Below are 117,459 nucleotides of genomic sequence, written 5' to 3'. Positions count from 1 at the left end.
CGATATCGACAAGTGCAGTAGTGGCGGTAGCAGTGGGACTACACTGCAAGAATCATAGTAATATATTATATTGATATACGAAATTGTAATTCAGCTGGTATCAAACTTATGCGATTTCAAGGGTTTCTTTTAGGATTTCTTTTAGACATCTTTGAATATATTGAGTAGTACTGAGTAGTAGGCGCTTGCATTTCACAGTGCACTACTGCTGCAACTTTCCGAATTTTTCTTTGGTGCATCTTAATCCAAGCCAATGCCACCTCGTCACTCCATGCCACCATTTCGGTTTAACATATTGTCAGTTGGCTTACGTTTTGGGTGCCATTCATCTTGTTGGTCTGGGTTCCGATTTCTTCCTCCATCTGTGCTCTTATTTGGCTGTGATGAAAATTGAGGCGTCGTCACTTTGTGCCCAGGTAGATTCCCAAACCAGCTCAGTGCCACACTCGATGGAAGTCTCAGTCGACTGTCTGATGGGTTCATTGTTTGCGTTTATGATGCACTTAAATTTAATATTTAATTTTAATGTATTTCGCCAGCAGGTTTATCCATGGATAGGTAGAGCATGTGTTTGAATGGCACACACAGCAAATGTGGCCAGCACAGTGGCAGGGAATAGGTTAACGAACTACCTTTTGAGAGCAAACATGGTCACGCAATTTAATTATTGGCTGATGAAAATTAAAACATTGAAACATGTGAAAGTACTGTATGTTTTTGAACATATTAATTTCTTTTTGAAATCCATGTAAAATTAATTACTTCATAAAGCGTAAGTATTTAATGTGGGCAGTGCAAATGTTCCCGTTTAATAGATTGAAATTTGTAAAAGTCACCCCAGAATCCAGGTTCTTTGTACTTTGCCTTTGCTGACTCGCCATTTGTTGCATTCTTTCTGGCGTTTTGATGGTCCTTCATTATGTATTGCCATCTCGTCCTGATCGGCCTTTGTGCTCGATGGCGCGTGGGCATAATTCCAGTCAACAGCTTGCATCGATAAGTACATAACACTTAGCCAACGAGCCATCGAGACCTATCTGTATGTGTAAGTATGTGTATTCAAGAAGTCTGTCTAATGAGGGTCCTGGCTCTAAGCTACCTGCTAAATTGGCGAAAGGCGGGCGATGCGCAAAAAGAAAGAGGCAAACATAACTTTGAGTGTCTCGTAAAAATTTCAATTATCCTAAATGATTAACTTTGTTTATTACAGCCGTTGAAAAACTGCGTAAACTGGGGCAGCGGTGGCATCCTCGTCCTGCCGCCGTTGGTGGCACATCATTTATCAGTTTATGACTTGATTCTATTATTTATTGGCACTCGAATGGAAGTCGTCGGTGCTCACGGCATCTTCGCAATTTCAATTATAATTATGTGCAAATCGTAAAAAAAATGAAACAAAAAAACACACTGTGTGGGCGGTTGGCCTGTCTAAGATAAAAATCACTTAGTGGAGGGCACACACACACACATACACACACGTACGCATGAAAAGTTTATGGCTTACAAAAATCGTTAATAAATTAAGCGGAAATATATTTTCCTGTCGTGGCTTGAGGGTGATTCCACCCCCACATTGTGTTTCTCTTTCCGTTTTTTTTGGCAAATAATGCTTTTTGGCTCTTGGTAATGGTTTTTTAATTTTAGTGTCGTTGAAATTATGGTCTAAACAATAATTTAATAAGTTTGGGTCTTATGCTGCTGGCAAGCGAGCTCCGTGGGCAGCGTAAACAATTTTCATTTTCCCATTTTTAGACCCCCATTTCCCACCTTTCCCCTCCCCCCTCCCGCGCACTGCTCATATTCAGTGGCAACATTGTTATTTATATGCCCTCGTTGTTCCTGTTGTTGTTTTCGTTGTTGGTGCGGCCAGCAGGTGGGAAAGTTGTTTCAGTGGGTGGTGTGGGGTGGTCATAGGGTGGTGGTGCTCTTCCTAGCCAGAGGGTTGAAATAGTCGTTTGTATGCTAGAGGTCTGTTACACCAAATTGTTTTCCCCCCACCTCCACCCCCGCCAAAAACCAGGACACGCACACATAGCCAGCGGTTATTAGCTATTGAGCATACAATTGACTTTCGCACAAAAGTTGTACCTGTTGGATTTTAATAATTGAATTTTTTCGGATATCCCATTCACTAAAACTTGAAGCGATGCAGCTCATCAGTCTGCATTCCGCATCATTGAGTATACATTTGCGTTATTCAAAATTTAACCGCATTACTCAGATACAAATTTCTTAGCTTAAAGCTACCTTTTCCACCGCAGTTAGCTAACTCATATATCATACGGGCATTCGCCCCATAATCGAGCTAATCAAATGCAATTTGTTCTAGTTACTTTTTAAGGGGAGACAACCAGCCTGTCTTCAGCCAGCCATTTCCATTTCGCTGAGAAATCCCCAAGAATATGAACCCAGCAGCATCAAAGAGTGGAGGTTACGGAGTAGCAAACAACTTTATGGCTTGATTTTTTATTATATGTAATTTTATATTTTATGTTGGGCTATGCTGGCCTGGCCAGAAGGCTAGCAAGTTATTTTTTTGCATACATTTTCCAGCATTATGCTTTATGGTTTTTTACGATTTTGTTTTTATCCGCTTTGGGGTGAGCTGGGAAAATGTTGAAATGGATAGAGAGCCAACCGAATGCCAACGAAACGATGACATGCCCCACATGCCATGTATCCTGTCTGAGTATCCTGACATTTTGGGTTGTTAGAAAACCAGAAAAAAAAAACGAAACGAAACGAAATATATATATATAAATAAATAAATCCAACTTCAAGGCAGAACACAAAACAAAACACACATGCAGAAACATAACCAATTTGTGTCATCATAATTGTAATTCGTCGTTGTCTGCCCCGCCCCCTTTCCACCACCGCCCTCCACGTGTAGCTGTCTCGCTCTCAGCAGGAGATGGCTGTCAACTCTTTTGCCTGCCAGCAATGTGGTAACATATTCAGCATATTTCGCCCAGCTCCAGAGCTCCAGAAACATATATCCGAAACATATGCATACGGCAAGATTTTAAAGAAATTATTATGGTTGAGAGCGGTGGGCTGCTGGCAGGTGGGCTGATTTCGCTCGGAGGGTAGGTGAGTCGAGGTAGACAGACATGCCAACCATTAATTTGGAAAATTAATTTGGTTAAATGAAACTTGGCCTTAATCTTTGTGAAGAATGATTGGCATTTGGCTTTGGACAGAAGTTCAACTGGAAAAAGGTTAAAAAGAAAGTGCGCCACGAAAAGGTAAAGGTATCGAGTAGACCTTTGCGGGCAATCAGCCGGAAAAGTCGTCATTATACCCTTACTTAGAATGTGGCCCTTTAAAATGCGTAAGAGTATGAATTTATAAATGTAAAATTATATCTCGCAGAATAAGAGCTTCATTTAAAATAAACTATTTTTTAAATATCCCCTTGCGGCTTAAAGATAAATCCTATATTTTAAAACCTTTACTAAGGTTGAAGTTAAAGTTGTTTTTACAATTTTAATATAGGATGAAAGTTAATTTTGGCATACGTAGGGCATTCATATTTTCTCCACTTGAGTCTATCCCCAAATCCAGTGATTATGATTGCCCGAAAAGTATTTCCCCTCTGGCATTGTGCAAATAATCACCAATGCCCCCGCAAAAGAATTTACAAAGTAATAAAAACATCAAAACAATGTTTGATAAAGAGTTTCGTTGCTTCAGCTCGCAGTCAGAATGAAAATAAATAATAAAAAGGACAACTATGTGGCATTTAAACCCCCCGAAAAAAAGGAATCAAAATCAAACACACAAAAGGAACGAAAATAGAAACAGAGATAAAAGTACAACCAATAGCCAATAATGATGGCAAAGTCAAGCTGCCTGAAACAATCAGTGAGGCGGGAGCAATGTAGCAATGTGGTAGTTGGGGCTAATGGGCAAGACCGAGTGAATGGAACTCATAGCCAAGCAATCAGCGCATAAGCACGCCCTGTAATCAAGCGTGGCGCCCGAACAGGGACCAGGACCCCCAAGGACCCTCCTCCCTTCTCTCTTCTCCATACCCTAAAAAGTTTTGCAATTAAAATTGGAAAAAGGAGCGATGCAGAAGAGCGAATAAAGAATGTTTCGACCCCACTTTCGGTGTATGGTGTGGTGTTTTAAAACTACTTGATATCATTTTTTTGCGAATTCTATCTCATAAATGTTTGATTATTTTAATAAAGTCTTCAGTATTTGTTGTTCTGCCAAAAGAAAGTAATTTTAATTAAGCCTGTTATGTTGAGGTTAAGGGCAAAATTACTTGGAAATATTCGGGCGCACGTTTCCAGAAAACCGCACCTGAAAACCATAGAATAACTAACGCAAAATTGATTTTCAGCACAATGAACGGGAATTTGAAGTGTGGCACTTAAGCATATCAATCATACGCAGTGTGGGCGGGTGATAAATTTCGATATTAGCTCACAATTAACATTAATTTGCGTGATAAATGCACAAAATCAATTACTGACCAAAACCTAATATCTCCACTGACAGATGACACATTTTAGCAGTTATGCGCAATTCATTAAATATGCATTTATTTCAATTAGCCCCACGTACCACGTACCATGTACCACGTATGTACATACATACACAGGGTTCTACGGTGAAAATTCTTTAAAGTTCTGCCCATAGGAGTTTCACAAAGTTATTTTCATGCTAATTACGAAACTGAGCCACCGACAATTGCAATCGCTGCCAAGCCAGCGAACAAGATATATAGTGACACAAGGAGAGACTTACATGCTTATATGGCCACTTATAAGACTGTTGAAGTTGCATCACTTAGGGCATTTAAATTTTCAAGTTTTAATGCAAACCCAGGCTGGCTGACACACATGCAAATGCAGGCATGCATATATGAGACGCAAATTAACTTATGGCAACATCGTCTTCGTTTTCGTCGTCATCATCGTCATCATCATCATCATCACTATCACCAGCACCATTGTTGTCGTTGGTTGCCGTTGACAACGCTGGATAATACCTAAGGTATACAAGTGCCGAAGCTATGGGCGTTGGGCTGCAGTGGGCGTGGTCGGCAGTTGGGTGGCTGAGTGGCTGAAACTGTGAGGTGAATGGCTGAAGTGACACAGTTGTTATATCCAAATGTCTTGACGAGGCTGCCAAAGCGGGAAAATTGCACAATGCTGCACATGTTGCAAGTAAGCCAATGAATGCTCTTTCGGTATGTGGTTTATCTGATCGGAATATTAATAACTTATCGTTAAATTCAGATTTAATGCACTGCTTAATGAAATCTTATAAATTTGGTCTGCTTAGGAGCAATTGAAATGTGCTTAAAAACCAACTAAAACTATAAAAGCTACAATTTTAAAAGGTAAACTTGTTACAAATACATAAAAACTGATTTTTTTTGTAAAAATATTAATTTGAAATAATAATTTCGGGATGTATGCGAGTGAAGATGCCCGGCCATCAATGTTAGTGTGCATATGCTTTTGCATGCTCACGGGCGTCTCAGTGAAATTGTGGCAATTCCAGCGAAAGTACGCGCATGCAACTTACTTTTTGCCTTGTTTTCATTCTTAATTAATAATTAAGGAATAAGCTCAAGAAGCGAAACGGAAAGCAGAAAAGGAGGCAATGCCAGCAATTTCATTCTTCTTGGCTATATTGTTGTTCTCGAGTGTGGCATAACTTAAGGCGCACAATTCGCGTGGTTTAATTAGCCAGTTTTGAGGGCTTAAAGCGCAGCCACGGCAACGACAACGGCAACGGCAAAGGCGACTGCAACCTGCGATTTAATATGGCAATGCCAATGGCTAACTAATTGCCAGGCTAAGTCTTCATGCATGCTTAGCACTGATTCATTTGCGGCTTGCCGTTTCATTTCCCGATCCGCCTTTCATTCAACTCAATAAAATGCAAAATAACCAATAAACTCCATAGAGAGTGAGAAAGAGAGAGATTGAGAGCAGAAGCGGCGGGAAAATTAAATGGAATGCGAGTGCTGGGGAAAACCTCATAAAAATGTAAAAATCCCCAGCTTGGCGCAGCACTTAAAAATCAAACCGCAGAGTGTGAGACCGGGATGCCAATACATAACCGAGCGAGATGGCAGTCGACGCACTTCCGGTTTAATTAAACGGAAACTGATTTAATTGCATATTTGATGAGCTACGAAGCAGGCGACTCGAATTGTGGAATGTGCGAGAAGCCGTAGCCGTTGCCCCCCAAACTAGTGGCTATATGCCATAATCCGCCCAATGCCACACCAACCTCCCCCACCCCTCACCCCTCATGACGTGCTTAGTTATGCAACAGAGTGGCAAGATACTGGCCCACTTTCTCCGCCCATCGCCCATCGCCCACTTCCAACCACGCCCCCCTTTCGCTGGCAAGGAATGCGAAAAAGATTCTGGCGCCTTGTCATAGGCAACTTGATGCTTTGAGAGCTTAGCATAAATTGTGATGAATACTAAAAAGGCATTTTATTTATGCCTCACTTAATTACACACACAAAGCGCCGGAGCAAGCAGATTGAGGGGCAGCGAAAGGAGGAGATGGAGCTTCGGAAAAGGAGCTGGGAAAATCCTCTCCAATGTCCTTGTCACCTAAGCGTAATAAATAAATAAAATGTTCGTGCTATTTTCACAGGCCACCAAAGGACATCTTTGTCCTGGCTAACAAGTGTTCCGAAGCCTGAAGGTTTATACGTCGCCTTTCGATTAAATTCGACTATGGAAGTCTATGTTGTTTGATAATTTTATATTTTACTCAAGCTTGTAAAAATGAATTGAGTTCCTTGGGTAGTTTTTTGGTAAATTAGTTAAAAATGTAAATTAGTAAATAAAATTCCAATGCACGCACACTAAAGTGCGACTATAATGCAAATAGCGCAATATTTTTCTTTATAGTTAAAGGTGTTTTATTTATTAATAGTTAAGCTTCCTTTATGTAGTATTTAACCACATAACGTTTAATTTTTCCGTATATTTGCCAAGTGATGGCCATTATGCGAATTAAAATTATTCGATCCCATAAACGTAGTTCGCCTGTCTTGGAAATCTGCTTTTATATCTTTTTTCTCCGCCTGCTGGTTAATTTTTATTATTTCCTCTTCACACCACAGCCACTGAAATTGGTATTGGTATTGGAGTCCGACTTCTTCTCCAACTTCGAGTACGACTTCCTTGGTCGTCCTTGGCTGCCGAGCTGCTTCCCGATTCCCGCTCTTAATTTAATGTGCGCATTTTTATGAACATGTTAATTTGATATTCAATAAAGTTGGTTTGATTTTCGGCTTTTAATGGATTCTCGCATTTAATGACATGGCGGTTGGGTGCCTCACAGTTTTCTCTTTCCTCCATCTCACTCGGTTTTAATGCTTGTCACTTTCGCAACGCTTCGTTGGCGATGGCCAAGGATTCCAGATTCCCAAACCCAGAGTCCGTACTTCGGAGTCCTGGGGTGTGAATAGCTGCACAGCTTGTTGGATTTCAGATTTGTCAGCGAATTGGTTTCTGAATAGAGGACTTGAGGTGGATATAGCGATTCATTTAATATTTTCAAATCCTTGCCCCCGAAAGTATGCAATACTAGATTGGTTTTAAAGGCTAAGTGAATTCAGCAATTAGCTGCGAATGCAAACGTGATGATCCGAATCCATTGAAAACTATTTTGCAAAAGTTTGCACACTGCACTGGGCCAAATTTCATGGCCATAATAAAGCGTGCCAAGGTAGCCATGGCTTATAGCTCCTCTTTTGGCGTTAACAGACTTTTTCGGCGGTGGGAGGGGCTTTTGCGATTTTACGACTTGAATGCACATTATCGAGTAATTATGCGGCATCAAAGGGTGAGTGCCCGAGTGTCCATGAATAGCTGAAGAGATGCCGCGACTCAAAACTCCACTCAGCATGCACTCGTCCATTTTATGAACACTCAAAAGCGCTAACACACAACGTTAACAGACTCATTAACTGCCGAACAAAGCAAATATAATTTGTAGACCAATAAACTCCTGTCCACCCCCCATTGGGTGGGTCAAAAAATGTGGGTTGGAGATGAGCCTTTTGGGGGCAGGCGGAAGGCACCGAACAACAAAGAAATGAGAAGCAAAACCACCCACTAGACGAGGAAACGAATGAATGAATGAGCGGCGAGCGAATGAATGGTTGCAAATGGAAAGAATCCTTTTATTACTTTGGCGCGGCAACAGATTTCGGAGGCACAAAAATGAATTTAGCATAAATGAAACATTTTTACGAGCTGCCATTACGGCCAAAGCAACATGACAACAATAAAAACGCTAAGGAAAAATAAAACAAACACGAAAAGAACGCGCATTGTATGGAATATAGCATACTGTGGACAACACTACACATATATAATATAATTAAAATTATATATAAAAAAGTATTAAATATTGTGTTAGTTTTTTTATTTAAAGTTAAATTATTAAATATTAAATGTGCGAAGCTATTTGATGCTGTTAATGATATTGATGTAAGTTAAATCATTCATGAAAGTTTTGAGAATCCTTTTGTGGATGACAGGGAACAAAACAAACCCTATGAGATAGAAGATTCTTAAAGACCAATGAAGAATGAAATAAGGAAAACAAATATTTGACTAGACCAACAAAAAATGGAATTTCGGGCAGGGCGAAGTCTTTGCCAATTGTAATGAACGAAATATGCCTCACAACATGAGAATACATCAGTTTATATATACGTTTGTAGCCACATATATGGATGTATATATATGCCGGCTATGTAACAGTGTCAGCAGCCGTGGAGACACACAGTTGAGTCAGATAGGTCTGGGCAATAAAAAACATCATCGAAGCCATTTGTCAAAAGACAACACAGCGAAGCGAAGCGAACTGTTGATGAACAAGTGCGTGGAGTGAGATGTACGAGGACGAAAACGAGAACGAGAACGGAGACGTTCGGCATTTCGTATTCATTGCCAAAAATCACAATAACAGTCCCTCCGTCGGCATTTTATAGCACTCCAAGTGCTCACACCTCTCGGTAGCCACCCACATCCTTCCTCCATCATCCTCTATTCACCACTCACAATGTAACAACGCCGCGAAGTAGGCAATGGACAGACTCCCTAACTTGTGTCCAAACACGCGCGTCTACAAAATGCGTTTGGCCTCGAACGGACCGCGAACTCTCGATTCCCGACTCCCGACTCCCGACTCCCGACTCCCTACTCCGCGTCACGGAATATGGAATACGGAATGCAGAGCAAGGACGACGGGCCACAGACCCGGACACGGACATGGACCCGGGACACGGGACCATTTTAAAGCGTGCTTGGGACTGGACGAGAAAAACGCATAAATAATCTTGTTGCTCACGGCTGTTGAAATGGCGTGAAATAATAAAAGAGACGTGAAAGCAATAGCAGACCCTGGCAACGTACTTGAATTTCAGTGCTGGCTGCTACTCTGGGCAAATCGAGCACAAACAGTTCCGGAAAGTGGCCAAAATCTATAGCTAAAAGATTATCTGTTTGGTTTAATTGTTTCAATTACCTATATATATACCTATATCATATACCGCGTTATTTAACTGCTACTACTACTAAGTGTTACTACTAACCGAAGAAACTTTACTATTTGCATACATACATATATATGGTTTAATTCTAGGTATTTAGCAAGAAATCCCAATAATTCCTACAGTATATTCTTCGTTTTAGTTTATAGCCAAGTCCACAGCACCGTTGGTAGCGAGTAGAAATCGCAATCGCAATGGCAATAGCAGTGGCAATAGCAACAGCAAAAGTGGAGGGCAGGACGTGGCCCAAAGCCTTTTGAGTTTTGCTGGTGCTGTAGTGGTTGTTGCTGTTGCCGTTGCCGTAACAGTTACCGTTAGTGTCGCGCCGCTGGCTATTGTCGAGAACCGGGCTCAAATCGCGATTTTAGTGGGCTACAATCGAAGCGCCAGCGATTTTACCCCACTGAATTAAGTGAGAGCGTAGATTGCGTATACGCAGCGAGTGTCCGAAATGCCATTAATAGGTGGAACATCGCATGACGTTGATGTTGGGTGGTGGGAAAAGTCGAACTGAATAAGTTGTATCTCTATCGAGATTAACAAGACATTAGCCATATTCAAATATATATGCAAAGATACATATTTTTAAATATCGCATAGTTTCTTTCAAAGAATAATTATGGCGTACCGTATTTCCGTTTTTGCTTTTCCTATAAGCTCTTTACTTAGTCCAAAGTCAATCAAATGATAGTCAGTTGATAGAACTTTGCCGCTCACAAAGCTGGCCAGATTTAATGCAAGAAAGCGGTTAGTTCATCCGCGACAATCTGGGATAAAAAAAGCAGAAAAGTAGCCTGAGCTACCTTACATTACGAACGCATAAGCTCTGTCAGCAGGAGCGATCCAGTTGATTTATGTATTCATTGTTTCGTGGCTACAAATCCCATATAGATAAACGTGGTCTGGGTGTATTCAAGCAATTTATGAATTCCCATCCCGGGGCAGAGTGCAGACCCACTCGGCTGGCAGCCACAAGCCATTCAATGTCCAATGGGATTAGAGACAAATTAAAATTGTAATATTTTATTTATGTGCGTTTGTTGCTATAACCACAGCCAAGGCAAAACCAGCGCAGCCAAGCCGAATTTCCGAATTGGAATTGCGGCACGTTGTCCTTTTGGTCCTTGGCTTGGCCTTGGGTATTACGGGTTAATTTGTGTGTTTATTGCAGTTGGCCAAGTTCGGCTCCGGGTTTCGACCATCTTTGGGGAGTGCAGAGCACCGACACTTAAACGTATTTACCCGCGATGTGCCCCAAACAACAAGTGGAAGTGGCAACCGAAACAGAGATGGCCAATGGCAAATGGCAAATGCCGAACGGCAAAACGAAATATTGTAGACTATTTAAAAAATTTATGTCCGGATGTTTTGCCGTCGGGATATTTCCGGTTTATGATGATTATGTTTTGTGTGCGCTTCCTCTGCTTCCCCTGCTCCCCTTGCTCCCCCTCCATCTTTTCGTTTATTTTTAACAAGCGGATTACTTGGCGCCACCTCCAAGCTTTTGCTTTTGCTTCTGCTTTTCTTCTTTTCTTTTTTCAACACCCCATACTTTACTTGTGGCTCTTTGTTTGCTTCCACTGCCATCCCATTCATCGTGCATAATAATAAACATAATTTGGTTTATTCTTTATTTTTTATTCACTTTTTTATGTACACATTTGCCTAGCCGGAAAATTGTTGCGTGCGCATTTTAATTATTGTTTTGCAACTGTATAACTTATTTTTATTGGTTTTTTGTGCTGAATTTCTTTGACTTGCTAAATAAAAGTATTTTATTCCCTGGCATTTTTTTTTCAGCCGCATAACCATGGGAATAGGGTGATGGTAATAAGTAATTACACTTTAAAGGATGATTTTAAGAGCTAAATATTAAAGGCTTCTGAATATATATGTTGTCTGTAGAACAATTTCCACAGCTCTTAAGAAGCCCGTTTTTAAAGTCTGACAACGACAAATAATATGTCGCGCCACCAAAAAACAAAGGAAAATAATAAAGCAAGTGGAAATTAATTTGCCTGGAAAACCACCGAAAAAGGGGAAAGAAGAAGCCGTAGAGTAGCAAAGCGAGATACCAATAACAAGGGCTGGAACACAAAACCAACAAAGAAGTGAGGGGGCTTCCCTTCCCTTCCCCTTTTTTTTTTTTGTTTTTGGGTAGAGCTGGGTATTATTTTTATTCCTTTATACAAAAGGCGACATCGTCTGGCTTTTATTACGCTCGGCCATTCGCTGCTGTTGGTGGTGCTGTATGTGGCAGTGGCGGTGGTGGTGGTGGTGGGGCTTGGTCAATGGCCAGCAGCCACAAAAAGTAATCTCTGAGCATAAACGCATATCCTGGACTGCAATTATGCCAAATGTTGAGCATAATGCCACCGCAATTTTCATTACCGCACACGACATGGCCAACGGACATGTGTGAGCGACCCGCCGCGCACACCCGTCCGCCAAAAATAAATGCTAAATTTTGATACACATTCCGTTGGCGGTGTTAAGCTCTGAAACGCTTATTAGGCCAGGCCAACGCGGTGGCAAAAACAACACAAGGGAGTTTAGCGGTGGAAAGAAAAAACCAAAACCAAAAAAAAAAAAACAATAACTGAGCCTTAACCCAACAATGCCCGAGCTGCATGTACGCCTCATAAAAGTCTAATTAATTAAAATCGTGCCCGACCAGCCAGCGGCAATCCCAAAGCCAATGTGCTCGCCTCAGCGGCAACCTCGGCGTCAACGCTGCGTATGCGTAATGCGCTCTGGGACTTTGGCCACGACGGCTGGCTGACTGGTTGGCAGGCGCTAATTAAAAGCCTGCCGCATAACTTTCCTAACCAAAAAAAAAAAATAGGGAATAAAAATAATAATACGAGTATAAGACTCATAGGAAAATGAAAATTACCGGCCTTATCGATGTGGCGCATCGGATATGCTCTCTAATTGGATTTTGTGGTGACAAATCAGCTAATCTTGAAATTTGGTTTCTAAAAATTTAGAATTTAGAGCACTACGTAGACTTGCAAAATAATACTCAGCAAATAGATTACGTATATATATTTTACAACACTTACCAACATTTATCAATAGATAAAACAAAACATGAAGTACAAAACATGTTCCTAAGACTTCGTTAATCCCTCAGCTCTAGAAAACTAGTAAGGCCTGCTAAGTCCGGCCATGTGATGTAAAGTCAATCGTCCCGGAAAATGTTAGTGCCTATATGAGTTCCTATTTCCCTTCCACCAGCATACACCCACAGAGTCTTGGACGCAGTGATGAAAATCACTTTTAATAAACTTCTTTCCCACTATTGATGATTTTTATTGCGCGAGGTTTTCTTGAGCTCAGTTAGGGATGTTAATTAGATTTTATTATGCCTGTGTGTCTGTGTGTGTGTTAGTGTGTGTGCTTGTGTGTGTCTGCGTTTGTCCTTTGTGTGGCTAATGCCAGCGGGGATTATGGCTTATTAAAAGGCTTATGAAAGTCAAAAGAAAAGTTTGCTTAATTTCAGTTAGTTAAGCGCCAATGAAAGCCGCCCACTTGATTATTGGCCAAGAGCAGCGGACAAACACCAACGCCAACAATGAGGGACAAAGTTTGCCACGACGCCTCTGCCAAATGGCCAATAAAAATGGGCTGACTTGGGTCAATTCCTCAACCTCATCCGCATCCTTATCCTCATCGCCCTAGTGACTCGCGAGGCTTTTTGGCAATTTTACAAGAATTTTCGGATTAGAGTCGCCGGCAGTTTATGGCCGGCACATAAATTCAAATGTTGCAAACATAAAATCAAATAAAAATCTGCAATAAACATCAAATTGACAACACGTTGAGTGCAATTTCGGTTTCGTCCTTGCCGTCTAACTTATTAACATGCCAACGTTTGGCACACATTTTATATTTCCTTTTAGGTTTCATTTCGGTATAAATAAATAGACATTCTTGTGGGTGCAAAACCGCTTTTTATAGATTTTTCTTTTCAATTACTTGCATCGGCATCCCAAAAAATTTGATGAGCTGGAAAATACGGTGACCATTCACTAATTACACTTTTAAAAATAATTAAATTAATTACTCTTTAATGAAAATAGTACGCAATAATTATTGGTAATCGAACTCCGCTACTATTATGAGTAAACGGTGGGTAATCGAATTAACTTTTTACTCACAACTTTCAAAAGCTCTGTTATCAAAGGCAGCTAACTAAAAATTGATATGAACAATCATCAACCTATCTAATCAGTTAACAAAACAAACAAATGCAAAACGCAGTATCGAAGCGCTTGCATTTATTTATCCATTTTACTGATGGATCACCGTAGCTGGGTCTGGTTTTATGCGCGGTGCGTTTCGTTACCTTGGTTATCGAAGGACGGCCACAGACCTTACGCCTTAATGGTTATGATAGGGAAGTTATACACTTTCGGGTTCACCTTCAACTTCTGTGGACTATTCGGCATCGACTTTATTTGGTTTAGGTTTTTGGGGGAAGCCCCATCAATTGGGGGAGCAATTGTGCGCACTTTTCCCACCAACCTGTCCTGTGCATTATAATGTCCCTTTTTCTTCCAGTACTTCCCTTTTTATTCCCTTTTTTATTTTCCATTTTTTTTATTTGTAAAAAAGAGTTGAAAACATGCTGGGCACGTGCTGATTGATGTAAAATGCGTAATGAGCGCGGTTATGTTTATGGGCAAAAAAAAAAATGAAGGGCCAAGGAAAAAAGGTTTGGATAGATAACGACTGAAGGAGGAAAAGTTTTCTAATTATAATATACATGGCAGTTGGCTCTGGAGCAAATTCTCGTTTTTCCTTGCTATTTTATACGTTATTTAATCCTAATAAATAATCACGAAAATTATTTAATAATTTGTACGTATACTTTAATCTTTTAAGTGTAAATTCAAGTTGAAGGATATTCTTTGGCGCCTACACGGTCATTTAACAGACTGATTAGATAAACCGCTATCAATGCAATGAGTTCACATATTTTTCGTTACTAGCGATTAAAATACGTTCATATCAGCATTCGCATACCATAAAATGTTTTAGATTCAGCTGTTGTAAATTTAAAAGCTGTAAGGCTGATCGGTGAATCATTGAATAAAGAGTTTGGTCGAACCTCACATTATATTGATAAGACCACAGTGTTTTAACATTAAATCTGCTTTTTATTTAAAACTAATTAGTCATATACAGTACATGTATGTAAAGCTAAAATAACACAGAACACCTTTGCCTAATACACTTTTTAAAACAAAAGGTGGCCGATTGGCAATGTCTTGGATTTTGCTGTTGCTAGGAATAACTTACTTTTATCTTACGATAGGCACATTCAATCGGTACTCAAGGTTTCTTGTTGCCAATGAGACTAGTTTCCAGCCGAGAAAGATAACAATAATAGCACTTAGTCCGATTCTGCCGAATAGAACAGAAACCACATCAACGTTATAGTATTGCATCAAGGACATTTCCTGCTCGGCGATTCTCATGTGATCGGCACCCTTGTGCCGCAGGATGTATTCAGTCCACCAAATCGCGGTTTTCATGGCCGACATGGGTTGGTCATGAAATCGTTGCGATAAATCCCTGACATTTTGTTTATAACTAGCATTGTACACGAGATCCTCAATGACCAGGACAATTTCGTCCCGGGAAAGGTTTGTATAATCCACAGTCCTGGCCACGCCCAATTTCTCCATTCGCTTGGTGTTTTGAAACTGATCGTAAAACAAAGGTATACAAAGCACGGGAACCGCATAGTGAACTGCCTCGATAAGGCTCAACAGACCAGCATGGGTAATAAATAGCTTTACATTAGGATGATTAAGTATCTCCCGTTGAGGAAACCATGTTCTAGAAATAACATTACTTGATTGGTTGACCATCGCTGGATGGTCACTCTTCCAAATCACTTGTAGTTTCAACTGCGCAAAGACCTCCGACATAGTAGCTCGCATATCTGGGGGCAACCAGTTATCCACTACTTGCAGGCCCATTGAAAAGTAGATAACTCCCTGTTCGGCTTCATCCAAAATTTTTTTAAGTTCAGCATCCAAGGTATGTGGTGCTTCGTCCAGATGCATACCCGCCACTTCTACGATATTGGGCACATTACTGCGCACGCGGCCCATGCTGAAATGCTGATTGATCAGGATCAGTGAGAATCTGCGGCGTAGGTCATGGATACTGGCGGTCAACCCGGGGAAGTGTTTCTTGTACAGATCTATTTGGCCCGGCAGGTAGATGAATCGCTCCACCAGGCGCTCCTCGGTTATGAAGATCAGGTTGTGCCACTTCTCCATCAGACTGTGGCCAGGTGAGTAGCCCAAGGCGGACATCGGTTCGTAGACACTTGGCGCCGAGTTCCCCACCAGAAAGTCTATGTTCCACGACGATCCGTAAGCGGCAATCCCCACCAGCGGTGCATTGAAGTGCTGCGAAAATCCGAAGAGGGCATCGTTGTGGGCCGCCTCCAAAATAATCAACGAATACTGCGCACTGGCGTTGTGGAGCAGCTGCTGCACGCCAGGATCCTCGAGGACGAACTTTGAACAATTGTAAAAGTATTCGGACACGAACTGAGCCTCCGTCCACTTAGTATTATGAACGTCGTAATCGTATTCCAGGAGCGCTGAAATCATAAAATAATTGGTTTGATAACGTATTTCGAAGTTTTTCTAGTTTAATGGCTCGTTTATTTATTTATTTGTGCGCTGTCTGCCCAACTCTTAAAACTTATATCAGCCATACCTGCAGTGCACCTAATATAAAAATAAAAAAATTAAGTCTATGACTAAGTTGAACTAGGCTAACAAATTTTATATTTGGCAAAGGCAAGCAAGAAGTGTAAAAAGAATGGTTTGATAATTCGAACCAATGCGATAACAAATCGCCAAATCGATGTTGCTGTTTTGATAAGCCAAAATTATTTTCAATAGTTCAGTCAGGCACTTTTTCTGTTCAGCAGTTCTTGGTAGTTATAGAGCTGTATATTTATGTAGAGAGTCATTACCTTCCATTAGCATATCCAATTTGGGCACTCGAATGTGATGGACACCCTCTATGGTGGGCATTATCGTAACGGCCGATATCAGAGTGACATGGTGACCCCGTTGGACAAGATTCCTAAGGTACGGAGTAATCAGCAAGTAGGACGAGCCAAAGGTGTATGAGAAAACAGCCAAAATATTTTCCGCATTGGCCAGCTTTGGACACAGAAGGCCCAAAAGCAGAATGGTGAGCAGTAGACCAGCAATACCCGGGCCGCCCAACATCTCACGTAATTCGACCGCACATGCCGATAGACGAAATGATACTACTTCGGTTTGGTCAAAATAAATGCTCTTCGGTGTAATCTAATCAGCGAACAAATAAAATGAGCAAATATGCACAAGAGTTCGGCTGAAAAAAACCCTTCAGTCAGTCAGTTTTCAAGCGGTCGCTCAATCGATATGTTTCCTTCGGGGCGATGGCTTGTCCCGATCTTTTGGCTCATTTCGAACTGGATCTGTTGGATACGCGGTTCGCGTATCCTCGTCATCGCCCCCTTTGATACCTACTCGCAATGTATGCTGGTGACACCCTATATACAGGCTCTACAAGATCGGGGTCACCAGCTGACGGTAATACACGCATTCAAGCACTGCATGCCACAAATCGAAAACGTGACCTTCATTCGAATATGGAATAATAATAACACTTATGCAGGTAAGGAACTAAGTCTAAATTGCCCTTTCAATCATTATCTTAGATTAGCTAATTCGTACTTTTACCGTACTCATACGCAAGATAATGAATTCCATTCTGTCGCAATTTGAAAATATCGAATTGCAGTCTTAACTATGTACAAAGATAATAACTTCGAAGCTGACATTTGCTATAAATGATTTTGTTTTCTATATTTACCGCAGAGTTCGAGGAATCCATGGTAATCGCTTCAGCTAGCAATAAGTGGGAAGAAATAAGTACCATTTCAAAGGTCATGGCTAATGTCACACTCAATGTACTCACTAACGTGGAAGTTCGAGCATTGATGCAATCGGGAATCACATTTGACGTGGTCGTCCTGGAAGCAGGATATAGTGACGTGCTTTACGGCATGGCCGCCCATTTTAATGCCACCCTGATCGGAATTTGCACCTGCGTGGCAGATTGGAATATAAACAATCTGGTGGGTTACACAACATCCACTTTAACAGAGCCAATAGTGCCATTTGGTGTGAAATCTATGAAAAACGTTTGGGATCGCATTTACAATTGGTTTTACACTTCCGAAGAGTGGCTGCTGATGAACTTGGTATTTCTACCGACACAGCGACTTGTCCACGATCACTTCTTCGGTCATCTGGAGAAGAGCTTCCTGGAGATCCGGCAAGACTTCGCATTAATGCTGCTAAATCAACACTTTAGCCTATTTCGGTCCAGGCCAAATGTGCCGGGAATGGTTGAAGTGGCTGGTCTACACATCCCCAAAGAGGATCCACAGCTGCCCAGCGATCTGCAAGTGTTCATCGATGAGGCAGAACATGGAGTAATCTTGTTTTCGCTGGGTCTGGAACAGCATATTAACGATTTGCCAATGAAAACTCAGGTAATTCTGGTGGAAACCTTTAAATCGATTCCACAGCGTGTGATTTGGAAGTTCGATGGTGAATCCACGGTGCCTCTTGATAGTAGCATCTACCACTCTAGTCTTTTGCCACAGCAAGCGATTTTGGCCCATCCAAACGTAAAGCTTTTTATAACTCATTGCGGAATCATGAGCGTTATTGAAGCTGCCTACTATGCGACGCCAGTTTTGGGCCTGCCATCGTTCTACGATCAATTCATCAATTTGGAAGTCATGAAAGAGGAGGAAGCAGCGCTGGAGTTGAACATCAATAGCTTGACAGTACAGGAGTTGAAGGATACTGTGGAGAGCCTTATAAACCAGCCGAAATACAGAGAGAATGCCTTAGCTATTTCCCAAAGGTTTAGGGATCAGCTCATGCATCCCATGGATACGGCCATTTATTGGACGGAGTACATTATACGCTACAAGGGTGCGAATCACATGAAAGTATCTCGCTCGCAGTTGAAGTTGTTCGAATACTATTTCTTGGACAATTTCATAATGGTCGGAATGCGGCTATTCTTGGTAGTGGCTATAGTTTTTGTAGTCCTTTCTAAAAGCAGAAGATGGCTTAATCATTTGTCTACAAAGAGCTTTTTACCTTATGCTGGTATTCAGAATAATAAGAAGGCAATATCTTAGGAATTTAATTAGGAGTTCTATTTAGATAAATACGACTTTTAAATAGAAATGTAGTTATTAAAATCACGAGAGATTATTTATGTACCTAAAAATGTTACTGTAAATATAATAAAATTTAAAAGATAATTATATAATATTTATATAATTATATAAAAACGAATAAATAAAAAATGTGCTTAGCTGCGCAGTGGAAATAAATATTTTGAACGGATTGTAATTATTTTATGTCTGTTGTTCAGGTTGATTACAGCAGGGACAGTGAATGATAAGCGAAATGGTAGCTTTATCTAATCTTAATAGCCCCTTTTTATTCGAGTGGTTCTAAGTTTTTTTTAGACTTATTTTATGGAACGTTTTAGTGCACGTCTGTGCCGTCCTGTATAATTACACAGAAATTTATATGATTGATTCCGATTTTTCAATACTAAATTATTAAATATACATAAGCTTTGGTTTTTCTATGAAATAATATAAATATAAAAATATATATTAGATAAAGAAGAAGTAAATACAATATTTGAGCTAAAGCCAAAAACTAAATTTACAAAGATATTCTATTAATTAGGGAATGTGTATATCTCTACACGAAATAAATGCTTTTCAGGCTCTCAGAGAAAACAAAAAATAGTTTAATAACGAATTCGAGAACTCATATACAACTGGAGAGTTCGAGAGCCAAAAGTTGATAAAGCGAGAACTAAAGAGAACCAGATTGAATGAAAGAGTGTCATTTGTTTCTCCTATCACCTACGTAACATCTGAATATTGTGAGTAAACAATCAACAAAGTTGTTTGAGTCAAGCCGGTGACGCTAAAAATATATACATACAAACATAAGTGTGCACTATTTGGAAACAACAAAAAGAGCGAACTGCGAATTTGTTTTGGTATGAATTAATAGGCCACTGCCTCGCTTCGTTGAACTTGCTTTGTGTAGAATGAGCAAATTTTGGGCGATTCTTCTTATCGTCATTCCCCGATAATTATATATAGAAAACTTTTTATTTTAGATTAGTTGTCGGTCGTCATCGAGTCGCTGTGGTTGCCTTGCAAATGGGTAGAATATGTTCTGGAACTGCTCTTGGCCTTCTGCTAATTGGCCTGTTATTGCTGTTCAGCGCGAATGCCGATGAGGGGGTTCAAAGTTCGCGTATATTGGCCGTGTTTCCCTTTCCCGGCCGATCGCAGTACATTTTCGCCGAGCAGTTTCTGAAGGAACTGGCCCATCGGGGTCACAATGTCACCGTAATCAATACCTTTGGCAGCGATGAAGCCGAGCCCAACTTTCGGGTGATTGGTGCCAAAAAAATTCACGAAATTATGGCGGGTAAGAAAAGTAGGTATTATTTCAATAAATTTATTAAAATTCGCATATATTACAGCATTTGGAAATGCCGATTACAATCAGGCGGCGACTCAATGGAAAGTGTTGACTATGACAACGGAGTTTCTCAATCTTCTGACCACAAGCGTCCTGGATGAGCCGGCTGTTAAGAATTTGCTGCACAGCGGCGAAAAATTCGATCTGGTTATTATGGAAACGGTGCAAACCGAAGCACTCTTTGGTTTGAGCCAGCATTTCGGAGCAGAGACCATAGGTATCTCATCATACGGCACAGACACGCACATCGATGAGTTAATGGGCAATCTATCGCCATTATCGTACAATCCCATGCTACTCTCATCGCGAACGGAGCGAATGGATATTAAGGATCGTCTGCGGAATGTGTTAGAAGCCTGTGTAATGTGGCTGCACAAGAGAGTTGTCCACCTGCCGACTCAGCGGGACCTGTATGTGAAATACTTTCCCACGGCCAGGAAGTCATTAGATGAAGTTTTGGACAGCTTTTCGCTAATGCTGCTGGGTCAGCACTTTTCCCTGAGCTATCCACGCCCCTATTTGCCCAATATGATTGAGGTGGGCGGACTGCATTTGCAACAGCAGCGAAAGGTGCAGCCCTTGGCAAAGGAATTGTCGGAATTTGTAGAGCAATCAGAAAAGGGAGTAATCTACTTCTCCATGGGATCCAACATCAAAAGCAAAGACTTGCCGCCAGCCACACGAAAAGTGCTAATGGAAACCTTCGCTAGTTTGCCGCAAAGAGTGCTGTGGAAATTCGAGGATGATCAATTGCCCGAAAAACCGAGTAATGTGTTCATCAGCAAATGGTTCCCCCAACCCGATATTCTGGCTCATCCGAATGTCAAGCTATTCATCACCCACGGCGGTCTATTAAGCACCATCGAGAGCATTTACTTTGGCAAACCCGTACTGGGACTGCCCATTTTCTACGATCAGCACTTGAATGTTCAGAGGGCCAAACAGGCGGGCTATGGTCTCAGTGCGGATATATGGAGTGCCAATGCCACCGAACTCACTTCTCTGATTCAAGAACTGCTGAGTAATGCCAGTTATGCAGCAGCAGCTCAGACTAAATCCAAATTATTCCGCGATCAGAAGGAAACCGCTTTGGAGCGCGCCATTTGGTGGACCGAGTACGTGTTGCGACACAAGGGCGCCAAACACTTGAGATGCGCCTCGCGGGATCTGGATTTCATTCAGTTCCACGGACTGGACACCTGGGGACTGCTCATTGCAGTCACTTTTGCATCCATACTGATCGTCGTAGTTGCGCTGAAATGCTTACAAAGGGGTCTCACTTATATAATCGCAAATCGTCGTAAATTGAAGACCCAGTAACCAATTAAAGTTGATTAACTATTTCAGTTTATGCCGCCACCGAGTTTTTAAACGTTCCATGTTAAACCGTAGTTACAAGCACCTGTGAACATAATAATACTATAGTTGTATTTCTAAATTAAAAGTCTAAAAATAAGTAAACATTTTAAATTCTTTGTGTTAACAATTAGTAGCAACTTATTAACATTCATTCAAAAACAACTACTGTCAAAACGTGAAATGCTATCATTATAATCATGTTGAGCACGCATGAACTTTGGCCTCTACTTAATCGTAGTTCAAAGCTCTATTAAAAACTGCACACTCAAAAAGGTATGTAATGCACAGTACAAAAAAAAATTGTATTTTATATGCTTAATGTTAATATGAGATTTCAAAGTAAAAGTAATCACTTTCTTTGTTTTAATGCAGTTTTCTGAGTTTTTAAACTCAAAACATAAAATGGCACCCTTTTTTCTTTGACTGTACACAATTGCTCATTCAGTAGAGCGATGTGTTTGTTTACGGGATTAAAGGGGATAGGATAGGGAAATAAATGGTGATAGGGTGCGACGGTGAGATGCGGATCGCCTACGAAATTCTCGTAATCTCATCTGTCCAGAATTGCTATTGCATGTCAGTGGCTCAGAGTGTTATCTAATAGCCTAGAACTATGTTGTGATGCGTTTGCCCGTTCAGTTTACAAAGTAAGATTGCGCAGTGCACACGATCTTCGAGATGCTCGCTCTGCGGATAAGTTTTCTGTTACTAACTCTGCCAGCCTATCTGCAGGCTGCCAGGATACTGGCCATATTTCCGTTTCCGGGGCCATCGCAGTATATAAATGTGGTACCCTATCTAAAGGAACTGGCTGGTCGGGGTCACCAGGTGACCTCGGTTAATGCGTTTCCGCAAAAAAAACCAGTGGCTAACTTTAGAGATGTTTTTATCTCGAAGGTTTTTGACAATTATAATGGTAAGACGATAAAAGCATATATATTAAACATTTTAAACTGAGTAAATGTTTAAAAAACTTCTAGAATTGGTAAACGACCTGAACAAACCCATGAATTTGTGGCAGGAGAACAACTTTATTAATAAATTCTTTCTGGACGTTACGCGCTGTGTTCTTACCAACAAGGAGGTTGCGGAAACCCTTTTGCCACCTGGAAAGGATCACTTCGATCTCATCATTGTGGAGGCTATACGCTCGGACGCCTACTACGGATTTGCGGCCCACTTTAATGCCCCTATAATTGGCATCTCCACCTTTGGCACTGATTGGAATATTGATGAGCTAGTGGGCAATGTATCGCCTCTATCGTATACTCCGCTGGTAACGGCGGGTCTCACGGATCGAATGAATTTCGCGGAGCGTGTGTCCAACTTTGTGGATACTACGATTGCCTGGCTTAACTACAAATTGATTCATATGCCAGAGCAGGAAAAGATGTATGCGAAATATTTTCCTGAGGCCTCGAAAAGGGTTCAACTCACCGATTTGAATAGAAACTTCTCCCTCGTATTGCTGAATCAGCACTTTTCGTTGAGTTTTCCGCGTCCGTACGTTCCGAACATGATTGAGGTTGGAGGCCTGCACATATCACACAAGCCAGCTCCTCTGCCCAAGGAATTGGAGGAGTTTATTCAGGGTTCCGGAGAGCAGGGTGTGATCTACTTTTCGCTGGGCTCTAATGTTCTGAGTAAGGATCTACCGGAAGAAAGAAGAGATCTTATCCTGAAAACCTTCGCCAGTTTGCCACAGCGTGTGCTCTGGAAATTCGAGGACGACAAGTTGCCTGGCAAGCCGGCCAATGTATTCATCAGCAAATGGTTTCCTCAGCCAGATATTCTGGCCCATCCGAAGGTCAAGCTCTTTATCACCCACGGCGGATTGCTGAGCACCATCGAGAGCATTCATCATGGCAAGCCCGTCTTGGGTCTGCCCTTCTTCTACGACCAATTCCTGAACGTAAGGCGGGCCACGCAGGCAGGCTTTGGATTGGGACTCGATCACAAGACAATGACACAGCAGGAACTTAAGGGAACCATCGAGCGATTGATCAAGGAGCCGAGATTTGGCCAGATTGCCAGGCAGATGTCGGAGCGATATCGGGATCAGCCAATGAGTCCACTGGACACCGCCATTTGGTGGACGGAATACGTTCTGCGGCACAAAGGAGCCCATCACATGAGAGTGGCTGGCCAGGACTTGGGTTTCTTCGCCTACCACAGCTTGGATGTCATTGGAGTCCTTTTGGGCGGAGCTCTGCTGATTGTTGCGACCATTGTGGGCGTTCTTTGGAAAGCAGCCAAGTTTTCAGGTTTGGGAAATTCCAAGAAAAAGCAAAAAACCAAGTAAAACAGGGATTTTTCGAAGCAAAGAATTCGTGATATTTGTAAATGGAACTTTAAAATTACAGCAATTTAATCTAAATAAAGGAAATAAAAGAACCTAAGTAAGATAATTAAAAGTCTCTGCCATTTTAAATGGAGCAGATTAGCAAGATAAAATTGTTTGATATTCTCGCAAATTTGTATACCCGTTACTCGTAGAGAAAAAGGGTATACTAGATTCGTTAAAAAGTATGTAACAGGCAGTAGGAAGCGTTTCCGACCATATAAAGTATATATATTCTTGATCAGGATCTATAGCTGAGTCGATCTGGCCATGTCCGTCCGTCCGTCTGTCCGTCTGAACGTCGAGATCTCAGGAACTATAAAAGCTAGAAAGTTGAGATTAGGCATACAGACTCCAGAGACATAGACGCCGCGCAAGTTTGTCGATGTATATTGCCACGCCCACTCTCACGCCCACAAACCGCCAAAAACTGTCAGTGTTGAAGACTCTCCTTCGCACTTTCACTGAGTAACGGGTATCAGATAGTCAGGGAACTCGACTAAAGCGTTCTCTCTTGTTTCTGTTGCAAAGACTAAGTGAATCCAGAGGGAGTTTCAAAACTAAGTAAAGCACGTGTTTATTTTAAACTAACTTTTAAACGAACTTTACATTTATAAGGTCTAGCCTTGGGTATAAATTATATTTGACTTATTTGTAGAGGCCAGAAAGTTATGGAGCAGATAAGCGAGTATGTTGCTTTATATAAAAGTTAGTATCTCTTGGTAATAATTTGTAAAATCTCTGTCTGGAGCTGATAAAACATATCAGCCAGACGGAGTATGTTGTGCTAACCTTACAATTCAGTCTTCTGGCTGAACTACAGGCAAAAGATACCTATAAGTATGTTGCTTCTGAGATCGATAGTTTTGGTGGTGGTCCTTCTGCCTGTATTACTGGATGGAGCCCGTATCCTCGGTTTGTTTCCCATACCCAGCCACTCGCACTACTATCACGCCTTACCTTATCTTAAGAAATTGGCATCTTTGGGCCATGAAGTAACTTCTGTAAGCCCATTCCCATTGAAAGAACCTGTGAGTAATATACACGATATCCCCGTTCCGGAGTTGTTTGACAACATAGAGGGTAAGTAATACTTAAATGTTACTTAAATATCCATATTCAAAAATATATCTTAAATATCTTTTAAGAAATTGTTGGCAATTTAACCAACCGAAAGGGCACATGGAATGAATACGAATATATCAACAAGTATACCCTGACTCTTGTAAAGAAAGTGCTAGAAAATGACGGAGTGCGTCGCGAGATTTTGCAGCCAGGAAATGTCCAGTTTGATCTGATTATTGTGGATCTTTGGCGGCTGGATGCTCTCTATGGTTTTGCGGCCCATTTCGATGCCCCAATAATTGGCATTGCTTCCTTTGGAACTGATTGGAAGATTGACGAACTAGTGGGCAACGTTTCACCATTGTCATACCTGCAGTCTCCCTCTTTTAACTGGTTTGATCTTGATTCTTATGGAGGACGTGTGGCACACTTTGTTGATCAGTCCCTAGCTTGGATTAACTGGCACTGGCGGCACGAGGAAAAGCACGAGGCACTCTACAGGGAGTACTTTCCAAAAATTGCCGATAAACGTCCTTTGTCCGAGATCACACGAAATTTCGCCGTGATTTTGGTTAACCAACACTTTACGTTGGCTCCACCACGTCCATATGCTCCGAATGTTATTGAAGTCGGGGGAATGCATATTAATAAAGAGCCTAAAGCTTTGCCGCAGGAGTTGGAGGACTTTATCCAAGGAGCTGGTGAGCATGGAGTAATTTACTTTTCGCTTGGCACCAATGTTAGAAGTAAAAATCTGGCCGAGGATCGCAGACGAATATTGATTGACACATTTGCCAGCCTGCCACAGCGCATCTTGTGGAAATTCGAAGCTGATGAGCTGTCGGATATACCCTCAAATGTTCTAATTAGCTCATGGTTTCCGCAGCAGGATATTCTGGCTCATCCGAAGGTAAAGCTGTTTATCACTCACGGAGGCTTACAGAGCACAGTCGAATGTATTCACCATGGTAAACCGATGCTGGGATTGCCTTTCTTTTACGATCAGTTCAGAAATATGGAACACATCAAAGCACTGGGCATTGGTTTAGTTCTTAATTATAAGGATATGACAAGCGATGAGTTTAAGGACAGCATTCTTCGGTTACTGACAGAGAAAAGTTTTGATGTCACGGCAAGAACAACATCAGGCAGATATCTGGATCAACCCATGAATCCTTTGGATACGGCGATCTGGTGGACTCACTACGTCCTACGTCACAAGGGAGCACCTTATATGCGGGTAGCGGGCAGGGATTTGGACTTTATTACTTATCACAGTCTGGATGTTTTGGGTACTTTTCTCCTTGGCTTTTTGGTAACCTTTGGCATTGTTGTCTTCTGTGTAATTAAACTGTTAAATACTATCCTTAATAGTAAAAAAACAAATCGGTCATCTAAGCAGAAAGTAAATTAAATTAGAAATATATAAAACATTTTCGACCCATTGGGGAATAAATATCTGTGTACACTCAAAGAATGATGGATTTATAACATATAGATTGGGGAGATGTAAGCATGTTGACATAATGCCGTATTAAATAATACTTCCGCATACTCTTATCGGTTTAATCTTATCAATTTATACGTTAACATGGCTCGTGGCTTAAATTACATTTAGTCTTCGGTGAGATCTTGAGGAAAGCACCGCTCCGGTTTGAAAATGCTGGCGTCGGGTTTGTGTTCCCTGCTAATTTTACAACTGCCTGGTTTCTTGTACGGAGCTCGCATTTTGGCTTTGTTTCCGGTACCCTCCCACTCGCATTACCATCATGCCCTTCCATATCTCAAAAACTTGGCTTCATTGGGGCACGAAATAACTTCAGTAAGTCCGTATCCATCTGAAGAGCCAGTGAACAATATATACGATATTCATATTCCAGAGGTTTTAAATAGTTATGACGGTAAGTAAGGAAATCGGAATGATGGATAAAAGTTTTTCGTTTCATTAAAAGAAATCATAAAAACAATCCCATTATTTTTGGATTTCGTTTATATTTTTTTCAGAACTATTGAAAGCAATGACAACCCCCAAAAGCATGTGGAAGTCCATCGACGTAACCAATGAATTTGTGTACAATATTACCAAAGCTGTATTTAACAACGACGGAGTGCGGCGAGAGATACTCAGGCCGGGAAAGGCTCAGTTTGACCTTATTATTGTGGACATATGGAAGTACGATGCTTTTTATGGCCTTGCCGCCTATTTTGAGGCCCCAATTATTGGATTAGCTCCCTGTGGAACCGACTGGAAAATCGAAGAAAAGGTGGCTAATCCATCGCCGATTTCCTACCTTCAGTCCCCCTCATCTTACTTTTACGAACTGGACACTTTTACTGGTCGACTGGCACACTTTGTGGAACGATCTATTTCTTGGTTAAACTGGCATTTGCGTTATGAGAAAAAGCATGAGACTCTATACAAGAAGTATTTTCCGAATATAGCTGAAAGAAAGCCACTATCTGAAGTTAGCCCAAACATTGCTTTAGTTCTTGTAAGTCAACATTTTACCTTAGGGCCACCGCGTCCATATGTTCCGAATGTAATCGAAGTCGGTGGAATGCATATTGATCAAGAACCAAAGGACTTGCCCCAGGAATTGGAGGACTTCATCCAAGGTGCTGGTGAACATGGAGTAATTTACTTTTCTCTGGGGACCAATGTTAGGATTAAAAATATGGTAAAGGACAGGAACAGAATATTGTTAGAAGTATTTGCCAGCCTGCCACTGCGCATTTTGTGGAAGTTCGAGGATGAAGAACTGTTAGATATACCCTCGAATGTCCTAATTCGCAAATGGTTACCGCAACAGGACATCCTGGCCCACTCGAAAGTGAAACTTTTTATAACCCACGGAGGTATGCAGAGCACCATTGAAAGCATTCACTATGGCAAACCCATGCTGGGATTGCCCTTCTTTTACGACCAGTTTGGAAACGTGGAACACATTAAGAAACAGGGATTAGGCCTGACTTTGAGCTACCAGGATATGACAGGTGAGGAGCTGAAGGACACCATTCTCCAGTTGCTAACAGAGAAGAGTTTCGAGACCACGGCAAGGATAGCAGCTGCTCGGTATCGAGATCAACCTATGAAGCCTCTGGAGACGGCAGTCTGGTGGACGCACTACGTCCTACGTCACAAGGGAGCACCTCATATGCGGGTGGCCGGAAGCAAATTGAACTTCTTCACCTACCACAGTCTAGATGTCCTCGGCACTGTCCTTCTTGCAATTATAGTTATTCCACTTATTCTGGTTATATTTGTTCTTAGTGTTTGCAAGACTTTAAGAAATATCTTACCACGTGCAGTTGTTAAGATAAAACGAAAGCAGAAAGTTCGTTAGCTACTTAGTAAGACCTAAAATATATGTTTGCACAATAAATATCGTTAGTGCATTGTTTTTATTGTTAAGGGGGCATTTTTCGAATTCGTACGAATCGTTATCAGTTTATAGCTACTACCCCCGCTATAATGGCACACGTATAACCAACCACCTATGGCCAAATGAAACCCAGTGAGACGCCGCGATTCCCAGTTTGCTTTCACCGCAGATAGAGCACCAAAATGATGATGGGGTATTATGTATGATGCGCGTATTTATATTATAACGATGCTTTTCTGGTCGCACGCAAAGCTGCTCGATTGGCGTCCAGTGAATTATGGAATACGCATTCAAATATTTGCATGTGTGTGGGCTGGGCGTGAGTGCCGGTTTGAGCGCATTTATTAACCGCTGCCAATCAGTTGCATACGCTGCGTATGCGTAATATTAAATTGCACGGAGTCACTTCCGTTGGATTGGTTTGGTTCATTTGGGTTTGGGCTGGTGCTTTTGACTGTATTTGGCCGCATTGCCAAATGCGTAATCAAAAATTCATGAGCTATATAAATGTGGTGTGGCTGGAATTGCCATTAGCTCTGTGTGTTTTGTGTTGGCATGCAAATGTGGATAATTTCATGCGATTTAGGGCTGCATTTGCCGACCCCCATTGCTCCGGCTCTTAACCCTGCCGACCCTTCAAATGTCCCCCGTGGTCGGTCAGCGGAGACGGGGCTATTTAATGATGTCCTGTTTTGTGGTTCGACGCGTTTTTAATGAGATGTTGATTATCGTCAACGGAAACTGCTGAATTGATTATTTGACAAAAACCTAGCCGAAAATCGGACGCTTAATTGCAGCCAAAAAAAAAAGGCTCACAATTTGGTTTTTCAGTTCTTGAACCGAGCTATTATTTACGCAATGTCAGCAATTCCAATTTGCAGTCTCGGAAATGTTTCCAAATATCAGCTCACTTCTTGACTGCATCTAATCGGTAACTTGTCCAAGCAAATCGGTCGGTTCACTGGGTTTTCTTTTCACAGTTCGCTTTTTGTCTCGTGTTTTTACAACAATTTGTGCTGGCGACAAGTCGAGAAAATCCGAACTGCTGCTGCAAATTGCTGAAAATATACTCAATGCTCGTTCACCTGGCGATAGTTATGCGTTCAACTATTTTGTCATTTTTGTTTGTTAATTTGTGTGAATTGTGTCCCGAAGAGATGAGTATGTCACCTGCATTTCGTTTTGATTTAGCTTCCAAGGTTGAAAATTGAAGTGTCAGCTTTAATCAGAAGAGGTTTACATATTTTTTGATGGAATATTTAGTTTGTAAATTAGATGCTTAGTGAAAGCTTGAAAGTGGAAATAGTTCCTCCCAGATTTGAAACCGATTCAAAAAGAAACCGCCAGTTTTTGCCGTGAGGTTATTGCCAATTTCTAGATAACCTTTATCTTGCGAATTGTACAGCGGCCAGTTCAAATCTTTAAGATATTCATCGTTTTTGTTGTGAGGATCACTAAGGAAAGCAGATTATTAGAATAAGCTAAAACTGAAAAGTATTAAACTTACCCCTTCTGAGCAAACTCAGTCCACATACGCGTCAATCGCTCAATCATAAAATTTTCGGGATCCTCTCGCTTCAACAAAGGACTCAAAAGGCCCACATGGAATAAATATATAAGCTCGTCATGGTGAACGGGACCTATTAAAATAATAATAAATATAAATACACAATATTTACCCAAATTATAGCTGCTTACCTATGGTTTCCTGGTTATCGGGATTTTTCAAGAAGGTATATCTGCCCTTGTAACGAAACAGATATGTGTAAATGGGTGTGTGGGGGGACATCAGCTGAAGAAACCGATGGAAGGACACGCCAATCAAGGCATCGCTTAAGAGTTCACCCATACCCTTCAGGGACTTCGGATACTCCAGCTTGTCCAAACTTTCCGGCATGTATTTCTCCCTCAAAACTCGACTGGCTGCCCGTGATTGGGTTGAGTTTGGTTCCAAGAGCAAAGCAATTGGAGCATATTGTTCCCAATCCGTATTGTAGCGGCTAACAATGCTTTCATTTCGCAGATCAACTGTAAGGAATAAATAGAATGGTTTGTTTCATTTTCCTTGAGCCGCTTTTAAAGTCATACTTACAGAAAGCTCCCGAAAGGAACTCAAACTCCGTTATGCCGGTGATGAGGGGTACCTTGTAGAAGTCGCCACGTCGTGCTGTCTTGAAGGGACTCTCGATGAGGTAGCGTTCCTGCCCGAAATCCTCCTCCACAACGATTCTCCAGTTGAGCACGGGATTCCAGCCGAACTCGAACATGCCATTGTAGGTGCTCACATAATCCAAGTAGGGCTTTCGCCTCATACACTCCACCATTTCCGCGATGGATTCCTGTGGGCACTTCAATAGTCCAGCCTGACGTTTGGCCAATCGAAGATCATTGTCCTTGAAAGGTATCGGTCCATATGGAGCAGCACTCATGCAGATGCCTCGATGGAAGAGACCCCGCGACATGGGCGATAGCATGTGCAGAGCTACGCTAATGCTACCGGCACTATAACCCAAAAGGGTTACACTACCGGGATCGCCGCCAAATCGATGGATGTGCCGCTGGATCCAGCGCAAGGCCAGGACCTGGTCCTTGAGACCGGCATTGCCAGGTGCTTCCTTACTTCCGGTGGCCAGGAATCCCAAGCTGCCCAGCCGGTAATTTAGCGACACCAAGACGCAGTCGCGATCCATGAAGTGCTCGGGTCCGGCCAAATATTTACTCTGTCCGGAGAAGACATAGAAGCCTCCGGGATGCAGGAACACGATCACAGGTCGCCGGCCCTTCAAATCTTTTGTATACACATTAAGTCTCAGACAGTCCTCAGATACATCGGTCATATTATCCCACGGTTGCGGGCACATCGGTCCATCCTCACTGGCATCGAAGGTTGTCGGGGACCAGGGCTTCACTGCCTGTGGATTCACGAATCGCAAATCCCCCAGCGGTGGCTCTGCATACCGAATGCCTCGGAAGGCGTGAAAGGTTACACCCAATCTGGAGGTCAGATTGGCTCCTCGCACCCGTCCCAGTTCGGTGTCCACTTCGATGGAGAGAACCGATGAACTGGCCAGCAGAACCAGCAGTTCCACTACGAATAACTTCAGCATTTTGCTGTTTACCCTCAACTGAGTTGTAAAAGTTTCCGTTGTCGTTTTTATACTAAATCTTGTGGCTGAAATTGCTTTTGGGGCTTTACCCAGATGTGATTGCAAGCCGATGTGATGTGCGTTCAGATTCATACCTATACGACACGATGGTGTGCAGCTGAATAGGGGCTCCAGGTAAGAACAAAGGAATGCGGGAAACAGCTGCATAACAGTTTGCTTGTTTCGCATTTTAAGAAGTTTAAGCTTTAAAGCTCTGTAAATATAAATACGTTTATTATAAATGCAGTTTACTACCGATTAATAAATATTTGTGATATAACTCATTATATGTTATAAAAAAGATAAATTAGCTTCCAATTATTATTTTATTATTATATTATAGAATATTTTCTAATGGCTTACAAATACGTGCCCCAGAGTGCACTGCACTAAATTCGTTGTTAATCTCAGAAAAATTCCCCGATAAGTCTATAAAACCATGTATATCAATCAGTCTATAATATATCAGCAGCCTACTTTGCTAATAATATTCAAATGCATTCTGAGCGAATTATGTTCACTCTAATATATATGGCTTCGGATTACTTTACTTGGAGCTCAAATTGTTCTTAGGACGCTTTGCGGGTTTTGCTGTGGCCCAAAATGTTGGTAGAGAAACAATAGCTCCTTGGATGCACTACTAACTCGGATCGGCATTAAAGCCGCCAACATTTCCGCGGAAAACGGTGATTTTCCAGCAGCATGGCCATGGCCCAAAACAGTTTCAATAAGTTGGGCTACAACTTTTACACGCCTTTTGCTTGGAAAAAGGATGAGAAGAGGAAGATGCACGGCAAAGAAAATAAAAGCATTTAGCCGGGGGCGTTGGGTGGGAGTGGCAGGGGCTGGGCAATGGGAGTGGGCGTGGCACTCAGCCCGTTGCTGTTAAAAATTTGAACGCGCTGATGGGCATTTTTACAACTGAAGCGTTAACTATGTGCAACTTGCAGCAGGAGGGAAAAACTGGGGTCCATGAAAATGGGAACCAACAAAGAAAAGTTTTCGCCACTGAACCGAAAACATAAATACCCTTGGTTAAAACAATAATGAGTTGATAAAGATAAGTTCAGTGCCTCATAATTAATTTCTCTATATATATTAGTTACTAAAGATTGAGAATATTTTTAAGCATTTACATTTATAAAAGAGAAAGGTTCAGAAAAGTTTGCGGATTAAAATGTATTTTCAATACGCATAAAATTTCAAGACTTTTAGATAAATTAAAAATTTTATTATGGTTGCAAGCCGTGAGAGTATACAACTATAAATGAAATGTAAGCAGCTGAAAATAAAATAGGATACCGAGCAAAATAGGAAAGCAGCGTGGCATTTTTTCGATAGAAACTCACAATATTTCCCATTTTAGTTTACAAGCTTCGAGCCGCAGGCTGAAAGCAACCGCACAACCCACCCCCCTCTGGAAAATCAAATGAAAATTTCACGAGCTTTTCCAACAACACTGAATCGTAGCAAATTCGAAGACAGTTTATGTAAAAATCCGTACATACCAAATATATTTTTGCTGATTTTATTACAAACAATTACAATAAGAATATGAAAAGAAAATTGCACTGTTTTCATTTTGGAGTTGGCTTGAAAATATGAAGGAGTTTTCATAAAACTCTATACCTATTTCATTCATTTACTACACTAAACAATTATTTCTTTATTATTGCCAGTTAAAAGCTAATTTGTCTGTAAGCACCCTAATTTAAACTAGTCATGGATACTAATATTACTTATCACTTGTGCTTAATTTCGCTTGGCTTTCGGCTTTGGCTTGGGACTCTCCTTCTTCACGAACAATTCCTGCAGGAATCGCCACACCAAACGGATGAGCAGCAAAATACAATACAACACGAATATAATGCCACCATATAGTATCAGCATGGCGTCCAGATTGTGGTATTGAATGAAGTTCAGATCCTGACCGGCACTCCTCAAGTACTTGGCACCCTTGTGCCGGGACACATGCTCCACCCAGTACACGGCTCGCTCCAGTGGAGTCTGCGGCTGGTCGCGGTATCTGTCGGACATGTCGCGCACCTTCTTGGTGGCTTCAGGATCGTTGATGATTTTCTGAACCGCTGCCAACAGTTTGGCAGCACTCAATTCCTCGTAATGAACAGTTACTCCGTAGCCATTCTGCTCGGCACGAGCCATGTTCAGGAACTGATCGCCAAATATGGGAATGCCCACGAAAGGTTTGCGGTGGTAAATGGACTCCGTGGTGCTCAGCAGACCGCCGTGCGTAATAAAGGCCAGCACATTGTCATGGGCAAGGATGTCGTCCTGCGGGAACCAGTCCGAGATGAACACATTAGCTGGCTTTCCGGGCAGATCAGTGTCCTCGAACTTCCACAGCACTCGCTGCTTCAGCTGGGCAAAGGTGTCGATCAGCGCCTGGCGTTTGTCCAGTGGCAGTGTTTTGCTCTTCAGATTGGAGCCCATCGAGAAGTAGATAACTCCATGCTCGGCACCCTCGATGAACTCCAGAATGTCCTTGGGCAGCGGCTGGCGCTTTCGGTTGATGTGCATGCCGCCCACCTCGATCATGTTTGGTGAGTAGGGTCGTGGAAAGCTGAGCGATACATGTTGATTGAGCAGAACCAGGGCCGTGTTCCTGCGCATTTCGTAAAAGTCCTGTTTGTTGTTGGGGAAGTACTTGCGGTACAGGGCTTCCTGGCGCGGCAGATAGAAATAGTTGAGGAAAATGTACTCGTAGGTGAGGAAGGCCTGATTGCCCACTCGCTCTGCGAGGGACATACGGTCACTGAACTTGAGCAGTGCACTGGGCACATATGAGGGCGGTGAAGGTGATCCCACCTGAAATACAAGGTAATAAACATAAATTATGAGGGTTCCCATATCAATTAAAAAGAAACCCACAAGATCTGTGTTCCAGCTAATAGCTCCAAAGGTGCCCAGTCCTATAAGCGGAGCCTTGAAGTGCTCGGCGAATCCGAAGTGGGCTTCGTTGAGGAACACCTCGGATATCACGGCGTCAAAGGTCTGGTTGGATTTCATTAGGTCTATCACAGATTGTTCCTTCAGCAGTAGTTCGGTTATCTCAATACCCATCTCGTGAAAGTTGACGATCTGCTTGATTATGGGCTGCTTTGAGGATTCCAAAAGGTTGGCTATTCTACCTAAAATAATAAATAGCTTGTTAAAACGAGTTTCTCTTAAACAAAATAACCACGTCTTGTCATAAAAAGAAATAACCAATAAGTTATTTTAAAATCCTAAAGTGCTTAGAAACCATGGACGTTATCAGCGGCAATCGTTGGCTAGGCTTATCGATTTAGATTCCTTAAAAATTGAGTGCAACTCACTTTTTATTGTGCAACTTCTTAAGGAAAATGTGAAATGACTTTGAAAGTGGTTAAGCTAATAAGCTGAATTTATTTTGTTATGTAATTCTTATAAAAACTAGAAATCAATGTTTATCAACAAAAGGCTTGGGTGTTATTCTGAAATAAATATTTGAACGAACTTAAATGTAACCCAACCGGTTTACACCATAGGCCATAATTTACAATATGCTTCACATGAACAAAATGTAGATATTTATAAAGAAATTTTCTGAATGATTTCACTATTACAAAACAACACAAATAAATTATGGGACATTAATAATATTAATAATATGATTCGGCTGTGCTCTTGAATTTATAATGGAGTTCATTGTTCAAACTTTAGATTCCATTCACAAATGATTCATTTTTAGAATTACAGGCGCAATGTCTGTAGTCTCACTAAATATTACCTTAGATTGTGTAATGATGTTCTTAAACTCGTTAGCTTAACTCACCCTGCATGGAAGTCAGAATGCTCTTGGCCTGTACATCTTTGATGTTCTTGATGGGTTTCTTCGGCTCAAAGGGGGAGATAACGGTCACCTGATGACCCGCAGCGGCTAATCCCTTGGCCAGGGCAGATCCCACATGGTAATGGGATCGGGCGGCGGTATGGAGCACCACCAGGTAGTTGTAGGCAGAAACGCAGCTCAGCAGGCCGAACAGCAGCAGGGTTAGAAAACCCGTTTGGCCAGCTGTTGGTTTCATCGTTAGTTACAGAAACTACGAATTCAAAACAATTAATTCGGCTTAATTGTGGCCAGTTGTGAAATGCGTTCTTAACGGCCAACGGATCGTGAAACTGATAATGATATATGTAGGGGTACGAACGCCTCGGCGCCTCGCAGTAAACTGAGTTAACATGCGGCTGCGATGAGGTAATTATAAGTGGTTGGGTTAGGTCCCAATCAAATTTGGAGAGTCTGCTCTAAGTCTCCATGTCTGTGATGACCAGCACTTTTACTCTCACGCCCTCTCCTTCTCATCGTTACGCTGCCGAAAACTCAATATTTTGTAGGCTATCCACGATCGAATGTCCATATCTCTACAAAGCGGAGCGGCTCTCTCGTTCTAAAAACGATTTATTATCAGTTTTGGATAGGTTTCATTCTCAATTCTCCTTCGCTTTGTTTTCGTACCCGCTTTTTTGGTATTGTGTATAATTTTGTTTTGTTTTTTTTTTTTATTCGGTTCTCTTTCAACATATGTTGTTGGTAATGAAAACTAAGCGGGAGTCTCAGAAAACATTTCCAACCAAATTTGAATCAAAATTCTCGTAAGCCATCAAAAATTTAACAACTTTTTATATTTTATGAGAGGAAATAAATTTATGTAATTTGTTGTCACCTAAATGATACATTATACTTTAAAACGATAACATTCTGTACATAACATTCTATACATTACAATAAAAACTAGTTAACTTTCAGCCTTGAAGTCTTGGATTTTAGGAACCTGCCCCTTATAGAACTAACCAAAAACCGAACCAACAGAAAGATGAAAATAACAGTCAATCCAATAACCGAAACGAACGCCGCCAGGACATCCAGATTGTGGTATTGAATAAAGTTCAGATCCTGACTGGCACTCCTCAGGTACTTGGCTCCTTTATGCCGCGTCACATGCTCCACCCAGTAAACAGCTCTCTCCAGTGGCGTCTCCAATTGGTCCCGATATTGATTGGATATCACCTTGACCCTTTCCGTGTAGCCAGGATCACCAGTAATCCTGTCGATGGCAGATCGGAACAGCGAAGCCGTTAGTTGGGCATACTTCACCGTGATGCCATAGCCCATTTGCTCGGCTCTAGCCATATTCATGAACTGATCACCGAAGAAGGGAATACCCACTACGGGTTTTCCATGGTAAATCGATTCCATTGTGCTTAAAAGTCCGCCGTGGGTTATAAAGGCAATCACTTTTTCATGTGCCAGGATATCGTCCTGTGGCAACCAGTGTGATATGAAAACATTCTCGGGCTTGTCAACAAAAGTTTCCTCCTCATACTTCCAAATAACTCGGTACTTGAGACCCCTTAATGTCTCCACAATGGCCTTTCGCTTTTTCTTCGGTAAATCTTTGCTGTTCAGATTGGAGCCCAGTGAAAAGTAGATAACCCCATGCTCGGCTTCCTCGATGAATTTGCGAATATTCTTGGGCAGTGGCTTTGGAGCCTTTCGATTCACATGCATGCCGCCCACTTCGATCATGTTCGGAGAATAGGGCCGTGGATTGCTGATGGACACGTGATTGTTCAGGAGCACCAATGACGTATCCTTGCGCATTCTATAAAAGTCCTTCTTGTTGTTGGGGAAATACTTTCTGTAGAGCGCTTCGTGTCGTGGCAGATTGATCAAATTCTCATAGATGAATTCGTATATCTGGAATCCCAAATTCTGAGCCCGTTCCCAGAAATTCATGCGATCACCAAACCGAAGTAGGTTGTGCGGCACATACGATGGTGGTGAGGGTGTGCCCACCAGATCAGAGGTCCAACCAGTGGCGCCCAAGCTGCTCAGGGCGATCAATGGTGCTCCAAAATGTTCTGCAAATCCGTAGTGAGCGTCGTTCATGAAGGTCTCGCAGATAACTCCATCGAAGGTTCGGTTTTGTTTTAATAACTCCTGTACACTCGGCTCCTTTAAAAGGGTTTCTGTTAAGTCCAAGCCCATTAAACTGATTCTTGGATATCGCAATATAACCGGCTTTTTGGCATTCTCCAGAATTCGCGCTTTGTAAACTATGGGAGAAAAGAATGATAGCATTTAGCAAGCAAATAACCAAGCAAAACCAAATAGCTAATGAAATTATCTTGTCTTTTAAAGTCTATTAAAAAGTTCTATAAAAGGAACTTATATACCCAAAATTAGTCACAACAACAAATTTGTTGTTGACCCACTGGGATTTAGACAACATTCACGTGTACCTTATCGAATCAGATAACGCATATTTCAGACGATAAGCAATACGTGCCAAAACGTTGTGGTTTTTGATTAGCAATGATATGATAGTACTCACCGCCCATTACGGTGATAATACTCGGCGTGTCCACATCGATGATGTTCTTAATGGGTTTCTTTAAGGGAAATGACGATATCAAAGTGACTTCATGACCGGCGGCAGCTAATCCTTTGGCCAATGCAAATACGACGGTGTAGTGCGACTTCGATGCAGTGGGGCTGATCATCAGGTAGGAATAGCCCCATGATTGGCCCAAAAGGGCTGAGAGTATCAAAAGCCAAGAATTGGGGAGCCAACGCATTGCGACAGCGTCTTTGAATGTTGAAAGCAGACTGAAGCGGGTTTGCTTTTATTTCTGGTAGTTATAGTATTTGATAAGATTTTTTGTAGATTAGTAAATGTTTTGAAGTGGCTGCACAGACAGAATATTTTCTAATAACTTTGTATGCACACATATTCATTGACGAAATGGTAGGAGGCAAAGTTCATATATTCTTAAAAGAGCTAAAATATTATATTACCTTCTGGTTCTTAAAATCATTGGACTAAATTTAATAAAAGCGTGATATTTTTATATTAATATTTTTTTAGTTGAGCTAAAGTTTTTCTCTTTAAACATTCGGTTTCTCTCTTTAATTAAATTCTCTCTTTGACTGTAAGCATTTTTTTGAGTAAAACACTTTGAGTGAGTTCTCTTGAGAACTTAAGAAATCATGAGAACTTAATGCTGACTGATCAGCGAATTTTAAACCCTTGGCACTGCACTAAAAAAAGGCATATAGATTTAATAAAAATATGTATACTTAATTACAGCCAAGTGAAGTTGGGCAAGCACTTTAACTACAAAAATTAAATGATATTATTAGAAATAAAGCAAAGCAAGCACTTAAACTATATTTTTCATCAATTGTTTATAGTTGTAGGTCATTCAACAGTCGACTTGACAAAATCGCAATCGAAATAGTGTGTTTACCATTCGGCTCTTGCCATTGTCATGCTGGGCCTCACGCAAAGGTTCATTTCACAATGATTGTTTGTATATATATACTCACTCAGATATCTATATAAATCCATGTTGAGCGCGATATTTATTATCAGTGTGTTGCAGCAACGTGCTCAGTTCGGTTCAATTTGGTGTTTGGCTTTTGGTTCGCCGGCTGATTTTCATCATCATGCGTATATTCACCTTGATCTTGGGGCTACTTTGTAGCTTGGGATACTCGAGTGGATACAACTATCTGATGGTTCTGAATTCCGCCGGTCGTTCCCACTTTAATGTGGGTCACGCCTTGGCCAAGGGATTGGTCAAAGCTGGCCATGACATCACCGTGGTATCCGTGTATCCTCTGAAGAAACCCATTCCGGGCTATACTGATGTGAATGTGCCAAATATATTCAATGTCATGGGGGGTAAGTAAAATTATAACAATATACTTATTTTAGTTTTACTATTTAAAAACCCTGTTTTTATTAGGAGACATTGCGGCCTTGTGGTCATCGATCCAAAAACCAGTGACTCAGAAACTCATCGACCACTATCAAATGGGATTCCGCATCACAAGAGGTCTTTTCGAGGACCCCAATTTCCAGGATTTTCTGAAGAGCAACCAAAGCTTCGATGCGATCATATGTGAGACCTTTTACAATGATGCTCATTACGGTTTGGCGGAGCATTTTAATGCCCCACTTATTGGATTGAGCACTGGTGGCGGTGTGACATTTATCACTGATATGGTAAGTAAAGAAGCTATCCTTTTAGTTCTAAAAAAACAAAAAATACCCTGCTAAGTTGTATAAAGATTTTCCAATTTCATAAGCTTGACGAAATACATTCTGTTCGCCATTCATATTTCGCAATTTGTGAAATAATGTTCCTCTATTGCCGTACACTTAGTGTATAAGACTATTTACGGATTATGTGAAATACTAAATATATATTTTTCCTCTTCAGGTTGGTTCTCCCGCTCCGGCTTCGTTTGTGCCCCACATAATGCTACCCTTCAACGATCACATGTCACTGTACGAACGCCTTTTGAACGTGGCCTTCCTTGGCTATGAAAGGCTACTGCTAGACTATTATTACTTACCCAATCAGGAGAAGTTATACAAGGAGTTTTTTCCGGGAAACAAAAGGTGTTTCTATGAGATGCGCCGCAATGCCTCCTTGGTGCTCATCAATCAACATGTTTCACTAAGCTTTCCGAGACCGTACACACCCAACATGATTGAAGTGGGCGGCATGCATATCGACGGCAAGTTGAGTCCACTGCCCGAGAAGATTGAGAGATTCATCAATGAGTCAGAACATGGAGCCATCTACTTTTCCATGGGATCGAATCTCAAGAGTAAGGACTTACCCCCAGCAAAGGTGCAAGAGATCCTGAGAGCATTAGGTGGACTCAAACAGCGAGTTCTGTGGAAATTTGAGCTGGACAACCTGCCCAATAAGCCGGAGAATGTCTACATCTCCGACTGGTTTCCACAGACGGACATATTGGCCCATCCCAAGGTCCTGGCATTTGTGACCCACGGTGGTATGCTCAGCACCACGGAGTCTATTTATCATGGCAAGCCCGTTGTGGGATTGCCAATCTTCAGTGATCAGTTTTTTAACATGGCTCATGCCGTGCAAACTGGATATGGCATCATGCTGGACTTCAAGACGCTGAATGCCGCTGATTTCCAGAAGGCCATCGAGAGGATTACCAGTGAGCTCTCGTACACGAAAGTGGTGCAGGGCATGTCCTTGCGATATCGGGATCAACAGCAGACGCCACTGGAAAATGCGGTATACTGGGTGGAACATGTGACCCGCCATCAAGGAGCTGCCTATTTGCAGAGTGCGGCCCAAAGACTGAACTGGTGGCAGTATCACAATGTGGATGTGCTTCTGATCATTTTCGGGGTAGCTTTCCTATTGGTAATTGCACTACCCTTTACCATCTTTAAGCTACTCAAAAACAAATTATCTATAGGAGAGAGAACTAAAAGCACTAAGGTTAAACGCAACTAGAAATGTACCTATGCACTTTTGTAAAATAAAAAGTTGAAGCATGACAGTTCATTTAAAAAAATCTATGATTTAGTATGTTTGTAAAATAAGGGAAGCAAAACCTGCCATTTTATTATTTTGAGACCCAATAAAAACGATAGGGCCTTGTTTGCCCATTCAGATCATTGTGAAAACCATAATGGGAATTTATCTCGAACAAACCGTTGTAATTGGCAAACATTTGAATTTCTGGCCACCCGTTTCCATTTCCATTGTGCCACATCCATTTCCTGATGCCACAAGCAAATTACTGCCTAACAGCATGCTGCACAAAATTGTTTTCATCTTTTCCACCCAGCGCACAAACAATCGCTAACTCGCATCGAAAAGTTGAGATGTATTTTCATGGGCTGCCAAAAATACATTTCGCTTTTCTATTATTGGCCACGTTATCAATGTACACACGTGCCGGCCGCTGATTGATTTCGCTAGAAAGCGAATCGAAACGAAACGAAATGAAACGAGAGGAAAATATAAACCAAACGCAAATGACAAAACAAAATTGGAAATGCAGACGATGAGGGGCAAAAATTTAAATAGGCACTCGAGCATTAAATTAAGCAGCATCAACTTGCGTAGGTCGCGGAAAATCAGTCAGAACGAGTGAGCCAGGATAGCACAACACAAGGAGTGCCACTGTGCCAGCCGCCCACGAAGGAAAATATAAAATAAAGTAAAGGAAACCGCTCCGAGGTGCAAAACGGCTGAAATGAAGGAAATGAAATGCCAAAAAGACAGAGTTTCCCCTCTCGCAACACACACGACAGCTTTTCCGAGTGTGTTTGTGCACTGAGCGAAAATATGGAACGTTGATCTCATATAAGTGCAAATATGAAATGGTTATCTTTGTATGCTACTATTTTATTCTTATTTAAGATATTATTTTCTATAGTATTTGGTATAAACTAAATGAATGAATATAAAACATTAAGTATTTTCCTTTATTTTAAAAATATTTTTTAAACAACAAAGATGTAAACTTCTGTTAACAATACTTCCCTTTATTATTTTCAAACAATGAAGAAATATTTGTTCTGTGTAAGAGCGTGTGCAATGACATTGAAAAGACACGTTGAGCGAGAGGCAAAAGGAAGTGAAGCAGGCAAAAATATGGAAAATATACGTAATGTGAGCCAAAAAGTTAGCTATGCACAAAAACTTTTTGATGGCGCGCTGAAAGTGAAAAGTAAATTTACGCTAAAGTCGCCGAAATGCACAGTAAAGGGAAAATAAAAATTGAGAGTTGAGTGGGTTTTTTCTTCTGGTTTTTTTTTCGCCAAGTTGAGGGGGCGGGTGGCGGGATAAGTTGCAAAAGAATATGAAATGGCAAGAAAAAGCGAAATGAAACGGAAGTTCAAGTTGATTTGTTTGCAGGCAAAGTGGAATTTTCCCGGCACATCCCCGCACCACCACTCACACATTGACAGCCATTTTGCGGAAACGGAAGCTGCGTTTCAATCGTACTTCTGATGAAGTTAACAACAACACCGAGAGCAGCAACAACAGATGGCTGTGGGGGCAAATAAATTTAGCATAACAATGGTAAATTTACGAGTGTGTGCGCCGGTACAACGCTGCGTATGCGTATTATGATTTTGATTCGCGTATTATGCTTATAATTTCGAAAATTGTAATGCCTATTTTGGTGCCTTGCTACGTTTTCTTTTGGCAGCAGTATATGTAACTCAAAGAATGCTAGGTATCAGCTAGCATTAAGCTTTGTATACTTCTTGGCAGTGTTATTTTTTCATGAACATTGAACTAAAAGACACTTTTTTATGTTAAGGGCAACGCATGCGGATTGAAAACGTTGTCCTTTCGTTTTTTAAACACCTTCGGGCTATGATTCATGCATGTAATGTCTGCGGTCCTTAATGTCGCAGTATCGTAATTAAAAAGTGCACTGCGGCGCCATAGGCGTTATTTTTCTTTTTTTTTGGGTTTTCCTGATATATCACACATTTTCCGAGCGACCCCCTTGCCATCCCCTTCAGCATATGCAGAGATTGCGCTTGAAATGACAGTTGCACTTGCACCATGACAATGCGCCCGAAATGGAAAATGGTGCTGGGAAATGGGGTGGGAAAATCGTAGTGGGGGAAGGGGAGTTGGGGGCTATGCAGCGGGGCAAATTGATTGCGATTGTTGAGTTGATTGGCAGGCGACACACACACTCGCACACACACGTAGACGTACACATATTCACATATATACATATATAGATTGACTGCATGCGACACTGGCAAACAAAAGCGCCGCTTTGTGGTTTTCATTGTTGATGCCTTTTTGCTCGCTTTCTGCTTTCTTGCTCCTTGTTAAAGGACCCTTTTTTTGCACCGATTCATTTCTGCTTGCCGTTGAAATTAAGTTCGTTTTGTCTTTTGGATTTTGGCTTTGGCATTTTTAACACGCGCAATTTAGAAGATGACAGATAGTTTACTGCACCATTTAGACAAAAGAAAATTTCAGTGCTCGACGTCGTTGGAGTATTTTTTAGTTGTATTTAAATTGGGTTTGATTAGAAGGGGATTTAAGGCAAACTAAAGCTACCAGTTACTTAAATTCTTAACTATATATATACCTAAATTATTTGGATTAAAATCTATGGATAATTTATTAGGCATAGCAAATTGTCTTTCCAAACAAATTCTTTTCTTTAGAAACTAAAACTAGAGAATTTCCACTTCTTGTTCGAACGCTTTAAGTTGATTGTTATTAATAAATTAACCCATTTTAATTTCGTTAAACAATCAAATGTTAGTTTAAGACTGCGGGACTTGCCCAAAGCAAAATGTTTTTAGTTGATGAAACTCAGAACTTCAAGCGCATTTAGCGAAATGCTCTGTTTTTTTTAGAGCATAAAATAAATTGATTAAATTTGCGCTGCCTTTGGCTGTGGTTTAAAAGTTAATTGTTGTCGCTGGCGGCTAACGAGCGGTGTATGAAGTGGTAAGTAAATGTCCAAATTATATAGTCAAAAACTTAGTTTGAGTGCAATCATTTCCAATCGGCTGACAACAAAGCTATCAAATTAGTGTGATTGGCTATGAGCCAACAATATTAAAGTTACTTTATTTCATTTTCCGCAAAAATTAAATGTGGCGCATTGTTTTTAAAGTGTTTTTGTTTGCTCTGGCTCGCCGGAGCTCTTTGAAATATTAAAATTAATAATAAATGTTGACGGTATTCATTTGTTGCTGCTGCTACACAAATATGAAGACTTCATTATGGCCAACTCATTTTGTTGTCTATTTTCTTAAACTCGCCATCGTCTACCACTTCTTCCTCATACAGTTGAGGTTAAAATGTTTAATTTAGAGTTCTAAAATATATTTTATTTTGAATTTATATTTTGAAGTCAACAATTTTCTTTTGGTTTAGGATTTTAATAAATTGTATTTTCATGTACATATTTGTTAAGAATATAAATATTTTATTATAACTATAAGTAATTAAGCTTTAAAATAAATTAATTTATGAATAACGAGAAAAATATATTATTAGAATAAATATTAGAATAAATAGTTCCCGTTTTTGAAAATACATATGTATATCAAAAATGCGATATAACAACAAAATAATTCATATTTAATTCAAATCTGAAGTTCTAGTACTTTACTTTAAACTTAAGGAACTTGAACTATTAATGTGGCCACAACTGTGAGATGCTCTCTTTTCATCTGGCTGTGATTTTATTTCTTTTGGCAATTTGTGCAGTTGCTGTTTCTTTTTCGTTTTCCCCATTTTAACTCCCATTTGCTTCGTTTTTCTGCTAAATTAAATTTTATTTAACTGTTATGCATGAAATTGGTTACAATTTTTATTTTCATGATGTTTTGTCTGTACACACACACACACACGTAGAGGCTCACACACCAAATGGACGCTAATTCCTTTTTAAATTATTTAACAATTTTCGACTGCTATTCGCCAGTTGTTTTTGAGCAGGCAGAACAATCTAATTAGTCGCCCAAAAGGGGCGGAATGATAATAACGATGATGACGCCGATTTGTATTATGCCAATTTACTTGGCAACATTTGTCGTTAATGCGGCTGCCAAGAAATTTGGCACTGTCTCAAAAGTCCGGAAATCCCGTCTGCTGTCCTAAAAACAGGCATAATTGGGCGAAAATACATAAATCTGTGTGAATGATGGGCCAAAGGAGAAAATGAAATTTTGTTATTTCCACTTATAAGTTACGTCGGTAATGGATTTAATTTGTTTAAAAAGCAAATAAATAATTTTAAGCTGATCCGCATGCTGATCATCACATATTTAAAACTTCGCAGGTCTGCATTGGCGTTTTACAACACTTATCCATAGACTTGGCAATTATAAAATGCAACTCTGTGCTTACACGTGAAATTCGAAACGAAAATTGTAAATCGCGGTTAGTAAACTGAAAAGAACGTTGAGGTCGTGTGTGCAGAAGTGTAAAAATTGATCGAATAAGTACATGAGCAATGCGGTGGGCCGTTTTTAATCAAATTACTGCAGTCGAGCTGCTTAAAGTGCCAGTTTTCTGATTGGATCGGGTGCAAGGACCCGGCAACGCCTCAATTGCCAATTAAAGCGCATCAACGTTAATGTCCGGCCGTCCTGACGATAATAATAATAATAATGATGATGATAACGAGACGACGGGCACGTATTTCCCTTTGGCAAAAAGTGACAGAGAGCTGGAAAAAAAAAGATGGAAAACTGGACACACAGGATTTTCTCGCAGGGCGCTGACATGTGGTCATTGTTGTTGCACTTGCCCCCCGTCGTGACGTCAGATGGCAAATTAAAAAGCGTGTGGAAGATGAAAATTCTGCTTCTTTCCACTGGCAGCACCATCAGCAGCAGGAGCAGGAGCAACAACAACAACAACAAGAATGCAATTTATGCACGACTTGCATATTAAACGTGTGTTAATTTTAGAGCAGTGCAGCAAGCGCCAGGGCTTAAGCTATCTGTCCCCCTCTAGCCGAAGACGAAATGACAGGCTGCGGTCAACGCCATTTGTTTTTGTTGCCACGCGGGAGCGAGAAAGAGATAAGCGTTGTGCACTACGTATATCACTCCGTCTCTGTCCCGCTGGCACAGTCATGCAATTTTCCAGTTGAAAGGCTTAAAACTAAATTAAACTTTATGACTTGGCAAAGAGCAACAGGATTTGCGTCAACTACAAAAAGGATTACACGATGCCGCCCTCTCGGAAAACTCAGCTTTCCCGCTTTCCCTGGCCAACGCATATGAAGAATAATGTCTCGGCTTTCCTTAAGGGGATCAATATACTCTAAGAGGAGTACTCCGCAACAAAAAGTTACGCGGATAACTTTGCATTTAAATATGGCGGGTGGTAAGTGAGAACAAACATAATTAATTTACATATTGTTTGATGACATTCCTTTTGCTTATGTTATTAGGAAGCTTAAAGAATAATTTTAAACCACTATAAACTTTAAAATATTGATTTTATGTCATCATACTATTTTTGAAAACAAAAATGCCATTGAATTATATATTTTAAAATGTTTATTAAACACTACACGAAACGATATAGTTTGTAGTACAATTAACTCTGGATATATGTATCTACTTTAAATATTTTAAAGAGCATTACTGAATCCACTTGGACTCGCACTAGGATGCTAGCAGAGAAGTTGTTAAGCGCAAACAAAGCAACAATCGTACAAATAAATGTAATGAGTCTAAGTGGCAGAGACAAAAATTGTCTGACATTTTATTGAGCAAATATTAAAAATATTACGAATCGTTGACCATTAGGAGCAGCCGGTTGCTCCCCATCTGGAGGTCCAAGCAAAAGTAGAAGCAGATAGCACAAGCAGAAAGCAGAAAGCACAAGCACAAATACCACTTATGTGGATATCGGGGAGTTTGTGTGCTTGTGCAGCAGCGAATCTCCACAGATAGCCAACTTAATGTAATGACCGAAAAGAAATCCAAGCTCACAAACATTTGCACAGATCCATGGCTCTTGTCCTCGTCCTCTAGCTGGACATGTGTTTCCAATGGTTTTCCTAGCTTTTTCTCTTCGTTTTTGTTTGGGCTAGCACAGCTTGGGCCATTTAAAAACGCACAAAACTTGGCGCAAGGCGAAAAACAAACTTTTTCCCGACCAGAGAAAACTCAGCTGGGGGCAAGATTTCCCTTTAGTGGCTGCCGTTGCAGTTGCAGCGTTTATTTGATTTTTACACACCGATTTTGAGCTATTCTTTTATTAGATTTTTCGTGTTGCCTTTTTTCCACCACTCTACTGTCGGCTTCTGCTGGTTTTTCGCACTTATTTTTCTCGGATTTTTTGCCTTTTTTGTTTGTCAGTTGTGAATTTGTAAGATTTGATTTTGAAAGTGGCCAGATAAAAAAGCACCCGAACGGGGTAAAACGAATTGAAAATAGCCAAATGGCTAAAAAGATTAGAAGCTGCAAGGGGCGAATGAGTTGGGGAAATACTATAGAAGCAATTCCATTTTGCCGATGGAGTGTGACAGATAAGTTGGTAACATTGATGCTAAAGGGTTAGGGGCATGGCATTCTGTAGTTTTTAATAAGTTTTCTGATAAATTTAGTTGAATTTGCTTATGTAACATTTTGAAATCCGAATGAACTGATGACATGGTAGTATCGTGTAAAGTTAATGTGTTTTATAATCTCTAATTACATAAATGGATTAAAACATGTTAGATTAATGTACGTTTCAGAGGAGCAAGTGACAGGTTTTCTATAAATATGAAAACTTTAACTGGCTATTAGTTTCAATTGTTAAATAGACCTCCTGCTCCGATGTTGAAGTACATAGTGATCGTTTTACTTACAGTGATACCCAAGTCATTGGTAATTACACTAGAAATATAAACTTTTGTAGTCAGAGAATTTACTATTTTAGTACTTTAGTTACAGGTAACAATGTCATATGAGGCGATCTTTGTCTCAGTGACCAGTTCAGAGAACGCACAACCAATTGACATTTCAAATCTTCGACTGATTGGTCGACAGCGTATTTTAAATGGGACTTTTGAAATTCTCGAGGATGTTGACGATACAAATTATCAATTATCTGTGGATATTTACAGCAATGCTGCTCGCGATGGCAACTATAAGCTAATACCTTTGCGCGTTTCACGTCAAGGAATTTGTACAATCTTCAAAAAGTATGGTTTCTATTTAAAGGACTGCATCAAAAATGGCATTAACACTGATTTACATATAAACACAACTTCTTGCCTATTTCCCAAAGGAAGGTACTATTTAAAAAACGTTACTTTAAACGTTCAAAATTGGCCAAAAATAATGCAGCGCGGCCTTTGTCGACACGTTGGCACTTTTTATAAATATGATGTACCTGTTGGCACATTAAATGTTACCTCCTCCATTGAAGACCGTGCTCCAAATGTATTTGGAATGTAAACCCTTGGTACCATTTTTCCTAACGTATATGATAGTCCATGCTGGCTAAGAGCATAATTTTTCAATTCACATTTTTCAAACATAAATAAGAAGTTAATAAGTATAAGTATGCGTAATAATGCTTCCTATACAAGAAATTGTTCTAAAACTAACTAAATATAAGCTGTTAATGCGTATTTTAATAATATATTTGTAAATAGGAGACATAAATAATTTGTATAAGCTCCTAACCTATATATGCTTCCTTAAAACCGCGTAAAATTTGCGTTAGGTCCACACTTAATCATTTTGTACTCATGGCACGGTATAAAAATTCCATCTATTCGTAATATTTAAATAGCCATACCCGATTTTCGAAGCACAAGCATAAATCTTGGAGAGAAAAGCATCCTCGATTTGAGCATCTGCGCTTGCAAATTTAAAGCCATTACACTAATAAATAATCTGCCACACATTTAGCACATTGCCATCGATTTAATACAGCTTCAGCTTCATCTGCAGGAGCAATGGAGCCATGGAGCTATGGAGCCACATAGCTTTCCGCCAAAGACACGCCCACAGACAAATCCGAATCCAAATCGCATAACCCCCTCCTCACACATGCTCCATATACACGAATGCGAAGGGATGAGCGGGGTTGCCAGGACTAAAGGAGGTTTATTCCGATTCCAAGTGCTAAAGGGAGCCAGGAAAAAATTCATATGTCTGCTGCTGTGGCTGCTTTCAATTGCTTTCGAATTTTTTTTTGGATTTTTTTCTTTTTGGCCATGGAAAGGGTGGGCTAAGCGAGCGGGGCAGCGTTTGGCCATCATCATCGATGGCTGCTTTCAATATCTAATAATATTGCGCATACGCCACGTTGCCAGATTCCTGCTCGCAGATTTCACAGTCGAAGCTGCTGAAGCTGTTGCTGCTTCACTTTCGTCGAGTGCGTGTTGGCGCAATAATCAACAGTTATATTATGAATGCACAAGCACTGGGAAAACATTGGTAGTTGTAGTCTTACAAATAAACTGAATTTTTACTTTCCGATTTAGGCACCAAAAAAAATCTTATGTGCTAACAAGCAAAAAACAATATATTTTCAATTATTTCCAAAAAAAATTCCAAACTTAGACCACAGTGTAACATTCATAGTGCGCATTTAACCCCTTTGAAAAGGGGATAAACACAAAGATATGATACTCCATCTAAGTGATACGATAAATTCCGGGTTTTCTTAGCATTATGTGCAGATTTTGCTGATTTTCTCTCGCCACACCCACCGTGTGTGTGTGTGTTTCCCTTCTACAATATCCACTCCCTCCCAGATGAAAACTTTTTTAATAATAAATAAAAGTGCTTAACTTAATTCGTGCTCTTTTCTTTTGCCACCGGTTTATATGCACTGTGGATTTTCCCTTGTTTTTCCTCATTTTATTTGTTTCTTTGATTTGACACGCCCCCGCACCCGATTCCGCCCCCGCCTTCACCACTCAGCCAGCACACAATGTGTGGAAATAATTTTTCGATTATTGTCAAGTTTTGCTTTATTTTCCCGCCCGCTCTATCGCTTTGGTTTTTCTTCTATTTTCATGTGGCATTTGTGGCTGTTTACCTCGCCAGCGGCCAAAATGCAATTTATGTGTTGAGAGCGAGTTTCATTTTATTTTCGTTCGATTTTTGCTTGTTTGTGTTCCTGCTTTCAAATTTATCTTATTTTTTTGCGGTTTTCTTTTGTTTTTGGATACTTGTGCGAGGTTATTGGCAGTTGTCATTTGTGTGTGATTTACGTTTATCGGTTCGAGTCAAGCGTGTAATTTTCTTATTGCAGCTTGGCAAACGGCGTCCTAATCTGCGAAAGGAGGTGTTTATATATATTGAGGGTTATTTGGAACACTTTTTAGGAGCTTCAATGAAATATAGTTAAGCTAAGCAAAACCTTTAAATGGCCCCCTGACAATACAAATTTGCTGAAAAAGCATACATATGAGTGCAATTTTAAAAATTAAATCAACTTAATCAAGGAAGGTATTTCATATACATTTTTGCATTAAACTAACTATCGGAAACAATAAAGCAAAATACAAAATTCCAAATAACAGTTTTCACAACTATGGGATAAATTGCAATTGATGCGTAGAACAATCAATCAAAGAAAATATTTTTATGAATATAAATGTGCCGGCTTCCGCCAAAGCTCTAGAAATTTGCTAAGCCTTCAACATTTTTCTTGTAGTATACATATATACTTTTTCCCATTATTCTTACGTTTTAACCGACAGGCAAAACTGACAAACTTGCTAAAAATGCCGGTTCAATTGAAAATCCGTTCTTACTCAACCAAGTAAAAAGGAAAATGGTAAAATACATGCTTGTGTTGTATTATAAAAATATCTAGAACGTTTCCGTTTTCGTCGCTGTATATCAATGAACTCGTTGTTGCTGCGTCTACGCATTGACAAAACATTTTTCAAAAAGCAATTAAAATTTTAATAAAATAAACTAAGCAAGGAACCGGAATAACAAGAATGGGAGGAAAATATGGTATGGCATGGGACCTTGATACAATAGATGACATTAAAAATCCATACAAAAGATAAACACATTTTTCAGCTAGCTCCGGGCAGCAAAAATATCGAAGAGAAAGATTAAATTCACTTAAGTGCAAAGTATGCAAATGACAAACAGATCGGGGGAGTGAGCGACAGAGATAGGGCGACTGCGGCAGAGAGAGACGGCAGAAGGCAGACGGCATCAGAGCAAGACATATATGAAGTGCCTGGCTGGCGAGCTGAACATACGCAACCACATGCCTGCATTTGAAGCTAGAAATATTGTAAATTCAAATTGAAATGCATGTGTGACATTTGCCATGCACTTGGCCACAGAAAGAGACGGGTAGCGATTGGAGCGAAAGAGATGGAGAGGCGGAAGGAGATCCAGCCGATACAGAGATACAAATACAAATGCTTGTGGCAGCCAGGATACAAAGGAGTCCTGCTCGAGCTCTGGCCAAATTGAATGCAATTTGACAAAAATCATAGTCTATATATAGACTTCTTACCAACTGGACTCCCTGAGCCACACACATCCTACATTACGGGTTAATAATTGAACATTTTCGGTTTTAGGCCGGGCTAAATTGCTATCATTTTTTTTGTTGGCTTTTTTGATTGGGGTTGTGGCTGCTTTGGGGCGAACAGTGCAGTTCTAAAAAATAATTTCCATTGGAAAAATAATAAGTCAGCTAACTGGTATATTAAACAACAGCCACTGATAAGTAATTAATAATTGTTTATTAATATTTATCGTTTGGTGCATGCAATTTTTCATCAGAAACAGTAGTACAAATTATTTGGATACTTACTCATTGTTACATTATCAGTCCGTAATCAAAGTTGTTAATGAACTATTTACTACTATAACAGTTTTTATTAAAACACGCAATCAGTTCAAATAGGTGATACATTAGTGAATGATAATTAATTAGTCAATTAATGGAACTGTTTTACTACATTCTATACTATAATTTAAGTAATAACGTATTATTTTCTTATTAATTCAAAAGCGGTTTGTTCTTTTAACTTCGCTTCAATGAACCAACCTTTTATACTGCAAAATAGATGGTCGCATGATAAACTTGTCTTGGTGATAATTTTCTGATGCCATATTGCGACGAAACGCACTGTATTGCCACATGCACCACATTCACGACCCGCTCATTCAGTCGGAGGCTGTGCAAATATTGCCGCAAAAAGCAGTGGCAGTTCGCAGAGCGAGAGGCATACAGATATATATAGACATTTTTGTACTTGCTTGGTGAACTTGTGCTCTGTGGCTCCTATATCCTCTGCCTGTCTCTTTCGCCTTCCCCATATCTGTCCCTTTCGCTCTGCAGGCTCTTTATAGCTCTTTCACTGGGTGCCTGGTATGTCTCCCTTCCTCCATGGATTTTGTGAATGACTTTTTGGCACTAATTAAAAGTAGCAAATAATTTTCTATGCTAACTCACATACGTCCACACACACACACACACACACTTACGCACAAGCAGGACGTGTGTTTGAGCGAGAAGGAAAATGCAAATATGGCACGGCCTCTGCTCGGAAAACCCCCATTTGAGCCCCTTGAGCCCCTTGAACCACCCGCCCCTGTGACAATGACAATGCATGTGACAGTTTCGGTTGGCACCGTTGATAAGCGTCGCTTATTGTCCCTCTGCTCCACTCTGCCCCACTCTGCCTTACTGTGCACCACTTTGCCCCACTCTGCATTCACCCACTGATCCACCCAGGCAACCATCCAGTTGACAAAAAAGTTGGGCAGCTTAAGTCGGAAAATTTATTATTATTTTTCTGCATTGCAGGCTGGGTGCAATTTTAAATGGATTTTAATTAGTTTTGAATTATTTTGGCTTTCGGTTTAGTTTTTCAGCATTTCATGTGCCATTTTGGCATTAAACTTTGGACCATTATAGTGTCCTGTGGTTTATGTAAAGTTGATTTATTTTCGGAATAATTGTACAAGGGTATATTTATCTTCCGATTGCCAACTTAAACTATTAAGTACTGGTTATGCTCTTAAGATAAATAAAAACGTAGTAATTTAGTAAAATGAATATTGATGAAAACTATTTCTTATCGCCACCCTTGGCGGACAGCTCCTTCATTAGATTCAAGGCGCTTCCGGCCTGGAACCACTTGATCTGCAGCTCATTAAGGGTGTGGTTCAGCTGGATTTTGTCAGAGCTACCATTGTTCTTGATCTCAGCATCCACGGGCTTGCCAGGTGCCAAGTCCTTGAGATTGAGGAGCGAAATCTTGCTCGATGGCTGGACTTTGTCGTAGTCACCTGGATTGGCGAATGTCAGGGCGAGCATGCCCTGTTTCTTAAGATTCGTCTCGTGGATGCGGGCAAACGACTTGACGATAATGGCCACTCCGCCCAAGTGGCGAGGTTCCAGGGCAGCGTGCTCCCTGGATGACCCCTCGCCGTAGTTCTCCTCACCCACAGCACACCATCTGATCTTGTTGGCCTTGTAGTCCCGAGCCACCGCTGGTACGGCGTCGAAACTACCGGACTTCTGGTTTTTGACCTTGTTCATTTCATTGTTTTCGGCATTTGTGGCCCCAATGAACATGTTATTGGATATATTATCCAAATGGCCGCGATACTTAAGCCAGGGTCCAGCGGCACTAATGTGATCAGTGGTGCATTTGCCTTTGATTTTAATTAGCACCATCAAGTCAATGTAGTCCTTGCCATCCCATTTCTCAAAAGGCTGCAGAAGTTGCAGGCGATCCGACTTGGGATCGACATTGACCTTGACATCATCTCCTTTTGCGGGTGGGGCCTGATAGGTATCCTCTCCGGGATCAAAGCCCTTGGCTGGCAGCTCTTCGCCGTGCGGTTCCTTTAGTTTGAACATTTTGCCATCCTTACCCGTTAGCTCATCCGTCAACGGATTGAAATCCAAACGTCCGGCGATGGCCAGTGCAGTGGCCATTTCCGGACTGGTAACAAAACAATGTGTTGCCGGATTGGCATCATTTCGACCGGTGAAGTTGCGATTATACGACGTGACAATGGTGTTCTTTTCACCCATCTTCACATCCTTGCGATCCCACTGGCCAATGCAGGGCCCACAGGCATTCGCCAGCACAGTACCACCGAACTTCTCAAGGATATCTATAATGCCGTCCCGCGCAATTGTAGCTCGAACTTGCTCCGATCCCGGGGTAACATTAAACGGAACGCAGGATTTTAGGCCATGACTCAGTGCGTCATTGGCAATGCTGGCACATCGTCCCATGTCCTCGTAGGAGGAGTTCGTGCAGGAGCCAATCAGACTCACTTTGATGTCCATCGGATAGCCATTCTTCTCGGAGTTCTCACCCAGTTTACTAATGGGATGGGCTAAATCGGGAGTGAATGGGCCATTCACCAGCGGTTCCAAGGTGTCCAAATTGATCTCGATAACCTTATCGTACTTGCAACCCTCATCCGGAACCAAAAGATCTTTATTCTTCGCCGCCTCCTCAGCGATGGCACCTCTGCCGGTGGCACACAAATAGGTGGCCATGCGTTCGTTGAATGGAAATATCGAAGTTGTGGCACCGATTTCAGCTCCCATGTTGGTAATGGTAGCCATGCCCGTGCAGGAAATAGACTCAACACCAGGTCCATGGTACTCCACAATAGCACCTGTGCCTCCCTTAACGGTCAGAATCTCCGCCACTTTAAGGATGACATCCTTGGGCGAAGTCCACCCACTGATCTTGCCGGTGAGATGGCATCCAATCACAGTTGGGCACTTGAGTTCCCACGGTATATTTGCCATCACATCGACGGCATCTGCACCGCCAACTCCAACGCACAGGCAACCCAATCCACCGCCATTCGGAGTATGGGAATCAGTTCCGATCATCAGGAGGCCGGGAAATGCGTAGTTCTCCAAAATGATCTGATGAATAATGCCGCTGCCAGGCTTCCAAAAACCCAAGTTATATTTGGCGCACGCCGAGGAAAGGAAATCGTACACCTCCTTGTTCAGATCCTTAGCTCTGGCCAAGTCCTTGTCGCCACTGATTTGGGCCTCGATCAAGTGATCGCAGTGCACGGTGGATGGAACTGCTACCTTCTTCAGGCCCGACGAGATGAACTGCAATAGTGTCATCTGGGCAGTCGCATCCTGCAGGGCAACGCGATCTGGTCGCAATCGCAGATAGGACTTGCCTCGTTCGATTTCCTGTGTATCCGGTTCATCCAAATGTGAATATAACACCTTCTCCGACAAAGTTAGTGGTCCACCCAGTCGGCCCTTGACGCAATCCAGGTTTTGCCTTAACTTCTTGTAGGGCAGAGGAATTCCGGTATCGAAATTTGACATTGGTACTTTATCACATCGCGGAAATCGCGCTGTGTGAAAGTTTCGCACCATGGAACCCGCCAAACATATGTATCTATGTGTTCGTTGAGCCATTTGTATGTATAATTGTTTGGCACAAATTTTGTCGGTTTATTGGATAACAGTATGTGTCGTCGAAGTTAGAGTGAATTACTAGAGAGTATAAAAATTGGATTGCTTTGATTTGAAATCTTAACTGATGCAAACATTTTATTTAATAATCATTCAGAGATTGAGGAGCTTAAGATTTAATTACATCTTCCGATAAAGTGCCACTGAACTAACTGCTTGACCGTACCTATTAATTAAACAGACTGCACACCTTCGGCCAACCTATGTATACTCAAATTTATTGGGTTAGCTCATTGTTCCGTGCGTATTTGATGTGCACCAACAGTTGCAGATCCAAAGTGGCATCCAAAAGGGTGAGCTGAGTGGGCATTTCAACGGATTTGATGTTGCAAGTGAATCAATGGGCGTGCGACTGCGGAGGATGATGCAAGGAGGTAACATCGATGGCATAGGCCAAGTGACAGTCAACTACAGACGAGACGAAGAGTGCCAGCAAACTGGACGGATGACAAACAGAAGGACAGGGGATGCAAGGATGCCAGGATGCTAGGATGCTAGGATGCGAGCCAGCTACCCAAGTGTCAACTGCAAGTGAGTGTGACGGTGGGCACTGCATCCTCCTGTGATTGTGTTTGGTTTGCTGGCATCGTGTCATAATGGGCGATGTGGGATGACGATGTGGAACAGCGGACAGCGGACAGGAGACGGGCGCCAGGAGACAGGAGACATTGGTAGTTGGCCGCACCACATTCAATTGAAATCGACGTGCCTGTTGGCCACAATGCCATTGACGAGCCTGCTGCTGCTGCTGCTCCGGGTGGTTTCTCGCTTCCAAAGGCTCCTGGTCATACTGCATGGCAATGGTATTGTCGTCCTGCCACTCCCTCCGCCCACTTCACCCACATAAGTAGGCAGCGTAACGATGCCAAAAATTGATTGGCAACTACTTGGCACACACTCTTGGCCGCAAAACTTTTTTACTTTTGTTTCGCTTGCCCTTTACACTTAAAAATATAAAACTCCTTACCAATATTTTTAATAGCAATAGTTTGTTTAATTTTTAAGAATACAATTTTAAGATTGAGATAATCCTTTAAGTTTTTGACATAATATCATGATATAAACCTGTACATTCAAGATTTAAGTTAGCTAAATACGTACGCTATATTTATGTTCTGACAAAAGTATGAAAATCGTGAAACACTATTTAAATTTTTCCCAGAATCGCCAGCACTTCCAATAGATTTTTGAGCAGAACAAACGTTGATTATTAATCTGTTTAATTGATCGATTGGTGCTTGTTCCGCTTTCAGCAACATCGAATTGCAAATTTGAAACCAGCCATCCGACCAGCTCATCGTTCTCATTCAGTTCCATTCAGTAGAGCGCGGTGGGTCAATTTGATGGGGGGGCTGAAAATGTCAAGGTTGTGCAAATTTCATCCCAAAACACATGGTCGCTTAGTTTGGTGCGCTGTCATTTGCCATCGCATATTAGATTCGCAATCTCGTGCCTCCGTTGCCCGCTGGTCATCATATGCTCCTGTTCCAGAAAGGAAAATGCAATTAGCTTAAATATATTTGCGTTTGTCCATTGGCCTTGGCCGAAAAAGTGTTCGACTCAAAGTGTTTGGACAATTCTCATTCGCTTTGGTATAAGTTATTGCATTAAAAGTATTAAACTTTTGCTATAAATAAGAGGAACTTGCAGGTGTAGGAGCATCCTAGCCCTTGATTGGGTTTATCTACTCTTTTATATAGTTTTTCCTATTTTCTTAAATAGCTTAAAGGTATATATTATTAAATTATTTAACTTCAATCATATAGACTTAACATATTAATATATAAATATCTCTTTTGACTAAATAGTTGGCCAAATTCTATCATAGAGATCGCCTTTACCTTTGAAATACACAACTAAAATTCTGATTTTTTAAAATTTTATTTTAATCGTATAATAATAGTTTAGGACTCTTCAAAATATATCACATAACCGGAACGATTCAAAGTTTTAGCTGCTTCTGCTCTTTTTTATACTTTAGTGGCATGATGTCTGATTGGGCGAATGCCCGAAAATTGCCCGCAAAATTTATGTACTAGTGCCCGGGGAAAGAAAGAAAATGTGGGCGAACGAACTATGGCCATATGTACGACTGATCTGGGGAATCGTGGGCGTGGGCGGAGGAGGACCTGTATGTAGGTGTGGCCGCTGTGGTGTCGGTGGCCAAAGTTGCAACAAAACTGAAACTTTGGACTGGCAAAAATTTTTAATCCTCGCTTTCTTCTTCTCCTTTTATTATTCCCCACTTTTTCCAGATTTTTTATTCGAATCTTTTTGCCTGGCGTGGGTGTGAGTGTGGGTGTGGATGTGGGTGTGGATGTGGGTGTGTGTGGGTGGGTTTATACCATCCACGGGTGAACAATACGTTGGTTGTTTTTGCACTGAGCTCCGCTCTGCTCCGCTCCGGCACAGCTTGCGGTAAAACTTTTCAATAATATTCCCCAAAGTCCAGTCCAGACGCCGATGAGCAGGAAGGCGAGAGACACCGGGAGTGCCAGTGGCAGTGGCAGTGGCGGCGGAAGTGCCGCCGTAGTTTGCCATCTAGCCCGGTATAGCACAGTTTTCGGCGCACTAGCAGCAATATTGCAATAATACCCGGAAAAAACGCCGCGCATTTGGCGGCCTGTTCCCAGAATTGGCTGCCCATGCCAAACTCTTTTGCTACAAATGTTTCATATTAACTATAACTATTTCATATTATTTAATACTAAAACAATTCAAAGAAATATCTATCAATAGTTGGCTTCAAACGAGCATTGCTGTGACTTAAAATCGAAATACATCTAGCTTCATTTTAAATCTTGAATATCTTTCAATAGTTCATAAAGTGTTATCTACACAAACTATTTATAAGGAATTTGAAAAACGTTTATCCCTTGTCATTTGTTAGGTATAAACTCCTGGCTTGCCGAATGAATATCTCTGTCTATCCAATCGAATGCGTTTCCGGGAATTGCCGGTCATTCGAGTGGGGCTTTGTTTTAGCGCGCCAAGCAGACAAATTCAGCATTTCCTGCACACGTGGCTTTGGCGATTTCCTTTTGTGCAAACATATTTTACCGCAATTGCGGCACCGAGTTTCAGGGCTCCATTGAAGCATAAGTAACCGGGTCCCAGACCCCAGACCCCAAACCCCAGACCCTATTCCCCATTTCCCAAACCCGATACGGTCTGGTTCGCTTGTCGCCAGCACCTAGTGCCCAGGACCCACTTTACAGGAGTACCCAGTGCCCTGACCACTTCAATGTCCCTGTCCACGTTCCATTCATATATATAAATATGGATTTTTGCCATGCGTCTAAGCCATAAGTTGACCGCTTTTCCGCTCGCCTCGTTCCCTTTGGTAAACCCTCTTGGCAATCCATTCATGAGCTCAATTCAGGCGCAAGCCGAGCTCAGGCAATTTTTCTCCTTTTTGCACTGCGGAATAGGGAGATTTAAAAATAGTTTAACATTATTAGTTACCATATATTTTCATTCAAATGTTTACCACTATTTACAGAATTTCTATACCCATTCGGTTTTATACGTGAAATATAAACATTTTTAGTTCGTTTGAAAGTAAGTTGGTCACATCTTGTTGTTAATTAAGTTGAGGTTTTAATCTTATTTGAAGAGCAGTCTTCAAAAAGGTTTGAGTAATATTACGGCTACATCATCTTAAAAGAATTTCAACTTTACATATCAAGAGATTTTACAGCGCTTCTGTTTGCAGTGTAGCTTAGCTCTTTTGTTTATTTACCTTTCCGCCCGCGCCACCACCGCCTTCATCACTCAACAAAGCCAATTCTATTGGGAAGCAGCTCGGTGCACCTGTTTCACCTGGTTTACCTCCAGGTGCAGCAGCTCCCGTTCTTGTTCCCGACTCCCGCTACCCGTTTTATGATCCCGGCTCAGTTGCTGCGTCGCTTTTGTCTGCATTGTTTCAGTCAATAGACGCATTTGTGCGGGTCAGTTTGGCAAAAAGAAAGCCCTGTCCGAACCCGAACCCAACCAAAAACCCCTTACACTCAGTCGCTGTATACTCATTTTTTTTTATTCGTTGCTCCCGTTTCCTGCTGCTGGCCGCACATAATTAGATTTAATTTGCAGCACGGTACGTTGCAAGTTTAGAGTCAACTTCTCCGTTGCATGCAATTTTAATGCATAAATTATGCTCGACAACGACGCAATTTAGTGGCATAAACCTGGTAGCTTAATCCGCTGCTGAGTGTGCGTGTGTGCATAAAGTTGGACCTTTAAAGCCGGTTAATGAGTTAAAGTTCATAATGGATTACAGCCAGCCTTGGATTTGGCTAATGGATTAAAGGGCTTAAGGATTTATTTCATAGCAACCGAGAATGTTTGACGTTGTGAACTTTCTATACAAGTCATAAGTTTTATTTCTTTTGAAGCTTCGAAGGTTCACAGTTTTTCATTCACACTTTTCCGCTTTAATATTCAACTCTTTCGACTTTAAAGCATTTATCATATCATTCATGATGGCGCGTAAATCAGTAAAAACCAACCCGATTACTTAAACCCCACTTGACCATAACAAAATCCATAAAGAGGCCCCATTCGTACACCTCTTTGGGGCTCACTTAAACAACCTTTTTGCGCAATTTTAAAACCAAGGGCGAAAATTTATAGACCATCCATTTTCCATTTACTTTCGAGGGGCATCATAACGCTGGCCGTCGAGGCTAAACGATAAACCCTCTTGGCTTTTCCCGCTTTCTATATTAATATGTACACAATAATTATTCCCCGGATGGATTACATTGTGAACTTGGCCAGCACCAGCAGCAGCAGTTGAAAACGCAAAGCAAACGGAACGCGAAGAAAAAATTGTTCAACTGTGTGGCGTAATGTTGTTGAACTCCCTGAGAGGTTGGAAATAGGAGGTTGGAGCTCGGTAGTCTGAGTTTGGAGGTTGGAGGTCGTCGGGCAGCGAAGTCAAGCGCAGCGAAATGGACACGAAACAATGCCTGGCCACTGACCATCTGACCCACTGGTCGGCGGCAAAACCACCGCCAATACCACCGCAGTGGTTTTCCGGACTACTTAGACCACGGCTCTTTACCTTGAGACCGGTGAATTCATGCATTCGTTGTTTACTTGTGGGAGCGGGAGACTGGTGCCCTGGTTCCCTGGCCACCCGGACACACGCACTTAATTAAGGGAAAGCTATTTCTTTTTCCTTATTTCCTGAACTTTTCGTTCACGCCCCGCACTTTTTCAATTTCCTGTCAGTGGCTTCAAAAATAGTGCAGCATACTTGTAGATGTCCTTGCCAGAGACAGATACAACATTTTTTCGGGTGTGCAGATGAAAGTGAAAAGATTTGTTCAGAAATATGTCATCAATAAAAGGGGGAAAGCAAATTGCACATACTTTTGGAAAGATTTACAATATCCCAAACTTGCAGTTACCTATAACTATCTTAATAAACTTGCTCTAAATTATCTCAGAAATATTGTATCTTTTTAAATTGTATCTTAAATTATCAAAAATTAATCAACTAATTTTATACGTTTATTTTTTGTATCTCGTTTTATAAAAATCTTGTTACAAGTGTAATTTACATAGAGCAAGCAAACTTCAAATCCCGACTCCATAACATCTCCATTTGCTTTTCTGCTGCAGATATTTTCTTAGTGCTAACCGGAAATTGTGCTTATGCAATTGCACAAGTTCCCTTCGAAATCCGGCAGAGGTCAGTACGTCGAAAAGGACGACAAAAAAGGAAATGTCAGAAAAGCTGTCGAATGGGGAAATCCCCAAAGAAAACGGTGACTTCAACTTCACTCTGGAGTTGAGCTCTAGACAATGCAGTGTAATTTGCTGAAATGTTAAACAAAACGTAATAACTGGGAGTTGACAAAGTCGTTGGTACACTGAGAAAAATAATGTATATATTTCTAATATATAAACCTAATTTATTTTGTGTGTGTTGCAGTGGGTGTACTGCTTTCATTACTGTTTTTGGTTTTAAATTCAAGTTTTTGAAAATCACGAAGAAGAAAACGAATTTGGTATTTTGTACAATAAAGTTGCATATTTTCTTTTTTCTTTTAATTTTTTTTTTCAGTGCATCTATGCGTTTCTTTGTCGCTTCGTTTCGGTTTTTGCCGATCTCTTGTTTTTCTTATTTTTTTCCTTTCTACTAGCCCTTTTCAACAGCAATAAAAGTCGATTGTCAACGTTGACTGGCATTCTAGGAGCGAGTGAATGTGTAGCGAATATTCAGACTAGTATCCTGGAAGGATTCAACTTGCTCCTGGTCGAGTGATTTTCAGGTATTCAGGAGCAAGCTCCGAGCTCCGTTTGCCAAACTGCAGTTCTGCCCATCACTTAACATTCTCTAATGTCGGCAGTCTAAAGCAGAGAAGATATGAGATAGTAGGGAATGGTGTGAGCAAGTCGGAAGGTATGCAGAAATCAAAATGCTTCATAAAACGGAAATGAAAACAAATGAAAAATGATTTTTACTTATGGGCAAATTGTGCCTCGGCACTTCCAATCTCAATTCCTGGCCAGCCATTGTTGCATAGTTCGTGCAGCAAGTGCTTGTTGCAAATAAATTGCATTTGCACTTAAAACATCGTCAATGTGGCAGCTGTTGCCACTCGTTGTTCGGCCCTCCGGATAATTCCTTTCATCCATGGTAGTCGGACATGTGTGGGTTGTTTGTAGGTTGGGAAAAATACACGACAAGGTAAGCCTGATTAATGTTGTTCAGGCTTTTCCACTGACGAGACGAGTCGAATAAAGGCCAAGAGCATTTAGTGCATAAAAGAGATAAAGCCAAGTTTTTCCTTTCCAGCCAGTATCGCAGCAGTTAAGATTTCAGTCTGTTAGTGTGGCAGCTTAAGTACTTATTTATCGCTTTGTCAGATAGGCAAACTGCATTTTGTGGAGAACAAATTTACGATTTTTAAATCTCTCAACTAACTAAACTAACATAATTGATTATATTTAAAAAAATCCTTTTTATTGGAACATTAAGGGCAAATAAAAAGAGTTGATGATTTGAATAGCACAACAAAAGTAAAAACATCTTGCAAATATACTGTTAGGAATGCTTTTAAGCTCATCCTTATTCAATATGCCCTGTTACACTTCACAATTAAGAAGGACCTCTTCTCCGGGATATCCGTTGAAAAGTGAACAGCCTGCTGTTGACCTTTTCTTAACCCCGGATCAGTTGTTGACTCGCCACGAACTTGAGCCTCGACCCCTTCCACACCAAGATGATGATGAACCAATACAATAGGGCACCAGAAACCACAAGATGGCCCACTTGTAGAGCTCTCGCCTTACACATGCCCTTTATTAAAAAATTAAAATTGCTAACCGAAGAATGGACAAAAAAAGAGGTGGATATTTCGCCAGCTCTGTGCCCTTTTTATTTGGTATCATTTTTTTGTAGCTAAAATAATCAGGCAACTTAATTGAATCAAGTTGCAAGGCGATCCGGGGCCGACCAAAGGAAAAGCCTCATAATAAACGGCAAAAGAAATGGCCACAGAGAAGAGGGGCTAAAGAGCTGAGAGGGTTGGACACCCACAAAAAAAGGTGAAGGAAAAGTGGGGGAGAAGATGGTATTGGGTTGGATGAAAGGAGTAAACAAGGACTAAGGAGTGAAAATGTGCGCAGAAAGCAAATAAATTGAAGTGAAAACAAATAGCCGGGGATGTGGCGGTGGTGGTGGTTGTCCTGGTCCTGAACCTGGTCCTGTTCCTGGTTGGTTACAAAGGAGTTCCACTGTGGGGTTTCGGAAGGTCGGAAGGGTCCAACTGGCGGACATTCCGTCAGAAGCCCACAATAACAACTCCACCTTATTTATAAATTAACAGTAACAATTTTTCCCGCCGGACATACACTTAAAAATTTCCGTGCATAAAAGTTTAATATATCTGGCCCACTCACTTTACATTTTCTCTTCATTTTTGTTCCTTCCTGCTGTTTTCACTCTACTTATTATACCCGTTACTCGTAGAGTAAAAGGGTATACTAGATTCGTTGAAAAGTATGTAACAGGCAGAAGGAAGCGTTTCCGACCATATAAAGTATATATATTCTTGATCAGGATCAATAGCCAAGTCGATTTGGCCATGTCCGTCTGTCCGTCCGTCTGTCCGTCTGTCCGTCTGTCCGTCTGTCCGTCTGTCCGTCTGTCCGTCTGTCCGTCCGTCTGTCTGTCCGTATGAACGTCGAGATCTCAGGAACTACAAAAGCTAGAAAGTTGAGATTAGGCATACAGACTCCAGGGACATAGACGCAGCGCAAGTTTGTCGAATCATGCTGCCACGCCCACTCTAACGCCCACAAACCGCCCAAAACTGCGACGCCCACACTTTTGAAAAATGTTTTAATATTTTTTCATTTTTGTATTGGTCTTGTAAATTTCTATCGATATGCAAAAAAACTTTTTGCCACGCCCACTCTAACGCCCACAAACCGCCCAAAACTGCCACGCCCACACTTTTGAAAAATGTTTTAATATTTTTTCATTTTTGTATTGGTCTTGAAAATTTCTATCGATTTGCAAAAAAACTCTTTGCCACGCCCACTCTAACGCCCACAAACCGCCCAAAGCTGCCACGCCCACATTTTTGAAAAATGTTTTGATATTTTTTCATTTTTGTATTAGTCTTGTAAATTTCTATATATTCGCCAAAAAACTTTTGGCCACGCCCACTCTAACGCCCACAAACCGCCAAAAACTGTCCTTCGCACTTACACTAGCTGAGTAACGGGTATCAGATAGTCGGGGAACTCGACTATAGCGTTCTCTCTTGTTTTCCTTCTTGTTGTTCTTTGTCTGGCTGTGTGTGTGTATAGGTGTGCGGGTGTGTGTGAGTGGGTGGTTGTGCTTTGTTCCGGGAAAAAGGAAGCTCCGGACAAGGTCCTTTTGCCGTCGCTTAAGCAAATAATTTCTTTTCTTAGGCAGCGCTTTGGCCTTTATGCTCCGCCGAGTTTCGCCTCCTCCACCGGCGAAAATTCCCAACTGGCCGGCCAGCTGCATTGGTACTCGTTTTGAGCCCTTTTCTCGTCTTTCGGCGCTGCTCCCTGTTGTGCGTTTTGTTTTTAGTTGCCTGCTCCGCTTGTTTGGCCTGCACTTCTCACGCACATTCTTCGGCACTCAGTCCAGCGGATTCGGATTCCGCTCCACGGGAAGATCTTTAAAAGCCCGCCGGGAGTTTGCCAACTTTAAGTAGTTTGCACAAATTGAGAAATTAATATCGAAAAATGGAAACAAAATGGTTTTAATGGCGTATATATAATACATACATACTTATGTGTAATGTATGTGTATAGACTAGAATAAATACCCAAAAATATATAATCATTTTTTGATAGTTTATGTAAACTAAAACGTAACCTCGTATCTTTTGGTGATAATGTTTGTTTCACCTTTTTTTGCACCACACATTTTGATAGTGGCACTGAATAGCACCGAAATGGTAATCAAATATATGCTCGTTCCATCACGTGCCAGGAACGCGTTTCCGAAATCTCGTTTGAACTTCTTTGGCAATCTACAAACAAAATGTGAAATAGTTAGCTAGACGCGCCATGAAGTGCTATTTTATAAGTCAACCTGGAGAATCAATAAAGATAATGATGGTGCGGGCGATTGCCGGACGAATGAAATGTCGAGCATGGACTACCCTAACCGAGGGTTCCCCCTTGAAAGTCGACTGTTTCTCTTTATTAAGTGACAACGATGAAAATGCAAATGCTAAATGCCCTTTATCATCATGAATGGGCGTTATTTGCCGCTCGGAAAGCTCTCTCTTATTCGCTATCAACGAAAGCTTAGCATATAAATATAGTAGAGCTTGACCGATCTATTCAATTAGTCGCTGCAAGAGACTCGTTCGGTAAACATGAGATTATTGGCTGTGATCGCGATCGTGTTCTGCGTTTTGAGCGCCAAGCCGCTCGAAACGCAAAGTGCGAAGATTTTGGCTACGCTGCCGTTTCCGGGTCGATCTCAGTACATTTTTGTGGAGACCTACTTGAAAGCCCTGGCAGCCAAGGGTCACCAGGTGACCGTTATCAATGCCTTTAAGAACAAGGAGACCCCAAACATGCGCTTCATTGAGGCCCTCGGAGCGCACAAATACGCAGAAGGTATGCATTAATATTAACTAGTAATAATGTTCTTTATGTAATTCATATAAATCTTTACCCACAGAGATGATGAGTTTGCTGAATGTGCCTCTATTGTGGCAGCAGCTCAATGCCATGGATTACATATTGGACAAATTCATCGAGACTACACTGGATGACGAGGGTGTCAAGAAGCTACTAAACTCTGGAGAAACTTTTGATCTGGTCTTGGCAGAGATGCTTCACATGGAACCGATGTACGCTTTGGCTCAGCATTTTAATGCCACTTTAGTAGGATTCTCCAGCTTTGGAACTGATAGCACAATTGATGAGGCTGCTGGCAATATATCACCCATATCATACAACCCCTTAGTGACCTCGCCGCGAACAGATCGAATGACCTTTCTGGAGCGCTTGGAAAACCACTATGATGTTATTGTGGAGGAGGTTCATCGGCACTTAGTTCACCTGCCACACATGAGGGAGGTTTACAAAAAGTATTTCCCGAATGCAAAGAAAACCATGGAGGAAGTCATGGACAGCTTTTCGTTAATTCTTCTGGGTCAGCACTTTTCCCTGAGCTATCCGCGACCCTATTTGCCCAACATGATTGAGGTTGGAGGTATGCAAATCTCGCACAAGCCCAAACCGCTGCCAGAAGACATTAAACAGTTTATTGAGGATTCACCACATGGCGTTATATACTTCTCCATGGGCTCCAATGTGAAGAGCAAGGATCTGCCACAGGAAACTCGAGATACGCTGCTGAGGACCTTTGCCAAACTGAAGCAGCGAGTGCTGTGGAAATTCGAAGATGACAATATGCCTGGAAAGCCTGCGAATGTGTTGATCAAGAAATGGTATCCCCAGCCGGATATACTGGCTCATCCCAATGTAAAGTTGTTCATCAGCCACGGTGGTCTGTTGAGCAGCACCGAAAGCGTTTACTTTGGCAAGCCGATTCTGGGATTGCCGTGCTTCTACGATCAGCACATGAACGTGCAGCGTGCCCAGCGAATGGGTTTCGGATTGGGTTTGGATCTGAACAACCTGAAGCAAGAGGATCTGGAAAAGGCCATCCAAACGCTGCTCACGGATCCCAGTTATGCCAAAGCAGCCTCAGCCATTTCCGAGCGATATCGTGATCAACCGCAACCAGCCGTCGATCGAGCTGTCTGGTGGACGGAATATGTGATCAGGCACAATGGTGCTCCCCACCTGCGAGCAACTTCCCGCGACCTTAACTTCATTCAACTCCACAGCTTGGACACTTTGGCTGTGATTGTGGCAGTACCTCTACTAGTCGCCCTGATAATCCTAAAGTTATCTTGTAAATTACTTGGGGGCAAGAAACAGAAGTGCCCACATGCTGATAAGCTTAAGAAACATTAGAGGCTATGTGTATGTATTTGTTTGTTGTTTACAGTTTTAAGAGCCTAGTTTTCTTATCAGACTTATCTAGTAATACTATCACTGAAATTATATTTCTTATTGCCTAATGTTGTTTGTTATTTCAAGGGTCTGAGGTTTTTTAAACGAGTTACTAGGGAATACCATTGCCGGTCGACATTATTATTTTTCTCCATTCCAATCAATTGCTATCTTTTGACCGGCCAGCTGTGCGAGTGTTTTTGTTTGAGTTTGCCACTGATAACGCTCGATTAAAAACACAGATTTCTATTTACAAACTGAATATAATGAACTTATCAATTTGAAAATAAATCAAATTGACGGCCGAGTAGTGGTAATTAGACTACTTCTTATCATTATTATGTATGTCCCAGCAAAAAAACCATCAATCTTATTTAACTGCGCTTTTCATTCAAAACACAAACGAATTATTTGTTAATATTCTAGGCATGTAAGCTGATAGAACAATTATTGTTTTGCATATAAATTACATCACCTTAATTGCCATGAGAATGTACCAGAGCGTGGGCTTGAGCAATCCCATATTAATAAGGTCAGCTTGCACATCGTCCCACACGACGTATGAGTGACATTTATAAAATTGGCGCTAAACATGGTTTTTTTTTCCATTACCCTCGCGTCTCTTTCAGTTTATTAACACTTTTCTGTGGCTGATTAAATGAAAGGCATTTAAGGGTATTTGTTTTTTGCAACGTCGTTACCGCCCCAGGTGCCCCTTCTTTCAACCACGCCCACTCCTAAAAACTTTGGCCAAAGTACACAAAAATTACGGAGTTAAAAGTATCGCTAAAAATAAAAAAAACCTTATCTTAATTGCGGGTTACTTTTTTTCAACTGGTCTGCCGGCAACCTGGTCGGAATAAAAGAGTCGTGGAGAAGGGACGACGGCGGAAAAAGTGAACCCAAATTTGTGTCCGTTGCTAGCACCAGGACACGCCCTAAATCACTGGCTTTTTATCAACTTCAACTTGAAACGAAATTCAAATGTTTCGCTCGTTTTTCTCGGCCTGCAAATGCGATTCGGCTCCGGCTGTTGTCCCTAACAACTGGGAAAATGAGGGGCAGGGTGGCGAACTGGAGTGAAAAAATGCGATTCACATACGCACTGAGGAAAATAAAATATTATCGCAAAGCCCATGAAATAGTTTCAAATGTTTAAACCAATTTTATTAACTATTAATATTCCTGTGAAAATGGGTGTGGTTTATTGTTAAGGATATAGAAAATTGATTATCGCTTTCATCTAGCGTGAGATACGTCTTCGATAAAAATTTAAATTAATTCTTTATTTAAGGTCATACATTTTGTATTTTTTTATTACTTTTTCTGAAGTATTTTTTTTAAGTGTATCTACACATACGCAAAAAGGAAACCTGTCCCTAGCCACTTTGCACTAAGTACTCACACAAAATTCCGTTTGAAGTTTTTGGGTGCCGCTGCTGGTGCTGGTGCCTGGGTTTTTGGTTCTCGGTTCTCGGCCATGGAAGAAGCACCTGTACACCTGTACAGTGGGCACCCAGTCCTCGGCAACCGCCCCTTCGTCTACTGCTACACTGCTACACGTGCACAGTCAGCGGGCCATCGCTGCTCGGCTTGTAAATTGTATCCGTTTCAGGCACATAAATTGTTGTCAACTTCCGTTGGCTGCGACAACGTCGCCGCCACTGACCACTTCTGTGTCCAGCGATTCACCTGCTCCACTCCGGCGGGGCCGCCCTGACCCCACGAACCCCTTTCCTCGAACTGGTCACACCAGCGTATGGCCAGCTTTGACTTGAGAGCATACGCCAGAGCCATGGCGTTTGTCTTTCTCCCATTTTTAGAGTCCTCGATTGGGGCATTGCGATTCTATCTCGGCATCTGTTAAGCTATATACATTCGTTTGACTGGCTTTCAAATTAAATAAAAATTTTTTATTTGGCATAAACGTAAAATTTAGTCAAAAGAGATTTATATAAACAAATCGCATCAATAATCTTTATTATTTACTGCAATAAATAAATTAAATGTTTTGTTTCCATATCTGTTGAACTGCGCTAAAACCATAAATTCCATTTAAGTTATTACTTGTTTTAAAACCATTATATCATTGTTGTTGTTGTGTTGTAGTGATATAGTGATAATGAAGTCTGCAATAATTAGATATACATTTACATTGTCTAGTGTGCTTAAAGGTTCGGCATTCGAGGAATACTATTTCCACCATGATTGGTTTTTTTTTCGCCCGTTAGCTCAGCTTGGGCCAACTTTTGCTGTCCATGTTTTTTTAGCTTGCTTTTGGCCTTGTTGGGCGTTTTTTGCGCTCTTTGCTGCTACTCGATGCAGCTTCCAACTCCAACGTAATTGAATTTTTAATCTCGTTTATAGTCAAGTGATCTCTGGCATACACTCCCGGTGTACAACTGCGCATATTTTACGTGCCCGGTGCTTTGGTAGCTTCTTTCTGCTAACTGCCGCCTTGTCCTGTTCCTGCTTCTGTTTCCTCGTTTGGCTGCTCCGCATAACAGGGGTCAAATACACTGGGCAAATAAAGTTGGGCGTTGGGCGTTGCGCGTTGTTTTGGGAGACGGGACATTGCCTCATAATGAGTGCCCGTCGTTATGCTAAATAGTTGGACCAAAAAATGGCAACTTTTTCACCCAAACCGACCCCTTCCGCCCACAACTTGCAGGTTAATATGCACACCGAATTGCATATTCAACTTTTCGGATATATATACATACGTATATGTAATAAAGTATATCTCAAACAATGCCCTGTCTGCGGGCGAGGCGACACAAAAGGACCTCAAACAAGTGCTTGCCATTGAGTTTATACAATGCCCTCGAAAAGTCCGCAATGCAAATGTTTTAATGGAGTTGGACGAAAATCCCACTACCTAGCACTACATACTACTACACCGAAATGGCAAACTAAATTCGGTCTTGAGTGGGCTAAAAAATCCGGTAAGTGCGGCAAGCTGTTTGCGGCGGAATCATGACGTGTCAAAGGCGAGTAACGTGTGCATCATTAACTGGTTTACGTGCCGACTGCTGCGTTCAATTAAGCCTTAATTATAACCACTCCCCGCCGAGGACCTGGTTGCCTACCTTCGGGTGCGACACAGTTTTCTCCTCCTAATTATCGAGTCGCAGATTCACGATTCGATTACGCATGATGGCAGATTAGGAGCAAGGATTACAGAAATCCAGCAGGTATGCCTTGGTATAACTTGGATTACTCTTACTTATGTTAAGATGAGGTTTTTTCCTGTTATTTTTAGAGTATGTCTTTATTTTTTACGTGTAACTCTTTAACTAGTTTTAACAAGCACATACATTTGGCTAACAACAGCGTTCATTAGATGCCATGGTGTAGGTGGCCAGGAGCTAGAATGGCGACCAGACCGAAACTCTGGCAAATAATTATGCAAGTCGTCATGGCAATATATGCTGCAGTGCCTAGCCATTAGTAAACACGGTCTAAGCATTAATTAAATATTAACCAAAGCAGACATGGAGGCTTCGGTTGGCAATGTTGTTGGGTGAATCGGTCCTTGTTGTGTCACTGTTATTGTTGCATTTGGCCAATGTTTGATTTTCATTAAAACCACTCAACCGAGTTGCTTATCTTAATTATGAGATTTTGCCATAATATTTGCATTAGATGGGAGCCAATGCAACTGCTAAACAGCAACTGCAACTGCATAATGCGGCAATGCATCTCAGCTGCTGCAGTAAAACCACTCATTCCTCATCTGAACACTGCGAGAAAGTCCTCTGAAATATGCCGTAAAAGTTCTATCAGTTCTAATATATTTAACACAGAATCAACTGCATAAGCTGGGAATGTGTAATTTTTCATAACCAAATATAGAAGTATATTATTTGCTTATTAAATGACCCTAAGTTATATTAAATCTGCAGTGTACAAACTCCTCTGATTGTCCATCTTGGCCAGAGCAATGCAAATGTTTGTGGCTTTTGCTCGAACTTTGCTGGGCAAACGTTGCGTATACGTAATTTAGCATATTCAAGTGTAACAATGACCTGGCCGAAAGTGGAGTTTCTGCTACGGTCAAGGATTGCCAATACCCAGTTCTCCTGACGCCCGTCGCCCATCGCCTATCGTCCAACGCCTGGCGTTGTGCTAAATTTTTTAACTGCAATAATTATACGGCAATTAGCCAAATGTTCAATAATGCAGCACCAGCACCAGCACCAGCTTCAGCTTCAGCATCGGTTCCATTTTCCATTTCCCAGTTTTCAGCTGCGCAGCCGTTACAAAATTTTTGACTGCACTCGGGTAAACTTCTAATTGCCATTAGCGCACTTTACTTTTTCCTGCATTTGCTGCTTCGATGGGCGGGGCTGCTGTGGGCTACAATATGTGTGTGGGCGGGAGTGGGTGGAAGTGGGTTGAAAGTGGGTGGCCTACCAGCGTAGGGCAGTGAAAGTGGGCGCAAAAAAGCGGGGAGCTGCAGGTGAGCGCGTAATTAGACCGCGCCGTTAGCTGCCGCTTGGTTGGCTGGCTGTCTGTAATTTAGTACTAATGGCGCACTTAAAGTGCAGGCAATTATTGTAGACCTATGCGGACAAGGTGTGCACTTGCTCACAGCGCGCAATTCCCATTCTCATTCTCATTCCCATGCCCGTGCCCAATCCCCTTACTATTCCGCCCAGCGATCCGCTCCTTCAATATATATCCCTGTATCCCACTACAGATCCTGCCGCTTTTAGCACTCACGGTTCGCGCTCGAGTGGTTTCAATAACAGCGCCTAGTCGAGGAATTTCTATGTATTCGCTTGGCTCGCCTCTCAGTGTCTAGTCCTTTCTGTATTGCGTGTCCTGTGCTTTTCTCTGTGCGCCTGTGTGTGCGTGTGTGTGGTTTACAGAAGAGTTGGAGGCTGAATGGACGGTTTTGCTGCGTTTTGGAGTGGCTCGTGATGCAGTTAATATGCCACCGGGCAAAATAACATCTCAACGGCGTGAGCCAGCAATGAAAATGGCGCGTTCTTACTCGAATATCTGCGTATCTCTTCAGTATCTGTAGTGGATTATATCTCTACAGATTATTACGATACGCTTGTTCTAGCTTGTTTGCTGAAACTCTACAGATTTGCTTTTGACAAGGAAATGTTAACTTTCAGTCTAGTTAATTCGAGTATACATCAGTATTTTCTTGATCTGCACTTGGGAAGTCAATTGAAAAACTAACTTGTTTCTCTTAATTGGTATTTATATACTTTAAATCATTTCTAGAACCGTTTCTACTGGTTAAATCACAGTGGCTTGTATTAAATTTCTAGCCAAACTAGCCAAACGCAAAGAGAAATGTTAGTCATAAATTCAGCATTTCAGACGGCTCTTTTTGCAGCGGACCAACTAGGATTTCAAACGTCGCCCAGTTAAGCTGTGAACGAAAACAAAAAAAAACACACACAGCGCATGTGAAGGCGAAAAAAAGGCAAAGAATCGAAAATCAAAACTTGTTTTTTGCCGCACTATGCTGGGCTTCGTTTCGTTGGCCACCCCGGACTGTCAGTCATATAAATCTTATTGAACAAAAGTTTGAAATACTAACACTTGCTGCCTGCAATAGACAGGATCGCGCCGTCGGGGGAAGATGGCTGGCAATTTACACGTACGTCGGATAGCGGACCCGACAATCAGTCCATAGCTGTGCTTTTATGTGCCAGTTCACTGGAGACTAATGCCATCGCTATCAGGAATATGCAAAAATCAACTCGGGCAAGTGTTGCTCCAATGCCGCCGGAATCTCCAGCCTCAAACCGAGCGTCCTGGTCCCATCACGATTTCTGCTCGTGGATCCAGCTTTTTTGGGCTGCCAAACAACGGAAAACAATATGCAAGGGCCAACGTTTTGTTTTTTGGGTTTGCTCTCGCTACTCTTGAATCGGATCGCCTTCTACTTTTGAACAAATGAACTTCGAATTTCATAATATCGATATTTAGTGCATTTTAGTGTATAGGATATGAATGTATGTTTCTATATTAATTCGTCGAATACTTTGGGTTATCTCCCATATAAAAGCTAGAAGAGCACCTTCGTTCGAGAAAGAGTTGTATGAAATTCTGTAGTAGATAAGGGCATTCAATGGTTTGCTCTGTCCACCGGATTTCCCAGTTCATTTTTTACAGCAGATTCTTAACAAAAACGGGAAACCAAGTTTTGACAAGCTCCTGCATTCGTCGTTGGGTGGTGTGAGCAACAAAAAAAGCAAAAAAACAGAAATGTGTCTGGATGGAGAGGAGGAAAAGGGGCGGCTGGTAAAACAAAGTGATGTGTGCGGCATGTCTTGATTTGCATAAGCTTCGGCATTGCATACTCATTCCCTCTTTATGCATATATCTGCGCTTTTGGCCCCTCACTTTTTATGACAGCGACAATCGATAGTTAGAGGGCGCAGCCCTGCTGTTTGGGGAGTCATCAATCAAATTTTCATATGGCCAATGGTCCCCGCGTCCTGCGTCCTGCGCTCAAATGGCGGAGGATCTGAAAGCAAACCCGGAGTCTGGTGGGCAAAGCAATTGCGGGCAGCTCATAATTAAAATTCATGTGCCTCGTATTTATAAATAACATTTTGCTGCTGCCAGTGGGGATTAATAAAAATCGATGGGCACTAGAGTTCCAAAGAATATTCGAATACGATGTAAAAAAGTGTGACCTGGCAGCGTAATAACCTGAAAAATCGCTATTATGGCCAAGATAGGAAAACGTAAAATAACTGAGCCACTTTCACAGAATTTATTTTACATGCATTGCGTTCCAGTCGGTCCATTTACCTGGTAATTAAACATTAAAAGTAGGAGTGTATTAAAACGGCCAAGTACCCGTACAGATAAATATTCAAATGTTACTTGTTTGTTTAAAGTGGAACCATAATGCAACTATAGTGAAATCACACAAGACCGTATAATTTATATTTACATTTTTATAGTATCTCTCTATCGTAGTACTAAGGGCTACGCTTTAAAGTTGCTTTTATAAACTATAATTACTTGATAAACTTAAACATTGAACTGCATTTTAAAGCGCCTTAAACTCATTCATTAAACGAAAGTTGTATAGTTTTTTGTATTTTATTAACTTGCCCGTTTGAACTTATTCGAAAGTTTTGCCTTCAATATATTCAGCTGTCGATTCTTTGCCGTTTTGGTTGGTTCTTTACATTTTTTGTATGTGTGTGCCGTTGACGATGGTGGCACCCAAAGCGCTCATAAATCAAAAAAAGCTGTTGTTTGCCCACAGGCAGCAAACCAGCCGGCATCCCCTTTGTTGTGTGTTTGTGTCTGTATGTTTGTGTGATGTGTGTATAAATCACAAAGCATGTCCTTTGCCAATACAAACACAATTGAGCATGCATATGCAACAGCAGCAGCAGCAGGAGAAAGAGAAGGACGGAGACTGAGCAAAAAGTAGTCAAAGAAATTGCGTTAAAAAATTTGATTAAAAAGTTTGTCGCCGATGGGCGTTGGTCTTGGTGTGTATATGTCTGTGAGTGTGTGTCTGTGTGTGTAACTGTCACAGACACACAAACACGGCCGGCCATTGTGCTTATCGATACGCGGCCATTGCCATTCGAGCCCCCACTTCTTGCTGCCCCTCTTGGCCACGTTATAAATCTCTCAAAAGCCAAACAAACCGGGCAAGAATTCAATTTTACAAACTGACAACTAAGACAAGGCACAGACCACAATGGAAAGTTGCCAAACAAGGTGCCGAATGCATTGAGGATTTAAGAGAGGATTTATAGAGATGTATTATTAAGTTACACTTAATAATAAATAATAGATTGTGTGTTTAATCTTACCTACGACTGCATTTTAGTTGTTTTAAAAACATTTTTTATTATTGATGCCTCCAATATGAGTATATGTGTGCTCTTAAATTACATTTAAGTGCCAAAAATGTATTTATCAACCACATGAGCTAGAACAAATTTAAGAAAGAGCATTCAGTTTTAGAATACAATGTTCATAATTAGTAAGGGACGTTTGTCAAAAAGCTTGTCAGTTACAAATGTTTTTATGTGTTTTCGGTGGCCCACTAATTGGGATGGAAACGTTGGAAAAACTTTCACCAAAACTCACCCAGGCAAACCTGTGTACACCCGCACACCCTCTCACCCTCTCACAACTTGAGCTGCGCTGGCTGTGTCACACCTGTCGTATGCGCAATTAAAAGTTTGCTTTCACTTCGATGTTCCTTGGTTTCCTTTTTATTTTTCCCTGCTGTCGAAATTGTAATTGTCATTTTATAGGAAACGTTGAACGTTGCCCACGATCTGTCCTTGCGCTCATTTACGTGCCAGTGTGCATATATGGACGTGTATGTGTGTGCTTTTCAGTTGCTCTAATGAAATTAGCATTGTTAGAAGGGGCATAAAAGGAAGGTGAAGGAAAACTAACAGTTTTTCTCGTATCCATTGCAACAAGTTCAAGGTTCTGCACACCAACACACACATACACACACAAACATATGGAATTGGAAATAGGTTTTCCGTTGCATTTGTTACAAAAAAGAGCACACAACGGGCCAGAAAAAGTGGCAAGAGAAAGGAAAAGCCAACTGAAGGCGTGCAAAAAATTGCTTTGTGTGGCAGAAGTTCCAAAAAACAAAGTTTAGGCTGCCCCATGTGGAAAGAAAATCACGTCGCAGCCTTGCAACAGCAACCAAGTGTGGCACACAAAAAAAATGCGTAACAATGCCACCGACTTTAAATGTCAGCCCGAAAGTATGCAGGCCTAAATGCCTAAAGCCACCTTATTGGGCAAAACGAAATCATGCGGCTAAAACAGACAGGTGCTTAGTTTTGCGGCTGGCTCTTACTCTCAGCTTTCGGCTTAGCTCAGTCAAGGTGCACGGCAAACTTTTAAGCCTGACTATGTGTGAATCCATGGCCAATGAGGCCAAAAAAGCCCGAGAAAGTTATGAATGGAAAAACACATGAAATGTTTCGGAAAGTGAAAGGACGCTCAAAACTTTACTGTGTAGAATAATAACAGACAAAATTTAAGTACTTAAAGTTAAAATTATTAGTGCAGCGGGTTAATGAAATCATTTTCAAATGTGTGAAAAGAGTTTTTTTTTTTAATGTAGTTATTTGCAACACTACCCAGAATTTCATAGCCCATAAAGATGGCTTAAACTTTGCAAGTGATTTGAAAACTCCAGCGCCTTGTGGAACACCCGGCCAACGGTAAAAGTAGTCTTTTTTTAGTCCTTGACTTGGATTGAATGATATGTAAATATATATATGCGAATCCGTCAACGAGTCTCATTTTTCTGCATACAATCATATCCACTGGCGCATAGGTGAAAGCATTTCCTTTGCATGTGCGTGTATGAAGTCGAGAGTGTTGTAATTGAAATCGCATCGAGACGTGAAATGAAACGTAAAGTCATCGAATCAATTGAAATGAAAATTAAATTAAATGCATGCGCTCATACATTTATTCATATGCCTCAGACGCAGACGCACGCACACAGCGCCAAAAGCACTCACACACTGACACGAACTCGAATCTTAATTAAACACGGATACGCATATTGAGTTCCTTGAAAGGCAAAAGCAATCGCCTGACTTCTCTGTCTGTGTGAGTGCGAAAAATGGTTGTGAGCAGAAGGGACTCAGAGAAAGAGCCGAGGACTGAGTATGCTTTGCTTTTGCGATTTTGCTTTTCAGCTGAAAACCTTTTCCATTCATATATGAAGAAAGTATTGCCAACTTATTCGCAACATGTGAAAATATGTCAGGCGACAAGGTTTTTTAGTTCGATATTGCTCATATTAAATATATTAATATTAAAAGTTAAGAAACATACGATTTACTTCTTATATTTTTCGACATCTCTGAGTTTATTTCGAAATTTATTTAGGTTTCTCTCTGCACTCGGAATTATTAAGAAAACTTTTAGTCGCCTGTGCCTTATCGTTACATTGATAAAACGTATATGCGCTTAATGACTCCTTGGCATGCTTTTTCCACACTCTTGTTCATACAAACTTTTCCATACACTTGATGCGGCATGGAAATTTTTCCGAGCCCTGGCCAAGGCCAACATGGCCCGGCTTCTTTTAAGCCTTAATTCTTTTTAAAATTCTACTGATTCGATTAATTTTAATTTTATTAACCTGCACATTGACCGCGTGTTTTTGTTAGCTTTGTCGGTATATTCGTTCTCGTTTGTGTATGCGTTTGATTTATGAAATGTTTTCACAGCAAATGATTGATTGATTGATTGATCGATCGCCCAAAGAGTGACTGAGTGCATGTCTTTGATGTGTGGCAAGGAATAAATATCGGATTGAGACCAAAAGCAACGATAACAGATGCTAATTGAGCGTGAAGTTTTCCGAGCTTTCCCGGCCCACAAAACTCATGCAAGCAAAAGCGGAAACGAACATGAAATCTGTCAAGGCAGCAAAGGAAAACCGCAGCCACGCAAAACTCAAATGAATTTTATTAAATTAAAATGATTTTCAGAGTGTGTATGTGTATAGATGTTGCTGGGTTTCTTTGTTGTGTGCGGCGTATTTATTTAGGCAAATGATTGCAAAGAGCTGCAAATGAAATTTCAGCGGTTGACGGAACGCTTTCAAAGCCGAAAGCCCTAACTTCAATTGGCTGTGAGTGAAGCTGGGCAAAAGGAAAATAACGAGTGTTAGATAATCATCAGTGGGGAAGGTAAATCCAAAGAAATCAAATAAAGCCGCCTGGCCATCGTCAAATCGAATTTAAGCTCATCCAATCGTCGCATAAATTTATGGCATATGCACAGGATGTTGAGGTGGTCCTCAAGTCCTTCGGCACGTAATACAATTACAGGTCCAATCGAATTTTCATCAGTCCACCCAATAATAAGGGAATTGAAAAAAATAAATATATACATATCTGCACATATCGCCACTCTTGTAATCAAAGCGTATTATTTGTATCAAACAAAACGGTAGAGAGAGAAGTTATATACACAATATTAACTAATGAAATGATTTAAAATATTTCCCACAAGAATTGGGGACACACTTCAGATATTTTACAACTGTTTTAAAAACAAACTAGCTTTTCCTAATAAGTATTTGTTAAACACTTCTGAAATTTATTTGACTAAACATACATTTATTAAAATGTACACTTGGTGAGTAAGTGATTGTTATAGGCGAACAGGGTAACTTATGTCGTCCTTTTCGTCCTTCTTAGTCGCTCCTTGGCTCGAAGTCTGAATGGTTGCACTCCGCACATAAGGCAATTGCTCACCCGAAGACCATGGATCCCGGCTCGTCTTCTGGCTAATCCAGCAGCGAAGGATCAAAAGGTGAGTGGACCCACGACAATTGGACCTAGTGGCGATATCCTGGTCCCACCTGTGACTTTGAAAGTGATACCCTTTCGTATGCCTCCCGACTTGCCCTATGACGATCGAAATATGCTGCTTGGAAGGGAGCTATCGCCACATTTGTCCATCTACAAGATTCAATTGACCTCCACCTTGTCCGCATTTCTACGAATCAGTGGGTTTGTTCTGTCCGTTTTCGTTTGGATCGTGGGAATCGGTGGGCTTTGCTTGCAAGGCGATATGGAAGGATTTATAAAAAAAGTCGAACAATGTGACTGCCACGGCATGGTGACAATGGCCAAGGTGATGGTAGTTTTGCCATTTGCCTACCATACAGTCGCCGGCACTCGCCATTTGATCTGGTACTTGAACAAGTTCCTCACAATACCGGAGATCTATGCCACCGGCTATGTGTCTGTGGCTCTATCCATCGCTCTGGCCGCCTTTTTGCTGGCCGTAAATGTGGGCGAGAAGGTTAAGGAGGAGGTTGTGGATCTGACAAAACCCAAAAAGGGCCAGAAGGCTAGGAAAGAAGACCCGAAGGATGCGAAGAAAGATCCGAAGAAGGATGCTCCTAAGGATACCAAAAAAGAGCCCAAGAAGGAGGCAAAGGACAAGAAAAAAGATGACGAAGGCAAGCCTGCTAAGTAATCATAAACGATTGTTTTGCGTTTTATTAATTGACTATATTTCGAAAGACTTATTGGATTCATAACCACCATGCAAAATGCTTTTCAAATTTAAATGTCTTAAATCTATAAAGTATGTTTTAATTATATAATATAATTATATTTTTATACTTATTTTTTATTTTTTATTTAACCATTAAAACCTTTTTCTAAAAATGTCCTCATAACTCTACAAATGTTTACTTGGATGCTATTTCTTTATGATTTTTGGGCTCAACAGCTCCACAAAATCATACTGCACTTAAATTGCAATCTTAAGTAGGCAACAGCAATCGAGGGCTGTATTAAGAAATTAACCCAGGCAGAATGTTGCTTCGGCCACGCCAACTTCAAGTCAAAGATGGTAATTAGAGTCCATGGAAAACTTGGCCAGGCTTCTGAGAAAATATGAATATGTGCTGAGGTGTATGTGTATATGCATATGCATATGCAATCAAACAAAATGTTACACTGTAATGTACATAGATTGTAAAATGTTTCTATTAAGTTTCAAAAGTAAGAGTTTCCTTTAATTCAAGAATTATAATTACGTATTCGCCCGATCTGTTCAGTTCTATAAATTACTACAATCATGTACAAAAATTAAGTTTGGTTATTAAAATACATATTTCTGGTTTTATAAGTTTCCAAAACATTTCTTACAAATTTTCCTAGTGCATTTGGCCTTCCCCACTGGAAGGATGGACACGCCCATCGGCATTTTTCCACTCCACTTGACTGTGGTCTGTGGACTGTGTGCGTGCAACAATTGTGCGGCCAGAGCAACTTGGCCAACTTTCGGGCCAAACTGCACGCAATGCAGCCACAGCCAGTTGAATGAGTTCAAGGCTTTTTTGAGGTTTTCCCCTTTAATTATGAACCACTCAACGCCAGTCAAGTGTGGTTGTTGCCATTATTTTTACTCTAGATCCACGTTTCCTCCGGCTCCCTTCCCACTCCCAATTTTAGCTCCCAAGTTCAAATGGGTGAAAGTTTTAGTTGTGTTTCGGTATTTGCTATTTTTTTCTCCTTTCTTTGCTGCCCCTCTTCAACTCGCTCTGCTTCACGTTTTTTGTTTCATTTGGGGCGAGGGACAGAGGGATTTCCAAATGCGCCACACGATAGTAACGGTTGCTTTGGTCCGACTGGGAAATCTATGCTAGACAGGCCTCATTATGCTGCTAATGGTTTGGCTCAAACTTTTACAGGTAATTATCGACACTTTGCAGGGCATTTGCTGGTTGATCGTTGTTCTTGTTGCCACCGAGGCTTCCATTTGTTGCTGCAGTTGAAAAGTTAAGCACCGCATTTTTGGGGGCAAGGGTACTTACCATTTTAGATGGGTAGATGGGGGCACAACAGCTTCAGCTTTTTCCAACTTGGGCCTTCGGGTAATTAAGTGTGTGGCTAAAATATGCTTTAAGCGTTGATAACATGGCGCATGCTTGATGTTGTGTCCACGGGGAGGTGGCCACTTGAACGTGCTCAACTGTAAAATGAGTTATGAAAAGTTTAGTTCGGCTTATAGTTTTTCCCTAAGGTCATGATTGTTGTGGCTTTTTCTATGTGTCGCTGTGAGCACTGTTTTTAAAACAAGTATTCAGGTATATATACTCGTATAAATGACATGAATTAATAATCAAAGACGCTATCTATCTACATTCAAAATATAATAATTATTCCAATTTAAATTAGCGTTATCCCTTATTTCCTGGCCACACAGTTAATTAGTTTCAGACTCTTGAACGTTTTTCCCAATTTTCTTTGTTAAGTGCTTGAATGAACCACCATTTCTATTTTTCGATGCGTTAATGAAATCCCGCGAAACCACCTTTCTTATCGGTATATCGAAATTGCCTCGACTATGAGTTCACTAAATTTTTATGCGTGTTGCCAAAGTGCTGAGCAAATACCCAGGCAGCGATTTTAATTGAAAAATATTTACCCACACTAAGCTCTTCAGCGTGCTTGACATTTTGACGCGGAATTTAATGACCCCTCCACCGTCTATTAGGTATTTCAATGACAATTCACTGAGAAAATTAGGAACAGTATTTGAATGAACTAAAAACAAAAAATATTGAAAATAAGTTTATATTTTCATTAATCTAAAGCTGCTCATAAGTATTAGTTTATGTAGGGAATAATTATCATTTGTCATTATTATTTTAAACTCGCTTTACCCAACCTTGGTTAGGTTGAATTTCCTGCTGTGTACAGTTCAATTAATAAGCGAATGAAATCCGCTTAAACAAAAGGCAAAGGCAAAAGCGAAATCGGGAGGAAAACGATGACAATCAAGGACCTCTCCCATTCCATTTCGTAAACCCGAGTGATTTGCGACATTTTGTCATTTTCGCTGATGCAAAACCAACACTCGAATTGGGCGGCTGGGGAGCGAAGAACGTTCAAGTACACTAATTAAGATCAAACGTTTCGGGGGGTCCAAATGAGATTCCATCGAAGGGCCAAGAAACTACCCTCCATTTGGGGCCATTGTTGTATGTATATTCATATTAAAATCACATAATGAAGTGTCAGCGAAAACGACGCCGTCGCCCCCTTCAATCAAAGATTAACGTCAAAAGTTGGGATGCGAGTGTTCAATCAAAACGCTGGAGTGCCGGTCTCTAACTTCCAGCCTCCCACTCCCACTCATCCTTCTCGTGCCATTGTAGTAGCTGTTTGTAATTTATTTGGCCGCTGGCGGCCATCAAAAGGTAAGAAGTGTCCTTAAGTGGTTGCCTTGGCTCGACTCATTTGGGCTCATCTCATGGCTTAGACGGAATGGACTTCCATCCCAAACTCCGTGGCAGGTCGCACCGGTAATTAATGAAAAGTAGGCTCCGGGACAGTTGGGGGCAACTAATTAAAGATGCTTAATAAAGTTAATGGATTCCACAAAGACGTCGGCCACGGGTCCAATGAGCTGTGAGCTCTTTTCTCTATTTATAGACGCACTTATTTTTCTACTTCCCCGCTAATGTATCTGTCCTTTTGTTTTCCTTTTATTATATATTTTCTTCATCATTTTGCATTTGTATGAAATGATGTGTAGCCCTAATAACCACAGGGATTATCAAAAATTATTCTGCCAAATAAAAAGTATATTCTGCTTTTTTTTTATTCATGTTTTTATTTCATATTAATATACTTAATTTATTTAGATTTAGAGGAATGCCATTTTTTGTGCTCTTAAATCCCTTGTTTTCTGTGAAGGGTTTTTCATTTTTGTTGCTTAGATAACTTTTGGCGCAATATAAAATATTAACAGGCAAAATGTTGTTTACCTTCTGAAAAATGCATGTGACACAAAGGCAGCGGTAGAAACAAGAACCGAAATGTTGACTATTTGCAACGCAACGAGTTTCAGCATCATTTTCGTTTATGGTAAAGAATTCCCAATGCTTTACATACTGTGTCTACGATATATGAAAAATAATATTAGGTTTGACTTTGCTGTGGCATTTTCAGGCAGGAGCGAACGGAAAAATATTTAAACTGACAAGTACAGTTGTAGATCGAAAGGGGAAACACTATATTCTCAAAAATGTTATGTAAAATAATTGTTAAATTGATTATATACATAATTTTAATATTTCGTAAGCTTTAATTTTACACACATATTTGTTTGGCTAATATATTTTAGTTGTTTTTATCCATGGTGAAAAATGTTTGTTCCTAAAAGCTTCCTATGTGTGCGATTTCTGGGGCAAACGGGGATTGAGCTGGAAATTTTAACGTACATAAATATATGAAAAGTTAATTTGAAAAAATCTCTTTTGACAGCGAACAGCTAGAGCCAAGGATGCGAGGTGTTGTTACAGCTCCTCGGTTGTATTTGCTGCTCCTGCTGCTTTGGCTGCTCCCGAGTCGCAAGTCAGTCACTTGCAGGATGCTATCGTCCTGCAGCTACACACCAATACAAGCTCATGCTCGCACTCACACTAGCGCGGCGTAAACGATGAAAAATGGGGAAAACGGAGAAATATACGCGATATTCGCTGGGCTCTTGGGGGAAATGGAAAAAGGAAAAGGGCGCTGGTTGGTCCTGTTGGTCCTGCTGGTCCTGCTGTTCCTGTTACTGTTCCTGCTGTTTATATAGCCTGGTCTACGTGTATAAATAACGGTAACATTTTAAATCAGTCGAGTGACTGCAGGAAAATGCCAAAACGAAAAGCTCAAACTGGTGCCAACATCTGACAAGCGGCCCTAGAAGCCAGCCAGCCACAACCCAATCTTGGCATCCCCAGGAACCAGGAACCATTTCCTATTCAGCTCTTTCGCTGACATTGATGTGCATGTTTTGGCGAGTGTGTGCGTGTGTCCATGTGTGTATTTGTGTGTGCGTAACCGCAAAAAATTTCATCGCTCATACATATCCGAGTATCTGAGCTGGACTTGTCCTTTCCCCCTCCCATTCCCACTCCCCTTTCACGTTCACGACCATGTCCATTTCGTGTCTCCTTGTCGTTGTCCTGTCTCTCTCTCTATCTCTCTCTCTCTATCTCTCTCTCTCTCCCTGTCTCTCTTACTCTCACTTGGATCCTTCAGCTCTGACACTCTACTCACTTTTTTTTACGCTGCTTCATATTTTCTGCAAAATTTATGTAATTTTAACCCATTTTTTCACACCCCGGCATGATGCTGCTACTGCTGCTGTTATTAAATCTTGTCGCAGTTGTAATTGGTTTTTTAAATTTTAATTAAAAGCCAGAATAAACGATAATTTTGGAGTGGCTGAGCGGGGTTTTGTTCTTATACACATGTGTGATTTATGACGGTCAGGGCTTAAGTGATGTCTGAATTTTGAAATAAATAGTCGGGCAGCCAAGAGATTTTCGTTGCTAGCGTTAAATCACCTTAAGGTGCCATGTTATATTTTATTTATACCATATATTATTAATGTACATGTTATTACATATATTTTATATTCTTTAAAAACCATATAACTACATCATTATTTAGTAGAACTGAAAGCGGAGAAATATTTAATTAAATCCCCGGATGGCAATGAATTTTAGAGAGAGGCATTTTGCTGAATGTGTTCTCGGGCAATTTCATTGATTTTGGCTGCAATGATTGCCAACTTTGTCATTGCCAATTGAACTACTGCAGACATAAATCAGACAGGCCACAGGCTTCTGCAGTAGTTGCAGCTGCCGCCGGTGAAACCACAAAATGTCAGCCTTAAAAATGATCCGCTGCAGCTGCGACTTCCGTTGGCCATTAAGGTGAACGTCGTGCACGGACCGTATAATTGTATTAAAGGTAGAAAAATTGCAGGTAGTTAAGCCAGGACACGATTGCCTTCTGCTTCTGCTGCTGCTCCTCCTCGCCATCCTCATTCCGCTTCTGTCTAATTGAATTTTTCTGCGCAACACTCATTTATTAATCCGATTTCTATCGGCACTGAAATCCCCAAAACACCCAGTCCTGTGGGACACTGCAGTTGCCCCACCGAATTAATGGCATTCATTAGCCGCATTTAGATAGCCATCAAAACGAAATGGAAACGAAACTGAAATGAACTGAAAACGAAAGCTTAGCTAAGAAATATGAAAGGGGACTGCAGTTGAATGGTATTCTTGCAGCTTGTCTTGGATTGCATTTTATGAGGTATTTTATTCCGCGTATAATGGAATTCCATTATTAATTGTGAATTTATTTTATAATAACTGATGGGAATGTCTATTATCCTTCACCTCTTATCCGCATGATTGAATAGCAGCGAAGTCGTTACATATGTATGTATGTATATCCAATTAAATTGGGTCAAAGTATTGTACCACATATTCCCGACTATCATTCTAGAGCTCCGCTTCTCTTTCTTTGCCTATTTGGACGCCTTTTAATTAGCATGTTTATTTGACTTTGCTGGCAAGCGGAAAGTTTTCTAGGGGACTAAAGGCTGAGCCTTCGTTCCGGGCACACGTGGCGTGTGTGATACGAGTCTGTGTGTGTGGGTATGTGTGTGTGGGTGGAGGAGCAGCTGCTTGTGCGTCGAGTGTTGATTAAACAAATTGCAAATGAGTTTCGGATTTTTTTTTGGGCGTAGATGTTGTAGTTTCTGTTTTGTTCCGGGCAAATGTAAATAAACAAAGAATTGGGTAAGACATGCACTTGAATAAACTCTTATAAAACTAAGCAAACAGAACGGCAAGAGAAGCAAACTGTAGTTAAATGCACAAATAAACGCCACATGTACTTCTCTGTGTTTGTTTGTGTGTGTGCGAGCTGTGCAAATGACAGTGAGTTATTTAAGAAATGCAATTTCAATTAAATATGCAAAATACTCAAAAGTCTAATTTAGACAATTCCCAATGCCGTCCGGGAAAGAGAAGAACGGCAGGCAACAATGCGCAGATACTTAAATATTTATATAACCAAAGGGACCAAGGGGCGTGGCAAAGAGATGGCGCGGTGGAGTGGGGGCGAGGCGGGGCTGCTGCAGCAACAAAAGTTTGTAATCAACAATTTGCATATTTGCTTTGGCAATGGCAAAAACTCGCTCTCTTCCAAGCCTCTCTCCTGCACCTTGCGCGCATTTCCCATTGTTCCTCCTGCTGGCGACTCCCACTCGTAATACCCAGTAATAGCCGTATATCTCAGGGGCATATTTGTAATTAATAACATATTTAAAATATACCAAAGAATTATTATAAATATATCAAAGAAATATACACTTCAACACCCATTAATTAAAATAGGTTCAGCTACTTTAATGCCCAAAAAGGTATGCTACGTTTTAGTGCGGTGCGATGCCGGGTATCCTGCAGTCTGCATGCTGTGCAACAATGGTTGCTCCGTTTTTTTTGTTTTTATTTCTGCGTTGTTAACAGTAGTTAGTTGTAGTTGTAGTTGTTGCTACTGTACTTTACACAGTTGTTTGGCTGCTTTTTGCACGCTCTTAAGCATCGCGCGGGCATGAAACTTACTTCATTTGCGTTTATGTGATTTTCTGCTCTAATAACTTTAAGTAGAGTGAAAGGCTTACCCAACAATAAAAAACTACATTACAATCATAATAATAATAATAATAATGAAGAAAAAAAAAAAAAGGGTTAAACTCTCCGTCGACAATCCGCCTAAAGCCGCCAACCCAAAAACCACTTCATTCCACTGCCGTGTGAACATTTTCCGTTTGCCCTGTTTGCAGCTTTAATTTTAATGTTAATTAATAGTGTCTAAGTAGCAGAAATGGCTTCTTGGTGTGGTTGTGTTTGTGCAAGGTCCAATGTCAAGTGCCCATTTAACTTGGATTCATAAAATGCTAGGTTTTAGTCCTTTCATTCGCATTATCGCTATATGTATGTAATGTAAAAATAATAACTGATTAAGAAAGCTATAAATTAACTGAAATATATTTTAGTTTGAAAATTGTTATTATGAAAAGAAAATGGTTAACATACTTTAATATATCATAAATGAAAACAAGTGCTTAGGTTCTTGAAAACTATTGACCCAACCGTACGCTGGGGATTTAAATTCGGCGTAGCAAAGTCCTGCCACTAAGTAGTTGCTGCCACTGGGTGCCACTAACTTACTCACTCCACAAAGAGGGTCAAGGGGTCAAAGCCAGCCGCTCGTTCCTCCATTCTTTCGCTTGGCCATTCAGCGTTTGTTGGCTGGATAATTATGTTGTGCGTGCTAGATTTATGCGCAGACCCCCCTGAGGGCCTGCAAAAACTGCGCGTTCGGGGCCAAAAACGTAAACCCGACCAGGATTAGAAGGTGCAAAGACGCCATTTTCGGTTGGAAGCCGCCGTTGCCGCTGACGCTGCCATTGCCATGGTCATTGCCGCTACTACATACCAACATACTGCTACTGCTGCTGCTGCTGCTGCTGGTGGTGCTGCTGCATGTGTTGCAAATAAATTGACTGTCTGTGGCGATGAGCAAACAAAGCGGGCCATGCCCAAAACCAACGACCCACTACCAGGTCCTGTCCATCGGCCATGGCCACTAAATAAGCAGGATCGTGTAGGTGCAAATGGATGTGCGAGGGTATTTGGTATGCGTGCCAGGGGCGTAGCTTCAAGGGGGCAGCTCTCTGGCAGGCTCTACATTGATTTCGCATTCATTGGCTGATGAAGAGCTTATCGCTGTTTGGCTTTTGTCGTTTGTCGAGTGTGGTTAGCTGAGTTTTGCTCTGGGCTATTTACCTTTAAAGTGGTTTCATTTCGGAATGATTAGCGTTTATCATGATATGCTTTCAATTCATTAAAGCTCTGTAACACTGTGTTTAATTTCACTGCAAACGTTTGACTCATAAATCGTACAAAAATAATATGTCTTTTCAATATTTTATTTAGCATTCTAATGAATTATATCGACCAAGTGAAGACTTCATTAAAAAGCAGCCCCCTTTTGCCATCCAACTGCGACCCTGTCCCTTGAGTGAGTATCCGTGAAAGTCGCTCCAATATTCAATATTGCAGGCTCGTCCTGTGCGTGCGTGCCTTGAAATTAAATGTCGTTATAAGTAGGCATTTATATACAGTGTAAGACGGTCGCTATATGGAGCGAAACACTCTCACGTATGTAAAGCCATATCTTTGTGCCATGTCTCTGTGTTTGTGTGTGTGTGTGTCTGTGCATGTATATATGTGTGTGTGGGAGGAGTTTGTCTTTCAACACACAAAACAAATATTGAATGAGAAATAAACGCAAGCTAAATAATACAGAATGCCCCCTTCTTAGACAACGCATTTGGCAGTCGGGATAAGTTGATTGTAAAGAAAGCTGACGCCGTCATTAACTTCGATAGACTTTTATCTTCTCCTCGGCATTTGGCCCAACAATTTTGTTGTTTAGTACTGATATATAAGGACCCAATGCTATATAAAAATTCCTTAATATAATCAAGGAAAAGAAAGCATTGTAAAACCTGCGAAATGCGAATTCTTCAACGCGAAATTTTGTTTTTGCAATTTTAATAAGTAAGGTAAGAGAAAGTGAGTATTTAATCGAATTTGCGGTGTGTACTGCAGCAATTGACTGGAGTTTGAACTGTTATAACCAGAACTCCCGAAACCCATGACACTCATCTAATTATTCTCTCAATTATAAACCGAAACTCGAGCAGCAGCAACCGTTTTGCCTTTGTGTGGCTGGCCGTCGCATTGAAAATTAGTGACATGGGGCATGCATTAGTAGTAGCTCGATGGCAGTCGATGGCAATGCAAATCATTGTCATTGCAGGGCGCAACCACATGCAATCCCCACTACACTACCCCTTTCCGCCCCTTTTCCCCTGGAGAGCCTGCGGAACCCGATTGGAAGCCCCAGACCGAGAAAGCCCCAACCCCGAAAACACAGAAACCGACGCTTTCCATGCAATTTCCGCACAAGTTTGTGGCTGCCGCGGACCCCAAGTCGTGTGCTGCAAGTGTAATGAGCTTTAATCATAATTGATTTAGTGTGTGAACCCGGCTCACTGCCTTCCTGCCTGCCTGCCAGCCTGGCTGTCATCAATGCCAACCGATTTATGCGCTGCAATAAACTTGGCCGACAAATTATGACGACAGTCAGCAAGTCCGCCCAGATGCGCTGACTGCTGAGTTCATTTTTCAACCGGCCAAAAGTTGCGACGCTTTGCAGCTCAACACTCCTCGCTTATTGACTTATAGCCAAGCTGAAATGGGGGGCAAAAAAAAAAAAAGTAGTTTTAGCCTGCCACAAAAGCCAAAAGTTTTCGGCATCTACGCTTTGCCTTCTCCGTTCCTTTTCTGCGAGAGTGTACGCAAATATTTCAGGGCAGCGAAAACTTTTACAATGGAAATGCGGGGCTTTTCACTTCGCCTTTCAGCGTTGTGTGTGCTTTTAACAACTGTTTAAATCAATTGCAATATTGATATGGCCTCGTCGGATTTCGTGATAGATTTATTTTACCCGAGGAAATGGAATGTTGCCTATAACAAAAAGGCGACTTAGCTAATGCTGTTTAGATTATACGAATATTGTATTGTATTGTATTGCCATAGCTTGTGCTTTTATGTATTTAGTGATAGAAATGCTTTGTTAGTATATATAATATATAGTTAAGAGAAAAGGCCAGCTGCAGCTTTTTCGTAGAAATGCAGTTTATTCCCGAAGAAATTGTAGAGCAATTAAATGAGCAATAGCTTGGGGGGCAATCCTAACAACGAACTAATTCCTGCTGAATGCCGGAGTTAAATTTCCCGAAACAGGACCGAAAATGGCCAAAAAGTGCAAATCAAGGGAGACGGTGGGGACCAGCCAAGACAATCATTTGTCAGCTGCAGCCCCACTGATTGGCCATTTAGTTATGCGCCGTCATAAAGATAAGCAAGCTGGTCCAAGTCACATTCGGATAAGTCTGGGGAAAATGACACCAGCTTAGGAGGACCGCAAAAGAAGCACACTTCAAAAATAATTACATGCATTCAAAATAATTTTTTTTATTTTAAATACTTCACTGTTCAGTCTGCACAGTTGCGTCGAAATGCAATCTTTGATTCGAAAGTGCATATAGTACGCATCGCCCTTTTAGGACGCCGTAGAATTAATCAGATGCGCTGATTCAAGATTTTATTTGTTTTTGACTTCAAATGAATTATTTTTCTGAGTGCACTCCAAGCAGCTGAGTCTTGGCATTCATTAGCAGTGGTCGAGCTGCCAGCTGTCGCCCATGGTCCACGCTCCATGCTCCTGTCCTTAGGTTAGTTAGTGCGAAATGCAAATTTCCATGGCTGCACTTCACTAGCTTGAAGGCTCGAGATCCACTGGCCCGCTCGCTTCCATCTACATCTCCGTCCGAAAGTTCTTGACTTTGGCTTCTTGTTTGTTTAATAAATTTGCCTCGGCAAAGACAATTTTAAATTCTTCTAGCAATTGGGAAACAGCAGCCACAGCTACAGCTCTACAGCAACACAGCCACAGTCACCACCACAGCCCAAGGGCAGCCGGAGATGCCGGAGATGATGGGGGTAGCTGGAGTGTTGGAGGACAGGATTTGGGTCCAAAGCGGATGCAACCCCATTACCGAGGGCCGAGGACAAAGGAAACCAATTAACAGACGCCATTGTTTCACTTGGTAATTCAACTAAATTGCATGGCATTGCAGCTGTAAGCAAATCTACCGGTGCTCCAGCTTCCTCCCACAGCTCCGCCACCTCGCCCCCCACTCTAGTTCCATTGCCATTCAGGACTTCTCATTCAGGATTCGGGCTGGCTTATTGGTACAACATTGCCAGCTATGTGTGCCACTGCCGGACGTGTAGGTGGTGCCAGTAGTCGGTAGATGTTGAGTACTGAAAGATAACTGGCAGCGGTAGCGAGTGGAAACAAATGAGTTGGAAGGGAATTAGAATGGGGCATTGTGAAGAAAGGGTAGTGTTACTTTTGTGGTCTCGGCTTCCATTTGATTTTCGGTCGAAGCCAGCAGCCGCAGGATATTGCGAAGAATGCCACAAAGGCTCTGCCTCAGCTGATTAAAACCTTTTTGGGGAATTGTTTTGCTTTCTTAGGCAGTTGGATGGAACAAACCCTATGGAAATTACGATTTTCGACCTATTTTGAACATTTTTGTGAGCACTTTTCGATATCTCCATTTCAAAAGCCGGCTCAAATATCATGACTTTTTCCAAAGGCATACAAAAGGCGCAAAGAGGTTTTATCACATATGCATGTTTCATCCAGTGGCAAACGAGAATCATAAGTGTTTATGATTCGATTTGATTTAAGTGGTGACATAGAAATAAGCCCATTAGTTTCATATTCACATTCTTAGTTTAATTTAAATGCTAGCTTTATTATATAACGCTAATTCTGAGAATTTTTGTTATATTTTATTAAACCTATAATATATGTTCCTGTACACTTTAGTTGCTTTTATTGACGTAGCTTCTTAAACAATAGGTCAATGCATTATATTCATTTGTTTGTTGGGCTATCATGGCGCTCTGCCATAAATAAGTAGTGAGTTAAAATTTCAAAGCGGAAGCTTAACGTTTTTCCTCAGTTAGTAAGCGAAAATAAAGCCGAAAAACTAATGCCGAATCTCTAACCGCATCCACAGACAGCAACTGGTAACGAGCAACTTTTCATTAGCATTTGGAATAACAAATTCTGGTAATTTTTCCCCTCGCACCGAAAGTGGCACGTCCACACGCACATGCCGCCGCCCTAAGCGGGAGTCCTGGCGTCCTGAAAGCCAAGTGCATTGTGAGCGGGGCAAACATTTTCATTGGTTTTCCTTTTGGAGGGGGAGGGGCGGGTAGAAGTGGGAGTGGACTGGTTGGCGGCGCATTTGAAGCGCGTCGAAAATGCATTTGCCCAGCGAGCGATCGAAAGCGGTTGCCTGCCTGGATGATTATCCTGTGCAAGTGTTTCTGCCTCTGTGTGGGTGCGTCTATTTGTGTGTATGCCTGTGAGTGAGTGAGTGTGTGTGTGTGTGCGTCTCTGTGCCTGTTTGCCAGGATAAACGACGTAATCCACACGAAATGGAACTTTTCACATTTAACTGCTGCCGCTTCTCTTATTTTCCATGCCGCACGTTGGCTTTGAAAGGTGGGGGAAAATGGAAAATCCGCAAGGGCAAAGGAAAAGTTTGGGAGGTAGTTGGTCCGGCAGCTGGAAAACTTGGCCGGCGAAGAGTGAGAAGGGCCCGGTTTGATAATGAAAACTTGAATCATTGTAGGCAAACTGCAGTGCCTGGACCGTCAGCGAAATCCCGACAACTAGGCGAATGCGCAATGTTCTTGCAGTGGATTTATGAATAGCTATGAATTGTAGTTCGAGACTTTTCCAATTGAATAAAATGCTGGTTACTGCCATTTTGTTTAGCATTTTGATTTAAAAAAAAAAATTGAATAACTTTTGAAAGTGAGAAACTTATGTGTCCCTTGTCAAACCGTCCGGTAATGCAGCCAAGCCATCTGGCCAACAGGACGAAACGATCGGTTACTGAATTCCATCCTTAGACTCTATACCTGTCTCTTTCTGGACTGTGGCTCTCTCGCTCCCGCTGCCTGAGTGTAAAGTGTTTTCGTTTCGTTTTCGTGGTCCGTTGCGTGCCAAATCTATGAGAGCGTGCAATGGCCGCAAAAAGTTGCCGGACAGAATGAGGATGCCTGGCTGAAGATGAACATGCACTGCGGAAAAAGACCCAACAAATTATATGTTACTTTCGAAATTGTATTTTGCCAGTTTATTTGAATATCAATAATATCAGGGATTTTGTAATGATCATCGTAAAAAAAGGTTACCCAAATCTAGACCCGAATACGTCGATGATTTGCCGGAAAAATTGTGCCAGAACATCAAACGCCTGTCCCTCTTGAAAAGTTATCTTGAGCCAAGAGCAGAATCCCATAAGAGCTATTAAACAATAAATTAGGTAAATTTTCCTGAGTTTTTCTCAGTGTGCAGCTGGGAAAGGAATAGCTACTGACGATGGTGGGATGGCGATGATGCTGATGCGATGAAGGCTGAGGCATGGAGGCGTTGGGGACACTCACTGGCCATTGCCTGCGTCAACCTTTAGTAGCCTTTTGATGACTTTTTGCCGGCGTTGGCTGCCGTCGTCGTTGTTGTTGTTGGTGTTGGTGTTGTTGCTCCTGATGATGCTACTGCTCCTGGAGATGCTGTTGTTGTTGGAACCGCAATTTTCTTGTTGTAGTAACACGCCCCATTGTTCTTGTTGCTGCTGTTGCCGCTGTCGTTGATGGCGTTCAAATGAAAACTTTTCCAATTATTGCGGTGAGCCAAGAGCCGAGGAGCCTGAGACAACAGGCGGGCGTAAAAAGAGCAAAAAAAAAGAAGGGAATCCCGGCTGAAAGAAAAATCATGGGGCAGACAAACAAGTAAATGAGCATCAAATCGAACTCGTGCGGCGCATAATGAGTGTTCAGTTCACTTCGAATTGGTTTGGCAACATTGCAGTGCCGCCCCGGTCATTAATCTAATTTGATGATTCAAGCCGCCTACGGGCTGTTAAAATTTAAAATGATTCCTCAATCGACCTTTTGGGTTCCAAGGTGTATATCGATCAAAGCGTTCGTTTCGTTTGAAGCCCATCCGTTAATGATGATGACGCCCAGACAATGGTGGAACAACAACAATGACACCCACTAAGCTGCGGCACGCCTCATGACAATGCAATGTGGCCCCTAATTCCGCCCAGTACGCGACCGGAAATGGCGCCATATTGTTTTCAGTGCCTTCACCGCTCGTCATACTCTTTAGTTTACGGATCTCATCAAGAGATTTCAGATACAAAAAAAATATATAGTAAGAAAAAATACCTCATTATTATATTCATAATAATATCTACACGTTATAGTTTATTTAACTTAAATTTGAGTTTCAGTTGTTTTATTACGTACATTTTAAGGGTATAAAGGGCATCCATACGGAAAATTCAAAAAATTAGTAATATTTTTGCTTTTGTCATTTACCGCCTGGTGTTCCCCAACGATGACAATGTGATTTCTCCCTCTCGCTTTTCCTGTGGGTGGAGTTCGAGGTTTTGTGGTGTGGGAGCGACGGGCTTAACAAAAGGAAAAGCGGAAATAATTTTGTTTGCACGCGGAAGCTTTTTGTTGTTCAGCCGCCACTGCTCTTGGTTAAATCCTTTTTGCTTAACTAAATCACCAAATTGATTAATAATTGTCGTCATCGTCATTGGCGTCCGTGACTCTTTGTTTATATCAAAGTTTAATTAAAGTTTAAGCGTTTGTTGCATTAGCATTACCATGCCAGCTTTCCTAGCCTTTCTTTTACTTATTTTGACGGTATCGTGGGAGTTTTCTTCTTTTTTCTGCGGCTGGTGTATGTGTCGATTAATTACGCGTCTCGTCTGTGCCAATGTTGCAAAGTTTAATTAGTTTCGTTTTTAATTGACAGCTGAAAAAGTTCAGGCAGCCTGCCGCTTGTCAAATCGATGGAAGCGGGACGCTGATAGTTCTGGGAAATCGGGGGCAGCACGGTATTAGTTTCCGCTGGCGAAATTCACTTCAAATTGGCAAGGGAAGAGTGCGAAAATTACTGGGTCTTTCTTGACTGGAGTTCAATGAAAATAGATTCAGTTTCAGTAATGTTAAACGGAGCTCTTGTATAAAGCTAGTTTATCTCTTTTAGAATATACTTAAAAATACTTAATAATATATTTTTAATTCACTATTTACATTTTAATATTGACCACTTAATTAATCTCACACATAGCCAAGTTAACGCATTTGCATTTAAAAAGTCGATGAAACTAGCACTTACACTTTGTCTTAATTGTTTCGGCCGACAGGCTTTCCATCTTGCAAGAACCACGACCACTCCTGTCGTTAGCCAGGTTAGCTTAAATGGTAAGGACTTCCGTTCCAGCTCCTAGCGTACTCGTACTCGTATTCCCACTTTGTGGCTCCTACTGTTTCAGCTTTGGCAGTTGGTCGTAACTGTTTCTTGTTGCGTAAGTCAACAGTCGCAATGTTGTGTTAATGTTGGCTATACGTTTGCCCCCCTTCGCTCATGTGTGTATTTGTGTGTGAGTGAATGTCCTGTCATTTGTTGACCAAATAACTACATGGCAAGCAATTTGTATTTGTTTTACTTTTGCGGAGTGCTGAGTCCTGTCCGGTTTCTGCCAGCTCTCCAGCATTTGCTGCACGCACCGAAGACAAAAAGCAAAGGACTCAACTAATTTCATATTAAAACATCGTTTTGCATGCAGGAACACAAGCAGCAGCATCAGCAGTCCAAGTGCCATGCCACTCCACAAGCGTTTCTAATGAATTTGATGTCCTGGCCGAAAAATTCCATGCCATTTTTTGGTCAGCATGTGATTGTGTGACGGCCAAGAAGGGGGTCACATAATTGTCGTCCTCATTCCAGCCAGCTGTCAGGAGACAATAGGGCCAGCAATGCAATTAACATTTATGGGATTTTTTAGACATCTCCACCTCAAACCATCTGAACCATCCCGGGGCCTTCCAAAATCAAAGTCGATTCGATAATCCAATGAGTTGGCATTTCATTTCGTTTCTCCTCCTGCTCACCCCACAAACGATCCATAATAAATTGCAAATAAATAGACAGTGAAAGTGAATTACAAATGAGCCGTGTCCAGCGATGCGCATCGAAAAAAAGGGACAGCAAAGCGGTCGACAAACCCCGAATTATCGAAAATTTTTACTCATTATTGAGCCCAGAAGGGCGTACCATAAATTTATGTTCTGTCCCTTTTCGCTGTGACCAGGAAATTGCCCAGGCCAACAAGCTGAAGTCAAGGATGCACTGTGATGTGATATTTCGAGCAATCGAAAAGGTAAATCATTGGAAAAGTATGCAGTTTTGCTTCACTTGTCTTTACTTAGTAGTTACAATCAAGTTTTGCTGGCTTAAAATATAATAATAATAATTTTTTTTATAATCTTTAATAGCTGATTACCAATTATTACACTAAACCATAAATGTTACAAATAATGAAACAAAAAAGTAGATATATAGTTTAAGTAGGTGGAATATTTGTTTAAGTGCAATGACTTCGTCCACTGAGCCATTGAAGCGCTCCTAATCAATAGGAGAAATTCCATAACAGATACTCAAGCACATATATATGTAGAGGAGAGAAGGCCAAGTCTGATTCTGGCCTAGGTCATGTGCCAGTATTTGCGTTTGGCTATTTTCAAATGTTGCTCGTCCTCGATGGGCAATGTAATAAGGCTTTGGCCGCATCATCTGTCTACGGCATTCCGCCCACAGGAACTTATAGTCCTTTGCTATTCGAATCGGATGCGAAAGCAGACCATAGAGATGATTGAAGCAGTGAATAAATCACGAGCTCAGTGGCATTAGATTTGCTAAAGAACGTGGAGTGTTGAAGGCGTTTGGCCGATGAAAATTTCATATGACATTGGCTTTAAGTAATTAATGAGCAGGCATGTGAAATTATACAAGAAATGATTAAAATAATGCTTGGCTGTAACCAAGAAGCCCATTTAAAGTATTTTTACAGATTTCATTTAATATTTGGCTGAATCAATGAATAATTTTCCATAGCCTTATTAGTGATTAAGCGTGATCATTCAATTATTCCATGCCTGCCTGCGTTTTCCTGAAGAACATGCATTTTCAATCGGATTTCCGTTGGCTTTGTCGCTCGCCTTGATTTCTCATTTATCGACTTTCCACTTTATTTGAGCGGTTCCGAAGACGTTGGATTGACCAGACAGTTGGCATCGTGTTTCATAAGTGCCACGCCCCCGGCCCGGAGCCGCCCACTTTGCGGTCGAGTGTGGGGCATCATTATTATGCCATGCACAGTTATGTGCCTGACCCGAACGGAAAAATATGTAAAAAGGCCGCGCAAAATCCTTTTCCATTTTTTCATACTTGCCTTGTATGCTAGCCCAAAATTTGACATATAAAATTCAACTTTTGGGTGGAATTTTTGAGTCCATCTGGGTTGCAGAAAAGGGGCGGCGGTGGGTGGTGAAGGTCGCAGTAAGGGAGTGTGTGTTTGTGTGTGAGTGCCTAATGTCAACTTTTGGGCACCGTCCTGGCAGCAGCTCAATTTCGCTTTATGTTAATTTAAACATGTGCCGCTATGCGCATAAAATATGAACTCAACCTCTCGTTTAGCTTACTCTTGGATTTGCCCCGTTTTTGTTGTTATTTTTTATTCAAACCCCTCCCCCTCCACCCAAACCCTGCAAAAAGGATATCCAGAGTGTCCGAGTTGCTTTTCAGTCCTGGCCTTGCTATTTGTTCATTGTAGTTTCGGGTCAAGTTAGTTTTATTTTCTGTGCGAGAGCGTGTGTGTTCCCAAAGATTTTCCTCTTCTCTGCTTCACTCACCATGGGCGACACACAGTGGTGGGGGCGTGGCACGTCTGGCATGTGTGGCCAAGTGATTTGTATCTGTGTGCTGGTCATATGTTTGCCTGTGTATATATGTGTGTACATCTCTCTGATTTCTTCTTGTTGATTTTTATGTTAGCATACTTTTTTTTTTTCGCCTGGTCAGTGTGCGTCTGAAAAAAAAGCTCCCATATTTTTGTTGTTGGTCCTGCTGAGGTGCTGTAATGGGTCTTATTTCATAAATTTTATATACACGATGTGTGCGAGCTGAAACAATTCAATTTGTTCGGGCTTATTGGCAAGACAGAAGGTGAGGTATTGACTACAATTTTGAATTTAATAACATTCTACTAACCTTTAAAATTATTTCAGTTTTTGCATTTAATTATTTCGATTATTTCGGAACAACATTGTCGAAGGTTTGCTATTGCAGGACATCTAAGAGTCGTCCATGTCCTTCAATTATGACCAACTTCTAGACAATTTCTTTTGCATTTGTGGGATAAACATGAGATTAAAGTTTGCTCTTCTGCACACCCTCCCCGCGATCCCTTGACCTTGAAGCAAAATTATGTTTGCCTTCACGATTTTCGGTTGCTTTTTATTTACCTTTTCTAATTTTTGCCATTACACATGAGCTACAAATTTTCATTTCATTTCGGTTTGCTTGTTTGGGGTCTCTTTTGTATGTGCAGATGTGTGTGTCATTTAGATAAATTGAAATGCGAAGTGCAGCCATTTTTCTGTTTGTGTACGGTTTTGGGTTTCGCTCAAAGGTCCTCCTCGTTTTCTATTTCATCTTGTAATTATGAGTGTTTTAATTAAATGCTTAGGTTAAAAGCATTTTTGCATGGCCCGCAAAAGGTTGTGTTTTTAATTAAAATTTTTTCCAAGAAATCAAAGGCTGCGCAGTTGTGGGCTAATCTATCTGGGAAAATGTTTAAAAGGGCATTGGAAAATTGTCGTGTCCTCGGCACATTTGTCAATTTATATTGCCCTGACTGCCGCCCCGTTCTGCTAACAATTTTTCGCTGCTCGTGGGCATTTATCAAAGCAATTGCCATAAATTTGCAAGTGCCCCAGCAGATTAACAGTCGAAATAGGCTATCTCCACTGCTCCACGGCTCCACAACCGTTCGCTGGCCCACTGTCGAAACAACAATTTGTGGCAAACAAAATGCAAAATTAACTGCATTTCGCAGAGCCCATCCACCAAGCGACTGCGTGTGTGTCGAGGATATTTGACCCTATCTGCCAAATGCGAGCAACGTGCACCACTTAAAACTTTCCCACCACTTAACTCAAACCCCCCTCAAATCACCCACCCCCTTGTGACCGACACAAACATACTCACACTCACAGCCACACACACTAAGCACGCACACAATGACCGGCTTTGAACAGGGCTAATTGTATTGGTAATGCGCATGAAAGCTTTTGATTATGGCCGCCATCGTGAGTCGCCAATCTCTTCCGCCGCCTCTCGAAACTCCCATTCCATCTCTGATTAGCTTTTACAAATTGCAACAGTGTCATTTGTTACAAACACACACAGATACACACACACACACACACATACCAGTACATGGTGCACACTGCATTTAATTTATTTGCAGTTCAACGGGACAGAACACAGGCTGAAGTACAATCGCAACACCACGGCAACAACAATGACTCATTGTCGTGTGCGTATTATTGGCTTAGTGCCAAAAAAGTGTCAATGCATAAAATATTTATAGCCTGACCAGGACAAACATAAACGAACGATTGCAATAACCGCCCGGCGCTGCGACCACCCACAATTTTCCACCCACCATTTCCCAACGATTTTCACTTAGAGCTGACTGCCAATGACAATTGACATTGAAAGCGGGCAGATGAAATGAAATTAGGCGTGCTGTATTGAAATTTAATAGAAATATCAAACAATGCTTAAAGAAATTTTGCACCTAGCATGTAACTACATTTTTAAATATGTTAGCAATACTTTTAAACTATTTAAAGCTGTCCGAAGCAGCTTAATAATCGAAGTAAGGCAAACTGTGATCTTGCAGAGAATTGCCTTGTCACAGCTCAATGGCAATTAAACAACTTCTGCACTATGCATTGGAACTTCCAATTTTGCTAAATAAACAAACTTTGCACAAGACAAACAAAGTGACAGAGGGACGATGGCAAATGGCAAACTGTTTGCTGCTCCTGCTGCTTCTGCTTCTGCTGCACTTCTTCTGCAGTTTCTCCGGTGGAAGAACAACATTTAAAATGCTCGGCTCCTTCTCTTCCTTTCGCTTCTCTTCTCTTCTGAGAAAGGACTGCTAATCAACGACCAGGGACGCAAACGGCTGCCATTTATCTCAGCCTTTTTTCGGGGCGATGCAATGCCAAAGTTTTGTTCTCGTTTCTGTCGAAACCTTCTTCACTCCACTCCTCTACTCTTCATTTCTTATTTTTTTTTTGTATCTCAAATTAATCGATTTAATTGAAGACTGCAATGGGATGTAAGGAAAAGTTGTGCTCCAGTCTGCCATGTTATTTCAGTTTATTTACAATTGAAATTTTCCCAAAGGAAGCGGAAATGTGCACAGGAGAAAATCGAAACTATCGCTTTTGAATTTTTCAGTCAATTTTTTTTGTTATTAACCACATATTGTCTTATTATCAACTGCATTACTGAATGTTTAATATTTCAGTTATGAAGAGAAGCTATAAATTTTTTTCGATTCAGTAATAAATAGTAAATGATGTGAGATGTTTATATAATACTGGTTTTTTCGCCTTTATCATATTTATTATATACACTGATATATTAACAAATGAAGTTAGTAGCTTAAACTTAAATTATCTGACGGGTCTAAGAATTTCTCTCCATGCTTTAACAAACCCGGCAAGAAACAATCAGCTGCCGGTTATTTTGGAAGCGATTGATGCCGTCCGTTGGGAAAAGCAGAAGCATTCGGCGGCTGATGAAGCATCCTCTCATCCTGGCAGCGTTGAAAGGTGCACGAAATGGCGCACTTTCCCAGATAAAACCGAAGGTGTAGAAGGTGTGGGTGGGGTGGGGTCCTGGGGTTCTGGGATTCGGGGGCTCTGGTGCTGCTCCTCCGCCAAATGTAAATAACTAAGCCGCCGGCAAGGTTGTGTCCGACCCACTGAAGTCGTGTAGCAGTCGTAAATAGTTTTTGCCTGCGAGTGAAGAGTAAACACATTTAGTTTGAGTGCAAATCGAGTTTGAATTTGCTTAAAGGTGCACAGCGCCACTACCCAGTACCCAGTACCAAGTATACCTAGACTTATAGCCTTAGCCCCCTGGACCCGTGATTCCTGCTTGGTTGAGCTGCCGAGTTCCGCTGTGGAAATGGAGCAAGAATTGCTCTCGCCGGCAGCAACTAACTAGATTTGCCAAATGCATTAAGCGTGAGTAAAAACAGGAAAAATATATTTAACTCTGGCCAAAAGCGCACAAGGTGGTTCCTTTGAAGGAGCATATGGGAAAGTTAAAACAGCGGAATTTCAAATGTAATTGCATTCTAAAAAGAACAAGATAAAAGCATTTCGCTTGCATTATTTCCCTAATTAATCGAGTTGCTGCAAATGGAATATGAGTATTTTATATTCAGTCTAAATAAATTCCAAATTAATCAACCCACCTTTTTGACAACTTTTTTCTGGTCACTGCCTTTTGTAGTGAACTCTTATTAAATGGCATACTGTCATCTGTCTGCCGTGTACTTCTACATTTAGGTTTTTTTTTTTGCCATTTCCAAAGCTGAACAATTCAATTAAATGCTCTGCGAAATTATATTTCCATTGCACGCCGCGAGAAGTTTCGTTGAATATTGCCAGTGACAGTGGCAGTTGCCAACTAAAATAGAACTAATTCCATATGCCTTGTAGCCAATTGCCAAAGAGACAGAGTGGAGCAAAAGAGGATTGCGGGTGCAGTGCAGCCGGAGCTGCGGAGTTGTGGAGGTCCTGGCGGCAAACAGCTGCCCAACTTGTGACATGAAAATAATGTGGGCGAAACAATGAATTATGCACTTGGAAATAAGTTTGGAGCTCGGCAGCATCTAAATTGGGACGCGCGACGATGCGGTGTGCCCAACAAAACCAGTTGGCAAATCACTCATAAATGGCCCAAAAAGCGGGGGCTCATGGTTGGTCATGGTTGCAGCTTGCAGCCTGCTGCTTGCCACTTGCGACTTGCAACCATGGGCTGCAACGAAAATTTGGGTAAACTTTTCGGGCTGCCTGCCTGGTTGGCTGGCAAATGTGTGGCAGACAAGGGCAGCAACAAAATTCGGTTCCATAAAATGTTGCCAAATGCAAAATGCGTGCATGGGGCTCATAATAATTCATAAGCAACATTTTGCGATGGCATAGTAGCTTTTCCGCTCACCCCTCATTCTCTACACTTGCCACTACGCGAATTTGCTAGCGTGTGTACATGTGTGTCTGTGTATGTGTGACGCGTTATATTGCACAATAAACGCGTTAAGTTGAAAGTAATGCATCAACGTTTTGTGCGCGCCCCAAAAATGCAGCCGGAAATAACACTAGCCTACATTAAGCTTTCCACATAGCAAACAACATTTTTGTAGATTTTTGTATTTTTATAAAAATCGAAGTAGTGCTACCTATTCAAGTGCCATTAAAACTAGTGGGCTAAATTCAAAAAAAAAAAAAAAGTCACTTTCCAATATCTGCAGACTAGTGTAGTGGCAAGAGCAGCAGCCACACGCGCAGCGGCAACAATGCGGAGTATGTGCCTCCATATGTTGCCATCAGACAGACTGACAAGGATGGAGTGAACATAGGCAACTGGATGAGGGCACCAAAGCTTTTGAAAGATGAAGGAGCAAATGAGGTTGCAACAGCGGACGTGTAAACTGAAGCCAAATGCAGCCAGGGAAAATGAAGTGAAGTGCGTGGCGAGGCGAGGCAAGGCGAGGCAGACATGAATATGTTTGCCAGGCAGGGAGTTTAAGGAGTTGCCACCGATCTGCGGATTAAGTAGCGAAAGGTGCTTCAGAAATGAGAAAGTCGAGCTGCAGGCGATTGGATAGACATGTGAAATGTTTATTGGGATTTTAAGTAGGGCAAGTGCGTAAATGAATGTTAAAGAGATTGTGTTGTACATTTTATTAAAGTTCAATATTTTACATTTGCTACTTGCTTAAGTAGTTTCAATCTGACATGATATTGACATCTTGCATTTTGGTTGATAACCAATAAAGGATTGTTGCCCAATTAAAACATTTCATTCATTTATTATTTCCCTTTGCGATTGCGAGTATTTATATTTACATAATTTATTTTCATATTCTGTTCATCATGGTTTATTGTTCGTTAAAGGATTCTGTAACATAAATGGTACTGAAAGGTTACATTAAAGTTTTTTTTATAAAATTAAAGATATTATCATTTAAAGCGGAGTTGTCCCTTGTTTTATGAGTAGAATTGTACTAGCTTCTTTGAACCCCCAAAATAGCGCATTCTAACTCAGTGGCTGTTTAGGCAATTTTCAAATGTCAAGGCAAGAAACACAGAACTTCATCTCGTTGTTGTTTGAAACACTAGCAATAATAACTTAGGCGGCAACATGAAAGTAAAATTATAATTAATAAATCCATCATTGAGCTCCCGCTGACGCTGCAGTGCCTTTCCCGCTGGTTTGTCCCCTGTTCTTTATTTTCCTTACTGGCAGTCCACTGATGTCGCGAACAGGCAGTGCCACGCCCCCTGCAGTGTTAATAAAATGCGTGAAATTTCCATAGCCAGCTTGGGGGCGTTTATGCATCAGATGTGTTATGAATTTCAATGCAGCGTCGGGAAAAAAATATAGACCGAGTTCGAACTGAAAAATTGCACTACAAAAAAATCAAAAAAAGTAGCAAGTGACTGAGGCTTACTGGCACTGAGTGCGTTTCTGTTTTTTCGTTTTTTTTTTCTTTTGTTACGGAGTGAAAGTCTTTCTCTCTTTTTCGGGGGCAAGCAAAGTCCTTTACGCTGTCGCTGACATTTCACATTACGTAAACGTATTTATGCAAATGTGCTGAGAGTCCTGTTTGCTACGTGTTCGAGTCCTGCCACTCCTTTCTCCTTACTCCTTACTCCTATAACGCCTGCCTTCGCTGAGCTTGGGGTTGAGATGGCTTGCTCGGTTTTTGTCGATGCGCCATATTTGCATGCATTTTAAATGACTCGGATATCAATTTTGACATATCACTTGACAGCTTAAAAAGGTTTATGTATTTATACAAACGAACTCGCCAACCTGACAGACCTATATGCCGCTCCTGCTCTTACACATGAGTGCGGCAATTTTACCATAATAAAAAAGGCGGATTTTAAATTTATTGCTTCATTAAAACTTAATACCCAACGGCATGAGTGTGCGTATTCGTTATATTCATGTATCAGGTGAAATATTCAGGAACTGACTCACACTTTTTCCTCGCTTTTCGTTATTTTCTCGACGGTTAAACAGTGTTTTGTGTTCTGTGTTTTAGGGCACCTTTAAAACATTTGAAAGTCATCCAGCATAAGTGGCGATATTTTATTGTTAACGCCAGCGTTTCGGTCATTTGTTTAGGTGTTGCAAAATTAATACATGTGTTATATACTTTTTTTTTGTTCAGTAAATATTGAATAAAATTGCCCAAAAATGTGCATGTAAAATGCATGTTAGGTATTCACGTTATTAAAATGTAAACAATATTAACCCAAAAAATTTGCATGCCAGCCAGAATTCGTTGATTTTGACTGCATTATTAATGCTTTAATGGAGCAACTTTAAAGTGGCATAGAATTCATGTTGCTGACTAAGGGCAAAGTTAATCATAATGCTAGACTAACGGCGGGGATGGTGTGGTCAATCCATTAGTTTCGCCCACAAACTCAAGTCGAGAAGTCAGGGTAAATAATTAAATTTGCTGCGTAAATAAAACTTGGAGGAGCCGCCAAAATGGCCAAAAATGTACGAGCCAGAAGCTCGAGGAAGGAGCCACTTAAACAGCTTGTCTACAATGTCAAAGGCAGGCCATCGGCCTTCTCTCTTCCGACTTTCTCCACTCCCTCTCTCTCTGCCTGCTTTCACTCCCTTTGGCTGTCAGTTACTCCGATTGTGGAGCTGCTTTCATTTGGCATTCAGTGAAATTGCTTTTATTAGCGTATAAATCAACAGTGCAAAAATTGTAGCTTACTATCCGGCATGCCGGCGTTTAAATTAAATTTATGCGCCATTTCGACTTGTTTACAAGTTGTTTGGCCAGAGCACTAAGGACGAAGACAAAGCTGGCTAGAAAATGGAGTAAGAAGCGGCAATCGTCGTGTGCCGATTCACACTTGAAAAGTGCATGAAAGGAGGAACTTCTCCAACGACTAAGGGGCCCAATACTCGCGCCGTTTGCCCATTATTATGCCCTGAACATAATAATAAAACTATAAATTAAATTAACTCATAAAAATTCCGTGTGCATAAGAAGGCAAAGACCCGCCACCATCGTCCAGCGTCCGAAAGCCAAATAATAACTTCGTTTTTGTTGCAGTCCGCCCAAGAAACCAAAGTGGGTGGCCAATGGGGCGGCCATCTATCTATCTGTCTATCCGGGGCGATGTCAGTCTCAGGCTGCTGCGTTGTCCAAAAACTGCCCGCCAGAGACTGTTCACCACTCTGTTTCCTCATCCTGCCCTCTGAACTCTTGGGTTCTAAGGCACTGAAAGAAACAATGCACATCATGTTTCCCAATCCTTGTCTATCTCTTACTTTCTGAGAAAAGTTTCTCTGTATCCGCTCGAAACGAATCAATGACCTATAACCAATTTCGGCTTAATTCCAATATGTTAAATAAAAGTTAAATATAAATATGTGTTTATTTGTTATTCTAAAATTGGAATAATTAGGCCAGAAGTTATTATCTTAGTCTGATAATAAACTTCTGGTACAATCATTCTATTTTTAGAAATGTGCAGAATACATTATTTGCGAACTTTATTTTGGTCAGTGATGTCTAACATTTTTCCACTTGCCCATTCTGCACTCGGTCTTGCTCGCATTTTATGGGGCATACATATAGGCGCTTTGGCTTGTAAGTAGCATGTAAGTCGGATGATTTAAATTCTTGTGAGCACACCAAAAGCGAACGATGCTGGTAGATGCCTTTTCGGTGCGATATATAAAGCGTCAGCGCGCATATTTGATTTGATTTCATTGCCAGAACTGAGACTCGAACTGCCCAGTAGGCCATTCCATTGAAGAGGACGCGACGTGCCTGTAAATATTTATTAATGCTGTGCAAGTTATCATTCGGCTCCGATTCCCAGCATTCAATGCGATGATGATTCTTCAGTGGCTTTGATTTTTATTGAGCTCAGTTTGAAAATGATTTTGTGGTTGTCGACCAACGGGAGTATTTCAAATTTTAATCATCTCAATGCGGTAGCAAACAATGGAAATTTATTTTACTTATATATCTTGTTAGTGCTCGCTTTTTTCGAAATCCATTGGGCAGTAATTTGAAGATTATCTATCTATCAATTCTTATCCGGTAATATCTTCATAATAACTTTCGACTTGAAGTCATTAAAATTACGTTAATTTTCATCACATCACTGAGGTTGAAGTTACTTTACGGTTTTCTGAATCCTTTTCTTGTTGTGCATATCTGCCAATCTTTGCTCGAGATATTCGATAATTAAAAGCTTGATGCGATTTCTCAAATGAAGTTGTATCAATTCATTTTGCCTTTGCTTGAAGACCTTCTTCGATTTGGCAATGCGTTTCTTGATCTTAATGATTTTCACATGCTTCTTTGGCCTTTGCTTGCTGACAAAGCCGATTTCGCGCCATGGATTGTTCATTGCCTAATAGGCTTAAAACTTGAATTTTGTAACAATGCCAGCCAGCAGTAAATTCAATATTGATTGCTAAATCAAAACCGAATGTAATAAACTTCAGTTAGGGACCAAACAAAGCGACGGGTCCAACAATAACAACAATGAATGCATTCAGCTGCGGAGCAAGAGGCTGTGATGATGACGTTTAAAGCAATTACAAGGGAAACCAAGCCAAAGTCCACGCCCAATGCCGCGCCCGACGAACAACAATGTGCATACAAATGCAAATTGCGCCATGGCATACGTTGCGTATACGTAACGCCAAATGCCAGCGGCAAGAGAGCGCCAACAACAATGCATTTTCGCATTGCGTGAACAAAATAGTTTTGTGTTGCGGTTGTTTTTAGTGGCTCCGCGGGTGCAGACGGGCTTTCTGTGGGCGGTTAACGGGCATGGCAAGCCGGCGGGTGGGCGTGACAGGCGTTGGACAAGGACTACAAGGACTACGAGGACTACATCTACAACAAGTGCAATGGCAATTACTGGGCGTGTAGCACCAGCAGTTGCAAGGCAGGAGCTCAAAGCCAGAGACCGAGGGGAAAATGCCAGCTAGAGTTGCAATTTCTTTTCGCGAGCTTAACAAATGCATAACCAACTAAGAACTACAAGCAGGTAGCTGGGGAACACTTAGGTAGCAACGAATATGACTGTTCCCTATCTGGGAGGTGATATATACTTAAAAGTTAACTAAAATGAATATGTGAAATATATGAATTAAGTCCACCATCTTACTTATTTGACTGCATGATCAGCTATAATTATTAACCGGCATTTTTAATTTGTAGAATATCTTTTTAGTTGGTTTCTTATGAAACCTTACCTGAAACTTTCCTATCCTTACCTTCGAAGGACCACATAAAGGACGTATAATAGCGCAGGGAACTCATAACCCATGCATTAATACCCTATACTAAGCTAAGCCCGCGGCATTGTTGAGTTTTGTTTGGTTGATTGCTGGCTGCCCGGATGGTGGGTGGTGGGGTGTGGGTGGTGTTTGGTGTTCTGTGTGCACAGAGTGCAGAGTGCAGTGCCGTTTCGCGTGCTGAGCATTTAGTGACACATTTTAGTGGTTGCCGCTGGCAAATTGCAGGTGCAAATCGAAAGATGTTGTCGCCAGGCCAACGGGTCGCGCATAAATGGCTAGTGGCCCACAGCCAAAATCTCAACCACCAACTGGGTTTGCGTTCACCCACTCACAGCCACGCATCAAATCATGGCAAGCAAACCAAAATTGACTTGAGCAAAATGGGGGATAAAAAAGAGCACTGCCAGAAATGTTGCAACATTATAACATAAAATATGTGGTGGGAAAAGGATTTTTTATGCACATGCAAATAAAAACAAATTCCTCAAAATATAAGGGATTACCTTTCCAACATCTTATTAAAGCTTATATCGAAATAAGCGGCCGACTTTTCCCCCAGTGAACTTTTTGGGGCCCATCCCCATCCTCAGTCGTGTATAAATAAAGCTCACAAAATAATAGAAACTGGCTTGGGTGAACCGTAAAGAAGGGCGAGGGCTGTGGTCGAGGTCAAGTTCGGAATCCATTTGTGTGCATTTCAGTTTCGGTTTAAATCAAGAGCGGGACTCCGGCCTCCGGACAATCATTCAGGCTGACAGGATGTGCGCTTCACTGCGCTGATTGTGAGTCGAAAAAGGCTAACGAAATGCGAATGTCCATGCACGAAAGCTAATATATTGTGCAGGATCAGGAGATTCTGGCATCTTAAAGCCATTTTATCCCTGCCTCCGCCACCAAGCATTTTGCCACTCGAGGCCACTTTGCTAATTGAATTTATGCCGACGCCACTTGACAACTTCCTGGAGGAAGCGAAAGAGGACACCTTGCCACACGTCTGGCAACAGTTGGCAACGTGTTAATTTAACAAAAATTACAATTGCAAGGCAGCCAGGTAGGCAGGCATCCTCCGCTGGTTTTCAGCCTGCCCGCCTACATTTTTATCCTTCATCTTGCCATTTTGCTCATTAAGCATATGGCAACAAGGTGTAAATATGTTTGCCACCGCTCCGTCAGGCTGTTATAATTTTTTTCCCCCATTTCGCACAAAAAGCACAGCCAAGCGAGCAGACACAACCACCAGCCCACCTTCCCACCCACTTTTAGACCAGCGACAAGCCTTTCTGCGTGTCCTTGTAGTCGGCTGTCGTCTAGGCTGCTTGCCATGACAATTTAAATGCCTGTTGTCTGCGCACATCCTGTGCGAAAAAAAGGGTGGCATGGCAGGTGGGGGTGGTAAGTAATAGGCGCTTCTAGCTGCGGTTCCTTTAGAATCATTTTCACTCTCATCAAGGGTAGCAAATTGGTTGTATACGACCATCTAGATGTCAGGAAAATATCATAAAGGACATAGGTGCCTTCAAATAAGTAAAATAAGATCCACAGAAGTCAAAAAACTATTTTCAATAAAACAATTTTTTCGGTACCAAGATTTCTACTCTAGTAAAGTGGTAATACATTCTGTGAAAACATCGTTTAAAACAATCGCACATCCCATTTTAACGAGTCATCATTTTGTCGAGTCTCTTACATCACTTGTAATTGTTAATAAACAAGTTTTTTTATGTTGTATTTACACTTTAATGAATTGCATGTAATTACAAATGTATGCGTTGTTGCCGTCGCGGCTTTTGTAGTCTTCGTTGGGTGTTTCCCTCTTAAATTTATGGGGAAGTGGAATAGGTCGAGTGGCGCAACAAAAGTAAAAGCAGCGAAGGGAAAATTATCATTGTGGTTGGAATTCGAAAAAGAGGGAAAATGGAATGTCTTCGTCAAAGTGAGCGGAGAACTTTTAAAAGCCCATTAAATATTATCAGCCGCTTTAAGGCGGTATTAAGTCTGATAAGCAGGCTGCTCTTATCTGCTAAATCTATATTCTTTCTGTTTTCCACGGAATGAACTAACTAGTTTTAGCTACATGAACCAAGTTTATAAATATTAACAGCTTTAAACATCAAAGAAGGTCGACGTGGAGGCCTTGGAAAATAATTTGCGGAAGCTGCTCCATTTTGGGAAACCAATTTAGTCATATCTTTTGCATGAAATGTAAGCCACTAATTAAAACTAAGTGGCGGGGGCGGAACATCGTCGAAAATATCGCGCCCACGCCGTAACCCCGATTAACCCGAGCGACGCCCAATTACACTTTCGGCTACCGTATTTTTTTTTTTTGCCCCCCATTTAACGTTTTCATCGTTGAGAGTGTGCGAAGAAAAGTGGATGAAGGTGCGGGAAATGCGAAATTCGAAATGGGAAATGGCGTTGACTACCCTCGAAAATTTTTGACATTTTGACAGGGCTAAAAGTTTACAAGCACCGCAGGCTACAAGAGGCAACATCATCGGCGTCAGCAGGAACAACTACTACACATGGTAACGCATTACGCATACGCCGCGTGGGTTGAGTAATACGGGATGTGTGGATGTGTGGGTGTGTAGAAGTGTGAGTTTGAATTTGAGTTTGAGTGTGTGTGGTTTCTAGACCCAATTCTAATTTGTTATGTAACTGTGTGTGCACGCGTTTTGGGTTAGATAGCGAATCGCATAGCTGATGTAATAGCGTGCTGAGTTTTCGGGACTTCAAGCATTTCGACCCAGCTCATTATGCCACATGCGACTAAGGAGATGTGCGGATGGGTTTCGAGTCTAGCGGCATATAAGAAAGTTGATTACTAGTGCAGTGCTTGTTTACATTACGTTGCTTGCTCTTACCAATCACCACACTCTTGCACAGGGTAGTACCAAAGACGCAAAATGTATTCCCAAAAAGGGTACCTTTTGGCCTTACTTGTAGATTTTTACTTTTAAAGTGTGTAAACTATAAAATCAATGAGTTAAATTGAATGTTAAAGTTAAGGAAGATATTATCATCAATAAACTTCAGCTATACATGTACCCATGTAAGTGTTATAAGCCATTCTAACTTAAATTTGTTCGTGATTTAGGTCTTGCCAAGTTTTATTTAATACTGATTACTTAGGGTATTCAAAGCTGGCTAGTTTCGCTGTGGGCGCTGTATGTAGTTTTGAAAGGCCCTCGAGCTGTGTCACCTTGTGCCCGCCTGTCAGCCTGACAAATGGCGCACGTTTTACATATGTAGTTACCTCGAACCCTCCTAATTTTCCGCCTGCCCCGCCTACTTTTCCGCCCTCTCCCTTCACCACTCGTCGACGGACTGCGTAAATGTTATACAAAATGCCGCAAACGTGTGCGTGGCAAATTTGTAAAGTGCAAAATTTATGCGTAATGTGAGGGCGTTGCGAAGGCGACCCCCTTTCCCTGCGGCTTACAAGTTTCAAGAGGTCTCGGTATCCCTATCCCTATCTCCCCCCTGTATCTCTCACACACACTCTCTCCCTCTCTCTCTTTCTAACCCCTACTAGCCGTCTTTTTCACGCACGGATGTGGGGAGGGTGTGAAGTTTTTGGCATATTCAAGTGCGAAAAGTTGCAATTTGAGGCTGCTAACCAAAAAATATAACTGTCTAGTCTGAAAGCGGGTGCGAGCATCCTTGTGTGAATGTGTGCGCGTTTAATTTTCTCACCAAACTAAAATGTTTTCGGTGGCAGAGTAGCATCAGCATCCTCGGGCTTTTTCCTCGCGCACTCATGCAAATATTTGGGTTTGACTCTGCTGCTGGTGCTGCTACTATGGCAACCGACAAAATGACGGCAAAAGGTTAGCAAAATAAGTTCATATGCCCACCGACGCATATTTGGATTTGGTGAAATTCATTAAAGTTTATGTTTGCCTAGATGTGGGGACAACAATAATGTCGATAGCTGACTTTTAGGGCCGGTGCCTGTGCCTGTGCCTTTCTGCGCTTAATGTGTTAAAACTAATTTAAATTTATTTCAAGATGCCGCTACGTTTTTTCACCCTTTCCTTCTCCACACACACGCACACACCGTTCAAGGGTTAATAAATAAATTACGTATACGTGCACATAAATCCAAGGAGTCAGGGGCCAAAGTTCAAAGCACAAGGCATAATTAAGTGTAAGAGTGTGTGTGCCGAAGAACTCGGTGATTGGCATCTATTTTGTGTGCCGAATGTACCATTAAATTAGCCAAATTACAAAAGCGATGGGTTTGGGTTTTTGGATGTGTTTGCACTCTCTCATGGGCCTTCAATAAATCTTTTGAACGTATTTTTTATTTCTACGGTACAAAAAATTTGGTCAAGTGGATCAAAAGATAACCTTTCTGCTGCAGTTAATATATAATCATTATAAATATAAGTATTATTTTATAAATAAATAAATAATTAAAGGATCTTATTAAATATTGTAACACGCAATGCACTTATAATTTCAAGAAATGTCTACAATTATGATCGAAGTATTTTCCAATCATTATTAATATATGAGAAATAATGCTTAGAAGTCAATAGTAATCCAACAATGTGCCCTGGCATGCCGCAAACTGTACACTAAAATGCTTATCAATGCAAATAAAGCATTGAACTTTCTTTTGCGTTGGAAATTTAATTAAATATGAGGCAATGTCGTTTTTGTTGTGTTCTTGGATCTGTTTTGTTGCTACCATAAACGAGAACATGCACAAAAATTGCATGCGACGCACTTGGAGGGGGTGGAGGGTAGAGGTCAGGGGGTGGACAAACAGACAAACTAGTTAAATAGTGTTGCCTGTTGGTTCCGTCGGTTGTGTTGTTGCTGCTATGCCTGTTTCTGTTTCTGTTTGGCAGACAGGCCAAAGGGCACAGCTGAAGACAAAGGCAGAGTGGCAAGTGGGTGGTTGGAATGCTGGTCGAAAAAATGGGTAATGGGGGCGTGACCCCAAAGCAACAGCGCTGAGCGTTGACACGCAACGAGCACTAAAGTTGAGCCGCCTCGCTCTTTTTCCGGCTCCTCCTTCAATGTTTCAGTACATAATTTCATTTGGCAACTCGTGCGTTTGCAACCTTACTCACCCCCCACTGTCAGTTTTATTTTTGTTGATAAATCGAATTGTACAAATTGCAAATTGTAAACATGCTATAAATTAAGCAACTTGCAAATTAAATTAAATTTCATTTCATACTCGGCATATGGGCGGCCGACTGTTGCTGCCATTCCAGCCAAATTTCTGACTGCCAGCTGTGCTAATGAAATTTTCCTAAATAATTGCTCGCCTATATAGGCCGTTGCCTGAAAGAGGGGCGTGGCATTGGGTGGTGGGCGAGGTGTGGGGTGCTCGGTCGGTGGTCGGTGGTGCAACTCAGCAGCGGTTTGTTGCCCTCCAACGGGCGACGCATTAAAACTAATGCTGATGCGGCGCCTCAACTGCTGCGAGTGGGAGCGAGAGGGAGTGTTGGAGGGGAAGGGGGCCAGTCAGACAGTCTTAGAAACGAGCTTATGGACAAGTCAGTCCATAAGGCCGAACGTTAACACCTTGTAGCAGCAGCCACGTCCAAGTTGCCTAATGCCAAAGCTCAGAGCCATTGCCACAAACTGTGTCAGCAAAGCAATTTTTAATACCCTCGACGATTTCGAAGGGGAGTGGGGCGTTTTGGGCACGTGAAATATGCTATTTGCATCTTTTAATGGATCAAATAAGTATATATAGAATTCAAAAATTGGAGAACATCAAAATTTGCAAAAAAGGTGTAAGAAGTAGAATCTTCATTTTTGAACACATTTCGATTGGGGAATTTAATTACGAGCTCAACGAGGTATGACATTCCATATTTGGACCATTATTTCGACTGATTTGATTAAAAAAATTGAAAACAAAATAAATTAAATTAGTAAAGATGTTACTTTTATACAAATACTTTAAATAGCTATCGTTATTTAAAAAAATTATTTGTAAAACAATTTAAACGTTTTAGTTAGCTGAGTACATTTAATTTACTTCATATGTTTAACTTTTTATCGAGGTAGTTCTTATGTTCACTTTCATACATTGAATGCAGGGTATTTGTTCCCACTCACCTAACGCCCTAGAAAATTTATTTCTGCTGTGTGAGTGTGACCCCGAGCAAGATGTTGCCACCCACCCCAAAAACCCGGGGCACACACACACTCATATATCGAAGGGGATGGCTAAGACATTTCGAGGGGGAGGACATCCCAAAGGGAAGCAGAGAAAACCTTCATATGTGTGTGTGTGTACGAGTGTGGCTTTTGGTATATTTGTGCTATGTAAACGTGTTTTTTGACAGTAATAGTTTGTAATATAAATTCACACCAGCATGCCAACGCCAAAACGCACAAAAGGCAGCATTCTCTTCTCTCTGCAGACCTCCACCAGCCCCAACCACTTCACATCCGTCCCCCTTTCTCCATTTCCCATGGACAGACAACAAAGTATTTTGCTACGTGTAACAAAAAAGCCATTTAAGCATTTTGAGGTCGGCGGCGAACCTGGGTGCTTGGATCTGGGAATCTGGGGGAGAGAAAGATCGGTTAGGGGGAATGTAACCATTTAATGGCTCCACACTCCAGGGAAGAAGTTCTCAGATGTGTGAGCTGCTCGGGCTGATCCCTTTTTAATGCGGGTTACACGCGGAAAATATAAAAATGCGCCAAATTCTCATTACTTCAAAACAATTTACCATAAATTGGCGTTGGAAGGAGTGCGAAGATAACAGCGTTCGTTCACGTTTCCTCTCCCAGATGTCTGGCCACTGGAGTTTATCGGACTTTTGTGCGGAAATCGGGAAATGGAAAAGTGGAAACTGAAAACTGAAAACTGTCACACGGCCAGTGGGCATGTCCTTGTGCATCCTTCGCTGCCAGTCAGTCATCCATTCGCATTGTTGATGATGCACATTTCATGTTAATGCAATTAAGTTTTAATTGTTGAATTGTTGATCTTAACGCATGATTTCATATTTATGCGCATTAATGTGAATCGGTACGGTTCGGTTTGGCCGACCGGCTCATCCTTTATATCCTTCTCGAATCGCTTCCGTGTCCGTCGGTCGGCATCGTTGTCATTGTAATTGCGCGTCCGATAAGCAAGGCATTTAAATGTCGCATTTATTGTAATTACACAGTTTCACCTCCCCACCCACCTTTCTGATCACTTTTTTCACGTAACCTTTTGTAATCATTTTTGATATGCGTAAAAACGCATTTGACTTTGTATATGGATTTATTTATGCCCCGACAAATGGGCGTGTTGATTTATACGACGCTCCAGCATTTTTTTCTAACCATTTTATTTATTTTAAATTTATAAGTTCGCATTAATATTAATTTTCAAATAAAACGACTGCTGGTGAACCGTAAAGGTGTGTTGGGAGTGGGAGGTAGAAAATTCTTACATGACAGGATAAATACTAAAAAAACTTTAAAACAGTTTTAAAAATTTGAGCTCGACCGCATTTGTGTCAGTTAAAGTGGGCGTGGATACTTTCTGAAATCTGCATGCTTAGTCTTAACTTTCCAGCCTCTGTTGTTCCCGTAAACTCGAAGTTCATACGGACGGACAGACGGACACGGCTAGATCGTGCTGGCGATCCAGATCAAAAATTTATCTATATATATCTACCCGTTTTATATATTTTTAAACGCAAATAGTATACCCTTTTACTCTACAAGCAGCGGGTAAACATTTATACACATAATTCGAGTATATTCCATTGCTGCCTTGTCAATTAATTAATTTGCTTGCTCTTAATTCCTTCGAACTAAAGTCGCTGACATGTGGTGGGATCGGCTTTTGTTTATGTGTTTTATATTGTAATGAATTGATTCATATTTTCCGCTGTTGGGATTTACGAGCCAGTGACAAACAAATCTGACAAATTGTGGGGAACACCGATTAAATGCCAGTTTCATCTAGGATAAATTGCTGGTTGGGCATGTGATTAAAAAAGCCAAACGAATATAATTAAATATTTGCAAGCCAGGCAAATAAAGTCAGTTAAAACGCTCACTGTTTACCCACTAATTGCTTTACTTTTTTATTGCACTTTTCTAGAGCAATGCAAGAGTTTTGGAATATCTTAAAAATATTCCTCTTATTACACTTTGCAGCAGGTGGCACTAGTGCACTTCACGTTGGCTCCCAATACTCGTAACTTTGCGCTTTGTGTGTGGAAAGCAACTAACCTGGAATTTGTCATAAGACAAGGGAGCAAACGAGCGGGTTTTTATTAAAATCTTGCCAACTTGAGAACCTCTCAGCTTTCCGCTTTACTCCCCCCTTACTATTAGTTTTTAGACGGGGTATGCTAAGAGTATGCTGGGTTTTAAGCATGTTTAAAGTATTTCTAAAAAAACTAAAATTATGATAAATAACTATAATAAATTAAATTATAGAAGTCAGCGAATAATCTTTTAAAATCTGTAAAAGTGAACACATTAACTAAACATGTTCAGCTAATATAATGTGTTACTTTATTAGTTTATTATTAATTACTTTATAACATTATTGATAAGGTTAAGGATATCTAATCTTCGGTCCGAGGAACTCCGAAGTTCGTAGTTTTTTGTTTTTGCAGCTGCCTGTCACCAGGCATCCACATATTATGTTTTACCCCCATCGCTCCTCTTTCCTCGATTTTTTTTCTGCCCGGGCGCCTTTGTTCAGCTCAACCACATGCAACAAAGTCAAAGTTTTCAATCACATGTCAAACGCCGACTTGGCTTGGGTGCTATATGCTATATGCTGTATGCTATATGGGTGCTACATGGGTGATGTGCGATGTGATGCGGGGGGAGATGGGTTTCGGGGCACGTCTTGAGCCCTGGCATTTTCAACAGTTGCCACATATTGCTCATAAATGTTGAATACTCGACAGCAGCAGCGCCCTTTGCCCCACCCTCCTGGCCCCTTTCACTTTTGGTTAACCGCAGCCGCTTGCTGCAAAACTTTCGCCTGTCACAATTTATGTGCCAGCCACATAAACCCAGAGCCGGAGTCTTTGGCAAAGTGTCACAATCAACTGGTTGAGGTATTGAGGTATTTTCAAGACCCCTGCTAGCCATACTATGCCAACTTAGAAGAACTGATGCCAAATGATTTGCTTAGCAAGTTATTAATTGGCGGCGGGGTAAATGGGCAAGTTGTGCTGACAAAACAGCTGCATAAATAATTAAAATTTTCCACTTAAAAATCACACCGAAAATCGGTTTGTTTTGTGCCTTTTTTACCCCTCCCCCACACTCTGGTGCGAGGATAATCAACACAACGCACCGCAAAAAGGGTTAAGGGTTCTATTTTTCGGGTGTTGAGGGCGGCCAATCATCATTAAAATTTTGGCCCAAATTAGAGTTGAAATAAAACAATTTTTGGCCTATTTGCTTTACGTCCTGTCGATATTTAGTTTTGGTTTTCATTTCTTTCCTCTTTTGCAAATTTCGGTGTCCTGTGCTTGTTTTCATTTTGCCTGTTTTGTTTCTGTTCAGTTCTGTTTTGTTTTTTGGGTCATTTTACGGTTGAGCGCAATCAAAATAAATGTCGAGGGTTCAAATGGGGGTTTTTCTAATGTTCGCTATACTCGTTCGCCGGGTTGTTGTTTTTGATATTATTGAAATGAATGTTGCCCTGTTATTGTTACCATTACGAGTGTTGTTGTGCTATAATAAAATTACCTTTCTTCAATGCAAATGGGGGCGTCGTTGTCAAAATGTTTCGTAGTAACAAATTGCGTTGAAAACCGCAAATGCAAAATTTTGTTTACTTCCAGTTCACGTATACACGCAGCCACCACCCACACACACACAGGCGCACATTTGCGCATACCAACACAGGCAATTGATTAGCATATTCAATTTTAATTATTGTTAAAATCATTTCCAGCTGAGAATTCCCCTGAATATCCTTTCCATGGGCGAGAAACCGTAAATAATGTTTACATTTTGATTGATCAATTTTATGTTGTGGGTCCGAAAATTGTGTTTCCCTTTGGCTGTGTGCAGATTTGGTTATTGGCATTGTTAAAGTACAATTTTGGGGTTTGCAAATGTTGTGATTGAGTAAAGACCAAGAGACCCTGAATAAATAACCAGTTTAGTGAGACAAAAAGGTATTTTGAATTGCATTACTTTTCGAATCAATAATGCACTGCTGATGGGCCAAATATATCAGCGATTCAAAAATACTTACACAGAAATTCGGGAGTATGGTAGGAGAACATTGAAAAGCACTTAAGGAGCGCACAAAACCGCTAACGAGTTTAGGCCACATAATTGCGTCTTTTTATTTTCAGCTTATTCCTTTCTAACTGCGCTGCGAAAACCATTCGCCTTTCTTTGTACCCAGCTATTTTTAAAGGCATTTTCCTGCTTTGCAATTCTTTATTCAATTTAAATTTAAACCAAGTTGTGTTGCACTTTTGTAAAAATAATTATTGAACAGCTATTTTACCTCAGATAAATAAAGTAAGTTTGCAATAAATTGTATTTTTTGAGTGGGTATTAAATGGTCGAGGCAAAGTCCCTTAAACCGTGCGCTATATCTTGGGCACACTCTTTTTAAATCTGTGCATAAAATATGGCTACAAGTAATATTTCAACCATTTAGTGGCAGAGGCAGAATTCCAATATCGAGAACACGCATTTGCATACTCTCCTATGTGCGGCGTCTCTTTCTTCTCCGTTAGCTGCCTCTCTTTCGCACACACATGGCCGCAGCCATAAATCTTCGTGACTGGCGGGCAACTGGAAAGTCAAACAGCTTCACTTCTGCATTTGATTCATGAATAACTCCCCGTCTCCTTCGAACTGCCGTGCTGTTTCGCTCGCCAATTTTGATAGATTTCCGCATATACTATTTGAATAGAGTGTTTATATTAAATTGGGGTCCCCTGTCTTCCTTTGGCAGGCTGCATTTGCCATGATCCTCATAACTAGACTCATTTCGTTGGACTGGTCATTTCCATCCAATTCGTGTAGTCGTGTTGTCGTGTCCTGCAGTTTAACGCATGCAATTTAAGGCATGG

General features: G+C 41.2%; 15 protein-coding genes and 3 long non-coding RNA genes across 19 annotated transcripts; 9 read left to right on the top strand and 9 right to left on the bottom strand.

Moving 5' to 3' along the window:
- Nucleotides 1-14,700: 14,700 nt before the first annotated feature.
- On the bottom strand, nt 14,701-16,827 carry LOC6536597 (UDP-glycosyltransferase UGT4). The gene is made up of 2 exons (XM_002097137.4): nt 16,566-16,827; nt 14,701-16,184 (listed from the first exon to the last, which is right to left on the bottom strand). The coding sequence occupies exons 1-2, from the start codon at nt 16,825-16,827 to the stop codon at nt 14,866-14,868; spliced, it is 1,581 nt and encodes a 526-aa protein (XP_002097173.1). The 3' UTR covers nt 14,701-14,865.
- A 111-nt stretch (nt 16,828-16,938) lies between these two features.
- On the top strand, nt 16,939-18,983 carry LOC6536596 (UDP-glycosyltransferase UGT5). Its single transcript, XM_002097136.4, has 2 exons — nt 16,939-17,260; nt 17,464-18,983. Exons 1-2 carry the CDS (start codon nt 16,939-16,941, stop codon nt 18,804-18,806), a joined length of 1,665 nt encoding a protein of 554 aa, XP_002097172.2. The 3' UTR covers nt 18,807-18,983.
- A 580-nt stretch (nt 18,984-19,563) lies between these two features.
- LOC6536595 (UDP-glucosyltransferase 2) lies at nt 19,564-21,643 on the top strand. 2 transcript variants are annotated; one of them, XM_002097135.4, is made up of 3 exons: nt 19,564-19,693; nt 19,822-20,133; nt 20,189-21,643. In XM_002097135.4, the coding sequence occupies exons 2-3, from the start codon at nt 19,860-19,862 to the stop codon at nt 21,505-21,507; spliced, it is 1,593 nt and encodes a 530-aa protein (XP_002097171.1). In that variant the 5' UTR covers nt 19,564-19,693; nt 19,822-19,859; the 3' UTR covers nt 21,508-21,643. The 2 variants fall into 2 exon arrangements, with proteins under 2 accessions (XP_002097171.1, XP_015047847.1); XM_015192361.3 differs by having other exon boundaries at nt 19,817-20,133.
- A 529-nt stretch (nt 21,644-22,172) lies between these two features.
- Nucleotides 22,173-23,960, top strand: LOC6536594 (UDP-glucosyltransferase 2). The gene is made up of 2 exons (XM_002097134.3): nt 22,173-22,462; nt 22,527-23,960. Exons 1-2 carry the CDS (start codon nt 22,225-22,227, stop codon nt 23,846-23,848), a joined length of 1,560 nt encoding a protein of 519 aa, XP_002097170.1. The 5' UTR covers nt 22,173-22,224; the 3' UTR covers nt 23,849-23,960.
- Nucleotides 23,961-24,324: 364 nt separating this feature from the next.
- On the top strand, nt 24,325-26,519 carry LOC6536593 (UDP-glucosyltransferase 2). Its single transcript, XM_039375704.1, has 2 exons — nt 24,325-24,970; nt 25,036-26,519. The coding sequence occupies exons 1-2, from the start codon at nt 24,730-24,732 to the stop codon at nt 26,364-26,366; spliced, it is 1,572 nt and encodes a 523-aa protein (XP_039231638.1). The 5' UTR covers nt 24,325-24,729; the 3' UTR covers nt 26,367-26,519.
- Nucleotides 26,520-26,563: 44 nt separating this feature from the next.
- Nucleotides 26,564-28,331, top strand: LOC6536592 (UDP-glucosyltransferase 2). Its single transcript, XM_002097132.3, has 2 exons — nt 26,564-26,853; nt 26,957-28,331. Exons 1-2 carry the CDS (start codon nt 26,613-26,615, stop codon nt 28,294-28,296), a joined length of 1,581 nt encoding a protein of 526 aa, XP_002097168.1. The 5' UTR covers nt 26,564-26,612; the 3' UTR covers nt 28,297-28,331.
- Nucleotides 28,332-29,535: 1,204 nt separating this feature from the next.
- LOC6536591 (juvenile hormone esterase) lies at nt 29,536-31,466 on the bottom strand. The gene is made up of 4 exons (XM_002097131.4): nt 30,428-31,466; nt 30,034-30,363; nt 29,843-29,975; nt 29,536-29,789 (listed from the first exon to the last, which is right to left on the bottom strand). Exons 1-4 carry the CDS (start codon nt 31,440-31,442, stop codon nt 29,615-29,617), a joined length of 1,653 nt encoding a protein of 550 aa, XP_002097167.1. The 5' UTR covers nt 31,443-31,466; the 3' UTR covers nt 29,536-29,614.
- A 1,500-nt stretch (nt 31,467-32,966) lies between these two features.
- Nucleotides 32,967-35,697, bottom strand: LOC6536590 (UDP-glycosyltransferase UGT5). Its single transcript, XM_002097130.4, has 3 exons — nt 35,296-35,697; nt 34,371-34,630; nt 32,967-34,307 (listed from the first exon to the last, which is right to left on the bottom strand). The coding sequence occupies exons 1-3, from the start codon at nt 35,546-35,548 to the stop codon at nt 33,234-33,236; spliced, it is 1,587 nt and encodes a 528-aa protein (XP_002097166.1). The 5' UTR covers nt 35,549-35,697; the 3' UTR covers nt 32,967-33,233.
- Nucleotides 35,698-36,117: 420 nt separating this feature from the next.
- On the bottom strand, nt 36,118-38,133 carry LOC6536589 (UDP-glucosyltransferase 2). Its single transcript, XM_002097129.4, has 2 exons — nt 37,859-38,133; nt 36,118-37,580 (listed from the first exon to the last, which is right to left on the bottom strand). The coding sequence occupies exons 1-2, from the start codon at nt 38,100-38,102 to the stop codon at nt 36,256-36,258; spliced, it is 1,569 nt and encodes a 522-aa protein (XP_002097165.1). The 5' UTR covers nt 38,103-38,133; the 3' UTR covers nt 36,118-36,255.
- A 760-nt stretch (nt 38,134-38,893) lies between these two features.
- LOC6536588 (UDP-glycosyltransferase UGT5) lies at nt 38,894-40,987 on the top strand. Its single transcript, XM_002097128.4, has 3 exons — nt 38,894-39,211; nt 39,276-39,535; nt 39,753-40,987. Exons 1-3 carry the CDS (start codon nt 38,974-38,976, stop codon nt 40,812-40,814), a joined length of 1,560 nt encoding a protein of 519 aa, XP_002097164.1. The 5' UTR covers nt 38,894-38,973; the 3' UTR covers nt 40,815-40,987.
- Nucleotides 40,988-47,627: 6,640 nt separating this feature from the next.
- LOC6536587 lies at nt 47,628-48,710 on the top strand. The gene is made up of 2 exons (XM_002097127.3): nt 47,628-47,695; nt 47,756-48,710. Exons 1-2 carry the CDS (start codon nt 47,645-47,647, stop codon nt 48,266-48,268), a joined length of 564 nt encoding a protein of 187 aa, XP_002097163.1. The 5' UTR covers nt 47,628-47,644; the 3' UTR covers nt 48,269-48,710.
- A 4,046-nt stretch (nt 48,711-52,756) lies between these two features.
- On the bottom strand, nt 52,757-55,325 carry LOC6536586 (probable aconitate hydratase, mitochondrial). Its single transcript, XM_002097126.4, has one exon. It carries the CDS (start codon nt 55,230-55,232, stop codon nt 52,881-52,883), a length of 2,352 nt encoding a protein of 783 aa, XP_002097162.1. The 5' UTR covers nt 55,233-55,325; the 3' UTR covers nt 52,757-52,880.
- Nucleotides 55,326-64,108: 8,783 nt separating this feature from the next.
- LOC120321809 lies at nt 64,109-64,959 on the bottom strand. Its single transcript, XR_005561531.1, has 3 exons — nt 64,879-64,959; nt 64,692-64,816; nt 64,109-64,485 (listed from the first exon to the last, which is right to left on the bottom strand). It is a non-coding gene; the product is annotated as an uncharacterized LOC120321809 (long non-coding RNA).
- A 171-nt stretch (nt 64,960-65,130) lies between these two features.
- Nucleotides 65,131-66,892, top strand: LOC6536584 (UDP-glycosyltransferase UGT5). Its single transcript, XM_002097124.3, has 2 exons — nt 65,131-65,414; nt 65,479-66,892. Exons 1-2 carry the CDS (start codon nt 65,168-65,170, stop codon nt 66,783-66,785), a joined length of 1,554 nt encoding a protein of 517 aa, XP_002097160.1. The 5' UTR covers nt 65,131-65,167; the 3' UTR covers nt 66,786-66,892.
- Nucleotides 66,893-77,850: 10,958 nt separating this feature from the next.
- LOC6536582 lies at nt 77,851-78,963 on the top strand. Its single transcript, XM_002097122.3, has 2 exons — nt 77,851-77,966; nt 78,029-78,963. Exons 1-2 carry the CDS (start codon nt 77,956-77,958, stop codon nt 78,813-78,815), a joined length of 798 nt encoding a protein of 265 aa, XP_002097158.1. The 5' UTR covers nt 77,851-77,955; the 3' UTR covers nt 78,816-78,963.
- A 372-nt stretch (nt 78,964-79,335) lies between these two features.
- LOC120321784 lies at nt 79,336-80,443 on the bottom strand. Its single transcript, XR_005561505.2, has 2 exons — nt 80,164-80,443; nt 79,336-80,114 (listed from the first exon to the last, which is right to left on the bottom strand). It is a non-coding gene; the product is annotated as an uncharacterized LOC120321784 (long non-coding RNA).
- An 18,986-nt stretch (nt 80,444-99,429) lies between these two features.
- Nucleotides 99,430-100,331, bottom strand: LOC120321855. The gene is made up of 3 exons (XR_005561581.1): nt 100,296-100,331; nt 99,933-100,233; nt 99,430-99,831 (listed from the first exon to the last, which is right to left on the bottom strand). It is a non-coding gene; the product is annotated as an uncharacterized LOC120321855 (long non-coding RNA).
- A 4,853-nt stretch (nt 100,332-105,184) lies between these two features.
- LOC26535485 lies at nt 105,185-105,588 on the bottom strand. The gene has a single exon (XM_015192358.3). It carries the CDS (start codon nt 105,505-105,507, stop codon nt 105,271-105,273), a length of 237 nt encoding a protein of 78 aa, XP_015047844.1. The 5' UTR covers nt 105,508-105,588; the 3' UTR covers nt 105,185-105,270.
- Between the last annotated feature and the right edge of the window lie 11,871 nt (nt 105,589-117,459).

Source organism: Drosophila yakuba, chromosome 3R, assembly GCF_016746365.2.
Source record: "Drosophila yakuba strain Tai18E2 chromosome 3R, Prin_Dyak_Tai18E2_2.1, whole genome shotgun sequence".
Taxonomy (NCBI): domain Eukaryota; kingdom Metazoa; phylum Arthropoda; class Insecta; order Diptera; family Drosophilidae; genus Drosophila; species Drosophila yakuba.
The sequence above is the reverse complement of the archived record's forward strand: the minus strand, read 5'-3'. Positions and strand labels throughout refer to the sequence as shown.

Bases quoted from the DNA above. Each gene is read 5' to 3' on its own strand.
- LOC6536597 (XM_002097137.4), bottom strand. From the start codon at position 16,827: ATGTTGGGCGGCCCGGGTATTGCTGGTCTACTGCTCACCATTCTGCTT. The intron at 16,185-16,565 runs GTAATGACTCTC...TTATGATTTCAG, and splicing joins ATTGGATATGCTAATGGAAG to CGCTCCTGGAATACGATTAC.
- LOC6536596 (XM_002097136.4), top strand. From the start codon at position 16,939: ATGCACAAGAGTTCGGCTGAAAAAAACCCTTCAGTCAGTCAGTTTTCA. The intron at 17,261-17,463 runs GTAAGGAACTAA...TATTTACCGCAG, and splicing joins TAATAATAACACTTATGCAG to AGTTCGAGGAATCCATGGTA.
- LOC6536595 (XM_002097135.4), top strand. From the start codon at position 19,860: ATGGGTAGAATATGTTCTGGAACTGCTCTTGGCCTTCTGCTAATTGGC. The intron at 20,134-20,188 runs GTAAGAAAAGTA...CATATATTACAG, and splicing joins AATTCACGAAATTATGGCGG to CATTTGGAAATGCCGATTAC.
- LOC6536594 (XM_002097134.3), top strand. From the start codon at position 22,225: ATGCTCGCTCTGCGGATAAGTTTTCTGTTACTAACTCTGCCAGCCTAT. The intron at 22,463-22,526 runs GTAAGACGATAA...AAAAACTTCTAG, and splicing joins GGTTTTTGACAATTATAATG to AATTGGTAAACGACCTGAAC.
- LOC6536593 (XM_039375704.1), top strand. From the start codon at position 24,730: ATGTTGCTTCTGAGATCGATAGTTTTGGTGGTGGTCCTTCTGCCTGTA. The intron at 24,971-25,035 runs GTAAGTAATACT...ATATCTTTTAAG, and splicing joins GTTGTTTGACAACATAGAGG to AAATTGTTGGCAATTTAACC.
- LOC6536592 (XM_002097132.3), top strand. From the start codon at position 26,613: ATGCTGGCGTCGGGTTTGTGTTCCCTGCTAATTTTACAACTGCCTGGT. The intron at 26,854-26,956 runs GTAAGTAAGGAA...TATTTTTTTCAG, and splicing joins GGTTTTAAATAGTTATGACG to AACTATTGAAAGCAATGACA.
- LOC6536591 (XM_002097131.4), bottom strand. From the start codon at position 31,442: ATGCTGAAGTTATTCGTAGTGGAACTGCTGGTTCTGCTGGCCAGTTCA. The intron at 29,976-30,033 runs GTAAGCAGCTAT...TTATTTTAATAG, and splicing joins CGATAACCAGGAAACCATAG to GTCCCGTTCACCATGACGAG. The intron at 29,790-29,842 runs GTAAGTTTAATA...TGCTTTCCTTAG, and splicing joins ACTGAGTTTGCTCAGAAGGG to TGATCCTCACAACAAAAACG.
- LOC6536590 (XM_002097130.4), bottom strand. From the start codon at position 35,548: ATGAAACCAACAGCTGGCCAAACGGGTTTTCTAACCCTGCTGCTGTTC. The intron at 34,631-35,295 runs GTGAGTTAAGCT...TTATTATTTTAG, and splicing joins CATTCTGACTTCCATGCAGG to GTAGAATAGCCAACCTTTTG. The intron at 34,308-34,370 runs GTGGGTTTCTTT...CTTGTATTTCAG, and splicing joins TTAGCTGGAACACAGATCTT to GTGGGATCACCTTCACCGCC.
- LOC6536589 (XM_002097129.4), bottom strand. From the start codon at position 38,102: ATGCGTTGGCTCCCCAATTCTTGGCTTTTGATACTCTCAGCCCTTTTG. The intron at 37,581-37,858 runs GTGAGTACTATC...TTTCTCCCATAG, and splicing joins TATTATCACCGTAATGGGCG to TTTACAAAGCGCGAATTCTG.
- LOC6536588 (XM_002097128.4), top strand. From the start codon at position 38,974: ATGCGTATATTCACCTTGATCTTGGGGCTACTTTGTAGCTTGGGATAC. The intron at 39,212-39,275 runs GTAAGTAAAATT...TGTTTTTATTAG, and splicing joins TATATTCAATGTCATGGGGG to GAGACATTGCGGCCTTGTGG. The intron at 39,536-39,752 runs GTAAGTAAAGAA...TTTCCTCTTCAG, and splicing joins TGACATTTATCACTGATATG to GTTGGTTCTCCCGCTCCGGC.
- LOC6536587 (XM_002097127.3), top strand. From the start codon at position 47,645: ATGTTGAAGTACATAGTGATCGTTTTACTTACAGTGATACCCAAGTCA. The intron at 47,696-47,755 runs GTAATTACACTA...TTAGTACTTTAG, and splicing joins CAGTGATACCCAAGTCATTG to TTACAGGTAACAATGTCATA.
- LOC6536586 (XM_002097126.4), bottom strand. From the start codon at position 55,232: ATGGCTCAACGAACACATAGATACATATGTTTGGCGGGTTCCATGGTG.
- LOC6536584 (XM_002097124.3), top strand. From the start codon at position 65,168: ATGAGATTATTGGCTGTGATCGCGATCGTGTTCTGCGTTTTGAGCGCC. The intron at 65,415-65,478 runs GTATGCATTAAT...CTTTACCCACAG, and splicing joins AGCGCACAAATACGCAGAAG to AGATGATGAGTTTGCTGAAT.
- LOC26535485 (XM_015192358.3), bottom strand. From the start codon at position 105,507: ATGAACAATCCATGGCGCGAAATCGGCTTTGTCAGCAAGCAAAGGCCA.